The 144,179-nt window shown below is 39.4% G+C and overlaps 1 protein-coding gene across 1 annotated transcript; it reads right to left on the bottom strand.

Annotated features, from left to right (window-relative positions):
* Window positions 1-75,294: 75,294 nt before the first annotated feature.
* On the bottom strand, window positions 75,295-121,875 carry Sqor (sulfide quinone oxidoreductase). Its single transcript, XM_076848545.2, has 10 exons — window positions 121,789-121,875; window positions 99,539-99,789; window positions 96,864-97,034; window positions 91,537-91,590; window positions 88,071-88,265; window positions 86,244-86,453; window positions 81,806-81,989; window positions 77,218-77,285; window positions 76,722-76,900; window positions 75,295-75,526 (listed from the first exon to the last, which is right to left on the bottom strand). Exons 2-10 carry the CDS (start codon window positions 99,773-99,775, stop codon window positions 75,469-75,471), a joined length of 1,356 nt encoding a protein of 451 aa, XP_076704660.1. The 5' UTR covers window positions 99,776-99,789; window positions 121,789-121,875; the 3' UTR covers window positions 75,295-75,468.
* Between the last annotated feature and the right edge of the window lie 22,304 nt (window positions 121,876-144,179).

Below are 144,179 nucleotides of genomic sequence, written 5' to 3'. Positions count from 1 at the left end.
CTGGAGGTTAGTGCTCTATCTGATGTGCAAAAATTTGCTCCCAATATGAAGGCTCTCTCTTCACCTCATTGATTGTTTCTTTTGCCGAGAAGAAAAAGCTTTTTAGTTTGAATCCATCCCATTTATTAATTCATTTATTTCTTGCACGTTAGGAGTCTTGTTAAGGAAGTCAGGGCCTAATTCAACATGATGAAGATTTGGGCATACGTTTTCTTCTACTAGGCGTAAGGTCTCTGATCTTATTCCTAGGTCTTTGCTCTACTTTGAGTTGAGTTTTGTGCATGTGAGAGATAGGGATTTAGTTTCATTTTGATGCATATGGATTTCCAGTTCCCCTAGCACCATTTGTTGAAGAGGCTGTCTTTTATCCAATGTATGTTTTCGGCGCCATTTTCTAATATGAGATAATTGTATTTATGTGGGTTTGTCTCTGTGTCTTCTATTCTGTATCATGGTCTCCATATCTATTTTGGTGCCAATACCATGCTGTTTTTGTTACTATAGCTTTGTAGTATAGTTTAAGGTCTGGTATTATGATGCCTCCTGCTTCACTCTTATGGCTAAGGATTGCTTTGGTTACCCTGGGTCTCTTATTTTTCCTAATGAATTTCATGATTGCTTTTTCTATTTCTATAAGGAATGATATTGGAATTTTAATTGGGATTGCATTGAATCTGTATAGTGCTTATGGTAGTATGGATATTTTGACAATATTAATTCTGCATATCCAAGAGCACAGGAGCTCTTTCCATCTTCTAAGTTCTTCTTCAATGCCTTTCTTTAGTGTTCTGTAGTTTTCACTGTAGAGGGCTTTCACCTCTTTTGTTAAATTGATTCCCAAGCATTTTTTTTTTGAGGCTATTGTGAATGGGGTAGTTTTCCTAATTTCTCTTTCAAAGAATTCATCACTGATGTATAGAAGAAATGCATTTGATTTATGGGTATTAATGTAATATCCTGCTACTTTGCTGAATTTATTTATTAATTCTAGAAGTTTTCTAGTGAAGTGTTTTGGATCCTCTAAGTATAGAATCATGTTGTGGGCAAATAATAATAGTTTGAGTTCTTCTTTTCCTATTTGTTTCCCTTTAATTTCTTTTGTCTGTCTAATTGCTCTGGCTAGGGTTTTGAATAGAAGTGATGAAAGAGGGTATCTCTGTCTTGCTCCAGTTTTTAGAGGGAATGCTTCCAATTTGTCTCCATTTAGAACAATGTTAGCCTTGGGTTTAGTATAGATAGCTTTACTACGTTGAGGTATATTCCTACTATTCCCAGTTTTTCTAGTGTTTTGAACATGAAAGGGTGATGTATTTTGTCAAATGCTTTCCTGCATCTATTGATATAATCATATTATTCTTATCTTTAAGTCTACTGATGTGATGAATTACGTTTATTGATTTACCTATGTTGAACCAACCTTACATCCCGGGATTGAACCCCACTTTATCATGGTGCACTATTTTTTTAATATGGTTTTGTATGCAATTTGCTAAAGATTTATTGAGAATTTTTACATCTATGTTCATCAGGGATATTTGTCTGAAATTTTCTTTCCTTGATGTGTCTCTGTCTGGTTTTGTTATTAGGTGATACTAGTCTTATAGAATGAGTTTGAAAGTGTTCCTTCCTTTTCTATTTCATAGAGTAATTTAAGGAGTATTAGTATTGATTCTTCTTTGTAGGTCTTGTAGTACTCAACTGAGAACCCGTCTGGTCCCAGGCTTTTGTTGGTTGGTAGGCTTTTGATGGAGTCTTCTATTTCCTTGCTTGAAATTGATCTGTTTAAATTGTGTGTGTCCTCCTGATTCAGTTTGAGTAGATCATATGCCTCTAGAAATTTGTTGGTGTCTTCAAGATTTTCTATTTTTATTGGAGTAGAAACTATTTTGAAAATTTATAATTCTCTTCTCTATTCAATAGTGTCTGTCATGATAGTTTCTTTTTCATCTCCAATTTGAGTAATATGAGTTTTCTCTCTCCTTCTTTCTGCTAGGGTGGCTACAAGTTTGTCAATTTTATTTATTTTTTCAAAGAACCAGCTTTTTGTTTTGTCAATTTTTTGAATTGTCTCTTTTATTTCAATCTCAATGATTTCAGCCCTGATTTTAATTATTTCCTGTCTTCTACTGCTTTGGGTGTTTGTTTGCTCTTCTTTTTGGGGGGCTTTGAGCTATAATGTCAGCTCGTTTATTTGTTGACCTTTTTTCTTTTAATGAATGAGTTTATTGCAACAACTTGCCTTTTAGCACTACCTTCAGAATGTCCCAAGTTGTATCAGAGTTCTCATTTACCTCTAAAAATTTTTTTATCTTCTCTCTGATGTCTTCTGTTATCCGTGCATCATTCAATAGCATATTGTTTAGTCAGTGTTGGAGGAGCTTCCCTTTTTAATTTTATCATTGATTTCCAATTTCATTCCATTATGGTCAGATAGAATGCAGGGTAGTATCTCTATTTTTTTGCATTTTCTCAGACTTGCTTTGTGACATAACTTATAGTCTATTTTGAAGAAAGATCCATATGCTGCTGAGAAAAAGAAGTGTATTTTCTCATTGATAGATGGAATATTCTATATACTTCTGTTAAGTCTAAATTATTGTTTTATTGAGTTCTATAGTTTTTTTGTTTAGTTTTTGTTTGGAGGATCTATCCAGTGGTGAGAGAGGTGTGTTAAAGTCACCCAGTATTATTGTGTTGTGGTCTATTTGATTCTTGTTAGTTGAGAAGTGTTTGTTTGTTATACATAGATGCCCCATTGTTTGGGGCACAGATATTTACGATTATTATGTCTTGTTGATGTATGATTCCCTTAAGCAGTATGACATGTCCTTCTTTATCCCTTTTCACTAACTTTGGCTTGACATCCACTTCATCTGATATGAGGATGGAAACCCCTGTTTGTTTGTATGGTCTATGTTAGTGATACATTTTTTCCCATTCTTTTACCTTCAATTGTGTATGTCTTTCTCTGTGAGATGAGTCTCTTTAGGGAAGCATATTGTTGAGTCTTTTTGTTTAATCCAATCTGCCAGTCCATGTCTTTTAATTGATGAGTTTAGGCCATTAACATTCAGGGTTATTATTGAAATATGTTTTGTATTCCCAGTCATTTTAGTTTGTTTCTGGGTTTTAACTTGATTTGGCTTCTCCTTTGATTGGCCTTTCTTTAGCGTAGTTCCTCCCTTTGCAGATTTTCATTGTTATTTTTCATTTCCTCCTCATGGACTATTTTGCCAAGAAAGTTCTATAGTGCAAGCTTTCTCATTGTAACTTCTTTCAACGTTTGTTTTTATTTCATCATCAAATATGAAGCTTAGTTTTGCTGGATTTAAGATTCTTGGTTGGCATCCATTTTCTTTCAGAGCTTGGTATATGTTTTTCCAGGGTCTCCTGGTTTTGAGGGTCTGGGTTGAAAAATCTGCTGAGATTCATATAGGTCTTGCCCTGTATGTAATCTTATTCCTCTCTTGCTGCCTTTAAAATTCTATCCTTATTCTGTATGCAAGGCATTGTCATTATAATGTGCCTTCATGTAGAACTTGTAATTTTATACATTTTGCGTCCTGTAAGCCTCTTGTGTTTGATTTTACAATTCATTCTTCATGTTTGGGAAATTTTCTCATATTATTTCATTGAATAGATTGTACGTTCCTTTGGTTTGAATCTCTGTGACTTTCTCTATCCTAATAAATCTTAGATTTGGTCTTTTGATGTTATCCCATAATTGTTGGATATTCTGTTCATGGTTTCTTACTATCGTCACTGGGTGGTCAACATTATTTTTAAGATTTTATATTTTGTCTTCATTGTCTGAGGTTCTATCTTCCAAGTGATATAGTCTGTTGGTGATGCTTTCGATTGAGTTTTTTGTTTGATTTATTATTTATTTAATTTCAAGGATGTCTGTTTGTTGTTGTTCTTTTTCTCAGAATCTCTTTTTCTTGAAGTAATCTTTTGCTACTTGTATTTGCTCTCTTTTCTCTTTGTTGGAGTGATCAATGGTTGCCTGTATTTGCCCTCTTATGTCATTCTTTGATTTGCAGATCATTTTAATTATGTACATTCTGAACTCCTTCTCTGACATTTCATTGACTACACTGTCAATGGATTCTATTATTGTAGTATCTTGTTTGGGGCACTTTCTCCCCTTGGTTTTTTTTTTTTTTTTCCATGTTGTATATGTGTCTTCCTCTCTTGCAGTGCAGATCTCAGGTCTTGCGGTTTCTACCCTATAATCTTATAGCATCCCTGCATGTTACCAATACTTCACCTTTAGGGGGATATCAATGTTTACAGCACCGATTGCAACCAATATGCAGCCATAAATCAATTAGCTCCTATTTAGACATTTACAATTTTGTCGCTATAAACAGAAATGATGAGTTCTGTTATCATCTACCATATAGCCAGTAGGTTTATATAAGGGTTTACAGTTTCTGATGGTGGACAGAGAGAGACTGGGGGTTAGAATGTGATGTTTATGAGGGAAGATGTGAGAATATAGAGGCATTAGATTACAGGAGAATGAAAGGGGAATCTAAAGAAGTTAACTGTTAGCTGGAGAAAAACGAGAAATAGGCAACCTCATGCAAAGCTCTCTTTTGCCCCTGCAACAAGATGGTGTCTTTTAGCACAGACAGGGATACCTCTGGGGCAACTGGGCCCACAGGGACCTTGGAGATGGACCTTAGTTGGTGGCAGCAGTAGTGTCAAGCCTGTATGTACCTTGATGTTGGACTTCCATGCCCCATTTGGTATCCCATGATGGAAGCTGCCCCAGCTACAGATGGCAAAGGCAGCAGCAGAGGTGACCCAAGATGGCAGCGGAGGTGTCCCAAGATGGAGGTAACCACTTTCAGAGATAGGTTTGGAAGGATGGGCTGTGCGATGGTGTTGGGCAGCCTCTTCAGTGATGTAGCGCTGTGGCCTGCAGTGCTGTAGCAGGCAGATGCCTCCTGGCCCTGTTCATTATCCCAAGGTGGAGATTACCACATGGGGACAGCTATGGCAGTGGCTGCAGTGTCCCAAGATGGAGACGGTGTTGGGGGAGCCATATGTTGGTTGATAGGGAACCACAGCATGGCAGAGATTCTCTCTGAGCAGAAACACAGGTCTTCTCAGCCCGGGCACTGCCATGCCCTCTCTGGTTTCTGGTGAGGCGGCATGCTGTGGGGTAGGCCCTCTGCCTAAATCCCCTTTTTGTAATCATACTTCCTGTTGATTCTGACCCTCTAGAGAATCCTAATACATCCCCTATCCCCCAATGCCAGGAGACCATCATCCTACATTCTGTTTCAGGGAGTCCAATATTTAGATTCCATGTGTGAGACCATATTGTATTTGACTTTCTCTGTCTGGCTTATTTCACTTAGCAAAATGCCCTGAAGATCATTGTCACAAATGGCAGAATTTCCATCTTCTATGGTTGAGTAATATTCCTTCATATATGTGTAAACAACAATTTAGGAAGCAGGGTAAAGCTACTTAGCACTGGTATTGGCAATGATTTTCTAGACATGACATCTTAAGCACAAGAAACAAACAAGTGGGACTACATCAAACTAAAAGTCTCTGCATAGCAAAGGAAACAATCAACAAAAGGAAAATGCAACCTATTAAGTGGGAGAAAATATTTGCAAGCCTTATATATAATAAGGATTAATACTCAAAATATATAAGAAACTCACCCAACTCGCAAACAAAAAAAAAAAGAAAATAAGCAAATTTTTAAATGGGCAAAAAATCTTAATAGATATTTTTCCAAAGAAGACATAAAACTAGGTAAAAAGTACATGGAAAAGTTCTCAACATTACTAATCATCAGGAAATGCAAATTAAACCACAATGAGATATTACCTAACAAGAAATTGTTGTCATGTTATATTAAGGAAACTGGTTTGCATATCAAGATAAACTAATACTAATTTTGAAAATATGTGCATACAAAATTATTAAATTATTGATATATTAGTAGTTACTATATTTGTATAGTAGAAACTTGGTAATGCTCCAATTTTTCAACAAACATAGATCACTAAAGTTATAAATAATAGTTATTTCTTGAATACTGTGTGAAACACTGAAAAATATATAAAACATATTTTTCTAATTTATCATCACACACAAAAAAAAACCCAACAAGGTAAGTACAGTTATCTGCATTTTACATCTAAAAAATCTGAAGAAGCATAAGTATACAAGGTCAAATAACAGAAAGCAGGCAAAGTCACTGTTTAACCAGGCCTGTCTGGCTACTCAGCAAACATTTTTCCACCATATAACACAGGAAGGGTGTAGTCAGAGATGTTTCATATTAAGGCTTTTATCTCAAATCTCCTATTCCACTTTAAAGCAAGAATTTCTGAAAGCTCATAATTAGCACACAAAGACTAGCTGTAAAAATGAAAACTTTGCTATAAAACTAGTTGTGGTGTAAATAGGGAGTAATAATAATGACAAATACCATCATTTATTAAATCACTACCATGTTCTGAGTACTTGCTGAGTACTACCTCATTTGAACTTCAATATCCTATAATAGATTGATTGTATACATGGCTCCAATTCTTCATCTCTCCTTGTATCCACATTCTTTGATCTAACTATGTACTTATTTCCCTTTCACTCTTAATTAAGGCTCACCCATGTTATTTACCCTGGCCAATGGAGTATTAGCCATCATAAAGCAATCAGAGTTTTGAAAAATGCTTCTCTTTCCATAAGGGTTGCACCATTTGAATGAGACTGCAAATTGGTGCAACCCTTATGGAAAGTGGTATGGAGATTCCTCAGAGAACTTGGAATGGAAATACCATTTGATCCAGTTATCCCATGCCTCAGTTTATATACAAAGGACTTAAAATCAGCATACTACAGAGATGCAGCCACATCAGTGTTTATAGCAGCTCAACTCACAATAGCAAAACTATGGAACCAAACTAGGTGTCCTTCAACAGATAAATGGATAAAGAAGATGTGCTACATATACACAATGAAATATTACTCAGCCTTAAAGAAAAATGAAATGATAGCATTTGCCAATAAAAGGATAGAGCTAGAGAATATCATGCTAAGCAAAATAAGCAGCTCCCCCCCAAAAAAAACAAAGGCCAACTATTTTCTCTGGTATGCAGAGCTAATTCACAATAAGGGGGGTTAGCTAGGGAAGAATAGATTTGCTTTGGATTAGGAAGAAGGGAATGAAGGGAGGGTAGGGGATCTAGGGGTAGGAAGAATAGTAGAATGAATTAGTTATTATTACCCTATGTGCATACATGACTACACAACTGGTGTGATTCTACATCATATACATCTAGAAGAATGAGACGTTATACTCCATTTATGTATGTATCAAAGTGCATTCTACTGTCATATATAACTAAGGAGAACAAGTAAAAATAATAATAATAATAATAATAATAATAATAAAAATAATTTTTTAAAAGTGCCTCTCTGCTTCTGCTTGGTGTTCTTGCCCTTTGCCATTACACGAGACTACACCTAGACCAGGCTGCTGAAGAATGAAAGATACATGAAGTACAACCAGTCACCTGACTCATCCCAGATGAGGACACCCTAGATTAACCATAGCCACTCAACCAAGTCCAGTCCAAATCTGCAGAGCTGCCTAGCCAAAATCTATGTGACTCTAGGCATACGAAAGATAAATGTTTATTGTTTTGACCACTGAAGTTTTGTGGTTATTATGCAGCATTGTCATGGCAAAAGCAGACTGATACAAACCCTATGAGATAAATAGTACAATAGTGACTCCACTTTTACTTAGGAGAAATACTGAGGCTTAAAAAGGTCATACAGCTAGTAAGTGGTGCAACCAGGATTTGAGCCCAAGGCTGTCTGAGCCCTAGAAATAAGTCAGAGGGACAGAGGAGAAGGAAGTAGAGGGATTTATTGCCTAGCTTTCCCCTTGTGGTATCACAAAGGAATGAATGTGTCCTTCCACCAAAAGTCTAAGCTCCTTACAGGAAGCCCAATCCATACATCTGTCTTGATCCAGAGGAATTGTTTAATAATCACTTTCTATATATTATTACCTCTACAGTTACACTTGCAGCTATAATTTTAAATGCGGCTCCAGCTATGTGTGTATGTAAATGGGCATGTGCACACAGATGCATGCAAGTCTTTCTCCACAGCTGTTCACTTACTGAAGCTTTGAAATTTAGAGGAAATATTTCTGACTAACTTGAATATCTGCACTGCATTTGGCACTATTAAAAAGCTCACTAATCATAGTCCTTGTAGTTTAAATAGTTTTGTGCGTGGGGACTCTGGTATCTTTTTCTCTCTTACACTTTCTCTTATGTAGTCCACAGGCATTTAATATCTTACAGATCCCTTCAGTACTGACATGTATCCCAGTATTAATTTGTGTGCTTCAAAGATTTATCCTAAAAATGCTGATGACACCAATGGAAGATGTAAAATTTGACCTTCACTTACACAATGATTGGCATTGACTGTAATTCCTTATGAGATTTCACATAATCAGCATGCTGATGTGTGCAGCTAGAGTACATAATCAGTTGTTCTGTATCAAAAATCACCTTGCAGGTGGAGCAAGGAAACAAATTCTCATATTTAATGGTCAGGAGAATCAATTATTAGATATACGGTTGACAACTTTCCATGGTCCATGTTAAGGATGTGCAGGGATGATAAATGGATAAATGATATATCTGCCCAAAGTTTTGCTCTCTAGCCAGAAATCCTTGAGATCAAGAGATGAAATAGCTAAGAGCTCATAGGTGACTTTGGGGTTAGAAGATCTGAATTCAGATTCTCTCCTCTAAAGGGAGGCATGACTCATAAATAAGAAGTGAAAGTATAAACTGGAGACATGATCTCTGTCCCAACCAACCTCAGATGATGGGCGTGACAGACATCTTCTTTTGTCCCCTAGATCACTCTCCAGCTGTTCCCATTCCACTTTGTGCCAGGAGACTCACCTGAATGAACCTTGGATAGACCCCCTTGCCTCTAGCTTCCAGTTGAGTCTACAGGATTGTGAGCCCTAGAAATAAGTCAGAGGGACAGAGGAGAAGGAAGTAGAGGGATTTATTGCCTAGCTTTCCCCTTGTGGTATCACAAAGGAATGGATGTGTCCTTCCACCAAAAGTCTAAGCTCCTTTCAGGAAGCCCAATCCATACATCTCTCCTTAAATCTGGGTTCTGCTGATTGCTTCTTGCTTTCATCTTTTCAGACCTAGAAGCAGTAACTGCCCCACTGCTTATAGCTTTATGATTCTGCATCATTTCTTATGATTTCCCCAATATCATGTGCAAACCTTTGTTAATAGTCTCTTTATTCAAATGTCCTTCTTTATTAAAATGTTTTCTTCTATCAGTTGCAAAGTTTCTGGTCTAATTTCTAAGCCTTTGATCCAATTTCATTTGACTTTTGTGCAGCCTGAGATACAGGAACTTAGTTTCATTTTTCTATATAGGGACATTCAGTTTTCCCAATACCATTTGTTTTAAAAGCTATCTTTTCTCCAACATATATTTTGGCACCTTTGTCAAAGGTTGTAAGTATGTGGGCTTTTCTCTATTTCATTGGTCTTTGTGTCTATTCTGATGCCAATACCATGTTGTTTTTGTTATTAGAGCTCTGTAGTATAATTTGAGATCAGGTATTGTTTGAGATCGGGTATTATGATCCTTCTGCATCACTCTTCTTACGCAGGAATTTAAGGTAATATTTTAAGACCTCATTGAACTGCAGAACAGAAACGAATCAAATGCTAGAAGTATGAGGAGGGATGGAATTGAGTGAAGTACCTGACATAGGAATTCAACATAAAAAGAAACAAAGGAGGGATGAGAAGGAAGGAGCAGGAATTAAACTTTCTCTGAACTACTAGCATTGGTAGGATTAGTTCTTACAGTGAATCAGTTGTCCTACCCACATTTATGAGTTCTGGTCCTTTTTATAACATCTCCATTGGGCAAAAATCTTTGTTTTGTTAAAAATTCAGGTATGTTAAACTTGCTGACATAAAAGATGAATTAACATACTCATTGTGAAAACATGGATTAAAAAGTGAAAATTTAAACCACTACTTGTTGACACATAACCCACTGTTCCTCTGACCTGGGGGCCAGGTCCATGTCCCTAAAATTGTGTTCACTGGATTTTTGTCATTATGACATTAATTTGACAGGTAAATTGTCAATTTTTAATAACATTTATTCATTTACTCCACTTTATCTGTTAGACATCTACTGTGCCTAACTGTCTTAGGCAGTGTGAATAAGGACAAGTTTCTGTTCTCATAGAGCTTATATTCTAAAGCCATAGAACATAACTCTAGGATTCTGCACCATCTTTTATGATTTGCCCTATGTCACCTGCAAACCTTTGTTAGTAGACTCTTTTTAAAACTTTCCTTAAATTATCTACTTGAGGGGCTGGGGTTGTGTCTCAATAGTACCACGCTTGCCTAGCATGTATGAGGCACTGGGTTTGATTCTCAACACCACATATAAACAAATAAATGAGTAAAGATCCATCAATAACTAATAAAAAAATTTTAAAAAATTATCTACTTGAGTGTGCTTGAATGTTTAATTTTAAAAAATAGTCTTATAGACTAGTACTAGTATTGAATTGTGATGTCCTTTATAAATATGCACAAACATAAGAGATTGCTTAGTATTTAAATTATAAAATTTCCAATTATCTTATGTTAGACAAAGGTGCCAAAAACATGTATTGGAGAAAAGATAGTATCTTCAACAAATGGTGCTTGGAAAACTGGAAATCCATATGCAACAAAATGAAATTAAGTCCCTATCTCTCACCATGCACAACACTCAAATCAAAGTGGATCAAGGACCTAGGAATTAAACCAGAGACTGAACGTCTATTAGAAGAAAAAGCAGGCCCTAATCTTCATCACGTGGGATTATGCCCCAACTTCCTTAATAAGATTCCTATAGCGCAAAATTAAAACTAAGAATCAATAAATGGGATGGAATCAAACTAAAAATTTCTTCTCAACAAAAGAAACAATCTGTGAGGTGAACAGAGAGACTACATCCTGGAAGCAAATTTTTATCCCTCACACATCAGATAGAGCATTAATCTCTAGGGTATATAAAGACCTCAAAAAGCTAAGCACCAAAAAAAACCAAATAACCCAATAAACAAATGGGCCAAGAACCTGAACAGACACTTCTCAGAAGAGGATATGCAATCAATCAACAAATATATGAAAAAAATTTTCAACATCTCTAGCAGTTAGAGAAATGCAAACCAAAACTACTCTAAGATATCATCTCACTCCAGTCAGAATGGCAGCTACTATGAAGACAAACAACAATAAGTGTTGGCAAGGATGTGGGGGAAAAGGTACACTCATACATTGCTGGTGGCACTGTAAATTGGTGCAGCCAATGTGGAAAGCAATATGGAAATTCCTTGGAAATCTGGGAATGAGACCACCATTTGACCCAGCTATCCCTCTCCTCCGTCTATACTCAAAGGACTTAAAAACAGCATACTACAGGAACACAGCCACATCAATGTTTATAGCAGCACAATTCACAATAGCTAAACTGTGGAGCCAACCTAGATGCTTCAGGGGATGAATGGATAAAAATAAAAATGTAGCATATATACACAATGTAATTTTACTCAGCAATAAAAGAGAATAAAATCATGGCATTTGCAGGTAAATGAGTGGCATTGGAGAAGATGATGCTAATGAAGTTAGCCAATCCCCAAAAAACAAATTCCGAGTGTTTTCTCTGATATAAGGAGGCTGACTCATAGACTCATAGTGCGGTAGGGAGGGGGAGCATGGGAGGAATAAATGAATTCTAGATAGGGCAGAGGGGTGGGAGGGAAAGGGAGGGGGCAGGGGATTATCAAGGATGGTGGAATGTGATGGACATCATCATCCAAAGTATATGTATGAAGACACAAATTGGTGTCAACATACTTTATATACAACCAGACATATGAAAAATTGTACTGTATACATGTAATAAGAATTATAATGCATTCCATTGTCATTTATTTAAAAAAATAATAAATAAGTTATAAAATTTCATGTCACTAAATCCAACCCCAAACTGCTCAGCACAACCCTACCACACAGAAGCTACAAATGAGACAACAGACTGTGTGACCTTGAATACAATCTTGCAACCTCTCTGTTCCTTTATACATGGTAGAACCCATGCTAGAATCCAGGCCTTCTTCATTCAGCCATGCTTTATCCCTAAGAGCCAGTTTCTTTGTTTACCTATTGTTGTTATCCTTGTGGTGTCTGGGATCATCCTAGAAAGGTTTCTCTCTGTGGGGCCCCACACCTGGTGTTTGCTCTCTCAGGCCAACTCCCACACCTCCTTCAAGCTCACAGGGAAACATTTCTCAAAACTTCCATACCCAGCTGGTTCTCCATCACATGCACCTGCAGTAACCCACCCTCCCCCCCAGCATTTCTTATCACTCATAATGACTAGTTCCTGATTTGTCCTCCCCTGTTAGTCCACAAGGTCTGCAAGGCCCAGAACCTATATCTCCCCTGTGCCCAGAACATGGCAGCCTTTCCAGAAATATTTGTGAATAAATGAAGCTCTTTTTTAATTTATAAAAGCAATCAGTGAGAAAACCCATTTGCTTCCACAGAATTTCACATGATAGAAAATTGTTAAGAACACAGGAGCTCTATACTTTGATTTGTAAAAATAATACTAAGTTCAATTATGTTTTATGAATAAAAGAAAGTGGAAAGCCACCCTTGCTGGTCTTACTGAGGAAGTATGTTCTCCTTCCTGCCCTGATTTTCTTATTCCCATGGATTGGCCCAGCCTGGCACCATTCCCTTTTCTCATGGTAACAGGCAGGAAACATTCCTTTCCTTTCCTTCACCCAGCACGTTGCAAGAAGAGTGTTTCCCAACACAGGATAAAGCAATTTTCCTCTAGAGTCTAAATGGGAGGAGAATAGAAGATTCCAGGGGAGGAAGCCTTTCCCTCCACACCTGAAAATTGCACAGACCTTGGGGTGGAGGACAGACAACAGAGAGATACAGATGGCATGCTGGCAGTTGGGTGAATTAATGTGATTGCATCCCAGTAATATTTCAAGTGAGATATTCATGTAATTCATGCAAATTCAAAAATAATTGAGGTTCATTTTTCTAGGATAAAGTCATGGCATTTTGCTTTTACCTGAACTACCCCCCCAAAAGAGGTCACTTTTATTTTTCCACATTCAATTATTCATCACCACACACTCATGGATTTTAGAACCATAAAAGGTCAGCCCTCTTTGATTCTGCAATTGTTTCCTTCCGAAGTCGGGAAGCCGCCCATGAATATGCACGCACACAACACTGACACTTCCCTCACTGTTCATTAACACTGTGTTCACTGTATATTTCAAAGTCAAACAAATAATACCTGTCATGAACATGAATTTTTAATATCTCCTATATTTCATTTTAAATGAAATGTCAACGTGATGGAAAATATTTCCATGGAAGTTTGGAAAGGGCAGCCTCTCGCCAACGCTGTGCGGTGAAACCCCGCGCTGGTGCAGAAACATCGTTAAAGCCGCGCCACTGCCGCTGGGATCAGATTGTTTTCTGGTATTTTACTGCCTTTGTCGTTCCTGTGGTAGCTGCGAAATGTCAACGTGAAATCTGTTTGCCAAGTCAATATGCTTTTGGAGGCTGATGGGACCCACTGTCCTCTTTTTCATCTGAAAAACCCGTGCAGTTTATTTACAGCCTGTTTGAATTCCCTGCGTTTGGGCTCTGGCTGCATTTTATTTGCGTGAAGTGATCCTCTTAGCATACGTGCCCTTTGTTCCTCTTCATTCTTTAAACCCTACTTCCCATTTCTTAATGGCAGGGAAATCAAACATCTCTGACATCCTTTTCCTCTCTAACCCTCAATCAGAATTTCTTAATTTCAAGCTCCCATCAACTCTCCCAGAAATAGCCCAGTTCTTTCTACAGAAATTGTTCCCTGGAGACCTAGGTGAGAGCAAAGCCAAGACGGGTTAAGGAGGGCGGTGGCTAGATTCACTGGCAAGAACTGCCCAGCAAGGTCTGCAGTAGGGTTCCTCCACCACCGCACCACTGACAGGAGAGGCCCCACCATTCCTTGTTGTGGGATTGTCCTTTGTGTCATAGGATGTTTAGCAACATCCTGGCCTCTACCCACTAGAGGCCAGTACCACCTCCTTCCCCATTTCAGTTATAACAATCAGAAATGTCACCAGGCATGCCAAATGTTCCTGGACAAGGGAGGCAGACACTGGGCTAGGAACATAACAGGAAATGATTGTCCTGCCCCCCCCCCACCAAGTATTTTCTGCATTCAGCTCCAAAGAAGGTAGGAGCTCAAGGAACTCCTACACACTGTATTAGAACTGCATTGTGCAGCCTCTCTGATACTCTGAGAAGCAGATACTTGTTCTCCATCATTGGTAGAGTCCTTGATTTACAGGTAGATTTGTTCTGACACTATGGCCATAACCATCTACTCTCTCCCAACCTTTTGGTCAAAAGCAGTTTTGTGGTCTCCAATCTCATAATATTTACCTCATCATGTTTAACATATTTCTGGAGGCAGGAAGTCCAAGATCAAGATCAAAGTGTCAGCAGGGTTGGTTTCTCCTGAAACCTTTCTCCTGGGCCAGCCTCTTGCTACAGTTTCACATGGTCACTGTTCACAGGCATCCCTGGTGTCTCTTTTGTGGTCCAAATTTCCTCTTCATATAAGGACAGCTGTCAGACTGGATTAGAACCTGATTAATGATCTCCTTTTAACTGAATTATCTCTTTAAAGGCCTTTTGGCTAATCACAATCACAGTCTGAAACACTGGGGCAACAACATAAGAATTTTAGGGAGGGAGGGCACAATTCAGCCCCAGCACCTGCATTTCCCATTTCAATTCTTCTCTTTCCAAAACACTGATTGTGTGTGTGTGTCTGTGTGTGTGTGTGTGTCTGTGTGTGTGTGTGTGTGTGTGTGGTGTGTATGCATGCTTGCATGCACATACTTTTTAAATGGTCTGCTTATGTATGTTAAATTATGCCTAATGTTTTGGAAAAGTCTTCATTTTCCCAAGAAGACACATCTTCAACAGGCTTCAGTTTATCCATTAATAAACTGCTCCAAAAGGACAATGTGTTAGGATGCCTGCTGTCATTCCAGCAGCAGTCTGCAGAGCCCAACTCTTGAATTACATGGAGGCGTTTGAAGGGTGTGGTGGAGAATGGTACTAGAACCCAAGCCAAGCCTGGGTCTTCCGAACAGTGGCATGTCTGCTTGGAATAGGCCTCTCATCAAGGAGATGGAGAAGAGGAAGAAGATAAAACTTTTTTCACTCATTTGTGTGTGTGTGTGTGTGTATTTGTTTTGTTTGGTTTTTTTGTTTGTTTGTTTGTTTTGTTTTTGGTCAAACTTCAGTATTCTCCTCTCACAATAACTGAAAGTGATTATCAAACCCAGAAGTAAAAGAAATGCATATTCCTTTCTTGCAACACACATCCCAAAAGGGAAAAGGGATGGACAAAAATATCATTTCTGAATTTTTCCTTATTCTAGTGTATTGCATTACTTTCTGAGAAGTATGAGGCCATGTAGTCTAGTATAAGCTTCACAACTTACCTTGATTAAATCACTTACTGAACACTTTCTACAAGTGATATTTAGAAAAGGTAATGCCTGCCCAGTGATATCATGGGGTAGGGTCCAAATTAGTTAACAAAGGTAAAAGCATGTATAAAAAGACATTTTATAAAGCATAATGATATTACCAAGTGGATGAACAACTGATTTTCAGAGGAAAGGAAGGCCGTGCTAGACTGACCACTATAATGAATTGAATAATATCTCCCTAAAATTTGTGTCCACCTAGGACCTCAGAATGAGGACTTATTTGGAAATGGGTACTTTCCATATATAATTAAGATAAGGATCAAAATGAAATTATGCTGCATTAGGTTGGACCCTAAATCCAATGAGACTATCCCAGTAAGAAACAGAAAAAAGGAAAATGGAAAATGGCAGATGTGAGCTAGGCAACAAGTCCCTGCCTCCTCACAACGCAGAAAGAAGGCAGCAAAGAAAAAGCAGAATTGAAAAGTGGGTGACAAAATAAATGCTCTAAGCCTCAATATTATAAAGTATGAGACCTGGAGAGACTGAAAAATAGGTTTCCAAAGTAGACAATAAAGTCTGAATCTAGCCAGAAAGAACTTCTAGAAAGACCACTACTGGATGAAAATCACTGAAACCCCCTCACCTCCCCCTCACCACAGATGGGCTGGTGGGAACCTGTGCCAGGAAGTGCCTAACCCTGCTCAGCACAACCCAGGCAAGGTGGAAAGCTCTGTGCAGCATCTGTTCACTTGACTCAGACAGCAATGAAGCAGCTTTGGCCTCCAAACAGAGGAAAGTGGATTCACCAGGCTCTGACCATTGACACTGCGGGGAGGCACTATATGAAGCCTAGGGACAGTCCCTGGGGTCACGGGGCCATATCAGATGGAATCTGCATGAATATCCAGGGACATAGAGACCAGGTTCAGGATAGTAGCAGCTGCAAACAGAAGGCTGGTAGGATAAATTCCCTGTATACCCCAGGAAACTTAAGCTGAAAACTCACACAAAGATAGCTATATGGAGATCAGATAAGATGGAAAATTACCAGAACCTATGCAGCAGGAAGGGGCTACTCCCAGCCTTAACTGATGTGTAGCCTGACTGACCTGTGATCACAACTGGTGAGTGAAAAGGCATTGTTTAGATACTTGCAGGACCTTGCTTCAAACATAGTCAACAGAGAAAATCAATACCTGGCATTCACATCCTGGCACATGAAAACTAGAGTCCAGGTGAACTACCTGAGTCCCCTCGCTACAGTACATCAGAGAACCATGACAGCAGGGGACTACTTCTACACCACAGAAAACCTACAACCAGAGCTCCTGCCACCAGGATCTTTACCACCATGAAAAGAATCCTATAGAGGGGAACAGGTACACAGTGACCCACAGCAACCACAAGGACACTCCAGACCCTGCATCTTGAACTGTACATAAGAGAAACAGCCAACCCACAAATCCACACCCTCCATGCAGTTAGCCACAGGCCTCTGAGCCAACAACTCAGAAGCTGCTGGTAGGAGATTCATAGCAACTAGAAAATTGGCTCCTGCAGCTCAGGAGAGATATACAGCCAAAGACTGATGGACATCTGCTAAATGTCCAAACCCCAATGAAACCCAAACTAAGACTCAACAAGAACTTTCTTCACCTTGATGTGGTTTACTATAAATAACTAACATTATCTTTCATATAAATAATCCTTTAACTTAAACAGTAATTGTTACCCCAATAACCAACATTGTACTTTCAGCTCAATTGAATGTATTTCATCAAAAGGTTCAAAGCATTAATAGGAATCAATCAATCTTCCTATCTTTGTTTTCGTAACTCTAGTTTATACTTGCTCTTCTTATCCCCTACTTATCCTCTTGCATTATCAGCTAATACCTCAAATATCAACCATTCATCTATTTCTCTTTTCTCCCTTGGTGTTTTATATATTTCTCTCTTTCTTTCATACTGTCTCTATTTTTCCCACTCCTTTTTGCCTAATCTTTCTCCTTCCCACCCTTAGTCCTCACTTGAGGTTTTAGTAAGTTTACTAAATTTAACAACTAATTTTTGACCTATTTTAGAATTTTGTTATAGGTTTACACCGGAATTTGAGGAACCATAGAAAACAATTGCAACAAGTTTTTGTTCCTTATAAGGTTAAACAGAATGACGTTTGACTCTGAAGTGATTATAGTAAATAGGGCTCAGTGGCATCTCTTTAAGTTGTGCTGATATTTGGATTACCAGAGGTCACACATTGACTTAAAATATTATTATCTGGATATTCAACAGGGGTCTTAAGAGAAAGAAGCTCACATAATAGTCCTTTCCTTAAAAGAAGAAGTGAGAACTATACTAACAGTAGGTAGACATATAGACAATGTGAAAAAACAAGGAAAGAAATCATGTCATATAGCCCATAATGCTTCAACAACAGAATTCCTTGACACCACAGTGGAGGAAATAGCAGAGAAGGAATTCAGAAAGTTCATACTTAAAATGTTCTAAGAGCTAAAAGAAGATGTAAGGAGTGAAATCAGAGAGAAAATAAAGGAAGTAAAAGATCACTTCAATAAAGAAATAGAGATTTTGAAAAAGAGCCAAATGGAAATCCTCAAAATAAAAGAATCAATAAGCCAAATGAAAAATTCAGTGGAAAGCATCACCAATAGACTAAAGCACTTTGAAGAGAGATCTTCAGGCCTCAAAGACAAAGTATATAATCTTAAAATAAAGTCAACCATAAAGTAAAGATGTTAAGAGACCATAAAACAGAAATTTCAAGAAATATGGGCTAACATTAAAAGGCCAAATTTAAGATTTATTGGGATAGAATAAGGCTCTGAAAACAAGCTAAGGGGATGTACAATCTTTTCAATGAAACAACATCAGAAAATTTTCTAAACCTTAAGAATGAAATGGAAATTCAAATACAAGAGGCATATAGGAAAATAAATGTACATAATCACAATAGATCCACTCCAAGCCATGTCATAATAAAAATGCTTAACATATAAAATAAGGATATAATCTTAAAGCTACTAGAGAAAAAAAAAGACTTGTCATATTTAGAGATAAATCAATCTGAATTTCAACTGATTTCTCAACCCAGACCCTAAAAACCAGGAGGGCTTAGGATAATATATACCAAGCGCTGGAAGAAAATGGATTCTAACCAAGAATACTATACCCAGCAAAATTAAGTTTCAGAATTGAAATGAAATAAAACCTTTCCATGATAAGCAGAAGCTAAAACAATTTACAACTAGAAAGGTTTCACTATAAAACATACTCAATAAAATAGTTCATGAAGAATAAATGAAAAATAAAAATGAAAACCAGCTTAGGTAAGAATAACACTAGAAGAATAAACAATTAAAGGAAAAGTCCAATTTAAACATTGAATGTAAATGGTCTAATCTCTTCAATCAAAAGACATAGGTTGGCAGATTTGATTAAAAAACAAGATACAATGATATGCTCTCTGCAAAAGACTTACTTCACTGGGCAAAGACATAAACCGACTGAAAGTGAAATGGGGAAAAAACATTGGATTTGTAAACAAGCAGGGGTAGTTATTCTCATGTCAGATAAAGTAGACTCCAAACCAAGATTAATCAGAAGAGACAAAGAAGGTCACTTCATACTGCTTACTGGTCTCATTCCTCAACAAGATTTAATGATTGTATGTATATTTTGCCATAAACGTGGAGCATATACATACATCAAACAAACCCTTCTCAATATTAAGAACAAAATAGACCTTGATACAATAGTACTGGGTGACTTTAACACACCACTGTATAGATTATCCAAACAAAAACTGAAAAGATTCTATGGAACTAAAAAATGCAATTAATAATATGGACCAGATATCTATAGAATATTTCATCCATCAATGACTAAATTCACCTTCTTTCCAGAAAGCACATGGAACATTTTCTAAAATAGACCATATTTTAGGTCACAAAGCAAATCTTAAAAATACAAAAAAAATAGAGATAATATCTTGTATTTTATCAGATCATAATGGAATAAAATCAGAAATCAACACTGAGATTAAAAAACAGAAACCAATCTAACACCTGGAGATTATATAATACACATGGAATGATGGATAGATAGCAGAAGAAATTAGGAGAGAAATAAAAAATTCCTACAAGTAACCACCATTTGACCCAGTTATTCCACTCTTAAATTAAATCAGTATACAATAGTGATGCTGTTTATACAGATCAATTTACAGTTGCTAAGCTATGGAACCAACATAGGTACCCTTCAACAGATGAATGGATAAAGAAAATGTGGTATATATACACAGTAGAATATTACTCATCCATAAAGAAGAATAAAATTATGGCCTTTGCCAGTAAATGGATGGAACTGGAGAATATAATGCTAAGTGAAATAAGCCAATTCCAAAAACCCAAAGACTGAATGTTCTCTCTGATATGTGGGTGCTAACACACAATAAGGGGAGAGGGAATAGAAGTTCACTGGATTAGATGAAGGGGAATGAAGGGAAGGGAGGGGCATGGGAATAGAAAAGACAGTAGGATGGATCAGACATAACTTTCCTATATTCATATATGAGTAACAACAAGAGTAATTCCACATCATGTACAACCACAAGAATGGGAAGTTATACTCCATGTATGTGTAATATGTCAAAATATATGCTACTGTCATGTATATCTAAAAAGAACAAATAAAAAAATTTTAAAAAGGAAAAGATTCCTAGAAGTAAATAAGAATAGTGATACAACATATCAAAAATTATGAGACAGGATTAAGGCAGTTCTAAGAAGAAATTTTATAGCATTGAGCTCATACATTAAAAGAATAGAAAGATACCAAATAGGTAATTTAACATTACAACTCAAGGACCTTGAAAAAGAAGTATAATCAATACCAAAAAGAAAATAATTAAAATCAGAGCCAAAATCAATGAAATTACAATTTTAAAAATAATACAAGAAAACTGAATTGATTTTTTGAAATAATAAACAAAATTGATAAATTCTTAACCAAACTAACCAAAAAAAAGAGGAGGAAAAACTCAAATTATCAAAATCTGAGATGAAGAAGGAAATGTCACCACAAACACTCCTGAAATCCAGAGGAATTATCAGAAATTGTTTTGAAATTTCTACTCCAATAAATCTTGAAGATATTGAAAATTTCCTAGACATATGACCTAATCAAATTGAGCCAGGAGAATATAGAAAATTTAAACCAATCAATTTCAAGTAATGAAATTGAAGCAGACTTCAAAAGCCTTCTAACAAAGAAAAGCCTAAGAATGGATTCATTCTCAGCTAAGTTTTATAAGACCTTAAAGAAGAACTAATACCAATCCTTGTCAAATTATTTCAAGTAGTAGAAAAGGAGAAAACCCTGCCAAACTCATTGTACAAAGCCAGTATCACCCTGATACCAAAACCAGACAAAGACACATTAAGGAAGGAAAATTTCAGACCAATGTTCTTGATGAACATAGATTAAAAAATTCTTAATAAAATACTGCCAAATCACATACAAAAACACATCAAAAAGATAGTGTACCATGATCAAGTGGATTTCATACCAGTTATGCAAAGTTGGTTCAATATATGGAAATCATTAGATGTAATTCACCACGTAACAGACTTAAGGACAAGAATCACATGATGATCTCAATAGATGCAGAAAAAGAATTTGACAAAGTAAAGCACCCATTCATGTTTAAAAACTAGGGATAGAAGAAACTTACCTCAACACTTTAAAAGCTATTTATGACAAACCCAAGGCCAACATTATTCTGAATGGGAAAAATCTGAAAGCTTTTCCTCTAAAAAGAGGAACAAGACAAGAATGCCCACTTTTACCACTCCTATTCAATATAGTCCATGAAACTCTAGCCAGAGTAATCAGGCAAGAGAAGAAAATTAAAGAGATGAAAATAGGAAAAGAACAGCACAAATTATCTGTTTGTTGCTGACATAATCCTATATTTTGAAGACCCAAAAAAACTCCATCAAAATACTTCTAGAGCTCATAAATGAATTCAGCAAACTAGCAAGACACAAGATTAACATTCATAAATCAATTGTGTTTCTACTCCAATGATGAATCTGCTGATAAAGAAATCAGAAAAACTATCCCATTCACAATAGCCTTAAAAAAAATGAAATACTTGTGTATCAACCTAACAAAAGAGGTGAAGGACCTCTACAATGAAAATTACTAAAGAAAGAAATCGAGGAAGACCTTAGAAAATTAAACGATATCCCATGTTCTTTAATATTATCAAAATGGAAATACTACCAAAATTGCTCTACAGATTCAATGCAATTTCAATCAAAATTCCAATGATGTTCTTCACAGAACTAGAGAAAACAGTTTTAAATTCATTTGGAAAAATAAAAGACCCAGAATAGCAAAGCAATCCTTACCAAGAAAAATGAAGCAGAAGGTATCACAATACCAGGCCTCAAATTTTACTACAGAGCTATAATAATAAAAACAGCATGGTACTGGCACCAAAACATACAAGAAGAACTATGGAAAGAATAGAAGACACAGAGACAAATGCACATAAATATAGTTATCTCATACTAGACAAAGATACCAAAAACATACATTGAAGAAAAAAATAGCCTCTTTAACAAATGGTGCTGGGAAAACTGGAAATCCAAATGTAGCAGAATGAAGGTTAACCCCTATCCCTCACCCTGCACAGAACTCAACTCAAAGTGGATCAAAGACCTAGGGATCAGACCCAGAAACCTTGCAACTACTAGAAGAAAATGTAGGTCCACCAATCCACCATGTGAGCTGAGGAACTGACTTCCTCAACAAGACTCCTGAAGCACAACAAGTAAAATCAAACATCAAAAGTTGGATGACAACAAATTTAAAAACTTCTTCAGAGAAAAAGAAACAATCAAGAGCATGAAGAGAGACCAATGGATGGGAGAAAAAATTTTGCTGCCTGCTCCTCAGTTAGGGCATTAATATCCAGGATATACAAAAAAACTGAAAAAACTTAACACTAAAAAAACAAATACCCCAATCAATAAGTGGGTAAAGGAACTAAACACACGTCTCAAAAGAAGAAATACAAATGGTCAACAAATATATGAAAAAATGTTCTATATCTCTATCAATTAGAGACATGCTAGTTAAAAATACATTGAGATTTCATCTCACTCAAGTCAGAATGGCAATTATCAAGAATATAAGTAACGATAAATGTTAGCAAGGAGGTGAAGGAAATGGGTCACTCATACATTGAAGTGGGACTGCAGATTAGTACAACCACTCTGGAAAGCAGTATGGAGATTCCTCAAAAAATCTAGGAATGAAACCACCCTATGACCCTGCTATCCCACTCCTCAGTATCTATCTAAAAGATTTTAAATCAGCATACTACAGTGATGCAGCCATATCAATGTTTATAGTACCACAATTCAAAACAGCCACGCTATGGAGCCAAACTAAGTCCCCTTCAAAAGATAAATGGATAAAGAAAATGTGATATACATACACAACGGACTATTACTCAGCCATAGAAAAAAGAATGACTCTATGGCATTGCCAGTAAATAGATGGAACTGGATACTATCATGCTAAATGAAATAAGCCAGTCCCCAAAAGTCAAAGTTCGAATGTTTTTCTCTGATATGTGGAAGCTAATCCAAAATAAGGGGGAGACAAAAAATAGAAGCCATATCAGTGGAGTCGACAAAGGGGAATGAAGGAAAGGGAGGAAAGATAGGATATGGAAAGAACAATGGAAGGAATCTGACCTAACTTTCCTATGTATATATATGAATGTGCCACAGTGATTCTCACCATCATATACATTCACAAGTCTCTAATTTTGCAAAAAAAAAAAAAAAAAGACTATAAGTAAATAGCAGAAAGATTAGTAGAGTAGATGGAGGGGAACAAGGGAAGGGAGAAGGAAAGAGAAAGAAGAAGTACTGAGGACCAAATTAGAAGAAATTATATTTCATGCTTTAATAATTACATCAGAAATGAAACCTACTGTTCTGTATAACTGAGAAAAACACAATTACAAAATAAAATGCTTTTGAAAAAGGACTGGAGCAGTGGTGTCTCCTATAATCCCAGTTACTTGGAAGACGAAGGCAGGAAGATCATAAAGTCAAAGACAGCCTGAGCAACTTAGTGAGACCCCATCTCAAAATTTAAAAAGGGCTAAGAATATAGCTCAATAGCAAATTGCCCCTGGGTTCAATACTGTTTTAGTCAGTTTTGCTGTTGTGATTAAAAGACCTGACCAGAGTGATTGTAGAGGAGGAAAAGTTTATTTGGATGCTCACAGTTTCAGAGGTCTCAGTCCTTAGCATTTCTCAGGGCTCAAGGTGAGGCTGAACATCATGGTGGAAGAGTATGGTGGAGGGAAGCAGCTTACATGGTGATCGGACAGCAGAGAGAGAGAGAGAGAGAGAGAGAGACTCCACTCTCCAGATACAAAATATATACCCCATAGCCATGCCCCCAATGAACCACTTCACCCAGTCACACCCCACCTGCCTCTAGTTACCACTCAGATGATCTCATCAGGGATTAATTCACCTATTAGATTAATGTGATACCCCAATCATTTCTTCTCCAAACCTCTGTCTTACGCATGAGCTTTGGGGGGATACCATAATAAATACCTAGTAGCGAGGAAAGAAGGAACGAGAGAAAGGGCAGAAGAAATGAAAGGACACAGAGAGAAGAAGGTGATGTGGAGACTCAGACACAGATTGGAGTGATACATCTACAAGACAAAGAAAGAGGATTGCCAGTAACAGTGGGAGACTAGAAGAGAGTTTCTTCCTCTGAGCCTCTAGGAAGAAATAACCCAAAAAACAATTTCGTTTCTGATATCAGGTCTCCTCAGCTGCAGAACATATTCCTGTGTTTAAAGCCACAGTTTGTAGTAACTTGTATACCAGTCCTAAGAAATCAGTACAACCAATTTGTATCTGAAAAACTAAGGTTTTTATTTTCCCACCAACTGGGGAAACTTGGAGCATTTTGAGCCAGACTGTCCACAACCTCACAGCGTAGGTTGGGGATGACCAATAGCAAACCCCAAGCCCTCTAGAAAGCATCAGGCACAGCTGAAGAAAACTTGGTCTTTCAGCCAAGGGAGGATCATAATTAAACATCCATGACAGTATTCATAGGATGCTGAGAGTTTCAGTGTGAACCAAGGTTTGGAGAAAGGCATTTCCCTTCTCTTTGCTAATTTCTAGATCACCAGCCTAGAGTAGGAGTCCTAAGTGCATCGGACCAAGGCGCCTGGAAGGAAATTCCGCAGCCCTGACATGAGAGCTAGACTGCCAGCAGAATCTCAATTACCCTGTGTACCTTGCCATACCACAGACACTTCCAGAGATGCTTAGGGCACCTCTGCAAGAGTACATGTGCATATTCTCCCACACACAGCACCCTTCACAGTGAAAGATTGGGTCAGCTACAATACTTTCTATTCCCTAATGACACAATCTCACATGGAAAAGGTAAAAATGAGATTTAGTCTGCATGAGCAGAGAGTGTGGAGAGTAGAAAGTGATATGCATATACTCAGCAACTAGTCTTTGCAGGAAACTTTGCACATGAGCCAGCACAGTGCCCAGCACAGAGTAGAAGCTTTTTAGCAATAGAAACATTGTAAAGGAAAAGCACTAAGAGACCAGGGCTGGAGGGGAAGGTTGGGAGGCAGAGGGTCAGGAGTAGGAGCCATGGAAATGTGTGTGTAGGAGGAGTCAGAGCACCCACAGTGAGATAACAGGAGGTAGAAGCAGGTGGTAAATGAAGATGATAGAAAGAAAAGTCAGAGACTCAAAGAGTCCTGTGTCAACAAAGCTACAGGAGGGCTGGTCCAAGTTCATTTAATGAGAACTTGAGTGGTTAAATGTTCATCAACAAGGAAAATTAAAATCCTCCACTGTTCTGAAAACAAATGTATCCCTCTTGATTTAATGGCTTAAAGAACAGCTCCATAGGAAGGCAGCTGGCTGCCACCCATCTGCACAGCCCATAGGGACAGATGCCATTTAGTTGGTGGAGCAATGCACAGGGAATGACTGGCTCCCTGATTTCATAGAATGTGGGAGGCAAAATCATATCCACAGGGGTTCCCAGCCTCTTCCTGAGGATTTTCTCTCTAAATCTCCTCTACCCAAACGAAACTATGTTTTGGCAGCATTTTTGACTACCCAGCTACATTTGTTGGACCATTGATTGCTTGTTTTCCCCACTTTTCTATTAATCATTGATATACCCTGGAACCACACATAGCATCTGATTTGCGTTGATAATCACTGTTCTCACAATCAAGCAACAGAATCTCTGGCAAAAGCAAGAACCAAAACAAAAAACAAACAAACAAACAAACCAAAAAAAAAAAAAAACCGCATTCTCGCTGGCCCACACAGCCATTTTAGAGGAAAATGCACAATTTCCATCAGAGGCTAAGAGATTCAGAAAATTGTTCATGGAGTCCTAGGGTCATTTGCATTGATTTCTAGAGTCAAAGAATCCAAGTCTGGAAACCACTGATTAACTACGATTTTGGCTGGAAGCTGGTTGGTATCCTGATAAATCTACATAGTGGATTTACCACTAGTCCCCAATCTCTATGTCTTTTTCCCTCCCTGTCATCTCCCCTCCAACCCTTCTTTAGATATTTAGTATCTTCCTGTTATGTCAGAACTTCGATCAATTTATTTTCCCCACTTTTTGATAGCATTGTTACTTAGATCAGATAATACTGCAGAATAAAAGAGATGCTCAGATTCTTTTTTATTGCCTTTATTTTTAAATACATTGGAATGCATCACAATTCTTATTACACATATAGAACACAATTTTTCATATTTCTGTTTGTATATAAAGCATGTTCATACCAATTCATGTCTTCATACATGTACTTTGGATAATGATGTCCATCACATTCCACCATCGTCGCTAATCCCCTGCACCCTCCCTTCCCCTCCCACCCCTCTGCCCTATCTAGAGTTCATCTATTCCTCCTATGCTCCCTCTCCCTACCCCACTATGAGTCAGTCACCTTATATCAGAGAAAACATTCGCCATTTGTTTTTTTGAGATTGCCTAACTTCACTTAGCATTATCTTCTCCAACTGCATCCATTTACCTGCAAATGCCATGATTGTATTCTTTTTTATTGCTGAATAATATTCCATTGTGTATATATGCCACATTTTTTAAATCTATTAATCTACTGAAGGGCATCTAGGTTAGTTCCTCAGTTTAGTTATTGTTAATTGTGCTACTATAAACATTGATGTGGCTGTGTCCCTGTAGTATGCTGTTTTTAAGTCCTTTGAGTATAGACCGAGGAGAGGGAATGGTGGTTCCATTTCCAAATTTCCAAGGAATCTCCATACTGCTTTCAAGATTGGCTGCGCTAATTTGCAGTCCCACCAGCAATGTATGAGTGTACCTTTCCCCCCACATCCTTGTCAACACTTATTGTTGTTTGTCTTCAGAATAGCTGCCATTCTGACTGAAGTAAGATGGTATCTTAGAGTAGTTTTGATTTGGAAAACTCAGATTCTTAAAACCTGGATTTAATTGTGTCCTACATTACACTGTTCTCCAGTTATAAAAATTCTAGATCTGCCTTAGTCTTAAGATGCAAAGAATGTCAAATTTGTTTTCCTCCAAGTCCTACATTACTATCTAAGATCTCCCCAATCCTCCTTGAATGGTTCAAGATCTACAGGAACTTAACAGAATCCAGAAAGTCTTTTAGGCTTCCTTCCTGAACAGGAAGCAGCCCTGGTGTCTGTTCAGCTGCCTTCTCTACTCTGGTCCTCCTTTGCTTCCCAGCAGTGACAAGGAGTCCTGTCTAGGCACTACGGGTCCGTGGAGTTTTGCCTATGCAGATTCCAGCTCCACTTCCTCCAGGATTAGCTCGCTGGCCTGTAAACAGCACTGCAATCAATCCTATGTGGTCATTCTCTGAGATCCTGATGCCTAGGAGGCATTATGCCAATGTGAGTTGAAGCATCTGCCCTCCCATCCATCCATCCATCCATCTATCCTTACAGAACTCACAACAATGCCCTCCCTCCCAGGGGTGTCTTTTTACCCCCAAAACCAAAGTGTTATACCATAACCATTTGTTAAGAGTCTAGAAACAGGAGCTGGGGTTGTGGCTCAGTGGTAGAGTGCTTGCCTTGCATGTGTGAGGCACTGGGTTCAATTCTTAGCCCAGCATATAAATAAAAAATAAAGGTCCATCAACAACCAAAAAAATTTTTAAAAAGAAAAAAAAAAGTCTAGAAACACAGGGGTCTCTTTACTCTGTGAAATTCTAGGAGTGGAAAGACAAAGAGGAAGATGGTAGGCAAGGAGTGAAGGAGTGAATTCTTTCCACCTCTACCTATGGAGGTACTCACAGAGAAATCTTCTTGCTACAGCAGGTAAAAGCAAATCAAAGTTAAGAATTCACCAGGTCACCTATCCATACACTAGATATGGACATCCTACAGCCCTAATCTTATAAAATTTCAAGCAAAGCTATTAATACAATTTCCAGTCATAAAATATACATTCACTGTAGGAATTTAGAGGAAATTAAAATAGCCTTTTTAACTCTATAAACTTAATCAAATAAAGAGGCATGGATGGATTAGTATAAAGAAGATCAAAATGGGATTTTTCCAGTGTAACCATGCTGAGAAGATGGCCACTGGACGGCAGCGGAACTTTGATCTGGGTGTAGGTTTAAAATTCCTCATCCATAATTTCTACACCCAAAAACCCTCTAAAAACAGAATCTTTTCTGTAATTTGTTTAGCCTCAAAACCTGATCCAAACTTACATGTAGCTATTTACAATCTTTATCTCAATCAGAATGAATATTCATATTCTGCTACAGAAATTTGAGGGTATCTGGTTATAAAGTACAGCCCTGAGCTCTAGTAGAGGTGACCTGTAATACACATATTACATTTCCAAAATTCAAACAATCCTGAGTACTGAAACCTACCTACCCATGTTTGGGACAGGACCTTATAATCCTATAATATCTCAGTCTTTGAGGGACAGCCTCTGCCAGGAGGACATAGGACTAAGAATATTCATCTCTTCAAGATCTTGAGCAGAATATTTTAACATTGGGTGTTTCACAAAGCCTAGAACTGAAGCCATAAAAATGCACACCTTTTAATCACCTAGATTCATGCACTATACACATTCTTGCCTCATTTCTAAACTCTTCTATTCCTAGAGAGCCTTGAGAAGGTGAGGTTCAGGGAGAGGAAGATAATGGGGATTGAAAGTCTGGGATGGAGTGAAGGTTAAGGGCATCACTTGACTTTTTTTTAAGTTCAATAGTTATTTTATGGTCACAAAAATAGATATGAATATCACTACAGCAACCAAATGGCTACATCAAAATGTCATGAGACCCATGAGAGAAGGCAGAAAATCTTTATAGCTACTAAAGAAGAAATTATAGCTGCTCCTGGGAGGTCTAAGACCCCTGAGAGATAAATGGCACCCAGGAGTTCTGGCCAATGAAACACCTTCAGCCTAGAAAGAAAAACCCGCAGGCTTGCCTGCTTAAATGGCACAGCTTTGGGACTCACAGGCTTTGTTTTGTTTAATGTGAATAGCTTGCCACCACTAAAACTTAAAAGTTTTCACATAAATACTTTGTTATCTGGCTTCTCTTGAAAAATCTAAAGGCCTGGCCACACTGGGCCCATGCCCATGCCCGTGCATGGCAACAATCATCTAGAGCTGAGGACAAACAGCAGTACTGTTTTAAAAGCCGTGGTCTCTTTATTCACCAAGTCCCGCCAATACCTGTATTCTCCTGGGACCTTCACAGGGTCCCTCCTGGCACTAGCTATGTCAAGATCTCTAAGGTACTTTCCATGGATTCCAAGATGTGCCAGTGACCAGTGACCATTGGTATTACACCTACCTGTGAAAAAGCTGGGGAGAGGGTCTTTTTCTGCAGGAAGACTGACAGCCTTGTTCCAAAACACACATTTGAGCCGTAATGACTAGTGAAATAGTCCAAAAGACATCAAAAAGGGAAGCACTGAGTAAAACTGAGAGGCCAATGAAAATTTTTCTCAGAAGTGAAATAGTAGGGTTAGGAAGAGAGGATACAGGAGCTGTTGGCTGAAAAGAACCTTAGGGAACAGCTAATATAATTATTTCCAATGAGCAATATGTTGCTTTTCTCCCTGCCTTCCTTAATATGTATGTTTTACCTAAGTATAGGTGTTTTAGATAAAACGTAGGTTGCCTCATTTATTCTTTACATCTCTAAGAAGACTTAATAACATCCATTGTAGAAATAAAGAAACTGAGTCCTGAAGATTTAAGTAACTTACTCAAGGACACTAGATCATATCAGCTCTGTAACTGGTATAACCAAGATTCAAACCTAGTATTGTACAACCCCTCCCAAAGCAATGCACTTTTTGTTATACCACTAGACCAACAGCAAGGATTATTTTTCCCACCAAGAGAGTTACTACACAACTAATAAAGGCATTTTAAATATATTTCTCTCTTCCCTTGAAGAAAAAATTATAGCCAGGCATGGTGGCACATGATTCTAATCCTAACAGCTCAAGAAGCTGCGGCAGAAGGATCTCAAGTTCAAAGCCAGCCTCAGCAACAGTGAGGCACTAAAGCAAATCAGTGAGACCCTGTCTCTAAATAAAATGCAAAATAGGGCTGAGAATGTGGCTCAGTAGTTGAGAGCCCCTGAGTTCAAGTTCAAAAAAAAAAGAAAAGAAAAGAAAAAATTATTCTCAGAATCTGACACTGGCCAGTTATACTTTAGAATGAACTTAAATCATTTTAAAGTCTTGATGGAGACTCAAAGGAGTCTGTACCCAAATGAAAAGTGGTAATACTCTGGGGAAGAAAGATGCTTCCTGGTGTGGCTAGCATCACAATGGTGATGGTTAACCAACACTCCAACAGACTTGCCAGAATGTTCTTTGGAGGCACACTCAGGGGCCATGTGCTTGCATTTTCTCTAAAATCCTCTTGGGTGTAATCACAACCTCCTGACAAGGATAGAGTTTGGAGAAAGATAAAGCATTGATTTTTGCAGGCAGTGCAAAAATCTCTGGCATTCAAGTACCTACCGCATGATCGTGGAAAACTCAATTATTAATATGAGTATATGAACATCATTTTGTTGTGATTTGATTTCACTTTAATTTAAATTTTGTCAAAGCCACAAGGGAGCAAAGAAGCAGTCTCATGAAATAAACGAGTCAGTCTCAGTTTTATTTTTCATGTTTGCAAGCCAGGATTATCGGCAAATCTTATCAGTCAGGCGGCAAATTACCAAGAACTGCATTAAAAATGTGTATAGTCATTTTCATTTTTGAAAGATTCAAGACTATAAATAATTAAATGCATTAGACATCTGTTATTTATGAGCTGAAATGACAGTTTTAATTTAGTTCTTCATTTAGCTGAGCCTGACGTATTGTGACTCTGAAGGAAAACACAGGAAGTATCTAAAAATGACATCTTTTGAGCCTGCAGTGACCATAGGTGCAAATCAAAGCCTGATTATTTTCACTTCCCTTCAAGGCCTGTCAAGACACAATCTTTGTTTGTGACCTTGTGTTGTCGGGCCTCAGGAATTCTGATTGGCTGACAGACCAGCCCATATCTGCTAGCTTCACAATGTTAATCAGGCATCTTAGTAGGAGATGTGAACACTCTGCAAATTCATTATCCATGTGGAACTAAGTCACTAGATCAGATCTAGGGACTCCTTCAGGGAAATTCCCACAAATTCAAACCACCTGCCCCTTCCATCTTCCAGAATAAAGAGCATTATTGTTTGGATTTCCCAAAGATTTGCAAAATTTTATGGATTGTGAAAAAGAAGACACAAGAAACAGGTGCAGGAGTCATGATTTAGAAACCAAGGGGCAATATGTTGATAACTAAGAAGTCCTGTAGTCACTAACTATAGCCAAAAGTGAAAGAATCTTTTTTGGACATGTGGGTTCCCTAACCATACAGTCTCACAAACCCAAACACGTTGGCCATGAGCCCTGTGATGAGATAACTTTGGGTTCCTGGCTCAGAGGAAGTACAATTTTCAATAGATAGGAACATGCTGGAGGTTCTGTGAATTCTGAAGTAACCTTAATCTTGGACAGTTGGAATCAATCGTCTTGGTTTCTTTCAGGACTTCTAAAGTATAAAAGGTCACTTTACCTATATTCAGCCTGCTAAGAGGCTTGCTATTGAATTGAGTCCATCAAGTATTGGTCATCATAGACTGTGGTTTGGAAATGACTGCTGTATTTACCATCTATTTTAGTTAGCTTTGCACCACTGTGATCATAAGACCTGACAAGAAGAACTTAAAAGAAAGAGAAGTTTATTTTGGCTCACAGTTTCAGGGGTTCAGTCCATGGTTGGTCAACTTCATAGCTCTGGGCCCAAGGTGAGGCAGAACATCATGGTGGAAAAGCATGATGGAGGAAAGCAGCTCAGGACATAGCACTCCACTCACCAGGAACAAAACATAAGCCCCAAAGTCGTACCCCCTCAGTGACCTACTTCCTCCAACCATACCCTATCTTCCTACAGTTAACATCCAGTTAAATCCACTGATTAGGTTACAACTCTCATAATCTAATCATTTCAGATCTGATGAATTATCTCATACATGAGCTGTTAGGGCATACCACTTATCTAAACCATAATACCAACTGGTTGCAATACACAGACTTGCATTATTTTTAGTTGGTTGATTTTAAATAAATTTTGTTGTGAATTTTTGTTTGTACTAAAACTCCTAAGTGGGAAAAAAATACAGCAGAATTAGGTGAACCCTTGCATTGTTTGAAAGCTAACACAAATGTACATTTCAGGATCATTTGCAGCCACATTCTTGTTGAGAAAAGGAGGGCCACATGTTTTTTTATTTGTTTGTTTTTTGTTTCTCACATCCCAAATATAAATCCAGGAGCAAATCAATGCATTCCGGCAGAAATGGTGCACATAAAGTGGCCCCCACTCCTGTGTCTTTCCAAACCCTTACCTGAGGCCCTATGCCCACCCTCGGGCCCTGGGACTGATCTCTGGCTAAACAAATGGAAGGGAAACTGGAGCTGAGGGACTCACATCTGTAGAGCCTGGGGTGCTCCTTCTTCAACCTTGGATCCCAGACATGGTACTGGACAACCTCTTGCTTTGTTTCTTGTGACAAAAACTGGCTTTGTCTACCAGGTCCGTGTTGTCCTCAGCTCCAATTCCTTGCCTTCATATACTCTAGTTCCAAAGAGCTAGATTGAGTTTTGCCTGACCTGCTGCTTGTTCCCCAGAAACTAGTGTCCTATGCTTTACAGTCACTGCCAACAATGATGTCAGACTCTATAATGTGGATGCTTGCCTCGGTGGTCCTTTGCTCCCCAGGCATCAGTCTCAGCCCACCAAGCAGGGAAGCTGCCTGTGGCCTCTGCTGGAACCCCGCACAGTTGTCACCTGCCCTGACCCTGCCTGTTGCATTCCCTTGCCACCTCACTGGCCCTACTGCTTGGGTCTCCCAGCATCCAGGACTGGCATCCCTGATCTGATAACTAGGCAGTTGGCTTTTCCCTCTGCTCCATTCAACAAGCCTGATTGACAGCTTTTCAGGGATTTCTGACTTCCCCAGCTGCTAATCCTGCTCCTCTCCCAGCTCTCTATTCCCCTGCTCAAATTAATCCAGGCAGGAGCTGATTCAGCTTGTAATGTGAGGTTAATTACAGAAGTGATAACATTTCTAAATAAAAATAAGCTCCTCAATTTAAAAAAAAAAATCTAAATTAAAATAAAACCAGAAGGAAATTATCCTTGCTTAAAAACCACAACCCTAGTTCCTAACTCTTGTCATTTCAACAGAACCAGCTTTGTAGATGTACAACGAGCACAGTCACAGAGGGCCCTGCCCTCGGAAGGGCCCTGAGCTTGTTTAATGCTCTGCTGTTTCTGCCTAGAAATTTTTAATTGTATCTTTGAACTGTGTCTTGTAAGAGAAGTCAGATGGGACAATGTAGCTTGCACATGGGCAGAGGCAATACACTCAACTTGCATGTCCCCCACAGTTCCTTGGTGCCCCATTAATACACTGCATTTTTGATGCCCCATGACACAGAATTCTGGTAGACCTGGAAGCATCAGTGGGACTCCAAATGAGGACCAGATGAGCATGCAGGGGACTAACAGCCCCGAGAAGGCACACTTTCCTTTCAAACCAAAATTTTCTTTGAACACAGAATAAAGGCATTGGTATTCCAAGAAATACAAGGAACTTTATCATACTGCCAGTTACTTCCAGTCACTTCAACTGAACACAAAGACATGAAAGAAAAAAAAGACACAGAGCATCCATGCTTGTTTCCTTTTCCCTCTTTCCTTACCCTCAGTAAGGTAAATGTAGAGAATGTCCCCAGAATGTTGCACATATCAAGCAATGAGTTCATTTGTGCAGTATTTCCCACAGTATTTGGTAAGAATAAAATACATACGCATGAACATATATGAAATATGAATTGTGAAATTTCAGTCATTCTGCATATAAGTTGAATACTCTTACATCTGCATTTAAAGCCAGCATTGCACAACATAAAGTTGAACTAACCTGATTTTTTTTTTTTGGCTTAGAAACAACAACAAATAGCAAGTAAAAATTATCATAACAAATTGCATGAGAAACCATGAAAGAAAGAGAAAAACTTTGTATTTCAATAATGTGAATATCCCTTTGTCCTGCCTTTGGGATGAGGGGGTTTCACATTTTCATTTTGAACTAGGCATCACATTATATAGTTGGGAACAGGCCAGTTGGAAAACATGGAATAGCCTCCTCTTGCAACCCAAAGTGGCAGGACGGTAGTCCAGAGGTACCCTGTTTCCCCAAGCCTGTGTTTGCATCTCCCTGCTGGGACCTCAGTGCTGTGGCTCTTCTGTCCCGGGTTATCTAGCCTGACCCAATGGACTGACCTTGTGTCCCTCCAAAACTGACTCTGTTGTGGCTAAATTTTGATCACTGAGTCCTAACCCTCAGGTCATTGAAACCTTAGGCCCACAGCACCTTCTCCATCTCTGCTCCCAAGGGTATTTCGGCTCACCCTCTTAGCACCCTGTTCTTCCACATCCTATACCCTGCCAACCTCGCTCCACAGCTTTGCTTCCCCCACCAGCCCTCTCTTCACCAGAGACCAAGAGCAGAGACAGTTCTTGGCCATTTAAAGCTTCCATTGGTTCAGATCTCCCCTCAGGGTTCCTGTCACTTGATATTGCCTGACTTTCTATTAAACTTCTGAGGATGATTGGATGGGTGGGAAGACATAGAAGCTGTGCTGACGGGGACCAGTTACCACATCAGCCCTGCCTCATGAAAACAGCCTGAAAAAACCCCCAAACATAACTTGGTTGTCTTTGGTGGAACCAAAATCCAATCATTCAAGACAACTATGTCAGTGAATCTCCATCTCAGTCCTCTAAAGCCACCTGAGGAGCATCGAAACAAAAACTGATGCTGGGGTCCCAACCTCAGACTCCTGGACAATTGGTCTGGCCATGACATAAAGAACTGATCTGGGATTAAGAAGCAGAACCAAGAATGGAAGAGGGGACCATCATGGCTACCCAAGATTATCACTTGGTTCCACCTCACATTTGGCACTGGGTGAAGTTCTTGAGTGCTGGAATTCACTATCTGACTGAAGACAACAGAGTAATTGTGTTTCATTCTTCCATCTATGCTATAAATTAGGTTAGAGCAATACATTTGTGTTGGTCAGCTTTCCATCATGGTGACCCAAACGCCTGACAAGAACAACTGAGAACAGAGAAAGTTTAAGGCTTATGGAGTTAGAGAGTTTTGTCCATGGTTGGCCTGACTCCATTGCTCTGGATCCAAAGTAAGGCAGGACATCAGGCAGAAAGGTATGAAAGAGGAGCACTTCTCCACTCATGGTGGCCAGAAAGCACAAAGAGAAAAGGGGAAGGTCCATAGGGAAGATGCACCCTTCCAGGACACCCTCCATGACTGCACCTCCTCGAGTCACACCCCACCTGCCTACAGATACCACTCACTTAGTCCATTCAAACCAGGATAAACCGATTAGCTTACAGTTCTCACAATCCAATCATCTTCACCTCTGAATATCCCTGAATTAACATAGGAGCTTGAAAGAGACTTCATATCCAAACCATAATACTAGCTTCTACCACTCTTTCACATTATAGGCCCTGACCAGGGATCTCTTAGGAGATATCAGGTGGAGAGATGGGAAGTGAGTGAACAAACACAGGTGACCTGATTAGTGTCAGGAGGACACTGGATGGTAGACTTGGCTCCATCTTGGTGATATTCTCCAGCATGACTCATGTTTTGATAAATGAATATGTTATTAAAACAACACTCTCAATTATTCCTGTTTCTTATTTTAGATATTCACTTCCTTATTTATAAAGAGGTGTTTCTATGAAAGCAGGAGAGTCTTTTCACTGAGTGTATTGCCAATCCAGCTCTTTAATTTAAATCATCCTGCTAAGTATATGTCTTCTATTTGGCCCCTGGATTCTCAATTTTTCTTGGTGTTTTCCTTTTCTTCTGCTTACCTCCCTTCTCTTCTTTCACTTCAGCTTTCATCCTCTCTGAGTGATTCAAGTTATAAGGGCGTTTCTACAGGTAGCCAGTCTGATCCTCAGCTGATTGATTTCCCTATCAAGTGACTGGAAGCATTGAGCCTTGTGGAGAGGAAATCCTATTGCTCAGACTTGTGCTCAGGATGAGCCTGAGAAAGAAACCCCAAGCTATGCAGCACAAAAACTTCCTGCAGCATCTATCATTTCAGCTTCTTTTTCTTTTTTCTTTTTCATTATTATTGTTATTTATTTATTTATTTATTAGTTGTCAATAGACCTTTATTTTATTTATTTATATGCAGTGCTTAGAATCGAACCCAGTGCCTCGCCCATGCTAGGCAAGTGCTCTACCACTGAGCCACAACCCCAGCCCTTCTTCTTTATTATTATTATTTTTTTTCTTTTTCTTTTTTTTTGAGGATAACTGACTTCAGCCTACTTACAATATCCACTTGATATTTACAATATCCCATTTGATATTTAGAGGAGATTTTCCTGTTTCCTCTTGTTCCTTTCTTACTGACTAAACCTGCATTTTCTCAAAGCAGGCAGTTTTCCTCAAGGCCTTCACCTGCCATTTGCATATGGCTAGTTGTTCCATCCTGCAAAGCCACCTCACTGAGGTCTTGTCCCTCCTAGCCCTTATCCAGCAGTCACTGTCTGGAGTTGGCCTGATCCCTAACTACCTCTGAAGTCAGTGGCATGTGACTGGAGATTGAAGACAAGGGCAAAGAGTGAGTGTTAGGGCAGGCTGTGGCCTTAGCTGGCAGTTTATGGGGTCAGGAAGAGCCCTTTGCTCTCAGAGGCAGTGGATCCCCAGTCAGCCCAGAGTACCCTCAGGGCAAGAATCAAAGAGCAACTCATTTCCTTTTGGTCTGCATTTGAAAATGCAAAATGTTGTTAGTAGCAAATCCCTCAAGAAGGGTATTTGTTTTCCTTCCTCTTCTTTTTCCCTAACTCACAAATGCATACACACACACACACACACACACACACACACACACCAGGGTCAGACACTCTTTAAAATTTTATCTCTTCAACTTCCTCTATTTCTTTTCCTCCCCATCTGTTTCCTTTCATTAGAATGACCACTGATTTTAAAGAAACTGATGTATATATACTCTTTTTTTTATTAGTGCATTATAGATTTACCCAATGTGGGGTTAATTTTGACATATTCATTTTGATATATTCAGTCTCCAGTACTACCCCTTTCCCTTCCTCCCTCCCTCCTGCATCTTCTTCCTCTACTCTATTGGTCCTCCATATGTAGTTTTTTAAAATTGTTATCTTATAGTTACATATAAAGTAGAATTCATTGTGATATATTCACGCATGCACAGTTGCATCATTTTGTCAATTTCATTCTACACGTCCTCTCCTTTTCCATCCCTCACCCTTCCCAACCATCCCCATTCCTCTGTTCCCTCTTATTTTCATGAGCTGTCCTTTTAAAAAAAATTCCTTATTTATTTCCAGCTTCTTTCCATTTTGGAGAAAAAAATTGACCCTTGATTTTCTGAGTCTGACTTATTTCATTTAGCATGATGCTCTCCAGTTCCATCCATTTACCAGTAAATGACAATATTTCATTCTTTTTTATGGCTGAGTAAAACTTCATTGCATACATATAAAAACAGCTAACCTTTATCAAAATCCACTATGATTTCTTAGACCATGTAAGTTTTATTTCTTTTTCTCCACATTTTTATTGGTGCATTATATTTGTATTTAGTGGTGGGATTTGTTACAAATTTATACATGCATACAATGTAACAATATAATTTGGCCAAAATCATCCCTCAGTATTTCTGTTTTCCCTACCCTCCTCCCTGCCCCTGGTCCCTTTCCTCTCTTCTACTAATCTTTCTTCAATTTTCATGAGATCCCTCCACCTTTCTTTTCTGTTTTCCTCTAGAGTTTCCACATATATCCACTCCTTTTGATAAAAAGTCTTTATTTTTCAGAGTAGTTTAGAGTTCACAGCAAAATGGGGTGGAACATATAGAGATTTCCCGTATACTCCCTGTTCCACACAGGTATAGCCTCCCTCGTCGTCATCCTCCCCACAGAGTGGAACATTTGTTACTGCTGATGAACCTGTACTGACACGTCATAATCATACAATGCCCATTTTCCATTAGGGTTCACCATTGGTGTTGAACATTCTGTAGGTTTGAACAAATGTATGACAGGTATTCAACACTACGGAATCAAAGTAATCTCACTGTTTTAAATGACAGATGCGCTCCACCTATTTATCTCTTGCTTCCCTCCACCTCCTGGCCTACATACTAATTTTTTACTGTCTCTGTAGTCTTGCCTCTTCCAGAATGTCATTGTTATAGTTTGGATCTGGAACGTCCCCCAGAGGTTCACTCATATGTTGAAGGTTTGACCCTAGCTGATGGTGCTATTAGAAAGTGATGGAAACACTGGGAAGTAGAGTCTAGCTGGAAGAAATAGTAGGGATGTTGGGTCTTGTCCTCAGCCCCTTTCTTGCTGCTTCTCTCTTCTTCCCAGCTGCCATGAGGTGAGCTGTTTTACTCCACAGTGCCCTTCCATCATAATGTTCTGCCTCACCACAGGCCCAGAAACAATGGAGCTAGTCAACCAAGGGCTAAAACCTCTGAAACAATGAGCCAAAATACATCTTTCCTCCACTAAGTTGTTTTTCTCAGGCATTTTGTAACAGCATCAGAAAGCTAACTAGCAGAATCATATAGTTAGAATCATACAGTATGATCATTTTCAGATTGGCTTCTTCCACCCAGTAATATGCATTTTAGTTTCCTCCATGTCTTCCATGGACACAGGTTTACCTGAAGTGATAGGTTCTCTGTCTGGGCATTGAGAACACTGGATGTTTGACTATTCCTAGGAGATTCTGTATGAGTAAAAAAAATAAAGAACTCTTGTGTGGCCTTGGACGTAATTCTTCTCTATATAATAGGAAGGGGGAAAGGGAGGTGTAAAAACTTCTTCGTGGTTTATTATAAGGATTAAATTAAATAAAGTATATGAAGTACCTAATGTAGCCTAGGACATAGTAAATGCTCAGAGAATAGCAAGTAAGTATCTTCCTAAAATTACTCATGACTTACAAAGAACAAAATAGTAACTTAGTCAGAAAGCCTGATATATGCCACCCTAACCAAACAATCAACATTAATATCACAACCAATGAGATAATCTGACATCAAGTGCCTTCTTCTGTAATGCACTTTTATTATATGCCACCCAAAAATGCCTAACTGAATCTAACTGTGAAGAAATATCAGACAAATCCAAATAGAGGGATCTTCCACAAAATAACTAGCCTGTACTCTTCAAAAACGTCAGTGTCATAAAAAACTAGGAAAGGCTGAGAGACTGTCTCAGATTAAAGAACGAGACATAACAATCAAATGCAACACATGATCCCAGATCAGTCCTTGGCCACAGAAAATAGTGGCTGTAAGAGACATTACTGAGACAATGGGGTGAAGATTGAATATGGAAAGTATATGAAATAGCACTATTATTTCAATATTAAATTTTATGAATTTGATCATAACTGTAGTTATGAAAAAGAGCATCCTTGTGCTTAGGAAATCCATGCTGAAGTATTTAATGGTAAAGGGGCATCATGTCTGCAGCTTACTCTCAAGCAGTTCAGAAAAAAAAATAATAGTTTTATGTAGATGGGAAGAGAACTAAAGTCCATGTGGCAAAATACAGACTGGTAAATTTAGATTAAAAAATTGTTCTTTATGGAATTGTTGCAACTTTTCTGTATGTTTGAAATCATTTAATTATTTTAATAATTGTATATTATTATACTAAAACTCTCAATTTATGCATTGAACCTCCAACCTGGAGGCTTTTCATATCACCCTAACTGGTCTCCTGTCTTTGGTCTTTTCTACCTCCTATTCATACCTTATTCTATCACCAGAGTATCAGTAAAATACAAATGTGATTCCATCCTTCACTTGTTTTAAAAACCTTCAGGGCTCCCTAAATGCTGAGGTTGTACCACCATTCTTTCTACCAAGAATTCCTCACTGATCATTTTCTTAAATGGGGTCTCTTTCTCCTCTTCCTGTAACAACCAGCTTCATCCACCTGCCTCTTCCCCCTTTCCACCTGTCCCTCTAAACTACATACCCCAGTTCCCATAAATGCAAAGAAATCAACATAAAATCCCATCCTCCTTCAGAGAAAGCACCCAAGGGCTATGATAGTGTAATCTATTCCCCTGTGGGCTTATTAGTAACTCCAGAACTAGAGCTTTGTGTTATTGTCAGATCCCATGTTAGACCTTAGGCAATTCATAGCAGGACTTCAACATTGAATTCCTCCTTTTTGAGTAGCAGACATAGACTGAGCATTTTACACATTTTACCTGATTAAATAAATTATAACCATCCTTTGAGTTAGATATCATGCTCCTCATCATATACGTGATGAAGTAGAGGCTCAGCAGAATAAAGGGAGGTAATTTGGTCTCATGCTGGTTAAGTGATGGTGCCAAAACTTGAACTCAGGTCAATCCAACTTCCAAGGCTTTGCTTTTCTACTACCCCTTCCTGTGTTGCCTCCTGTCTGTTTAGAAGATTGACTCAAAGAAGGTTAAAATTTTTGACTTCTCCTTTATTACACAACTTAGGAGCAATAAACAAGTTCTGGTTGCAGTTTGTATATTTCCTTAGAACTAACATTAGAAACAACATTTGGATGTGAATATTACTGCAATAACCCTGACCACCAAGACAGAGTGACCCATGCATCATTCCTGTCTAAGCCTGCTCCTCACATGACTGAGCAGAGGAAAGTCTGCGATAGATTGCTTCAGAATGTGTAAGTGGATAGATCTCAAATCAAAGATGATAATAAGTGTTCTAAAATGCCCAGGACCATGCAGAAATTCATGAGCTATCACATAGAACTTCCATGTACTCCAAGTCTTAACCAGGAGTTGCAAAATAAATAGGCTGCTTGGTGGTGAAGGTAATCTATTAACGTTGGTAGCTTTGGATAAAATTTTCAATATGCTTCAGATGCATGACACAAGGCCATGGCTGATGCTGTGAAGGTTGTTAGCTGTCAGAACCTCATGAGTGCTAAATATAAAACAATAAAGCTGCCCAAAGATGGATATCCTTATACAAACAAGGCAGTAGCTCATAATTATAAAAACACTAAAATGGGGAGGAAAATGGAACACTCCACTCTACTAAAGCCTTCCAACAACTGCTCTTCACTGAAGCAAGGGTCTGTATTAGCTTATATATTGCTGCATAACAAATTGATCCAAATCCTAGCAGTTTAAGAAAACCACACACCTATATCACACAGCCTCTGTGGGTCTGAAATACAGGAGAGGATTAGCTGGAAGCTCTGGCTGCAGGTCTCAAAAGGCTGCCATCATCTCAAAGCTCAACTGGAGGAGGATGTACTTCCAAGCTCACTCACATGGTTGTTGGCAGCATTCAGTTCTTTGGGGGTTGTTGGACTGAGGGCATCAGTTATTCACAGACTCTTGACCCAAGGCCTCCCCGTGTTATTTGCTATACTCACTTCTCCATGCAGCTGCCTTCCCTCAGAGTAAAAGAGAAAGATGGCAAGAAAAGGCAAGCAGCACAGGATGACATAGTCTTTCTGTAACCTAATCTCAGACGTGACACTTCATCGCTCTTTCATATTCAATTAATTAGAAGCAAGTCACTAGATCCAGCCCACACTCCAGAGGAAAGAATTACACAAGGGCATGCATGCCAGGAGTTGGGGCTGATTGGGAAGCACCCTAGAAGATGCCTCCTACAGTGTCACTGGACCGCATACCGCAGAAGCATTCAGTCTGGCAGTGCCAGTTAGTGATAACCCCTGCCCACTCTCTCTCTCCAAAACAGTGTCTCCCTGCTCAGGCCTCCATCATATATTGGTACACTTAGAGGATCTTTTCCAGGGGAGATAGACTTTTGCTTCTGTGGGATTTATTCCATTTTAAATAATTAGATTACCAGAGTAATCTCTGCTTCATCCTACTAGAGTAAAAACTATAGGAAAACACACACACACATTTGGGGTGAGCAGACACAAAAGCAAATGACAAGTTTTTTTTATCCCTCTGAATGCAAACTGGGCATGTAATTTCCCTGAAGAATGGACCTCACAAAAGTGGGAAAAGAAAGGAAGGGAGAACACATATTTAAATATCAGATAAAAGACTTGAGTTCAAGTGTTGCCTAAAACAGGAACTAATTATATGACCTTTGGCATATTAGTTAAGCTATCAAAGTAAAAATGGGCAATCTAGTCCAACTCTCTCTCTCAAAGACTTCCTCTAGCTCCTTCCCAAGGAGAGGGGGATTCTCACAGCTGGTTCTTTAGAGGCCCAAGGTCACAGGAGCTTACTTTCTGCATAACTCCTGAGCATCCTGGCACCCCTGTGGTCTCCATCATTACATTTAAATTCCCAAAGTAGTCAAAGGCTTTTTATTGGGGCCAGATTATCCAGGATCAGTGCACTTACTGGTATATATTTGATCTGTCTAATTGGTATTCAAGTTGATGACTCAGATTCTTCTTCACAGAAACAGAGGCTAGATGATGCACAGGACACTGAGATATTCCTGTGGAGGGCACGCTTTGAAAATAAAAAACAACAAACTCTTGCAATCTCATCACTCCCAGCAGTCTCACATATAAAATGTTTGATAGCTGACGATTTAACACATCCAACCAGAAACAAATCATCATCCTTAAGCATCACTGATAGGCCATCCACTAAGCAGATGTGTGAGAATTTGTGTTGTAATTACCTACAGAAGAGTTGACAGCAGCTAGTGCCCCAGAACATTTTTTCAGATACACAGGAGTGTTATAACTATTGCCTAATATGCCAGGAATCAATGGTATTTTGGCAGCAGTATCAGCAAACCAACTATCTATAATAACCTATTTGGTATCCTGAGACCCAAACCAGTACTCTTCCTAATTACTCTTTGGTCCTCAATTTTCACCATTCATCTTCAGTTGTATTTGTAAGCTATCAGAACTTGGGACTGGATATTAAATGGCCCAATTCCCAGCCTCTGCTGGCATCACACCTCCCCAATCCCAAAAATACCCACAACCATAAAAGCCCTGCCCTTAGAGTACAAGTATATACAGAATATGAAGAATTTTTCAAAATTATCAAAACCTTGGAATGGGATAAGTTACACTGAATTGTCCAAAGGTATTTCAGAAAAACCCAGTACACGAGAACTGACTGCCAAAGGCAAAGGTATCAAGAGACCAAACTCCAACTCTGTACAAAGTGCAATTTATTAGAGGCATACCAATAGAAATGAGTCTCAAGTGGCAACAAGACAGGAGAATCTCCACACCTCAAGGCAGGCGGAAGAGGCTTATATGCTAAAGTAGACAAATGTTACCCATGGCCAACAGTAACGTACCTGGGCTTTAAAAAAAAAAAAACTATTAATATATCAAATGTCAGTATTTCAGCGGCTGGCATGAAATACTCATCTGACTATCTTATTAACTCTGTTATCTTATAGGGTTTGGAATTTGTGCCAGAGTCAGCTGGCAGGCAAGATGGCAGTTATAACCAAGATGGCTGTAGTCAGGGCAAGCTGGATCCCTGAAAATGACAAATTAAGAGACTCCTCTCAACATTCCCCATATTTTTAACCCTCTCCCCACATTATCAGAGTCTGCTTCTTAATCCCAATGACCCAGAATTAACTATCCTAGATTCAAAAACTGCACATTCCCTTTTCAACCTCCTTTCTGCCTGTTCCCCTCTAGTCTTCCCCTCCCCTGGCTGAATCAAACTTGCTCTTCTCTTCCACCATGCTTGTATCAGAAGAAAGATTCTTTCAGTCCATCTGCCTCTCTTTCCCTCCCTCCTCTCCACTTCTACTTCTTCTCTTTAACGGAAATCTACTTCCCACTTTACCATTCTCTCCAGGAAAGACCACTGCCGCTATTCTCTCCAATTTCAGAACCCAGGAGGAAGGATCCACATATCCTACTTCGTTAGCCCAGTTCACCACCTTTTCTCATAACCTCTTGAACCAATTATTTCTCTTCCCCTTCCCTTTACCACTATATACTGATATTCAGAACTCTCCCCTACCTTCTTCAGGGACTTTCCACCTTTATCCCCCTCTTCTTAACCAGTGTCCATCTCCGTCTTCTTCAGAGATGTATCACCCATGGTCCTTAAACACCCCAGTGCCCTTTTCATTCTTTTTCAGACACACTGATGTCCTGAGTGAGCATAGGCTTATTTTATGTCCCACATATCAAGGTAAAGACTGTTGCTCTAAAACTTCCTCTCCCCTAGGGTCCTTCCTCTCATAAACCTTCTGTCTGCCTTTGAGCAAATAATCAGTCCCTTTCTCCACTCAACCAGTCTTTTCTGACCTGGCTAGTCCCCAAGGTCAACCACTTAAGATCCATCACTAGGTAACTCTTCCTCTACTAACTCCCCCGGATTCAAACGGCTCTTGACCATCACCTGCAGAGAGCCTACTTTTTTCGAGGATACGCATTGAAATTCAATGTTTCCCAGCAACATTAGGCAAAGTCAGCCCGCTTAACCACAACTGGGATGAAGTGTTAAGTTTGGGCTCTTCCTCATTCCTCGGCTGCACCAGATCATTTATTCTGTCCATCCTTTCCTCAGAAGATAAACTTAACTCCTATTTCACTGAAAAGAGCTAGTTATTTTAATTAAATTATTTATTTATTCTAATTTGTTTTACATGATGGCACAAGGCAAATCATTTCATATTACATATATAGAACACAAAATATTTGTACACAAAGTATTTTCACACCATTCGTGTCTTCATGCATGTACTTAGGGTATTGCTGTCTAACTCATTCCACCATCATTCCCACCCCCTTTGCCCCCTCCTTTCCCCTCCCTCCCCTTTGCCCTATCTAAAGTTCTTCCATTCCTCCCATGCTTCCCCCCATTGCCATTATGAGTCAGCATCCTCATATCAAAGAAAGCATTCAGTCTTTGGTTTTTGGGGATTGTCTTCTTCGCTTAGCATTATATTCTCCATCTTCATCCATTTACCTGTAAATGCCATGATTTTATTCCTTTTAATGCTGAGTAATATTCCACTGTGTGTGTATGTATGTATGTATGTGTGTGTGTGTGTGTGTGTGTATATATATATATATATATATATATATATATATATATATATATTTGGTGTATATATATATATACACCAAAGTTTCGCTATCCACTCATCTACTGAAGGGCATCTAGGTTGGTGCCATAATTTAGCTATTGTGAATTGTGCTGCTATAAACATTGATATGGCTGTGTCCCTGTTTTTAAGTTCTTTGGGTATAGACTGAGGAGTGGGATAGTTGGGGCAAATGGTTGTTCCATTCCAAGTTTTCCACTGAATCTCCATACTGCTTTCCAGATTGGCTGCACCAATCTGATCTGCAGTCCCACCAGCAATGTATAAGTGTGTCTTTTTCCCATATCCTCGCCAACATTGTTGTTTGTATTCCTGATAGCTGCCATTCTGACTGGAGTGAGATGAAATCTTAAGAGTAGTTTTGATTTGCATTTCTCTAATTGCTAGAGATGTTGAACAATTTTTTATATGTTTGCTATTTGATTGTATATCATCTCCTGAGAAGTGTCTGTTCAGTTCCTTGCCCATTTATTAATTGGGTTATTTGGTTTTTTTGGTGTTACCGTTTTTGAATGCTTTATATATCCTAGAGATTATTGCTGAAAAGAGCTACTTTTAATTCCTTCCCTTCTCCCCACCCCAGTTTCTCTACGCACACCCTTGAATTATTCTTCTGGTCATCTTCCCCTTTCATCTCTAGAGAATAAATGACATCCCTGTGTGCAATTGCCTAAGGTGTTACATAGTTTGGGCTGACTACCACTTGCACCCAACACCATCTTCAACTGGTTGAGTTATAGAGCTACTGTCACTTCATTACTTCAAAAGAAAGTTTTGGAAGCAGAGAAAGCAAGCTTTCAGGTCAAAGGTAAAGGGAAGATCACAATTCCTGTTCTTCATCCCACCATAAGTACCATGGCTACCAGGATAGGGCAGTCTCCACTGGAGGCTCAGACCTACACAGGAAGTTTGTAACAGAGAAATGCTGCTTTGTGGTTATTAAGTATTTGTTTACCATGGAAATATTCTGGGTTTTCTACGTAGATTTTTACTTAGCCATTATTGTTGAGAATTTAGTTGTCTCGCTTTGTGCTAACTTAAATTTCCATTTCCTTTACTCTGCCTTTTTTTATTATCTATTTCTCTAAATTCAAGCTCCTTTAATTTCTTTTAAAAGTATTTTTCTCTTAATCCTCTTTGTCAAAGTATTAACACTCAAGAGAGCATTCTTAATTCCTTAATCTGGTACTTCAGCTTCAAACCCATCTACTTTTATGTTTTTAACTTTTTTCTATGAGTTTTAATCTGTTATCCTCTTAATCTTTTATCTCTTTCACTTTGTATTTAAACTTTTACCTTGTTAGTTTATATTATTTTAACTTTCATCTTAAATATTATTTATTTATTATCTTGTCATTCCTTTTCATTACAAATTTTATTTTGCTTTTAAACTTTACTCATGGCTTCCTGGGTTTTATTTTTTTAACTTTACTCTGATTAAAATTTTTGTTCTACCCCCTTCCACTTTCTTTTGGTCATTCCACTCTTCTCTGTCTTTCATCTTGAATCTTATTTACTTTAACTTTCACTATTGTTTTGCATCTTAACCTTTTTTATGTATGGAACTTTTACTCTCTTATTGCAATATTTATTTGGTTCTTTTTCTTTTAACTTTTATTACCAATTGTCAACATTTTATTTTTAATATTCTCTTAGTCTTCTGTGCTTTTGTTATTTTACTTAATTTTACTCTTCTTCCTTTCTCTGCCCACATTTTTTCAATGATTTGATTTAAAAAAACAAGAGCAGCCAGGTGCAGTGGCACACACATTTATAATCCTAATTAGTGGTAGAGCACTTGCCTATCATGTGCTAGGCCCTGGGTTCCATCCTTAATGTGGGGTGAGAGATAACAGGATCAGTAGAGACAGAACTCCCATTTTTCTCAAGGTACCAGAAGACCAAAAGGCAGAAGAGGAGAGAGATCACAGAGTTTATTTCCCCAGCCCCATCCCTGCCTCTCTTCTGGCAGTGGTTATGCTCCTCAGCCTAAAACCACAGTTCCGAGGAAAGGGCTTTTCTCTTTAGTCTCCAGTTCTTTCAGAATCCTTTGTTTCTCTGCTTGCCCATTCAGCTGAGGGGCAAGAATGGCTTCTCACTTTGCTAGCACCTGGATGCTTCACCATTCTTCTTTGACTCCCTTGACTCTGACCTTATCTCTGTGAGGAGCACCTACAGTAAATTCACTGCATCTTCTTCAGTTTGCGTGTGCTGTCACCAACCAGGGTCCTGATACATTCTTAGTCTAAGCATTCAACCCTACCAGGACCTTTATGTGGAGCCCTTTTTCTAATTTAAGTTTGGAAAATATGGTCAACTTATTTATTATGGATTTCAAAAATTACTAACCACTCAGTTACCAACTTGACCACAGCTCTAAAACCCAGCATTCAAAGACATAGGTAAGTAAACCCCAAGTCATTGTTGATCCTGCATAAAGAGGATAAAAAATGGTCTCATTTCATGTGTCAATACTAATTGGTGGGAAGAGACTATCTAAAACACTGTATTGAGAAAAATTGCAGGACCATATCTGAACTATGCAGGATTGAGTTCTGTAATCAATAAGCAATGTCTGCACAAGATGAAGAGTAGCAGCACTTGAAACATATGTGTTATTTCAGGCTTTGATTTTAGTATCACTACCACATCATTGTATAACACTGGTATTTCCCATACTCTTTTAAAACAAATTAATGTATGAAGTCCTACAATTACTCTTACACTTTGTGAAAATCTATGAGTCAGAAATGTTTTTTCAAGTCACCTACAAGATGGACGAACTGAAGGAAACATGAGGCTCATGACCTTGAACCCATCAATATAAAAGTCTAACTGAATCAGATTGAACTTCAAGCTCTAAGGGTGTAATATACTCATAAAATCTATATTTCTTTAACTATAAACCACCAGTATGATTTTTAAACTTTCTTTAGTAATAGAACTCTTTATTTAAATTAAATCTCACACAAAACCCTAGATACATAAAAATACAGCTACTCTCATTAAAAAGAGAAATGCCAGAGGCCCACCTTCCCTTCAACTCCCACCTCAAAGTTTCAACAGATCTCTGAGATCTGGAGGGCTTGGCTTGAACATTAAGAGGAAACCTCTTAGTTTCCTTGGGGCCCTGTGCAATTGCAGTAATATAATATTGAGATCAGTTGATCAACTCTTTTCACCAGTGATCCCAGTTATGCTGTGAGCTGACCCAATTCATGTATCCAGGCATGAGGCATCCATGCCTAAAGGAGGATTCATCCCATGGAAATGCAGATCCAAATGATCACATGCTTAACTTTTGCTTTCAAAAGGAAAGGTCCAGATTTAATTAGTTTGCCTGATTAATGGCAGGCTATACTTCAACAAAAAATGAATCAGAAGTTTTAGTGGCTTAACACAAGAAAAGTTATCTGGGTGGGGGCTCCCTACTCCATCTTTTAGTAACATTATCTGGAACAGACCCCTTCTTGTTCAATAAAGCAGAGGAAGAAAGAGAATGAAATACTCACAACCACTTTTAAATTCCTCAATCTGTGTATGAATCAGGTAGGGTTGCCAAACAAAATACTGTAGACTGAACGACTCAGACTATAGATATTGATTTCTTACAGTTCTGAAGGCTAGAAGTTCAAGGTATGAGTAGATCTGTTTCTCCTGAAGCTTCTCTCCTTTGTTTGCAAGATGGCCACCCTCTTGCTGAGTCCTCATTGACCTTTTCTCTGTGTATGCACATCCCTAGTGTTTCTTCCTCTTCTCATAAGGACATCAGGCATATTGGATTAGAGTCCCACCATTATAACTTCATTTAACCTTAATTACTACCTCTTTAAAAGTCCTGTCTCCAAATAAAGTCACATTGAGGTTAAAGATTTAGCATATAAATTGGTGAGGAAGAACACAATGTAGTCCTTAATCAAGAAGTGCCATCCCCATTCAAATATTGTTAGTTAGAACAAGTCACCCAGCTATAAAGAGGGTCTAGAAAGCTTCATCTTTACATATCCTGGGAAGGAGGAGAACCAAGTATGAATAAGCACCAGTAATCTCCACTTCAAAGGGTCAAACAAGAATATTTAGAAAAATATGTGGTCGGAAACACGCAATTTTCCCCACCCTTAAGAGTGACTGATAGGGAGGAAGGAAGAAAAGGAAGTGATGAGGGAAATTGACAAAGGGCCTTCATCCAGAGGGACCAAGTGGATAGAAGCACAGAAGCACAGGCAGGCAGCATCCAGAAATAGACCCCTATACCCTGTGGGCATTCAGGGAACAACCCTCAGCACCAGGGAGACTAGAGGAAGATGAGTCAGTGCTACAGATAGTCCAGATTCCAGTCCATTGGAGCAGGCACTCACCACTGTCAGCACTAAGCAACCATGCTAGTCACCCTTCCCTCTGCATATGGGCAGGATCTATTACCAAAGTAGACAACACACTGCCCACTGATGATTACAAAGGACTCATGCCCATGAGGCCCCTTGACTTAGTCACTATCTGACTACTGGGTGGGCAACCACCCCTCCACAACACACACACACACAATCACATACAACCTGAAGTTTTCAACACCCTAAGGCAGAGGGTAAGGATGGTGATGATATGGGGGACTGAATAGAACAGCTCACGACTTCCCCACAGGCCATGGCAAAATTGAATTAACCTCATACTTTAAGAGACACCAAACTTGTGTCAACTCAAGGAAAGCCACAGAGCCATCTACTGGTCATAAATATGGAAAAAAAATCTGAAAACAATAAAGAGGAAAAAATAGAACAATCAAATTCAACTTTAATAACTTCATTATAAAAATGCGATGGGAAGTGTCATCTCATTCCCTTCAATGAAAGAAAATATAAGGGACACTTGAATTGAGACATGCCTTTAGTAAATGTGTTTAGGGAATTAGAATTGTAATATACTGGGAGGTCATCTAGTCCGCCATTCTAAGGGCTTTTCAATTCTCTCGATCCTGCATGTTTGAATTCTGTGAAAATAAAACACGAATTAATTTTATGAAACCTGAAACCTGAAAGTTTAATTGAGGAATTTGAGATCCTGCAGCTTGGCTGCAAACGAAATACTCAGCACCCCATTTTCTGCTCCCAGGTGATCTGCAGTACACAATCACAGAGCCTCCATAAGGTGGCAAGACCCATTTTTGCGAATGGTCAATAATGCTTTCTAACAAAGGAAGAGTTCCAACGACCCAGGGACCGGCTGGGGGCAAGAAAGACCTCGTTCAAATAAGTGCCCACTTTAAAGGACATTATTAGATTTGAAAATCGAGCTTTGTCAGCTAAAACGTTAAGCAGCCTTGCCGTTTACCAGGAAGAGGGTGAGTTACGTGTAACCCTCCTCCCGGACCCTCCGCAGGCCTGGAATGTGACACTACTGTAGTTTCTGCTTTCAGGTACAAAACCCAGGAAAGGCTCCCAGGTAAACGCTTGGAAGAAACAACGTGGGGTCATTTTCACAGCCTATGGGCATAATTCTAAAGCCCAGCCCCGGACATGATCCAGCCTACAGTGAATGCTACATTTGAGCACAGAATGGCTGACCCTCCGTTTAGGGTCAGAAATCGGCTAATCTGTTTCTCAGACTTGCTCTACAGAGGCTGAGCAGATAGATCAAGTTTAACTAAAAAGATGCCAGATTCCATCCCTTTCCCGAAGGGAAATCTTGCCCGGTGCCTCGAGTACACAGCGCCACCTGCAGCACTGTGGGTGCAATTTATCCCAGCCCTCAAAGCCTGTGTAGGAATTGGTCTTCTGCTACCTGCACGGGGCAGAATGCACCTGAAATCGGTTTTTTCTTTCTTTTCTTTTCTTTTCTTTTTTTTTTTTCTTTTCTGACCTTGTATTTAAACTTGTCAGGTATTGTTTATTTGGGGGTATAAAAAAAACAAAAGTGTGATGACAAAAAAGAGGCTTCTCTAATTGGGTATATGCCTGTCTGCTTTGTTTTTCTTGCTTGTTTAATCTAACAGCATTGAATTCTAACATGGTGATTTTCTTTATTTACCCCAAGACCTATTTCAGGAAGTCACCAGGGAGTAAAATCAATCAGAAATAACCATCAGAAGCAGTTGATGTTGAAATATGATGTGGAACCATCAATAACCTGCCATCTCTGAATTAGAAAATAAAAATCCTAATCTCTAGAGTCAGTCTTGAAACTTAAAGAAGCTGGAGTAGGGTGCGATCACAGATGAGCACTCTGGAAAGGGCAATAACATCATCTCTCTGGCTCCAAGACCACCCTGTTCTTCCCCCACCCCCTTTTCAAGCCCATCTTCACAGCCTTTTGTTTATGTTTTCAGCCAAACTGATCAAGCATCTGCAAGTACAGGGAAACAGAAGATAGAAACAGGGGAAAGAACACAAAGGTGGATCTAGCTCCTGCCCTCAATAAGTTGTGCCATTGATGCTGTCAAGCACTATATTTTATCACTTCAACATAATGTACTCTGACATGTAAAGCCATGTTTTCTACAAACATGATTGGTTCAGAGAATGAAAGGATCACTGGGGCAATCAAGGTAGACTTCATAAGAAGAGAGAAATCTCTGTTCATTAAGTTCAAATGTCAACAGGGAACATCATGGCTAGAAGAATGATTTGCACAAAAGCATGGATGTAGAAAAGTACTAGGATATGCCTTGTGTAAAATAGCACTCACTTACACACACACACACACACACACACACACACACACACACCAGCAGAGAGAGAGATACATCCTCAATCACACATCATTCTGCTTTATCCCCTTACCCTGCTTTATTCATTCTCACAACATTTATTAACCCCTGACTTATAAGTCAGGGGTTAATAAATGAACTATTTCCTCCCTCTATGACAAGCTCCATGACAGCAGGAACTTCATTTCATTCACTGCTTTGTTCTCAGCATCTGGCATATTGTAGTTTCTAGATAAGTATGGAAGGAAGGGAGGGTGAAAGGAAGCATGGTGTGAAGGGAGGTTCTCAGAGCACTCATTGAGAAACATGTGAGTCTTGTGAAATTAGATGGCCAATGAGAATGGGGACAGAGTGTGGGCCATCTTGAATGCCAGATGAAAAGCTTGGGCTTTTTTTCTATTCCTTCAAAGCTGCCAGTTTAGTAAAAAGATAATGACCGTAATTATGCCAAGATTTTAGAAGATTAATCTGGAGAAAGTATAGGATGAATTTGAGCAAAAAAGAGACTACAGGTAAAAGCAGCAATTACTTTAAGATAAATAAAGATAGTGATGGGTTACAGCCACTGAATACAATGTGAATCTATCAGACCTTAAAGATAAAAATAAATATATGAGTACAAGTACAATGAGTATCGAATGTCTTATGTCAGAAAGTAAAGAAGTGCCCAAGACTAATGAAGACATGACAAAAGGAGCTAAGAGCCAGTTTCAAGGGGTTATCACTAGCCAAACTTGGAAAACTTGAACTTTAAAGTAAATAATGACAACAATAATGGTTTACAACTTTGGATAAAATGAAAATTCATGAGACCTTAATAATATAAATACAAATATTATTTAAATACAAATATTATAATATAAAAACAAATAAATGGGAGAGAAGGTAAGCTCTTCCTTCCAGTGAATACCAACCAATAAATGCAGATGGAATGATGGAAATAGGAAATACCATTTGGCAGCCATCCTAAAGGAAGCATCATGATGGCTAACGCTGGTGAGTTCAATGAGGACAGGATGTTGGTATGGTATAATGCTAGAATATCTTCCCACAAAATACTTTCTTATAACAGTGGGGGGAAAAACAGTGACCTTGTGGTGGAGAAATATGACAGAAACCAACTTGACAAAGTGCCAAGGCTAAAATTGAGGGAGAAATTAGCATCTTGTACCTCCTGACATGATGCACCAAGCAGAGCACAGCATCATTGCTGCAGAATCCTGCCAAGAATGCACAGCTCAAGTCTGGCCATGAGGATGCATTAGGCAGTTCCGGGTCAGCCAAGTCAGTACCTTTTAGGCCTTTCCAGGTCATGCCAGAGAAATGCTGAGGATCTATTCCAGATTAAAGGTAACTAAAAAGATATGATAATAAATACAAGGTGAAATGCTGGGCTGAATCCTACACCAGAAAGGTAAAAAAAAAAAAAATGACATTGTTAGAACAGTTGGGTCTAAGGGGTCTGAGGAGGGAAATGTATTAATGTTTGTTTGTTTGTTTGTTTTATTTGGAGGATTGTTATATAGTTATTTGGGAAAATACTTTTTTCAGGAAAAACCCACGGGTGTATTTAAAAATATTGTGCTTACTGCTTGCCCTTAAATAGTTCATTTTAAAAGAATAATGACTATATATAATAACAAGGTCTTTATTTTTATTTACATAAGACAGTAGATATAAAGCACCTGGCACATGGTCCATCCTTATTACAAGTTAGTTGTCTTCCCCAAAAGAGAGGGAAGAAGTGTTAAGGCTGTGTCTACCACTCCATCCAAAACAAAGACCAACCTCATGTAAACTCTCCTCAACATAAGAAAGTGAAGTCCACATGATGACCAAGTCAGCTGACCACCCACAATACCTGAACAGCAGGGATCATGATAGATATTTAGCAATATGCCAATACAATGATAGTACTTTCTGGATTGCAAAACACTTTTGAGCTCATTATCACATTTTACCTCCATAGTACCCAGTGAGATAGACAATTATGATTCTTGTTGCTGGTATTTTTATATTATTGTTACAGTTATTATTATGGTGATGAAATGATCATAGAGAGACTTCAGAGTAGGGCTAAATAATAATTAAAATGATGGTCTAGCTTTTCAGGGAGAGAAGGAAAATTGTACTCATAACATGTGTGCAAACATATTGAACCACACACCCTAATATTTTCTGGACTCCAAAGGCATCTCCCAGGTATGAAGAAAAATGCTAGGATTGACACACAGCCTTAGCATGGGTCTGGCCCAACCTGAGCTTCACATTCTGGGCCTTCAGTGTAGAGCTCCCATCTCTCTGGTTTCTACCTCTGCATGTTTGCCTCTGTCGTCTCTCTCCTGGGACCCTCCTACAAAATATCACACTTGCTCCAGGATGTTAGTTCTTGAAGTGAGTTTGGAAGAATATGTCTAGGGCAACCAGAAGGTTTACAAGTAGAGGAATGAAGAAAATTAAGTTGGTTTGAGCAATTCTTCTTGAAGTAACAAAGGTCTCTAAACTCAAGACATTTTACTGGGTTTGTCAGGAATTGAGGATTAAAGAAAGAAGCCAAGGGAGCTAGCAGCTCTATGGACAACCAGTATTTATCCATGGATTTGCTGATTTATTTACAGCCATTATCCTTAATTTTAACACTTGAGGAGAACTTTTTTATGTAAAGCACTGCTCATGTGGAGAACCCCAAGGCTCTAAGGCATTTAGCCATGGATCCTAACTCCAGCTCTGATGCTGGAACCTTACACAAGTCAGTTGCCTCTCAAAGTCTCAGTTCCCGCACTCGTAAAATGGATATAATGATAGCAACTTCAGGCTAAAATATACACAAGCCAGCCCCATCTATTTTATAACCAGTGAGTATCATTGTTCACAAATCAGACATTTCATCATTGAAATGTGCAGCTGGCTTTAAACTTGGAATGACATTGCTCTGCTTGATTTTATTGGCTCAAATTTCTAATTGCATTTCCACCTGCCCAGTTTGCCATTTGTCCAGTTGTGTGGTTTACATGGAGTGACACCCAAGATTTCTTGATGCCTATGGCATTGTTTGCACTTCTGGCTTCACTGAGTCCCCGACTGGTGGCTGGCCAGGAAGTGAGCAAGAGCAACCCTGGCTCATCTGCCATCAGTTTTTCTTAGTAGAAATGGCCAAATACACAGCCACAGCCATCACAAGGAAACACTGCAATATGAGGCACATGCTTAAAAAAAAAAAAAATGGGTGGGGGGGGCATGTATCCTTCAAAAGCATCAATGTTACAAAAAAACAAAGAAAGGCCATGGAAACGTTCCAGATGAGAGGAAGCTAAAGAGACAGGACAATTAAATGCAACCCGACCATAGACTAGATTCTGTACAGAAGGGAGAGATTGCTATAAAAAGTCATCTTTAAATTAACTGATAAAAATGGAACATGGACAATAGATCAAATGAAATATATCATCAGTTGCCTCTCAAAGTCTCAGTTCCCTCACTCGTAAAATGGATATAATGATAGCAACTTCAGGCTAAAATATACAAAAGCCAGCCCCATCTATTTTATAACCAGTGAGTATCATATCATATCATATACAAATTTGTGAGGTTGGCGACTGTACTGTGGTTTGTGAGGTTGACAATTGTACTGTACTAGCTCTACTCTGGTATTTAGTACTCCTAGTATTGTAGTTTAGAATTTAGCATAAGGCAGTATTGAGGGTTAGAGGCCATGATGTACGTAACTTACTCTTAAGTTATTTGGAAAAAAATGTGTATACATACATACAAATAGTATATATAAAAATGTGAGCATATATATAAAAATGTATGTATGTGTATATAAGTATATTACATATATTTTATAAATTTAGAAAGATAGGAAGAAAAATGAACACATACAATAAAGTAGATGGGCATAAAATTTTCCAATAGGTAAACCTGAGTAATGGTCATTTACTTACTCCTTGCATTACTTGGTGTTTGCAAACTTTTGTAAGTTTAAAGCTATTTCCAAATATAAAGTAGAAAGAAAGAAATAGCAGTCCAGTCCTGGTTCCACTGCTGGGTTCTTTAAAGGCCAATGGACAAGAGGAGTTCAGGTGTATCTTTGGACTTCATCAGTTTCTTTTTTAATGCCCCAACCTTTGCTAATAATAAAAAATTTTTTTTTGCTTAAAAATAGCTGAGACTTTCATGATGCTCTTGAGCAATTCAGGTACTAATTTATACACCTTGCATGTATTCATTCATTTAATAATGATTCACACACTATTATTCCATGTGATACCTTGAACCCAGCTTTATAAATGAGAAAATTGTAGATATAAATAAGTCAGTAACTGAGCCTCACCCCAGCCCAAGGGAAGTCACCTTGGAGAGGTAGTGGTACAAGAACTCACAGCTGTCTCGTCCCAGTTCATGTTACACTCTCTTTCCACCCCCCAGTTAATTCCTAAGACTGGGACAACATTTGATTTACCTCAAGGGATTTCAGAAATGCAGGTTTCCAAGTCATTCCTCATTGGTGAGAACCACCAGAGAGAAGAGAGAGTGGCTCTTGAGTTTCTGGGTTTTGGGGAGCTGTTTGCCACCTCCTTCTGCCCCCTTGTACTCCCACATTACCTCCACTCTAGATGTCTTAGTGGCCCATACACATTCTTCCTAGCCCAAGCTCCTGCTTCACTTGGCCCCCAACCTCCTCTGTGCAAACACCTGCATTCAGCAGGCCTGAGTGTCTCTGGGGGTCTTGTCTAAAGGGCATCTGCAACGAGCTAATTCCAGATGAGGGGTGAAAAGCACCATAGGCCACTCCAACTTCTGCCAGCTCCCAGGTGACATGGCATTTAGCAGGTCCAGGGATCCTGTACTCAACACCATACTCACACCTCCTTCACTGTAAAATTAGGCCTCTGGTCTGAAAATCTGTAATATAGGATCCCATATCAGTAATCAGACACTCTGTGAACCCTTAAATGATACAGCAGAGACACAAGAAAGGCAAACTGACATCTGATGGGGTCAGCTCCAAAGAGGACAAATCACTGTTGGCTGTAGAATGAAAAAGGCCTAATGGAATCAATCAGCCAGCAAATGTCTCACTGAACTCCCCAAGAAGTGGTACCATACTGGGAGCTTGTCTTTAGTTTCTGCCACCAACACACCAGCTTTTGTCAGAGCAAACCCTTGCTGTTCATAAAGATCCTCCATACCCTTACTCATCTCCTCCATCCATGGGCACCTTGAATGAGGGCTGGGTGATCAATGACACAGGCTGACAGCCATCTACCAGATAAGGCATTTTGTTCACCTGGTGACTCCTTCACTGTGCTTACCCTCTGCTTAGTGTAGGTGGTCAACATAGGATCTATATGCTTTATGCCCACTCCTGAAGCTTCATCCATGTCCCCAAACTCCTGATCTCAAGATTTTCTACTCCAGCTCTTTCCAAACTCCCAACCAAATCATTCACTACTACCTGGCAATCCAGCTAAACCTCCTCAGGCCACTGAGGTGTGTGGTAGGGCTAAAATCCATTTTAAGCCCCTACCAACAGAACCAAGCTTTTCTCCAAGTGCCTTATGGAGCCCTCCCCCACCCCCATGAAGCCATGATGTGAGCTGGAGGAGAGATCACTGCAGCAGAGGTAGATGACATAGTGATGGGAGCCACCTGTTCATAACACACAGGCTTCTACCCAAACCAAGCTAGACAGAATCTCCAAATAAAGGTCTGGCAAAATGTATTTGAAACAAGCTGATTGGTACCACCAGGTTTGGGAACCACAGACTTGCAGTTACCCAGTGTTAAGGCCCAGGATAGATACAAAGTAAGGCTTCAATGCATACAGTAAACAGGTCTTCATCCTCCAAAAGCCTAAAATCTGGAAAATCAATGGAATCAAAAATGCCTCAGAAAAAGTTTGAAAGCCATCACTTTTAATCAATTGATAAACAGAAATTAGAGTGATTACTCACAGATGAGATCATCAGAAAAGGCCAAGACTCCTCTGCAAAGAATAAAAAGAATTTAAATATACAGAGTTCTGGGGATATTAACACCAGGGACAGCAGGAGAAAATACTCAGAGGTGAATGAGGCTCAAGCCCAAATGTAAACAGGGAAAGGGAGAACCCAGGAGCAACCCAAGGAAGCACTGGGTAAGTGTGCAAGTTTGTGTGTGTCCACACAGCGTGATCCTCCAACTGTAGCTCGTAAAGGCCTCTCATAGCTTTACAGGTTTCATCCCTGTGTAATATTGATAACCAGCACTGCAGATTTTACAAGACTCCCAAATTCAAAACTTTTGCTTCACAGTAGACCAATGTAGCCTAAATTCCAGTTTTAGAAATGTCCTTATCCTATTTACAACCTGTATTTCCAATGCTGCTGATCTCATGAAATAAACAAAGAATCCAGGAAACCAGAAAATGGAATGGGACAGGGGATAGAGCATGAGAACAAGAGAAAATCTGGTGTTTACACAAGTTTTACACTTTATTTATCCAAGTTGACCCGCAGGAAAAGCAAGGACCACAGGACAATATTGAAAAGGGAGGCTGCCCTTCTGTGGCTCTGATCTGACCTGTGGCTTCCTAGCACAACCCCAGGGAGTTACTTCTCTTTAAGCCTCAGTCCTCTGTACAACAAGAGGACTTGTCCTGAGGTCCTGAGGACAATGAGGTCCTGAGGATTAAATAGGAAACTGCACGCAAAGCTCCTGACCTGGTATCCGCCTTAAAGTGTTCAATTAGTTTTAGCAACTAGCATCATTTTGATTATGATTGTGATACTGATTGTGACTGAGAAAACTTGGCTCAGAGGGAAATGGCATTGCCCTCCTCCAAGCACCCACAGAATTTAATCCAAATGACCATATTTTACCTCAAGTTAGTTTTGTTCTCTACTGTTGCCCTTAAAGTACGTTAAATGTCACCTACTGAAAACATAAGCCCCATGTCTTATTTAAAATACTGGCTTATCTCCCAAGCATCATGTCTCACTTTAGAAGAGAAATTAGAAATCCATGTTAACCCATTTTGTCCCATTGTTCCAGACATGTAACACATAAAAACATAAAGATAGCATATAATATATAATAAACTAATAAGAACATCATAATAATATCATAATTATAGTATAACATTAATATAAATATACAAGCTCCAAATTTTTTTTAAAAAAAATTTTTAGTTGTAGTTCAACACAATACCTTTGTTGGATTTATTTATTTTTATGTGATGCTGAGGATCCAACCCAGGGCCTCACACATGCTAGGCAAGTGCTATACCACGGAGCCACAACCCTAGCCCCTAAGCTCCAGATTTTGAACTCTCACCTTTTTAAATATTTCACTGAAATATTCACAGAATTGAAAAATCTGGAACTTAATGGGTCAGCTTGTGACTACTTTGTCCATAAATGCCTTATAATTTAACATGAGGTTGAAGTAAAACAATAAAATCCCACATTGATATACATTTGTAAAGCAGTAAGCATTGTCTCATTGATACATTCCTTTATTGAGCACCTTCAGGGGTGAGGGGGAAGCAAGGCCTCTGCTTTCTGGGGCTGGGACCAGTGAGATCCAGCAACACAGGAGTGTGAGCTGGATTTTAAGGACAATTCCCTAAGGATGCAGAAGAAATCTTTCTTGCATGTAGTTAGTACTTGGAAGGAGTCTTGAAGAATGAATAAGCTCTGGACAGAAAATCAGGGGCATTCCAACAGTGTGTGCAAATGGGAACAAAAGACAGCCTGTGACACATATGGACACTCCACATCCTTGTTCCTTGTAAGCTGTTAAGAAGGTGGCTGGAGACACGGGCAGAGGCTCTCTGTGACTGTGAGTTTGATTCCTTTACTCGGAGCTTACTGAGCAGCCAGCTAACCAGGCAGAAGAGGTAAACACCCACATCATGGTGTGACTTCTAACTGGTCAAACTAAGCATCTTTAGGCATAGTTTACAAAATAAGGTCAGGAGAAAGGACAGGGACCCCTGGTTTCCATGGCAGGCAGGTGCTCCAATTTTCTGGAACTGAGCACTTACAGCCCAGGCTCCAGCAGTAAGCCAGGAGGGCTGTACCCTTGCTGCTCCTTCTTTGCATACCATTACTTCTTTGGTTCTGTCACAAAGCCCTTGGAGAGGCCTGAAAGGCTATTATAAGCCAGTGCTGGTGGGATCCATGGTGTCAGCAGGCCAGAGTCCACTCTCGCTGGAGGAGCTGGAGTTCCTCTGCCTGCTCAGAACGATGCTGTGTTGAGGACTAAAAGATCCGTCTTTAAGAAATTGACTTCCTTATTCTACAAGCTCATCTTATTTAGCTGAGGGCCCCTAGCAGCCAGCCAGGCCCCACACAATCTGTAACTGCAGAGTGAGCAAATGACACTGATCATGGATCAGATAGGATGTGTCCACTTCTTTATCCTTGTAAACATGGGTTTTTAACCCCAATGTCTCCTGGGAGATGACCTATGACCCCAAGTCTCAGAGCATGTAGCTCACACAGGACTGAGATACCAATTGTCTCTCCTAAGGACAGATCTGTGATTGACCCAGGAAAGGCCACCAAGAGCTTGGGTCATCAAAGCTCTTATCAGGTATTCTGTAACAGAAGACACAGCCTCTGGGACCATGGGCACTAAAGACCAGGTAAGTCTAACCCTGCCAGGGCCCAATTTTGTTAACATGCATCTATCTGAGAAAGGAGCCATCCCATAGAAAACTGAGAGATCAAGAAAGTAAGAAATTGGCCAGGCATGGTGGCACACACCTGTAATCCCAGTGGCTCAGGAGGCTGAGGTAGGAGGATCTTGAGTTCAAAGCCAGCCTTAGCAACAGCAAGGCACTAAGAAACTCAGTGAGACTCTGTCTTTAAATAAAATACAAAAAAAAAAAAAAACCCACTGGGAAGGTGGCTCAGTGGTCTAATGCCCCGAGTTTAATCCCCAGTACCCCTTCCCCCTCCAAAAAAGGAAAGTTAAAAAAAAAAAAGCTTCTTAATACAACCATGCCTGATCTTTCAAGACTTCCTAAATACTTAAATCAGTAAATTCTTTTTTTGTTGTTTTTTTTGTTTGTTTTTTGGTTTTTTTTTTTTTTTTTTTTGCTACTTGGCAAATGAGAAGATGCTATAGTTTGGATCTGGAGTGTCCTCTAAAGGCCATATGTTAAAAGGTTAGTACCCAGCCCATAGCACTATTGGGAAGTGATGGAACCTTTAAAAGGTGAGGCCTAGTGAGAGTTCTTGGATCACTGGGGGCATGCCCTGAAAATGTATGGAACCCTAAGCCTTTTTCCCCTCTTTCAGTTCCCGGCCATGAGGTAAGAAGGCTTCTGTCACCATACACTACACCATGATGCCCTGTGTACCACTGGCTCAAACCAATGGGGCCAATCAGTCATGGACTGAAACCTCTAAAACTATGAGCCAAAATAAAACTTTCCTCAGGTACTTTATACAGTCACAGACAGCTACCTAATACAGGAGATTTAGAAAAATACAGTCTTCCCTTTTCTTTTACACCTTCAGCTGAAATAGGACAGGGCTGAACTGGAAGAAAGCTCCCAAAGCAATCCTGACAGGGGCAATTTTCCCAAGACACTGTGAGGACAGACCAAAGTTCAAACCCCAGTTCCATTCCTCATCTCCCATATTCATCTCCCATGAAAATGCTTCAGGCCTTCTGACAATGAATATATTGTTCCTAGTCATAAATAACTACTGCCCTTTTCTAAATTTATAAATTTCTTCAAAAACAAAATTTCGTCTTAACTACACCATTCAATTTCTATTTTACTCAATTCTAACTACTATAACCAAATGCCATAGTCTGAGTGATTTAAGACTGTGGTGTGGGAATGTCCCCTCAAAACCCATGTATTTGAAGGCTTGATACCCAGCTCCTGGTGTATTGCAAGTTGGTGGAACCTTTAGGGGTAGGGCCTAGTAGAAGGAAGTTAAGTCACTGGGACCATGTCCTTTAAGGGCATACCTTTCTTTCTCTCTTCACTTCCTGGCCACCATGACCTGAGCAGCTTGTGCCATGATGTTCTGACTCACCAAAGGCCCAAAGTAATCTGGCCAATCAGTCATGCTTGGAAACCTGTGAAACCATGTGAAAATAAATCTTTCCTCCATATAACTTGATTATCTCCAATATTTTGTCACAGTCATGGAAAACTAATATACTTAAACAACAGAAATCGATTTTCTCATTGTTCTGGTAGTTAAAAGTCCAAGATTAGGGTTCTAGCTTTGTCAGATTCTAATAAGGACTCTCTTTCTGGTTTTCAGACTACTGCCTTTTGTGTCCTCACATGGTGTAGAGAGTGCTTTCTGATGTCTTTTGAAATAAGGGACTAATGATTAGACCAAGGCCCTACCCTTATGCCTCATTTAACCAAAATTTCTTGTAATGACCCTCTCTTTAAATATGCCCACATTGGGGGGACACAAACATTCAGTCCATAGTGTTTAGCTATGTTGTTTTTATAGTCATTGATGTTTAGGCACTTGCAATATTGTATTTGCACATAAAAACCATTAGAAGGCATTTCTCATTTAAAGATAATGACTAATTAGTAGGATATAAGGTGTCATAGTAGGATGTAAATGTGGATTTGTGAGTTAAGTATTACCAAATGGGGGGAGTAAAGCCAATAAAATCATCTTTGCTAGAGTAAAAAGGATTACAATTGAAGTCTGCTCAAATAGGGCTATGGGGTTATAGAGAGTTTTCTGCCACAATATTGTGAAAATTCAGAGATGGTACCCAGTCAACAGTAGGGAGGCTAAGGAGGGGGAGCCCTGACTGACAGTAAGCAACATGGGGAGAGAGGCCCAAGGCAATCAGCATGTGCATCCCAATGCCCTTTCCCCATATCTTCACATTGTTCTCATACAGGGATTAAGTAATTTGTTCCCATTTTAATGGGGCCCATCCACAGGGGTACCACTCTCTCTCCTCTCTACCCTCTGCCTCTTACCACCACCCCTCCAGTCCACTATTCTCAGTTCATTGCTTGCTTCTGGCATCCATGAGCCTATGCCTACAAACAGGGCTCCTGTGCCAAAGAGTTTGCCAATGTTTTCCAATTTCTGGAAGGTCTCCTTTAAACCTGTCCAAAGGAAGATTTACAGCTGCTTTAGCCTACAAGTTGGATATTCATCAGCCACGGCAAGATCCGTTAATCCCAGGTTTGGAATACCAATTTCTTTGTATGTCAAAACTACTTTATAGTTTTACTCTGTGAATAAATCTGAGTAAAATCCCATTGGGGAAGATGGCCATGACTCCACTCCATAATTGGCAGGGATTTGGAAATCTAACCTGCTGACGGAGTCTCTGCTCTTTTCCAGAGCCTTCGTTTCTACTCTTTTTCTCTGTGAGCAGCACCACAATTCATCACAGTCATCCATGCCTGGGAGTCATCTCAGCCTCTAAATCACTATCCTCAGTAATCACCCCAAAGTTCTAGGCTTACCTATCTCTGTTCTTACTGCATTCACCTCTGTATCAACAGAAATAGCTGAAAAAAATACAACTGGTTTTAGAATTAGCAAATAAGTGGCATTCTCTCCTGCTGCCTTGATTTCTGATTGGGTCTGACCACAGGGGTGTTATAAGATATGGGACAGAGGGAGTAGCCTTCCCAACAAGAAATAGATGACTCAGTCAAATTAGGATACCTCAAGATGGGCCTATTTACCAATATGGGGCCCAGGCTCAGAGGAACCACAGGAACATGCAGTCACTCAGGGCTCCTACTATGCAATCCAGTAATCTCTGCTGAAGAAACTAGCTTGGGGCTTTGATTTTCATTTTGCTTGTATTTTTTTAATCTAATTCTTCTCAAACTGATACTTTCAGCAAATACAATTTTAAAAATTACTAAAAGAGAGAGAGAGAGAGAGATGCAAAAACATTTATAAGATAAAGCCCTTGCTTAGCATACTTAAAGTCCTGGGTTTGATCCTCAGCACCACAAAAATATACTTTGAAATGTAAGCCCAATATTTTAAAGTATTAGAAAATTTTAATGTTTAACCTATCAAATTTCTATAGAAGTCAATAAATTTGTAGTCATAATTACTATTCTTACCTCATTGTGAAGTCAAGATAACCCTGCAGAGAGGGAACCAGAAGAATAAAAAAGATCAACCTTAGTCCTCTTTCCCATTTTTATCACACCCCTGTTGGTTAGACCCAAACAGAAACCAGGCAGCAGGAAAGACCACTGATACAGGTCATCCATACTCATTAGAGGGTAGAGGGCAGAGGACAACAGGTAGAGGATAGAGCTAAAGGAATAAAAGTGACAGAAAAGATCCATCCCAAAGGCCTCCAGCAACCCAATTCCCACCCCACCTCCTTGGGGTCCAATATTTTATCTATACCAAATTAACCATAGCACCCAGATCTTTTCACCTCTATCCCATGCCTGGAGACTTTCCACTCTTCTGCCTGTCTAGGTCTAGCTCAGGACCAGAGAGATAATAATGGTTTGCAAATGCTTAGAATATTTTTTTTTTACCAATTTTCTTCTTTGTATTGCCAGCCCTATTCCCCTACATGTGGAGTGAGAAATGATCACAATTTAGCTAAATTTTGACTGAGTACTTACAATATGCCTTACATAATTCCAGGTCCTACTGATAAAGAACTAGACCCAAGAAGACAAATCCCTGCACTCATTCAGATAAGGAAAACACTTTTATTTTTTTCTCCAGTGGTAACTATAATTCTTCCCTGGAATTAGTCTAGGGACATCTAGAAAGCGAAATTGTTTTTTCCTTGGAGGAGGTCAAGGTGAAAGGACACGTACATAGCACTCTTCCCTGACCACAAAGGGAATACCTACCTATAGTAGAAGAGTGGCTCAGAGGGAAAAGGAACTGAGAAATAAAAAGAGAGCACATTGGACTATATTTGACTCCTGGATCAAGCCAAGTCTTAAGTCTACCCTTGGATTACATGGGCCAGTAATTTCCCTTTTTCGTTTAGGGTTATTTGGTATGGATTTCTGTCTCTTGCAACCAAATGAATCCTGACTAATTCAGCACCTAAGTAATGTTTCTGGATATTTTCCTGAATGTCTGGATTATGTCAGAAGCATACTCTGAATTCAATGGGAACATACTGTAACATCCATCATGGCAATCCTCATGATAGACACATAAATAATCAAGCAGAACTCACTTTCATCTATGAATCATCCCAAGGGCCTTATATGTATTAGATACACAATAAATGAAATGTTTATGGGAACAATTAATAAGGAATTTTTCTGCTCATTGATCTTCTATACCCAATAGTATATCCAATATATTCCTATGGTATGTACTTATATACATTAGACAGATGGAATGATTTGATATAAAGAAAGACTGAATACAAAGGACCTACTGTAAGCTAATCTACAAGAAGTCATGCACCATGAATCAGACCAGCTGCCCAGAATTCCTCCAAGAAAGGAACCCATCCATATTTATGGTGATAGATCATTGTAAATCACAAGGGACCAACCAGTCAACTTTTGATTGACTTAAAGCAATTAATAATAGCTTATACCTTGAACAGTCCTTGGCATTTCTTATATGTAAGAAGTGTTTGTCATATTTGAGCTTCACAATAACCCAGTAAAACAGGGACCCAGAGAGTTTAAATGACTTCCTCTAGGTCATACAGTTAGTGAGAGGCAAAACTGAGATTCAGACCCAGAATGACTGGATCCAGATCTGCACTTGGCCACTCCCAACATTGGCTAATTAATCTGTGACACTGGTGATTTTTCAAGTTTGAAAGTCTGTTGAAATAACATAGAAAGGTGGGGTAGTAGCAAAAAAAAGAGAATCTACCCACCCTTCAGTTTGCAAAAAAATGCTGGAAAGCCTTGTCATGGTTCCATATCTTCCACACAGGCAGGAATTTTTAGCCTGGGAAGAAATTTCATTACTCCTAAAGTCAACCACAAAGTTGCTACTAACTGTGCCAAACTGCTAAGAGCCTTACCTCCATTTATTCAATCCTCTTACCGATTCTATAAAGAAGATATCATGAGCCTCTCTTCCAGTGAGGAAATGGTGGATTAATGCACTTGAGTTGGACACCATTCGGCTCAAGTAACTCTAAAGCCTGTTCCATTGGATCATCCCTCAAAAAGATCCGAACCCAGCTCATGCCTAGCACAGCACCCCAGCCCTTGCCCTTCTTCAGCCTGTGTTCCCTGCAGACCTGAGAGTGCTTTCAGATTGTACCTGAGGGATGTAATCATATGAGTCCCACTACATGCAAATATGGAAAGTTATACTAGTTTAGGGTTGTCTGTGGCATATTATACACTGGGGAAGTTACTTTTTAAAACTCAATATTGGGATAGAAAATTGTCTCACCATCCATCTTTTTCTCAACTGCATCTTGGGACCTTTCTGCCTATCTATTGCCAAGTATTAACCTTGATTTCTTCCAGCATATAGATAAGCAATTTCCTTAGTTCCTTGGCAGTTAACAAACCTGACCGACCTAGTTTTTATTAATTTATTCAGAAGCCCTCATCTTACCCAAAGAATTTTTTTTCTATTTTGTTGTTGTTGTTGTTGTTATTGTTGTTTCTTCCCTCCCTAAGATGATCAAAATACTTCCGTCCTGAATGAATATCTGTGGTCTTATGGCATGAAAGGGAGAATTCTTTTAGAATCAGACCAGAGTTATCCAATGCAATTTTTTAATCAACTGAGCCACTTTTAAGCATTGCATTACCAAAGTCACCTTCCTCAAAAAAAATAATATTCTCTGTCTTTAATAATTTCATTCACAGGGTTGTTACAAGAATTATATGTGAAAATTACCTAGTGCCAGCTCTGTATCAATACCCTACTAGGTACATACCTTTCTTGGGCTCATTAATTAGCAGTTGTCTCAGCTGGCACACATGCCCTAAGCTCCTCAAGTAACTGCACACTAATCGCTTCCTCTCTACAATCAACCACTAGCCCTCAGTGCATATTAGTATAAAACATAGATCATAAAGCAACACTTACAATATGATTCAATTTTTTTCAAATAACTTTATATGCAACAATATTAGATTGAAAAAGAAAAATATGCCCACACATTATTAGTTGTAACAACAAGATGGTAGATTTGGGAGGCATTTTTATTCCTTTTGTTGATCTCTGTTCTTAAAATTTCCTAAAAAATTTAGACATGAGGGAAAAAAAACTTTTCAAATGTTAATTCCAAAAAATGCTCTACATCTTAAACCCTGTGTTCTCCCAGTGGACTGAAGTTTAGCTTCCTTCCCAATACCCTGGCAGTTCCTGAATTTCAACCTCAGGTCTATTATTACACCACAGCTCACCAGGGCAGACATCAAAGTGAGAATTAAGAAAAAGGCAAAGGGGAAAAAAGCGAGGTGGATCCGATAAAAACAGAGGGAAGATCAGTGGAGTAGAGGAAGGGAATTGAGGGGGAGAGAGGAGGAAAGGAAAAAGGAGAAACTGCAGAATGAAACTGAGAAGATTATACTATGTATGCATATGAATGTACCACACTGAATTCCACTTTTATTATATCTATCTATTATATCTATCTATCTTTGAAACCAGCGGCAGCAGGTGTGTAACCCCCTAGACCCCCCTCCACACAGCGGGGAAACCTCCAGGGCCCCTCCCAGCTCTCCCGTGAGCGCGATAGTCAGACCGAGGGAACAGCGGCACGGGACCTGCAGCGTGGGACCCCCAGCTACCACTCCCACCAGTGCTGACAACTGAGGTCTCTTGCACCAGCTACCAGGGGTGTGGCTACCGGAGGGCAAGCAAAATACGCTGAGGGTTCTCAGCCCCAAGCTCCACAACCTTAGGGTCTGAGGGAATGGCAAATAGGGTGAGTGTGCCCAGTCATTCAAGAAAATAGGGCTCCCGGAAGCAGCAGACCTGGCATGTAGCCAGTATTGTGGTGAGTGTCACTGATGAGAGGGGCCTGGCAGGAGGAAAAGTGGGGAAGTGACTAGACACAAGAAAGGGCCCTTGGCACTCAGGATTGGAGACCCGCCCAGTTGGGGAGGAGGAGCTGCTGCACAGTGATTGGTTCCCGCATATTGAGAAGAGAAGCTTGGCCCGGTGGGCACAGCTCCACCTACTGGAAGAGAAGTTAATTGAACCCTAAGACTGCACTTTTTAAATATTTTTTTTTATTATTTGGGTTTTTTAATTCTTTTTTATTTTTATTTTTATTATTTTTTAAAATTTTTTATTTTTATTTTTTTGATTATTTTTTTAAATTTTTTATTTTTTATTTTCTTTTTTTAATTAATTTTTATTGTTGGTTGTTCAAAACATTACATAGTTCTTGATATATCATATTTCACACTTTGATTCAAGTGGGATATGAACTCCCATCTTTTTTATTTTCTAATTTTTTCTTTTGTCTTTTCATTTCTTTTCAATTTCCTTATTCCCCTTTCCTTGAATTCTACCTGTTTACTCCCATTCTCTTTAGTGACTTCTTCCCTTCCCTTCTAATACCTTTCCTCCCAAGCATCAAATAAATTTATAGGAGTAAACAGTACCTCAGCAGTCAAACAGAACAAGAAGTAACATGAGCAGCATGAAAAAGCAAGGAAGAAAAGGAGTACAAACAATGCAGGACAGCCTAAATATACAGGAGGACCTAGAGGCATCAGAAAATGGTCAAATAAAGAACTCAAGGAATACCTTAGACAGATGGAATGGAATCTTAAAGAGGACGTGAGACAGCAAATTCAAACAATGAAAGAACACATTGAAAATGAATTACATAAACAGATAAAAGAAGCAAATAAGCATCTTTATCAGGAGATAGAGATTATTTAAAAAATCAATCAATAATTCTAGAAATGAAGGAAACTATAAACCAAATTAAAAACTCAAATGAGAGTATCACTAACAGAGTGGAGCAAGTAGAAGCCAGAACGTCAGATAATGAAGACAAAATATATCATCTTGAAAAGAGTCTATCCAACTCAGAAAGGCTGGTAAAAAATCACGAGAAAAACATCCAAGAGATATGGAATAACATAAAAAAAACAAAATTAAGAGTCATCCGGATAGAGGAAGGTATAGAGGTTCAAACCAAGGGAATGGAGCAACCTGTTGAATGAAATAATTATAGAAAACTTTCCAGATACAAAAAAGGAAATGGATGTAAAAATTGTAGATGCATACAGGACACCGAGCATACAAAATCATAGTAGACCAACACCAAGACACATTGTTATGAAGATATCCAATATTCAGAACAAAGAGAAAATATTAAAAGCTACAAGAGAAAGGAGGCAGATTACATTCAGGGGTAAACCAATAAGGTTAACAATGGATTTTTCATCACAGACGCTGAAAGCGAGAAGATCCTGGAACAACGTACTTCAAACACTGAAAGACAATGGATGCCAACCAAGAATTTTGTATCCAGCAAAATTAAGCTTCAGGTACGACAACGAAATAAAAATCGTTCATGATAAACAAAAGTTAAAAGAATTTGCAGCCAGAAAACCAGCATTGCAAAGCATCTCGAGCAAAACACTACACGAGGAAGAAATGAAAAACAATAACCAAAACCAACAGTTGGAAGTACCTCAGTAAAGCGAGAGGGTGGGGGGAAAGCTAATCATGGAGAAACAAACCAAATTAAAATTTTTTAATAAAAGATAAATAATCAAACTTGGCTGGAAGTACAAAACATATATCAATAGTAACTCTAAATGTTAATGGCTTAAACTCTCCAATAAAGCGACATAAGCTGGTAACATGGATTAAAAAAAAAAAACCCAACAATATGCTTCCTCCAGGAGACACATCTGATTGGAAAAGACATACACAGGCTGAAGGTGAAAGGTTGGGAAAAAACATACCATGTGCACGGTCCTCGTAAGCAAGCAGGGGTGGCCATCCTCATATCGAATAAAATCAACTTCAAGACTAAGTTAATCAAAAGGGATAAGGAAGGGCATTATATACTGTTAAAAGGAACCATTAGCCAACAAGACATAACAATTATCAATATTTATGCACCAAATAATGGTGCTACGACGTTCATAAAACAAGCTTTCCTCAAGTTCAAGAATCAAATAGACGACAACACAATAATTATGGGTGACTTCAACACACCTCTCTCACCATTGGACAGATCCTCCAAACAAAAGTTGAATAAAGAAACTATAGAACTCAATAACACAATCAATAACCTAGACTTAACTGACATATATAGAATATAGCAACCATCATCAAGTGGATATACTTTTTTCTCAGCAGCACATGGATCCTTCTCAAAAATAGACCATATATTATGCCATAGGGCAACCCTCAGTAAATATAAAGGGGTGGAGATAATACCATGCATTTTATCTGATCATAATGGAATGAAACTGGAAATCAATGATAAAAGAAGGAAGGAAAAATCCTACATCACATGGAAAATGAACAATATGTTACTGAATGATCAATGGGTTCAGAAGACATAAAGAAGGAATTCAAAAAATTCTTAGAGATAAATGAAAATACAGACACAACATATCGTAATCTATGGGACACAATAAAAGCAGTTTTAAGAGGGAAATTCATTGCCTGGAGGTCATTCCTCAAAAAAAGAAAAAACCAACAAATAAATGAGCTCACACTTCATCTCAAAGCCCTAGAAAAGAAAGAGCAAAACAACAGCAAATGTAGCAGAAGGCAAGAAATAATTAAAATCAGAGCAGAAATCAACGAAATTGAAACAAAAGAAACTATTGAAAAAATTGACAAAACTAAAAGTTGGTTCTTCGAAAAAATAAATAAGATCAACAGACCCTTAGCCATGCTAACGAAGAGGAGAGAGAACTCAAATTACTAACATATGGGATGAAAAAAGCAATATCACAACAGATGCTACAGAAATACAGAAGACAATTAGAAATTATTTTGAAACCCTATATTCCAATAAAATAAAAGATAGTGAAGACATCGATAAATTTCTTAAGTCATATGATTTGCCCAGACTGAGTCAGGAGGATACACACAATTTGAACAGACCAATATCAATGGATGAAATAGAAGAAGCAATCAAAAGACTACCAACCAAGAAAAGCCCAGGACTGGATGGGTATACAGCGGAGTTTTACAAAACCTTTAAAGAAGAATTAATACCAATACTTTTCAAGTTATTTCAGGAAATAGAAAAAGAGGGAGGTCTTCCAAGTTCATTCTATGAGGCCAACATCACCATGATTCCGAAACCAGACAAAGACACTTCAAAGAAAGAAAACTACAGACCAATATCTCTAATGAACCTAGAAGCAAAAATCCTCAATAAAATTCTGGCGAATCGGATACAAAAACACATCAAAAAAATTGTGCACCATGATCAAGTAGGATTCATCCCTGGGATGCAAGGATGGTTCAATATACGGAAATCAATAAATGTTATTCACCACATCAATAGATTTAAAGATAAAAACCATAGGATCATCTCGATAGATGCAGAAAAAGCATTCAACAAAGTACGGCATCCTTTTATGTTCAAAAAACTAGAAAAACTAGGGATAACAGGAACTTACCTTAACATTGTAAAAGCTATCAATGCTAAGCCTCAGGCTAGCATCATTCTGAATGAAGAAAAATTGAAGGCATTCCCTCTAAAATCTGGAACAAGACAGGGATGCCCTCTATCACCACTTCTATTCAATATAGTTCTCAAAATACTGGCCAGAGCAATTAGACGAAAGAAATTATAGGCATAAAAATAGGAAAAGAAGAACTTAAATTATCATTATTTGTGGATGATATGATTCTATACCTATAAGACCCAAAAGGGTCTACAGAGAAACTACTAGAACTAATAAATGAATTCAGCAAAGTGGCAGGATATAAAATCAGCACGCATAAATCAAAGGCATTCCTGTATATCAGCGACAAAACTTCTGAAATGGAAATGAGGAAAAACACTCCGTTCACAATATCCTCAAAAAAAAAAATAAAATACTTGGGAATCAACCTAACAAAAGAGGTGAAAGATTTATACAATGAAAACTACAGAACCCTAAAGAGAGAAATAGAAGAAGATCTTAGAAGATGGAAAAATATACCCTGTTCATGGATAGGTAGAACTAACATCATCAAAATGGCGATATTACCAAAAGTACTCTATAGGTTTAATGCAATGGCAATCAAAATCCCAATGGCATTTCTTGTAGAAATAGATAAAGCAATCATGAAATGCATATGGAAAAATAAAAGACCCAGAATAGCAAAAGAAACTCTAAGTAGGAAGTGTGAATCAGGCGGTATAGCGATACCAGATTTCAAACTACTACAGAGCAATAGTAACAAAAACAGCATGGTACTGGTACCAAAACAGGCAGGTGGACCAATGGTACAGAATAGAGGACACAGAGACCAATCCACAAAGTTACAACTATCTTATATTTGATAAGGGGGCTAAAAGCATGCAATGGAGGAAGGATAGCATCTTCAACAAATGGTGCTCGGAAAACTGGAAATCCATATGCAACAAAATGAAACTGAATCCCCTTCTCTCGCCATGCACAAAAGTTAACTCAAAATGGATCAAGGAGCTTGATATCAAATCAGAGACTCTGCGTCTGATAGAAGAAAAAGTTGGCTCCGATCTACATATTGTGGGGTTGGGTTCCAAATTCCTTAATAGGACACCCATAGCACAAGAATTAACAACAAGAATCAACAAATGGGACTTCCTTAAACTAAAAAGTTTTTTCTCAGCAAGAGAAACAATAAGAGAGGTAAATAGGGAGCCTACATCCTGGGAACAAATGTTTACTCCTCACACTTCAGAGAGAGCCCTAATATCCAGAGTATACAAAAACTCAAAAAATTAAACAATAAGATAACAAATAACCCAATCAACAAATGGGCCAAGGACCTGAACAGACACTTCTCAGAGGAGGACATACAATCAATCAACAAATACATGAAAAAATGCTCACCATCTCTAGCAGTCAGAGAAATGCAAATCAAAACCACCCTAAGATACCATCTCACTCCAGTAAGATTGGCAGCCATTATGAAGTCAAACAACAACAAGTGCTGGCGAGGATGTGGGGAAAAGGGTACACTTGTACGTTGCTGGTGGGGCTGCAAATTGGTGCGGCCAATTTGGAAAGCAGTATGGAGATCCCTTGGAAAGCTGGGAATGGAACCACCATTTGACCCAGCTATTCCCCTTCTTGGACTATTCCCTAAAGACCTTAAAAGAGCATATTATAGGGATACTACTACAGCGATGTTCATAGCAGCATAATTCACAATAGCTAGACTGTGGAACCAACCCAGATGCCCTTCAATAGATGAATGGATAAAAATATGTGGCATTTATACACAATGGAGTATTACTCTGCAATAAAAAATGACAAAATCATGGAATTTGCAGGGAAATGGATGGCACTAGAGCAGATTATGCTAAGTGAAGCTAGCCAATCCCTAAAAAACAAATGCCAAATGTCTTCTTTGATATAAGGAGAGCAACTAAGAACAGAATAGGGAGGAAAAGCATGAGAAGAAGATCACCATTAAACAGGGATGGAGAGGGGAGAGGGAAAGAGAGAGAAGGGAAATTGCATGGTAAAGGAAGGAGACCCTCATTGTTATACAAAAATTACACATAAGAGGAAGTGAGGGGAAAGGGGAAAAAAAACAAGAGAGAGAAATGAATTATAGTAGATGGGTTAGAGAGAGAAGACGGGAGTGGAGGGGAGGGGAGGGGGATAGTAGAGAATAGGAAAGGCAGCAGAATACAACATACACTAGTATGGCAGTATGTAAAAAAGTGGATGTGTAACTGATGTGAATCTGCAATATGTATACAGGGTAAAAATGGGAGTTCATAATCCGTTTGAATCAAATGTATGAAATATGATATGTCAAGAGCTTTGTTATGTTTTGAACAACTAATAAAAAAATAAGGCATTACAGAGACTGTTAGGTCTTTCCCCTTGGGAGCATTTATAAATATGAAATTACATGGCTTCAAGAAGCCATACTGAACTAAAACTGAACTTCCACAATAAATGGATTGGGAGTAAATTATTTTGAAGCTACCACTGCACTTTATGTAAACTGGAATATTTCCTGTAACATCTCCAGTGCAAACTCATTTGAAACTTTTTTCACCAAAGTTGGAGCTGAATTGAGCAAATGCTTGCCACATGCATCAGGATTCCTCTAACCCAACTCACTGTGTGGACATTCTCTAAGAAACAGGTGCCATGAGAGAATCAGATTTGCAAAAGATTTAGTGGGAGAAACACTGGTGAAGTAGAAAGGAGAAAGAATGGGAAAAGGTGGGGTGTGCTTTCAGACCATGATGCATGTTGAAATCCTGATAAAGGAGAGCCGGAAGGAAGGAGAACTGAGCAGGAAATCTCAGATTCAGCACAGTTTAGTTGTAAGAAAGCTTCAGCCAGGCTTATGGGGACTCTCGGAGCATAAATCTCCCAGTATAGGAGTCCCATATCCCAAGTAATGTGCTGGTCCTCAGGCCCCATAGTGTTCGCTCATTAGTTGGAGAAAGCACAAACAGCACAGAGAACTGAGAAGGGAAGCAGCTGAGCTACCAGTCCTCCTGCTGAGTCTACAAGTCAATGTCAAAGCTAGGACTCTATAGAGGCCAGGATGCTCAGAGAGCATGCTTATCAGCACACAAGTAAGATTATCTGCTAAGGTAGAAAGATCCCATGATTAGGAGAAGACAACCCACTTCAAGTCCTAGCTTTGACATTGACTTGAAACAGGAAGAGTCAAGGCTGCCATGCACTGTGTTTGAAACAATGTTGTCCCCTAAAAATGACTCTTCTGTGACCCTGAATAGGCTCTGTGAAGCCATAAATTGAATACGTATGGTAGATTAGCAGTAAACTATTCTACCAACACCATTTTTCTCTTCCAAATGCTATAAGTTTTCATTCCTACTGGTCAAGATAGAAAGATCTCAGAAAAATCAATCAATGACAAAATTTTATTTAGAAAATAGAAGTCTATTATTCTTTCATTTGAATATTTCCAAACAACCAAGCCCACCGTGGGCAGCCCACACAGTGGCTGTCCTGAGGTACTGAAAAAGTTACCATCGTCCAGCAAGAAACTCTTTATAGGGTTAGTCTTTCATTCCATTCTGGGTCAATCAGCATCTGAAACTCTGATATAGAAGCCATCCAAGGAGAGCAAGGTTGAGCCATCCTTAACTCATACCCAGATGAAACAATTTCCGAAGAAAGGCTGGTCCTCCCCAGTAACCCCTAAAAAGAAATAATCAGAAGTTACTTGAGGTAAAAAGATGGGATGACTTCAGCCTGTAGGATGTTAAAAGAGAGGCGATGCTCACAGAGCATTCTTATCACCACACAAAGTAAGATTTGTCCACCAAGATCCCAAAACTAGGAGAAGACAACATACTTCCAGTCCTAGTTTTGACATTGACTTGTAGCATGAGCCTGGACATGCTGACTCAATTTAGCAAACCTGTATGAAGCCTCCGTTACATGCAAACTGCTTTCACTTGTTCATGAATTAAATGATCAGGGTTTCTCAACCTTAGCCATATTGAAATTTTGAACCAGATAATTACTTATTACAGGGGGCTATCCTATGCATTGTAGGATGCTTAGCAGTAACCTGGCCTTTGCCCACTACATGCTAATAACATCCTTCCAGTTGTTGGCAACCAACAATGTCTCCAGATACTGCCACGTGTCCCTTGGAAGGCAAAATTATTCTTGGTTGATGACCACTGATATAGATATCCTGACTTACAATCTTATCTGAGTTTGGAAAAGTCAAAAAAGATCATCAATTTTTGGAATATGAATTATTAATTTGTATTACTCTTCTATTATTACATGCCTACTGTTACCTGGCTCTTTCATATGTTATCACATTAATCTCCATCTTAGGAGATGGGCAATTTGGGGCAGATAAGGAACTTAAAACACAGAGTTTAAGCAACTTACCCACGATATAAAACTAAGTGGCAGATGCATCATTCCTAATCATTTTTATTTTTCCCCAAACATAATAAAAACAAAAGTAAAGTAGCAGATGAGTTAGTATTTGGCATGTGAAAATGATTTACTATTATTATTTATTCATCCAGCAACAAAAAAGACCAAAACATGAAAGTCAGAAGTCATGTTCACTGCCAATAATGAAGAGAAGAGGCAGCATTCCCTGTGGGTGATAGAGCCAACCCCTTTCCTCACCCAGGACATCCCTCTTTTTCTAATGTGGCTGAGGCTCTGAATCCCTCAGGGCTGCCATCACTGATGAGAAATGGCACAGCATGGAGGCAGGTGTGTGGGGGTGGGGGGGGATATCCATTAACAAATCCCACTTTAGGTGGAAGCTGCAAGGCCTCTTTGAAATCATGATCCTACATAAGGTGGTGCAGTTGCTAAAAGGGGTGCCCTCCACACCAGGACCATGTGATGCATCTACCTTAGCATGACATTCCAATACAGGAAAGGCATCAGGTCGGCTTTCATGAGATACATGGAAAGTCGCTCCTTGCTCTGATCGAAGGGGAAGGTTTCCAGTGGCTGAGCTTTGTAGTCAAACTCCGCAAGAATCACACGGTTGTAGCCGGTCACCAGTGGACAGGATGTATAACCATCATACTAAAATTGTAAATGAGATTATAGGACTGAGAAGTAGCATTTTTATGGGATTGCATACAAACTATAGAATTTATTATTTGCTCTGAGTAGTTACAATGTTTTTCTTTTTCTTTTCTTTTTTTTTTTTTTGTGTGTGTATCCTAATTTTTTGTATAATGAAAAATACGTTGTGTCACCACAAAACAGTACTGAAGGCAAAAACTAAAGTGCCCATATTGAAGAAACTAATTAAGAAAGTGGCAAAATTGTGGGAAAACACCACCTTCACACAGAACAGAAGGTGATAATTGAGACTGATTATTGCAAGGTATACGAACCTTCTTCTTTGGTATTTGATTCTTCATAATCAGAGAAATTGTTCTATCAAGTATTCCTGATTGGGCAGCTATAAGAGAAAAGGAAAAGTCAGAAAAAAATATAAGCATCTAGATTTTCCATGAAAACTAATTTGCAAATAACTTTAATGTAAACAAGTTAAGAAGATTATATTTCCCATCACCCTAGAGTGGAACAAGACCTTCCTTGGATCTTGAAGTTCTATTACTAGAGGCAGAGGTGTGTATGTGGGGATGGAGGGGTCCTTCAGTTCATCAGAGGTCCACAGGGAAGTCTCTATTGTTTAGAAATTAAAGCACTAACTCTCTTCAACAGGATTATAAAGATGGTCTTACTCCAACCCTGTTCCCTCTCTTCCTGGGAGCTGATGGCTGTCAGCTTGATCTGCGTGCCCTGTGTCCCATAGGATACCACTGTGTCCCTGCTCACAGACAGCCTAGATTGGCAGCCCCAGACATATCTGACTCAGTAAAACACTGGGCCTTCCACTCTACAGGGTGAGGCTGGACCAGATGGATATAGATGTAGATCTACAAGCATCCATCTACACATTGACCTCTCTCTCTCTTAGCATACCTACAGATGTGTGTTTTTGTTTTGCAATGACAAGAGCAGAACAGCTGCTTTTTTATTATGAGAATGTTTGAACACTGACATTCTTATTTCATCTCACCCATTGTAAATGCTGTGTGTGTGCACACACACAGACATGTGCACGCACACGTGTAATATTTATATAGCAGGCAGCATACCTACTCTCCTTAAATATTTCTGTGTATCTTTGATAGGTATAAGGTTTTAACTCAAGAACAATAGCATTTTTATACCCAAAAATATTAGCAATAATTACTTAATATCATCTAATCCCACTGTGTGTGTTCAATTCTGAATAATTAAGACTACCAAAAGAAATGAGCAGTACCCAGAGATAAAACATTAGGTTTACTTTCAAGGAAACATACATTGCTTTTATATCACAAAGCTCTCATTAAAGTAATATTAATCAGGAAATTAGGGATCAAATTTTTTTTTCTGTAAAGAAAATATTTACATCTTATGGGTCAAGACACAATAAGCAGAGATTTTAGATAACAAAAAAGAAAAACAACTTTCCACAAAAATCTTGTTGATGAAATTCAAAATATAATAAATTTTTATAATACAGGTCTACTAATTCTCACTAATAGAATAATGAAATTTTTTTTAGAATAAGTAAAACGTTATTGCTATCTATCATTGAACTGATCATTAATTGTTCTGTCATCGAAACTGTTCTTAGCCAACTGTACAAAAATAGGCAGTAGGCTGTATTTGGCCTGAAAAGTTTAGTTTGCTGATGCTCAAATTAAAAAAGCAATGAGGATTTTCTTTTTTCTCTAGAATAAAGAGGTTCAAAACAAAGAGAGAGAAAGAAAGAGAAGGAAACAACTCCACTTAAAACTATTAAATTGCCCACAATGAATAGTGGGCAAAGAAATATTTCTAAATATGTTTCCCTTTTGGAAAACTTTGTCTTTCAGGCCATAAGGAGTCTGGAATCTATACTGAGAAGATCTGAGGAGGCCCCTGCTGCAGGGCAACATGGCCAGTTGGTGTCACAGCAGAGAGGTTAGACCCATGGCCCCAGTAAGCAGCCATACTCCACGCCCAGGCTCAATGTACAATACAAGGGCACAGGCAAACATGAGCTGTCCTCTTCCCTGTATTACAACCTCCTTCTGTTATGCCAAAGCCCTCAGTTAATCTTTGTTAAGTGCCACATCCTAGTCTTGGCTGTGCTGTGCTATAGGTAATTAAAGGAGACTCCTAGGGCAGAGAGAAGCAGAGAAAGGCGGGAAGCCCTAAGAAAGCCACATTCAACACAGCAAGACAAGGTCTTACTCACAATAGCATAATGGTCTGGAGAGTCTGGGAAGGAATGACTGCAGAAGAAGTGTGAACATTGCCTCAGGACACTCAGAGGACTGGCAGAGGGGAACCTAATGAGAAATGCCAACCTCCTTGGAGAAAGCTGGAATAGATATTCACAGATGTGAAATGACAAAGAGCAGCATTCACTGCAATACTGTTAGCTATGAAATGGGTTGAAAAGAACCCAAATAAATACAAACCAAGAGTGAATTTGTACAATAGATCCGGGAAAACCATCTAATAGAATATAGATTCTAAGAAAGCAGATATAAAAACAACAGGGATGATCTCTTCATGGCTGGAGGAATATAGAAGCTGAGCCAATGGAAGACAGGCCTGAGAGCAAGGCCTTGCCCATTACAAAACAAACTGTAATTTTTGTTCAACCATATTTAATACTATCTACCTGAAATATTGAATTAATGCATGTTTGTTGGTTGGTGGGTTAGTTGGTTGGTTGGTTGGGTGGGTGGTTGGTTTAAAATAAGCCAAATTTTGCATAATCTGGGCCTCTAGTCACAGTATTTCTACCAAATGCGGTAGGCTTGCATTAAGTGAATATAATTAAAAGTATTGCCCCTCAAACTACATAAAAATCATAAAGAAAAAAGGTGGTTTGGCCACAGGAAGTGGGAGGTATATATCCTTTAATTAACCCAATGATAAGATCAAGTTTCACCAAAAACAAGACAAAGTTAGCATAATGGCTCCTGCAGGGCCAGAGGAGATAGAAAGATTCCCACCAAAACACTTAACCTGAATCTAGCCATAAGAAAACAACTAGATAATGCTGGAGATGTAAGTCAGCAGTAAGAGAACTTGCCAAGCAGGGCCAAGGCCCCATGTTCAATCAAAAAAAAAAAAAAAAAACTAGACCAACTAGACAATTTCTAAATTGTGGGATATTCTACAAGATAACCAGTCTAGATGTGTAGACCCCTCAAAACTGCTCATGTCATTAAAGCAAAAATACAAATTTCAGAAGGCCTGTTCCAGATGAAAGGAGACCAGAGAGTTGTGACAACCAGCGCAGCATGTGGTCCTTGACAAGACTTAAAGGAGATGGGAGAGTTACATAGGACATTTTTAGGAAAATTGGAAAAATTCAAACTGGATTATACATATGACATGATTTCATTAAGTAATGTTAAATTTCTTGGACATGATAATAGTCTTGTATATATATGGAGGAAAATGTCCTTTCTCCTAGGAGATTCAGAATGAAGTACTTAAAGTAAAATATTACCATGTCTAAACTGCGCTTTCAAATGACTCAGCAAAAAAGTTCCAAGCGTGACAAAGCAAATGTCAAAAGCATTAATAACTGGTTAATACCTAAATGGCATGTGAGTATTCACTGTACTTGCCTTCAAATTCTTCATTGGTTTGAGATTTCTGAAATTAAAAATCTCAAACCATCAAATTACCTCTAATGATGAAAAAGACATTCAGAAGTTTTCTTAGAAAGTCTATCTTAACCCAAGTTAAGTCTATCTTACATCCCAAGTTTTCAATTCTGTGAATATTTCAATACAAATGACACAGGTGTATTAAAATAGATTGGAAATCATAACCTAGAGCTTATCTATAATTATATTCATTAATATTATAATATTAGAATTATATTATTATTGTGTGATTATACATACATATTATATAATTAAGTTTTTTATAGGTGGGACAAAATGGGTTAATGTTGAAGAAGGGAAAGTAGCACAGTATGTTCCACAAGTGTGGAATTCACACAAATACAACCATACATATCAGCAGGGAGGTCCATGTTTTATAACATCCAGAGAAGACAGTTCCTGTCTGTAAAGGACACAATCTAAAAGGCAATTCTCCCCATCACTGCTAGAGCAGAACATGGAGGTGAAGAATTTAGTTTTCCAGGCTGAGGCCTTAATCGTGCACCAATCAGGGCATGCTCCACTGTGTTTGTCTTAACAGAACAATTTTCTGGTCTGCAAGCTTTCATTGACTTGCATGTGTTTTCTAAGGAAACAAATGCTTCTCCAGTTTTATGGTGTTTCAGGCAAGAAAATAATAGCCAGCCTGTCTGGTGTCAAGGGCCCAGAAGGCCAGGGATTTGAGTATGGCAGTATAAGAAGTACCAGAATTCTAGAGAGCTAGAAAGTTTAGGGTTCTTTCCCTAAAAACAACTCCTCTGACCTAGAAAAGGCAGATAAAGCAGGGTACTGTGGTGCACACCTCTAACCCCAGCAACTCTGGAGGCTGAAGCAGGAGGATCACACGTTCAAAGCTAGCCTCAACAACTTAGTGAGATCCTGTCTCAACATAAAATAAAAAGGGCTGGGGATGAAGCTCAGTGGTAGAGTGTCCCTGGGTTTAATCCTTAATCCTTTCTTGTTTTGAGGACAAAAAGAAAATTTTTCAAAAGAGAAAAAAAGGAAGAAAAAGAAAAAGCAGACAAGATCACACTTTTGGGGGACAAAGCATTCAAAAGTTTACTTCTTCATACCACACTAGGTTCACTGACAACTTGTTTCAGCCTCAGAGAGGTCAAGGTCATTTTTAGGCCACAAAATGGCCTTCCATTATTAATATAACACTGTTTGTGCCAAACTTTTGTTTCTGTTACAATGGAGACCTGGAGAGACGTCAGTTTGAGAGGAGATACAGAGCTGGGTATCATACCTACTGCTGCAGCGGTCTTTGATGTAGGAAGGTTGGTGCAGTCCCCGATCCCAAACACATTCATGTATTTCTTGTGCTGCAGAGTTTCTTTATCTACATCCACCCAGCCAGCAGCATCAGCCACAGGACTTGTCTTGAGGACATCTGGTGGGCTCATCGGCGGTGTCACGTGCAGCATTTCATACTATGCAAAAGGAGAACATCCAAATTTGCATCTTTTCAATCACTCTAGAGCCCCACAAGCTCTCCCCACACACACACCCTCTTTACTCCTTACCTTCCAGTTCTAAGACTTTATGATATAAAACAGAGGTTTATATGTTTAAAACCATAGAAAACCTAGATCAGTTCATAAGTTCTCTGTTGAGGATCCAAGATTATTAGGCTATTGAGTACATTTAATTTTTTATGTGTTTGTTCTCCATCCTGGTTGAACATTATAATCATTAGGGAATTTTTGAACTCCCCAGCCTCGGTCTGCACTCCAGACCAATTAATCAAAATCTCTGCTGGAAACCCAGGTGTCAGCACATTGCAAAAGCTTCCCAGGTGATTCCCTTGCAGCCAGCATTGAAAACCACTGATTACAAGACTTTTGGAGGATTTTTAAAAATTCAGATTAAGAGTAGAAATCAAAGAATAGCTGACCTAAAATCCTACAATAAAGGAGACACAAATATCTTCCTTCTTTACAAATTTCCTAGAAGAACAATAACAATTCATTTATCCAAGTCCCTACCTGCAAACTCAACTATCCAGAGAATAGTTGAACCAAAGTAAAAGAGACCAAATTACAATAAGTTCCTTCACCCAAGTGTATATGCTTTGGGCACCTCACTCACAGTCCATTCACTTTTTTTTTTTTTTAAGAGAGAGAGAGAGAATTTCAATATTTATCTTTCAGTTTTCGGCGAATACAACATCTTTGTTTGTATGTGGTGCTGAGGATCGAACCCCGGCCGCACGCATGCCAGGCGAGCGCGCTACCGCTTGAGCCACATCCCCAGCCCCCATTCACTTTTTATTTCCATTCTTTACTCCTTTTATTTGTCTCTCCACATGTTCATCTGCCTGTACACTCAAACATTTTTCTAATACCTACTCATTGCCAGATGCTAGTGTGGGTAATGAGGATATATAATTAAAAGACCCATCACCCCTGCCTTCTTGAGTATAGAACCTAGCTGGAGAAACAAACCAGAAACTCAATAAATGCAATTGCATTGCAAGGGAATAGGTAAGGGGAGTATTATGGGAACTCAGACAAAGAGATACTGATCCCAGTTTGGGGATCTTTGAGCTGAGCCTTGATGGATGAATGGGAGTTGTATTTATTCAACATTTGTCAATCAGCCACTATACATCAGGTAACTTATTCCAGTATTACAGATATAATCCTTTTTTCCCATATTTTATTCACTTTTACTTTATATAAAATTTTTAACAAGTTTGGTTCTTTCATATTCCAGTCCATAACATTTAAGAGCTGATGAGAGAGGAATCAATCTTTAAAAGTTGCAATTTTCTGAGAGCCACAAAAACTACAAAAATGATACAGATGGGGGCTGGGGTTGGGCTCAGAGGTAGAGCACTTGCTTGGCATGCGTGAGGCACTGGGTTTGATCCTCAGCACCACATAAAAATAAAATAAAAAGAGATTATATTCACCTGTAACTAAAAAATAAATACTTTAAAAAAAATGACACAGGGACTGGGGCTGGGGCTCAGCAGTAGAATGCTCTCCTAGCATGTGCGAGGCACTGGGTTCAATCCTCAGTACCACATAAAAATAAATAAAAAAATAAAGATATAAAAAAACTCCACAACAATCTTAAAAAAAAAAACAGATAGAGATGGAAACAAAAACACAGACCCTTTTGTAAAATGATAACTAGCCCTTCTCATTCCAGTTGGCCCTCTGAATATCACTATATGAGAGCCCTTCAAAATGATGACTCTGAACTGATAGAACCAGATGACCAGGGACATCCTGTGACAAAAGTGCTGAAAAACAAGTGATCCAGGAGCTGGCAGGAAGGCTCCCATTGACCAAATCTGGGCACCAAAATAATTAAGGACATAAATGAATTATAAACTTTTGGGGAGTAATAAAAATTCACGAGTCCATACCAGTAATTAAGAGAAGAAAGGCTCTTAATGACAGAATGCCAAGAACCTACTGGTAGAGGAGATGGAATTCTGAAGTTAGAAAGCAATAATTTTCTAACCACCATAGTAAAGACTAGACTAGGCAAGTGTCATCAATGGTTGCTATTTGTTTACAGGGAGACTTTAATGAGTACAGTGTTTATATGGTCTTACGGTATCCCCCCACAGACTTTCATATTAGCAGGGTAGAAAATGAATAGTAACTATTCAATGGAAAAACTGGATTATAACTTGATGATCAAAATACACATCATCCATAAAAGGACAATGAACATTGTGTGCACATAAATGAGGTTCCCTAGAAGGACACAACCCTGGTTATGCAATGGTCCAGTATAGAAAGAATCATCCAAAACTAATCACAAGAAACTGTAGTCAAACCCAAAATGTGGAAGATTGTATTTTTTAAACAAGTGGTGGAGGGGGACTGTATTATTCCAAAATGTCAATGTTAGAGAAGACAAAGAAATCCAGGATAAAAGAGGCTAAACAGACGTCACAATTAAATGCAATGCTTAACTATATATTAGGTCCCTGAGGTCCTGTACTGGAGAGGAAAAGTACAGTCAATGCTATTGGGTCGGTTGACAAAATAATGCATACAAATAGTAGATTAAAATGATGTATCTGTGCAAGGTGTGGTGGTGCACACCTGTGATCCCAGTGACTTGGAAGACTGAGGCAGGAGGATTATAAATTATAAATTCTAGGCCAGCCTTGGCAACTTAGTTAAACCCTGTCTTGAAATTAGAAAGAAAAAAAAAAAAAAAAAAAAAACAGACTGCCCATAGGTTTGATCCCTAGTATCAAAAAAAAAAAAAAGTATCTGTGCTAAATTTACCAAGTTGAAAACTTCCATGTTTATGCAATAAAATTCCCGTAACTTAGGAAATGTATACTAAAGTATTTAGGGGTAAGGGGGACATAATAATATTTGATATATGCCTCTGACTTATCTTTGGGAAAATTGATAAAGGTGTATAGATAGATAGATAAAGAGAGCTCAAATGATGTAACTAAAGCAAATGGCATAAAATACCATAAATGAATCCAGGTAAAACTTATACAATTTTCTTTATGTTCTTTTTATTTTTGCAGCTTATCTAAATTTGAAATTATTTCCAAATAAAAGTTTTTTGAGGTTATGACCCTGAGTCATCAGTAGCATTTTTAATGATATTCGGTGCACTTCATTTAAGAAAGGGAAGATATGGGCAATCAATTTTAAAAAGACTTTGAACTAAAATGCTTAAAATTTGAAATTTTCATGTTCAGAAGACTGATCTTTGATTCACCTCAAAATTCCTTTTTATGGAACCCTTCATTCTTTAAATGCTGAATGAATAATCTGTGACTGTGTAATGCTTCCTCACTGCTAACAGCTCTTGCCAGAATGGTGTAAACTAATATTCTCCTCCAGGTTCCCTTACATCTTGTTCTTAATCCTTGTAATGCCTCTATAAAGTACTATCAACACTTCACAGAAGAAACCAAGACACATAAAGAAAAGCTAGATCTTTCCAGAAAAGGTGGGAGTTCTGCCAGATTCTTCAAGAAGGACTTTGAAATGCTGACTTTTATGCACAAGTGAAAGACATTAACAGTCTCTTCCACAGGTGAAAGACACCCCTGTTACTCTTGAAGTACTCCAGCATTGCTTCCTGCTCACAAGAAGGGCTCTTTCTCACAGGCCACAAATTGAGACTACCATCGTATCCTGCATTTCAGGAAACACTCCCTCAACTCTTTAGGTGATAACTAAAGTGGTGTCAACTCCTATAAACCCAGAGACTCTGGAGGCTGAGGCAAGAGGATCCTGAGTTCAAAGCCAGCCTCAGCAAAAGTGAGGCGCTAAGCAATTCAGTAAGACCCTGCCTCCAAATAAAATACAAAATAGGACTGAAGATGTGGTTCAGTAGTCGAGTGCCTGAGTTTACTCCCTAGTACCAATCAGTCAATCAATCAAGTGGTGAAATATTTCTGGCTGCTTCCAGTGATGTGGTACCAGGAAAAGTAGAGTCAAAGGAATGGGATAAAAGTTCACTTGCCACCAGTAGATAAACCCTCTGCCTCCCACTGACACAGCCTCTTCCAATTTGTTCTTCCCAACCCATTTTGGTCCACCTCCTCAGCCTATCAATGCCCTCAGATGCTCATTTTAACCACTCTTCCTTGGCATGTGATGATGGTAGATAGGGACCCAGAGTCTACATCCACCCTCAGGTCAGCAGATAAGACCTCAGGCAGTCACCTGGACCTTGACACTCACTGAAAACACTTGGGTCTCTCCAGGTTTATCCAGGTTCTCAAAAACAGCCTCTTGTTTATCAGCTCGGACTTCAATGAGGTTTTGCTTATAGTTCACAGTGAGGTTCCTCTCCTGGATGATCTCCTGCAGGGCATCTGCATACTTCTTAACCCCAAAAATTGTTCCAAGAGCAGTGTTAAAAATTATATTGGCCTTGGATCGCTTTCCAGTCTAAAAAATAAAAAATAAAAGAAGACAAACAACCAATACCAGAGCATACTTTAGCCATCTGTTTGGTTTTTTTAACCCAGATAAGAATTAAAACCCTCAGAAGAAAATTTGTCAGCTTTTTTTGCATCTTTACACCTCTGTAACCTAGTAGGGTAAGGTGTGGGTTGATCCAATGCTTCCTTTTTATTTTCTGCCCAAGACACAACAACTAAGTACATCCTTGAGTTGGAGGTTTGTTCCACCAAAGGATAGAGGTGAAGGTCAAGTCCAAGTAAAGAAAGATTAGAGCTGAACTGTTTATTCATATATTCACAATTCCATCACTCAATAAATATTTACTGAAGTCCTTGAACTGGCCAGGTATTGTTCTGGGTGCTGTAGGAATAACACTGAATAAAAGAGTTCCTACAGCCTTGGTGTTCTGAAGAGGACAGTATTCTCTCAAATTCTAAGATCTTATGGCACCTGAGAGAGAACCTTCCTCCCAGGACTTCCAAGACATAGGAGAAAAGAGTTTTAAAAAGGGAACTCCCAGGATGGAAGAAACAGCTGGTCTCCTGCCCTTTCATTTATTCCACTCTTTTTAGGATTCGCTTACCTGGATCTCACCATATGAAGAAGATAGGTGGGTAAGAACCTCAAAAGGTTGTGTCAACCCCTTATGACCCATAATAAACTTTCTTAGAATCAGAAATGATAATTGGAGCTATCTCTTCATTCCCTACCCTACAGGGTTGTTGCAGTTTACAGAACTCAGGTGAGTCCTGACCAGTGCCAAGTTCCAAATGCACATTCAACAATCAGTCCCAGCTTCCATACCCCTTCTCCCCATGGGTCTCTTTATAGAACCACAGCCTTCTTTGAGTCCTGTCAGTGTCTTTAGTCAAACCACACTTTGATGACCCAAGTGTCCATCTCAGACACGGGCATAGTGAGAGAAGAGCTGTCCTCACAATCTCATGCCAGGCATAACTTGAGCTGCAAACAACCACCCTTACACAAAGGGTGTTGGGAAAAAGCTGAGAAAGCCGCCCCCACCCAAAATCTCTTTCCACAAAAGTTCAAAGTTTCATATGAACATTTTTTTTCCTTTAAAATTGGCATTTTGCCTTAATATTTGCAAAAATGCATATCAAGAGCAAGAAAATATTCAAAACCTTAAATCTGACTAGAAGCAGTTGAGGATGGCATTATATAGAAAAGTGAATAATTTGCAATTAATTGTCTAATTACAGATATGGAAGTATTTAAACAATCTCTAATATAGCTCCTCAGTGGATTTTTAAACACATTCTAAAAAGTATGTCATAAAGACTAATAATATGTAATACAACTGAATTGGTGGGTACAGTATAATGGTAATCATATTCTTTAAAAGCGTATTGTAAAAAACTTTGAAAGGACATGTCAAATTGATGACAGGAGCTTTATTAGAGCAAATGGAATGTGAGTGACTGTTCCCTTTTTTCTTGTAAACTTCCAATTATATAATTCTGTACATATGTAATAAAAATTTAGAAATAAAAAAGATTCTATGATAGGGACAAATATGGATTTCTGGTGATCACTGTATTGTCACTGTCTACCCCTCCCCTCTGTGCTGGAGAGGAAGCATACCTTTCTGAAGTAGGCTTCTGATAAATACATGATCTTCTGGGGGGCTCCAGCACACTTCACTGGAGTATTTGGGAAGGTAAAGATGGCATTGCCCTCCTTGAAGTCCTGCAGAGCTTTCCATGTCTTCTCTACGGTCTTAACTGAATAATTGGACCCTATTTTTGGATGAGCAAAACCTTCAGGTAGGCCTTTAATCTGCAACCAAGCACATAGAAAAATTGTTTTTAAACAAAAGTACAAATACCTTTAGAGCCCTTATTCTCTGCTATTTTTACAAATTTTCAAATATTCTAGTACTATTATTAACCCCCAGTATTCACACACACACAGAGCAGCCAGGTGAGTGAGGGTAATCAGGTAAGAATCTTGGTACCTGAAGCCACCTGTCCAACTGCAGAATGGGTCCAGCCTGCAGGAGCCCTCTACCTCCCTAGCCTGGGACTATGATTTGAATGTAGCTCTTCCCACCTTCAGAGTGAGGGCAGGATGGCAGCCATACTTCCTTTAAAGAGAAGCAGTTTCCTAACTGGGAAGAAGGAGGATAGGCGGGACCAAGAGCCATTTATTTATATTGCCGATAATACCAAACTTAAATTACCCTCCCTTAAGTTGTACCAGATCAAACTCTTGGTAAAGGTAAAGGCAATAAAGTCAGGTAACTGACTTTTAAAGCATGGACTTTAGAATCCTTCAGACCTGATCTGAGTCCTAAATTTCCAATTAATAGTATTATTCTCCTGAATAAATTATCTAATATTTATAAGCCAATGGGCCTCAAAGATCAGCAGCACCAGCAGCACCAGCACCGCCTGGGAACTTACTAGATATGCAGATTATCAGGCCCTACCCTAAACCTACTAAAATCAGAAACTCTGATAGCAGGCCCCTAAATCAACCTCTAGGTGATTCTGAGGCACACTGAGGTTTAAAAAGCTTATATTTAACATCTATAAAATGGGGATTTAAAAAAAAAAACCTGCTGCATAGGGTTGTTGGCAGAAGTAAATGAGACTATGCATTTGCAAAGGGCTTAGGAAAATAACATGCACACGGTCAGTGCCCCATAAATGTTGGTTTATTACTGCCAATAGGATTGACTGGATGTGTACTCTAAATGTTAGAGGGTTCATAGACTGTAGTGAAGGTTGAGTTAGGGACACTTAAGCACCTGTTCTCAGCAAGGGCAGGTTCAACCTCAACCATCAAGAAACAGTCATCAAATTGGGCTGGTCGCTCTACACACCCTTGGATCTCAAGGAAACTGTGTCATTCATCAGTGTCCTGAATTCTTTACTTATCTACATTCAATGTTAAGAACAACTATTCCTTTCTTACTGATCATTCCTGTTACAGTTCATATGATAATAACATTAGCAGTATCAATAATAATAACCATTATCATGATTATGAAATCATCTCATGTTTTACTGTTTACAGAGTTTCTCGTCTATGCTGGCACAGATATTCACCACACACTATACCTCTGAGGGAGATAGGGAATAGCCCGTAGAACATATGAGAAAACTGAAGCAGAGTAAGGCTAAGAGACAACCAGAATCTTACCTAACTAGACACCTAGCCCTCTGACCACCCTCCCAGGGGTCTTCCCACAGGACTTCCACACCTCCCAAATCCAAGCAAAACTACTCTCCAAGAGATAATTAGACAGCTAACCTCTTATCGCCTTCATTATTTTTCTCTAGTCTGAAGAAGCTGTTATTAAGGGGAAAGATGTCATAAAGTGGTAACCAAGTTCCTTTCAGGAAGGTTTATGACCCCTCATCCATCAGAGTTGCTTCCTGGAGACTCTGAAGCAGAGAGATGCCAAGCAGGGAGGAGAAGGAAGGAGTGAGAGTCAGCAAAGAGATGAGTCAGAACTGCCCTTTGGCTGAACAGTAACAGGCTGTGCTCTGGGAAGCTGAGGACTGTCCTGTCACACAGCGAAGATCAGTGCAGATACCCTATGAAGCTGACATGAGAAAGAGGCAGAGACAGATGGGCAGAGAGAGTCTGCCGAGGTCCAAGAGAACCCAGACCAAAGATTCCACCCTGCCCAGGGGCCCACCACATTTCTGCCCTAGAGTTCCATAGACATCTCAATATTTTTATCAAATAACTCCCCCTTCTTTTCTGGTTTACGCTAACCTGAGTAGTTATCTAGTACCATCCAAGAGTGCCAAGCAGCAAGCTAGCCATGGCTAAGTTACTTGCATTCTCTTACCCCCAGTTTCCTCATCTTTTACATAATGATAAGAACATCTCCCTCATGAGAAGTTGTAAAGAGTCAGTGTCACACTTCCAGCATGGTTCCTGGCACACTGTAGAGATTCCACAATAATAGCTGCTTCAAAATGCTAAGAATTCTCAGCACCAGTCTCTCAATCCTCCTCACAAGGCACTGGGGGCCGCTGGGAAACCAGTACTACAGAGATGTGCAGCCTTTGCTAAGTCAACACTGTGGGGCTGTGGGGGAGGCATGGACCTCCCAAAAGTAGTTGCAATTGACATCTTTCTCCATACAGTCTTTTCCACAACTTTTCTGCTATTATATTAGACATGACCCATGACACCATGATTCAAAATCGTCCTACAACATTCTCACCATTGGCTTCTCCAATGAGAAGCCAATGAAACACTTATAAGTGTAGCCAATGCTACACTTATCTTTGCATGAAACACCCAAGGACATTTTCGCCACCCTCATCCTGCACATGGAATGATTTGGGTTTTTTACTTAGGCCACCTCAGATGAGACTCTTGCAACATCACATTCCCACAGCTTGTGACCCATGCTTTATGTGTTTCAACTATTTACCCACAGTCCCCAACAATTTCAGGAAGTCATAGCAATTACTGATTTAAACCATAATGTTTTAGAAAAATAAACTTGAATCTAGTTGTTAGAATCTAGTTCCCAAGCTCACTGAAAAAAGAGCTAAGGACCTTCTAGGGTAGTGTTTTTACTGTGTTATGGTTTCATATTAAAAAATCCAGCCTCTGCACAACAAAACCCAGATGTCCTTCCAGCAGCTGATATTCTGCCCTTAAAGTCTGCTTAAGAATTCATAATCTACACATGAATCAAATGTATGAAAGATGAAAAAATAAAAAAATAAAAAAATAAAAAGAATTCATAATCTAAATCTTGCTTCCAAAGTAAAATGTAATCTTTAATACAGCAAACTCAGTCCCACAAGTGTGGACATGGCTGCTATTTGGCAAGAATTACTATCAGGGCACTCACATGCTGAACTCTGATTAAAGCTTAAAGCTAAAGCACGTTGTTATCATTGACAGAATCTTAGAGAAGACTTTTTACACCATAAAAGGACCACTGGGAAATAAAACTAGAAGAGGCTTCATTAGATCTTCTTTCTTGTTAAAAATAAATACAAAGCAACCCAATGCAGTGTTTGATCTTGGCATAAGTAGGCCACTGTAACACGGGAACAATTTCAAACAGTACCTTCTCATAGTCCAGCTGGATTCCGAGAGCAATAATAAGATATTTGTAGAAGATCTGCAACACAAAAAGATGTTATTTTAGACCAGGCCTCAAAAAAGCAGCAGCCCAACAAATGACTCTGGCCCCAGATGTATGTTGTCAGAACTGTGTTTCCATTTGACACTATGAATGTCTTGGGGAAGAGGGTGGTGGTAGGAATGGCAGGGAGGGATGCTCACTCTGACTGGTCATCCTGCCCCTTATCTCTGGCCTCTCACCTGACTGCTTCACAAATACTACGTAACCTGCCTGACCCCTGAAAGCCCACCTAGGTTTTAACACAATTGAAAAATAATAAATGCTACACTTATTTGTGCAATGCTTGTATTGATGCTTTTTTTATATTTAGGGGTGAGAGAATGACTTCCTAATCAACTTTATTTAAATCTAAAGATATGAATTGGACCGATATCATAATTGGTAAGCTGCTATTTTGAGAATCATTGAAAAGGATGTGATACAGTGTATTTGTTCTTACTTAATGATCTATATGTGAAAAAGTCCCCTCTTAGATGGAGGTGTTGTGATTATTCATTAGGAAGATAATAATATAGATAAACATTATGATAAAAATGCAGGTTTTTAGGATCAGAAAAAAAAAGGTTGGCCAAAAAGTATGTAAAAAGGATGAAAAGTATATGAACACTAAAACACCAGAGTTGGAGAATGATTAAACTGGGACTCGGGAGCCCAGCAAGGAGAAATGGGTTATGATGGCCATGATCTCATACCAAGTGGAGAAGCAAAGTTGGCAGGCTGAGCGAATGCCTGGATAAAGAAAGAGGACACACGGTTCAAGAATGCTCAGGTTCATCTGGAAAACCAAAGGGGAAAAGTGGCTGAAAATGTCCTGCCCTGGAATCCAGGAGACTCAGCTCTGAGGTCACCAAGCTTTCCTATGACTTAGTCACCCTTGCCACCAGACCTCAGACCCTCCTGGGGTTCCCTTAGTGCAGTATGCCAGATGTTATAGTACTCACTTTGAAACACAGGAGTTCTCCCCTTCCCACTACGTGGAACACTTGTAGAAGATGAAAGTTTACTTCCTATTCCATGTATTGCTAGAATCTAGCAGGGTCACTAAATTAAAGTGAGGAACTCAATAATGTTTATTAGATAGATGAATGGATGATGTAAGTTGCTTGTAAAAATTACAATTTATCAAAGTAGACAGGTGATATAATTATCTTCATTCATATGCTCTTCCTATCCATAGACAACTGGTGCCTTGAACTCCTTAATTCTAAAGAGGCCCATCGAATGGCTGACTGAACTGTGTGACGTCATCAGGGCATGTGAGGTGAGAGGTGGCCTGGGATCTGGGGTTGATGATCTAAAGATGAAATAGAGGAACACTGTCAATTGTGCATACTTTCATGAATTTATTAGAGTGTAACAGTGATTATTGCCAAGGACTATGAACAGACAACCTTAAGATTACGGGGGAGCGGGCAGATGTGGAATCATTAGGGAGAATAAGCCCTGGACAGTAAGAGAACAAAAAATAAATAAAATAAAAGCTTTAAGTCTTTTGAATGAGTTCAAGTTTCTGGGCCAGATGACCTAAACCCTAAGGATTGCAAAATCTGGCAGTCAAGACTTTGGAGCAATTATAGAGAACAGTTTGGACCTCACTAGAAGGCTGAATATGGATAACTATACTCACCTCATTCAGGACTGGGGGAGGACAATCCTGACACTGAGAATTTAGTAATTAGACTGCTGATCCCTTGCAGAATTCCAAATTCATCTACTAAATAGATGCCACATGGTAATTTAGAAAAAGAAGAGCACCGACAAGTGCTCAGAGATGATCTTTTAGTCAGCATTCAAGACTGTGCTGCATACAGTGCACACGCAGGAAATATTTCCTTTTCCTTCTTTTCTTGTATTCTTTTTAAAAATAATAAAAGTCCTTGAGCATTCCCCCTGTGCATGATACTGTTCTAAGTGCTTTCCATGTTTCCATTCATAGAATATTCATATTTTCAAAGCTTATAATAAGCCAGTAAGGTAGATATTACTATTTCTATTTTACCAATAAAGAAGCAGAAACACTATTTACTCACAAGTATTTACTGAGCACCTTCCATGTGCCAAATAGCATGCTAGGTCCTGAGTGTACAATGACTAATATGACAGACACAGTATCTGCCCCCCAGGGAAAAAGAAGTCTAGTGGGAAAGAGAAAGTTATCAGATAATTACTAAATCACAGAATGCTGTGATAGCACAATAAGAGGAACCTTGACCCAGTATGATATGTCAAGGAAGGCTTGCCCAAAGGGGTCATTTCTAAGATAAAGCTAAGTAGGTGTCAGGTAGGGATACAGGAGGAAACCCAATCCCCTGGGGTAAGAAGGAGGCAAAGACATTTGAGGAAATGAGAGGCCAGTGCAGCAGGAACAATGTAGAGAATAAAACCAGGTAAAGTCCAGAGAAGGAACAAGTCTACTACTGAGTTTACAGAAACTGTTCCAAATAAATTACTGTGTGGGGGAAGAGTCAGAGACACAGAGTCTGGTTTCCATGGTTCCTTCAATTCAGTCTTTCACCTAGTGGATAAGATAAGAAAAGTGCAAACTAAGAATGGAATGACTGGTAAATTGAATAATACTTGCTAAAGAATGTTGATTAATTTATGCAATCTAAAATAAGTTCTCTAGGGACATATTATAAAATTAAAACTTCAAATGAAGCCATTTGTGGATAACAGCTAGGAAAATTTGCTAATTGGGTGACAGATTCATAAATCCAAAAGATCCCAATAGGTTGGGAGAATGAACTCAAACAAGAAGATGATATTTCACACGAGATGCTACGTGATGACTTCTGAGACCATCTATCTGTGAAATACTTTTGCTTAATAAAATCCTGGAAGAAAAGTTTCACCACATTGCACCACCTTCTTCCCCAACCTTAAACCAAGACCCTACAACTTTCCTAAGTGTCTGAACCTTGGGAGTAACGAGTAGGGCACAGCCATGAGAATGCTGACAAGTGCTCTCAATCTTAAGAGATAAGACAAGTTCATAGTCCTAAGAGGACTGTGAGCCCAACCACAGAGGATGTTGAGGGGTCTATTCAATGAGGCAGGCTCTGCTGGACCAAGGGCAACATATGTTACACAAGAGGAGCCCCCTGTGAACAGGAGACTGGCAAGGTAAACCAGTGACTGAGTTCAATCTCGTGAACTGAAAAGAATCTTATGTAATTCAGTCTGGCCTCCTGGTGACAGGAAAATAAAGAAGTTCTGAACCATTGACAGGGGAAAATATTTTTATACATTTAAATTTTGTATACATTTAAATTTTTAACTAAAAAAATACATGCATATATATTTACTTATATGTGTATATATACCTGCCTGTTTTTAAGTAAAATTAATGACAAGTGCACTCTTCTAGGGTGTGAGAGGCCTGACTTGACAGTAGGTCACATGGAAAGGACCCAGAGATGTGAACCGGCCTCAAGTTCAGCATGAATCAGCACTGTGATGACTGTCACTGAAAGGGCAAAGGCAGCTTAGGCAGCATCTGATTGTGGGAGAGAACAATCCTACTCCATTCTGGGCTGTTCTGTGGAGTTTCCTTCTCATCTAGACTTCCTGGTTCACAGGGCCATTAACAAGCCAGATGATGTCCCAAGCAGGGTAAAAGGGGGACTGAGGGGACCAGAAACCATGAAAGGTAAGGAAGAGTCAAGGGACATGGGGACAGGAGAGAAGTCTACCTGCAGAAAAAACAAAAAACTCACACAGAATATAAGAGCCATCTTAACAGACTTGAAGGGTTTCTGCACAGAAAAGAAAGAAGCTTTTTCTTACACACTAGTGGGCAGACCAAGGAGTAAGAAAGGGATTATAAAGGTAATAAAATATTAAGAACAATAATACCATGGAGGCCCAAGAAAAAATAAGGAAAAGATTATAGGAAGGTAGATTCTGATCTGGCAAGAGCAGAACTTCCTATAATCTGCCTGCATAAAGGCACCAAGGGGGTTCTTTTGTTTTAAATTCAACCCCAACTCCCATGGGCTCCAATCTAATAACTCAGCTCCATTTTTTTTTCAATAATGCTCAACATATTCTAACATAGTATATAATTTGCTTATTTTGTCTATTATTCATTATATTTATTTATTATGTCCTCCCTACACTAGGATAAAAAATCCAGGATAGTCAGGATTTTTATCTTTTTGTCCACTCATGTATTCCTAATGCCCAAAACTGTGTCTAGCTTCTTGTAGGTGTGTTTAATAAATATTTGTAGAGTGACGAATGGAAACCAGAGAGCCTTGGACCATAAATGCCATAAGGTAGCTACTCCTAATCAAGATTCAAGGAAAGGCACCAGAGAATCTCTGAACTTGTTGAAATTAAATGCAAACTATGGTACACATGTGTTTTTCTAGCAAGGCCTTTCATAAGGCACTCAGAAAGATTCATGCATGACCCAAGAAAAGCTTAAGAACGTGTACAGCAAATGAATCCTTGTTAAGAAGGGGGAGTTGGACTCAAAACCTTTCGGATTCTCACCAGCTCTTACATTCTACAACACCAAAAATGCCAGACCCCAATTTGAAGGGAGAAGGTACATATAGGAAGGTCGACAACATCCTAGGAGCCCAAGGACCCCAGGAGACTGGAAAAGAGCATCCTGGCTGACTGCCTACTACTGTCCTGGGCTCAGCAGCGAATGACAGACACAAGGTTGTAGATGGATTAGACGCCTGTAATCTCACTACCCTCTTCAGCAGCAGTTGCTGAAAAGTTTTGACTCCTGAGTGGTGGGCAAAGGAAGAGACTTCTAAATAGGGCTGAGGGATTGTGAGTCTCCAGCTCTGGCAGCAGGCAGGATTCCCCTGGCAACACGTTCATGGAATGACTATTTCCCTACATCCCTTTCCTTTGGGAGGCCAGGTGTCAAGTAGAAAAGACAACTGCTTCCAAAGGAAAGAGATGCCTGTCCTTTTAACATGTAGCAATAGCATTTGTCCAATAAGCACTCAGATGCAAGATGCTATATTAATCAATAGGGTACACAGCAGATGTTCAACAAATACTTGTCTTGGTAGTTTATTTATTAATTTAACACCAGTAAGTCCCTCCATCTGTTTTCCATTTGTCATGCATCTTACCATCTTGTGCAGTGTTTAACACCCATACATACCTGCATACACGCACACATATGCCACTGTTTCACCAAAAAACTGTCCAGTTTGAGAATGGTTGTGCATCAATACAAGACACCAGGTTAACAAAATAATCCAAAGGTCCCAGAAGGTTACCTCCTTGCCATTGTCGGTGTGGACACAGTTCTTGTCTGGGTTCAGCTCAACAACTCTAGCTTTGATCCACTCTACACCAGATGGAATCACACTTGCTGTAGGACGACCAGAGAAGGACAACTGTTTGGCACCAGCACCCACCAGTGTCCAAATTGGCTGGTAGAAATGTCTCTGAGAAACAAAGCATTCGGAGAGTTATTTCAATTTGAGCCTGACCTAAAGGGTCTTAGTTAAAAGTGTTTGAACTAGACTTTCTCAATTACTCCCTCCTGATTGTTAGAACACTGTATTTTTTAAAAAAGTAAATTTCATAGTCCAGAAAGTTCTGCCCTGTTGCTATATTCTAATATGTTAAACTCTGAAGGATAGCCACCCAACCCAAAAATTAATCCAAGATCATAAAAAAGGCATAAGCTATCTTTAATGACCACTGTATTATTCATTGCTAAAGTTTAACTTGATGTTTATATATATATATATATATATATATATATATATATATATATATAATATATGTATGTATATATATGTATACATATATATATTATACATGTATACATGTGTATGTATATGTATATATACACATATATATGAACACACATTATGAATATATTTATGAGCACAAATGTAAAGAAAAATTAAGCCCAGTAGCCTATACATCCTTCCTGAGAAGTATATGGAGACAATGCTAAGTCTGGGCCACTTCTGGGGAGCCTTGAAACTTCACTAACTTCAAACTGTGTTACCCAAGCCCATGGAGCATTGCAGACACTTCACATTAGCCACTCAAAGTCAATAGGTGCCAAATCCTATCCCACAGTGCACTGTCTGCCCAAATTTTCACCATTTTCTGGAGTCCTTTTGTTTCAGATGGTCCAGTCTTGCTATAAGTTAGTTGTGAAAGTTCTAGATTCAGGGGCAAAGGGCAGATTGATTTAATGGCTTCTGAGGATGCATTCATAGGGTGGATAAGGGGACAAAGAGTTCTTAGTATTCTAAAGTACTTCAGACTGGCTGGCCAGTGCAGCCAAAACCCACAGGGAGGTGAAGAGGACACAGAATGATTTGCAATCTCCCTATAGACAGCAATGAGTGTGATGAAGGAGAAGGAGGACAGAGGTCTCCAACTGTGAGAATGCATCAATTTCAAGTCCATCATGAACAGAAAGAACAACAAAAATACAAGCTCAGATTTTTTTAGACCACAAACATCAGCTCTAGCAATCACTCAATCAGACACAGAAGGGAAGGTGCTAAAAGCCAAACCCCCAGCAGCTTGGTCAAGAGGCTCCTGCACTGTACTTCCTTGAGAGACAGGACAGACATGATTCTGGCTTCTGAGTGTGTCCAGTCCCCAGAAGAGCCAGTCTAATTACAAAGAGAAGCCAGTGGGAGACCATCCATGGATTAGCCACAATAGAGCATGCACCGGAGAACAGCCACCTGATACAGTTTCCAGACTACTGTCACTTGGAATGGTGTCCCTAACTGAAGTCACTTTAAAAGTGAACGTGGCAGAGTACTCCGAAGTCTTCTCTCCCATTATGGGTCTGGATAGCCTTATTTCTGGTTAGGCAGACATCTTAAGAAGTATGTCTTTCCATCCTACCCTCCCTGTCAAACCAGGTCATGGACTCATGTTGTTTTTTTTTTTTTTCTCCCAAGAACAGAGAGATTCCAGCTGGTGCACACTCAGTTCCTTGGGAAATGTTGTGCAAACAGCCAAAATTTTTGAATATTTTTCCGAAGCTTTTGTACAATCTTAAAATGTTTTTCATGGAACATTGCCTCACTTGATCTTCCTTCCTAATATCGACTTCTTTCTCTCCCTTATAATCTGTTTATAATCCACTTACACTTAAATTTCTCAAACCCATTGACAGCTTTCCAGGGACCTCTCTGCCCCTCAAATCCCTATCCCTTCTCCAGACTGCAACAGAGATAGAAAAGTACAATGACAATTGATTTTCCTCTGAACAGTGAGTTGGAGTAGGAGGGTATCATGGGTTGAATTGTGTCTCCCAAAAAGATACGTTCAAGTCCTAACCCCAGTTCCAGTGAACATGACCTTATTTGGAAATAGAATTTTCACAGATGTAATCACATTAAGGTGAGGTTATACTTGAATGGACAAAAGAAAGAACAACAAAAATACAAGCTGTGAAGACACAGGGACACAGAGACACAGAGAATATCATGTGAAGGTAAGGAAGAGAATGGAGTGGTGCATCTACAAGCCACAGAGTGGTAAGAACTATCACCAACCACCAGAAGCTGGGAGGGAAGCATGGGATGAATTCCCCTGCCTGGGTCCCTCACCCAGCCTTCAGAGGGAGTGTGACCCTGTCAATAATTTGGTCTGAGACTTCTGAGAGCTGTGAGATAATACATATCTGCTGTGTGAGCCAACTGGTTTGTACTCATTTGTTATGGCAACCCTAAGGAACACAAAAAGCCAAGAGATCCGTCCTCATTCTCTCCCTCCCTCCACTTTCCCCCAATCCTTTCAGATAGTATTTCTCCTCCTGGTTATAAAAAAGCAGCCTAATGTGAAGACATGCAAACCTGTACCTGACAGTCGCACCCGCATTCCTAACACACACACACACATGCGCGCACATGTATACACACACACACACACACACACACTGGTGTACTCAAAAGGGGAGACTTACCTCGCTAGGCTCCACGATGGCTACATTCTCTGCACCCACTTTCCTCTTCATGCGAGCGGCCATAGTGATCCCACCACTGCCCCCACCTAGTACCAGCACCTCATAGTGGTTCTTGGATGCACAGCTGGCCCCTGTATGCAGCTGGAGGGAGCCAGTCTGCTGAGTGCCTAGCCTGAGGAAACAGGCAAAGAGCCGGGCACGGGGGCTGGACACCACAGTGACCAGTGGGGCCATCATCAGGCTGGATCAGGCTAGAAGGAAAGAAATGAGGTGGTGAGGGCCAAAGAAGGACCACTCTGGAATAGAGCAAGGGGAGGCTGATGTCTGGCCAGCCCCCACTGATACCCGTCATCTCCTCTCAAGATACTTTCCCTGCTGACTAGGGTTCTGAAGCCTCCAAGCTCATATGGCTGAAAACAGACAATTGACTAAGCTTTCCTGTCTCCCCTTCCTCCTACTTTCAGACCACCTAGGGCTGTAGTTGCACAGGGTATGACCTGCCCTCTAAGAGCTTCCTAAGAACTTGTCTCTACCCATCCTTGTCCATCTATAAAAACTAGAGTTTACCTCTTTGTGTCCGTGTGCCTCCCATTTTCTTCTCACACACACTGACTTTTCAATCCATTAAAACAAATGTGAAAGTCCACAAATAGAGAACTGTAGTACTCCTTGCCTTAAAAGATAACTGTGACCTTGCTGAAGTAGAAATAGTCCATCAATTAACCCACCTTCTGCCACTCAGAGGTCTGAGCATGCTAATCAGAGCCTCGGCCCCATGCAGAGACCTCCTGGCTCTGCTTGCCCAGGGACATGCAATTTAATCAAATCACTGGCTACAGATGCACAAGCAAAAGTCCTCCACGCCTTTAGCAATTTCAACCAGATGATAAAAAAAAAAAAAAGCCATAAAAGGAGCCCTGCCTGGTATCATAAAGTTATATTTTATGTAAAGAGTCTACACATGCTGCTGACCAGTCTTTTATTATATCCAATTCAGTAAACAATTTCTCCTTAATAGTTCCTCTGAGAGACCCATTTTACCTTTAGGAAAACATATTTCTATTCTGAAGTAAATGCTTTGGTGAAGAGGAAATTGAGGCTTCTCAGAGATTGGCCTTCACTTCACCCTATCCACAGCACTGGCCTACATCTAGGATACCACAGACTGGCATAATTTGTATAACCCAAGACATCACCCTCTCTGGGTGCCCAAATGTCAACATTATGTTCAGTCATTTGAGTTCAACACTACTTCATGAACCCTTTATTAAAATGCAAATACCCCACTGAGGAACAATGATTCTAGCTGCTAAGGTCACTAACTTCTTAATGGCCATGACTTAATTCCATCATATCCTCTCTGATAGGAGAAAAGGAAAGCTGTATAAGAGGATTAGAGGAAGCAAAGAAAGGGCTAGGGAGGAAGAAAGAGGTGGGGTAAGGAGGAGGAGTCAAAGGTGCTAATTTAAATTAGAATTAACTCTAGTTCAGAGTTTGGGCACCCCTGATGCCAACTATTCCTCAATATTTCAGATCCAAGAAGTGACCCAGAGCTGGGGCAGGAAGGCATGGAGGGAGGAGTATTTGGAGGTCCCCAGAAATTGGGCAAGGTTCATACACTGTTGATGTACATCTAAAATCAGTATGATCTTCAAAAAAATAACATTTATTATCCCTTGACCCTGCATTTCTGATCCTGGGGATCTAGTCTAAGAAAATAACCTCTAATTCTAATAAATAAAAAACTGTTGTAAAAATATTTCTCACTTATTTATAATATGGTCAAACTTCTGTTACCTGATTTGTGGATTAGACCTCATTACACCTTGGGACTAAAAGAACCACTGCAGGCTCCACTCTGGTCAGGGACAATTCTGGTCCCTGGCTGTTTTAACTGAGGTTAATCTATAATTATCTCAGTTTAACAGGGGGGCAAAGAGTAACCTAAATGTCAAAATATTGGGGGAAAGGTCAAGTAATGATGATGAGATGATTCATGTAATATTTAAAAATTATGTTTACAGAGTATATAAAATGCTTATGATAAGGATACAAATGGAAATGCAATATTATCTCAACTGTGTAAAAGAAAATGCACTGAAAAAAGAAAGAAACTCCAAAATCTTATCTGTTTCTCTCTGAATTTTACAATAATGGATGATTTTTATTTCTCCTGCTTTTCTGTATGTTATAAAAATTTCAACTTTGTAAGTATATTTATGGTAATAAAATCTTTATTTCAGTGATAAAATAATAACTTAAGTGTAACATTTACATAGCTTTTTACTTAGGAGTATGTTGCCATTATCATCCCATTTGACAAATGTAAAACTAAGGCAGGTAGCACTTAAGTAACCTTCTCAAGTTATGCCCGGGTACTTCCGTATCAGAGCTTCGACTTTAAACCACTACATTATACTGCTTCTGTGATCTTAGGACAATTATACATCAACGATGTTACAGTTTGGATCTTAAATGTCTCCTAAAGGCCCATGTATTAAAAGCTTGGTCTCCAGCCTGTGGCATTGTTGAGAGGTGGCGGAACCTGTAGGAAATGAGGCTTAAAGGGAAGGATTAGGTTATTGGGGATATTGAAGGGAATGTCGGAACCCCACACCCTTTCACACTTGTTGAGAGCCACAGCCAAAACGGCCCCAGCAAACTTCCAGTTGATTGGCTCCTCTGCAGTGATGCTCATTGGGCTGTTTCCCCGTCCTTTCAGACCACGGAGCTGCTCATTGGGGGACTCTTTTGGCTTCGCCCACGAGACCTAGCCAATTGGCCTCAAGAGCGGGAGGAGTGGGGGTTGAGAGGCTGGCCGGAAGAGCTGGTGGTGGCAGTTGGGCTCTGAGGGAATTCCTGGAGAGCTCGGGTGATGAGGTGTGCGTTCTAAAAATAAAGTTCATTCCTGCTTGACAAGTGGCTCGTGAATTGTGCCCAGCCAGACTGCAGCATTTGGTGGCCCATATGGGGAACGAACCCGCAACCTTGGCATTATCAGCACCCACTCCTTTTGCTTCCTGGCTGTAAAGAGGTAAATAGACTTCCTTCTCCACCCGCTCCCACCATGATGTGCTGCTCACCACAGGCCCAAAGCAAAAAGGCCAAGCAAACATGGACTGAAACCATAAGCCAAAATAAATCTTGCTTCCTTCAAATCGATTATCTCAGGTATTTTGTCACAACAACAAAAAATGAACTAACACAAACAACAACAAAACAATGCTTGTGTGATGCTATTAAATGGGGGAGGGGGGTGATATTATACACAACTTCCCAGAAAAAAGGAAACATTTTTCATGATACTGACACCTAAATGTTAGCAATGGTTTTGGTATAACTGCAAATAACCTTTTCCTTTTCTTGGTGTGTACTTTTCAAGTTTTCTTTAACGAACCCTACATTTTAAATTTTCAAAATTATTCAAATAGATTATTTTTTCTTTTAGATTGAAAAATGGAAAGAATCACCAAATAGGATATTGCTGTTTGTGAGGGAATGAAGAAAATGGTGAGTACATGGTGAATACACAGTCCGCACATGCGGCCTTTCTTTTGCACACTCACAGAATGACAGAATCACAGCAAAACTCCTCACTTCTCAGAAAAAGGAAAACATTTTTCCATGGCTCTAACACTACTTAGCTCTATGGAAAGAATTTTGTTTTGTTCAGGGAAAAAAAAAAAAAAGACAATGTAGGAGGAGGCCAGGCTGAGTTTCTGGTTTCCAGCCACTCCAGCTGAGGTTATTTGACCTCCGTCTTCTCTCAAAGTTTACACAAATATTTCCCTCACTAAGTCAAGAAGGCTATTTCTTTCAGCTTATTCCTTCAGTATAAACACAAAGTACTCTGTACCAGTTTTATCGCCTTCATTAATATCAGCCATCAAGCAGAATGTCCTAGCCTTTGCAGTCGTATTTCACTTTTTAACTATAAACAATCTCAAGACCACAAATGCTTTAGAATAAATGTCTCAAGTTTCAAAACACCCCTAAATATTAATTACTCTCTCATTCTAACAATGTAACATTATCTAAAAATCCAGATCAGAACCCCACGTCCATATAATGTTTGTGGAGAAGACAGAGTATGATATAACATCAAAGACAAAAGAATAATCCAGGGAAATAACGCCTAATCACAATTTTAATATCCCATTTTGGAACTGTGGTATAATAAAATATATACTTGGTCTTCATTCACCATTTATAGTATGAAGTTCCTAAAACCCTTGAAATTTCCTAACTTTATGCTATTGAGGTGGCTCAGGGTAGGACCTCTAGATAACTTCAGAATGGAGATGGTTGTCAGAAAAACCAAACATAGGTTGTCATTAGAGGGTTGAAAGTTTGAGCCCCGCTCTTGACCCTCAAGAGGGAAGAGGTACTGCATTCTCAGTTCTACTAAAACTCTTGAACAATGAATAAGATTCCATGAACTTCCAGAACACTCGAAGGTACCAGGAGAGCGGGGTGCTCTGGGAGGACATGGAAACTCTGTGCCCCTCATATTCCTACCATTTGGCCATTCTTGAGTTATGTCCTTTATAATAAATCAGGAAACATGTGTGTTCTTGTGGTCTGGGAGTAATTTAGCTAATTATCAAACCCGAGGGGGATCATGGGAAACCCTGAATTTGTGTTGACCAGACACAAGTGTGGTCCTGGGGCCTCATTTGTGGCAAGTGTCTGAAACAGGGGCAGTCTTATGGGACTAAGCCTTGAACACACGGAGTCTAAACTAACTCCTGGAGTTAATGTCAAAATTGAACTGAACTGTTGGTACTGGAGAAATGGTTGATGTTAGGGAAACAAAACAGGCATCTGCTATTAGAAGTGGTATCAGAAAACATCACTCAGCAACCAACAAGAATTTCTGACATTAACCTAAAGCAAGTCTACAGCAACAATCCAAAAAAACAGACAATTTATGGAAGTGACAGCCACACAATCTTAACCAGAAGGCAATAAATGAAAGGAAGGCCAAACCTAACCCTGAAATCAGCCAAGAAGAAATAGAAACCCCTGTCAACAAAAACAAGGCAGAAGCACGAAACTAATTTGACTTCTCAGTCATCCCAGAAACCTATATTCTTGTTTATTTAAGAAATAAAGCCAGGCATTGTGGTACATGCCTGTAGTCACAACTACTCCAGGGCTGAGGCAAGAAGATCACTTCGGCCCAATAGTTCAAATTATCCTCGATAACATAGTGAAATTCTGCCTCAAAAAAAAAAAAAGAAAGAAAGAAAGAAAGAAATTAACTACCAATGACACAGAAAGATCCAGCCACTTTATCCCTACATTCTTAAAATGTGAAACACACATTAAATAATTACTAAATACACAAAAACAGTTAACTTTCATTTAACAAGTGGCACATGCAATATATTTTAAAATTAAATAATGTGATGCTTTTAAGTTAGACAAAAATCCCTCGATTAATCCTAAATCAATTTAGTGCCTCTCTTAAAGGATCAAAGTAAATGCTTTGAAATATCTACAGCATAAGTGAAGTACAACTCTTGCTGATAGAAAGATTAGGCAGCTTCCTGGGTCCCTCCCACTTACATCACTTACTGGCTGGCTCCAGGGTCTGGTCTGCGCAGTCCACAGCAGGCCCTTCCTGAATAAACAATACAGACAGCCTGCATCCAAAGCGCCCTAATTTTGTGTCATGTGACAGGCCACTTGCTGGGTTGTAAGCAGCCAGGACACCCAGCTGAATTCCAACAGAGCTGGCATCTAAGCAAGGGTTATTAAGAGCATTCTTTTTTTTTTTTCTCGTAAATTCTGTATTATATAATATAATCTTAATGAAAGATTCACCAACCAGAAAGCTTGTAGTCAAAATTCTTTTGCTATTTTACTTTTGAGGAGAGCGTGTGGTTCATTATAGAGTGTTTTATCTCAGACATACTCAGGCTGACCCCACTCTGCTTTAGGTTTCAATAACTAGGGGCCAACTCTGGTGGTGGTGGTGGTGGTGGGTTTGTTTTGGTTTGGGTTGAGTGTTTGTTTGTTTGTTTTTTTATTAGGGGTGGGGGGACAAGGCCTCACTGTGTTGCATGGGCTAGTCTCAAACTCATGGGCTCAAGTGACCCTCCTACCTCAGTCTCCTGAGTAGCTGACACTTTAGGCACATACTTCCTCAGGGCCAACCTTTAACAGATTACCTTTGTAAATCACTTCCAAAACCAAAGAGAAAAACAGATGACAAATAACCTCCAGCTCTCATCATCCACCTTGTCATCTCACCAGATCTGGGCACTGAACTACTAGTTGAGTTCTAGTGGCCTAGATCCCTGTGGGCTCCAGGGTCTAGGCACAAGTGAGCTTTGTCTACACAGCATGAGTCAGGCTCTTGTCTAGTTGCCTAGGTGATGAGACTCTGGAAAACTGCTCTTCCAGAACTAGTTCTTCCCACGTGGGCTTGCCAGCTCATTTAATTCAGTCAGCCCTAAGGCTTTATCTCTGCTCTTTATAAGTTTCCCAGTCTCAGGAATTCTGTTATAGCAGTGCAAAACAAACTAGGACAACTACATCACTAGTTAAGTGACAAACTAATTCTTCAACAATTCAGAAAAATGCCCACTGGCTTAATTGTACCCCAAGTAATGAGGTGAAAGGGAGTAAATAGTATGAAATTTTAGCTTACTAAATAAATCAAAAAGAAGTTTTTAAAAGAATGGGGTGAAATACAATAATAGTATTGGATTTTGGGTTTTTGGTTTGTTTGTTTGTTTTTAGTACCAAGGATTGAACCCACTGGCATTCAACCATTGAGGCTACATCGTCAGCCCTTTTTCATATTTTATTTTGAGACAGGGTCTCATTGAGTTACTTATGGCCCCACTAATTTGCTAAGGCTGGCTTTGAACTCACAATCCTTCTGCCTCAGCCTCCCAAGCCGCTGGTATTAGAGCTCCCATGCCCAGCCATTGATACAATTTTTAAGAGTCCTTACCTTTTAGAAATATAAACTATGATTCTTATGATCAAAATGCTTTGGTGTTTGCTTGAAAATATTACAGTATTTGGAAATTGGTGGAGATGAAATAAAAATAGGTCATGAGTTAATAATTTGAAGCCAACTGGTAAGGATATATGGATGTTCCTTGTGGTAGTCTATTTTTGTATATATTTCAAAGTTTTCACACACAGAGGGAAAGAAAACTAAAATAAACGATGAAACAAACAACAACAACCAAAAAAAAAAAAAAAAACCCTGTATCAGAATGGACATTAGCTTTGCTTTCCTGTCATTGAAATGTTTTGGATATATTTCAAGTGATTATAAGATAAAAGCAACAAGACTTAAAAATCACCCCTCCCATGTGCAGAGAATCTTAAAAGATAATTCCAATTGCATGGGGCCCACCCCAGACCCACACTGAAGTTTTTGATAACACTTAAAAACTGAAGCTCAAAGCACAAGATGATCTTCCAAAAGCCACATAATGTCAGCAGCAGGGCCAGAGCTAGAATGAGCTCTTTTTATACAAAGCATATTTTTCTGAATGCCCTTTGCAGCAGCATGCAGGCATCAGCAGCAGCCAGCAAACAACTCACAGTGGATATTATTCCCATTTTATACCGGGGAAAAAGTGAAGCTGAAGGAAACCAGGTATATCCTCCAAGCCACATAATCAAAAGAGACTAAAACCAAGGTTCAACTGGAGAAGGTAGAAAAGAATGAAGGAGGACACCAAAAATAAACATTATCACCTTCCCTAATATATGGAGGACACTTTGGGGAATTGCCTCACATGGTTATGGAGGCCAACAGAATCTGTGGTCAATAAGCCAGAGTCATAGGAGAGCCTGTGGTATAGCTGCAGTCCAAAGGCCAGCTCAGGCACAGAAGAAGTCAGTATTCCAACTGAGTCCCAAGGCAGGAGAACAATGTTCTAACTCAAGACACTCTGGCAAGAAGGATTCTCTCTGATTCATGGGAGGGTCAACCTTTTTGTTCTACTTTGTTCAACTGATTGGATGAGCCCCACTGGGAAGGGCAATCTGCTTTACCCCATCTACCAATTAAAATATTCATGTCATCTAGAAACACCCTCATACACAAACCCAGATACTGTTTGACAAAATGCCTGAGCACTAGATGGCCCACTCAGGTTGACACACAAATATAATCACATCCACTGACTTATAGAAGGGCAAATCTAAATCCAGAAAAATCTTAGGAAGGAAATTGTTTCTGACACTGATTTATCACTACATTGAGCACCAAGAAAATGTCAGACATTACCTCACGAAGGCTATGTTTCCTTCACATGATTTCATTTTAATCTGATGTGCCTGCAGGTAGCTTGTGCAGAACTATTCATGGCACTTGTCATGGGCACTGCATTGACACCTCATGAAACCAAGAAGAAGCTGGTGCTTCCTCTTCCTGGAGATATTCTGAGTCCTGGTATTTAACAATCAGGTGTATTGGTTTGGACTTTTCCTGCATTTATGCTGGTTTAACATTTTGGGGCCTTGCTAATAATTCTAGAGAGACTGCCCCTCCCAGACCTAGTTAACTCCTGGAGACAGTGAGGACTAGCCTGCAGCATACCTTTGATATGTAAGTCAGTCAATCCAGAGCCCATACTGGGATCTACCTTCTTTATCTGGCCCTTATATCCCAGGAGGAATATTCCTCAACTCTAATCTCCCCAGGGCCAGGTATCCAACAACTAGGGGCAGCCCCTTTAGCCCCTAGAGTCCACTAAATTATTCCAACCAGCCAATTCCAAAGCTAGTCAGCCTTTTCCCCCTGCCTCATAAAAGTCATCTTATAGGCATTTGTCCATGCTTCCCCTTCACTTTTCCTGCCTCCTGACCTACCCAGGTGCTTCCCCATATGGCCCTTACATGGCATGCTGGGCCTTCTGTCTCTTAAGAACTCTGAGTAAAAATTAATTCCTTCATGGCAGTCATCTCCTGATCTGTTGGCCTTGCCATAACCAAGTAAAACAAATTCTGGATGCATTTTAATACACTTACTTTAAAATGCATGTGACAACTGTTCAGTCAGATGGAAGATTTTGCATGTTTAACAAATTTCTGCTCTGCTCATTCTCCTTACGTATCTGCTGAACTGTCAGGTGGCATTTAGAAAGCAATTTAATTACATGCTACTGAAGAGTGTTGTAATTTTGTGGGTGATTGGACCAAGTTTTTGCAAATAAATAACATAGCTACACTTTGTTTTTAATGCAATAATCACTCTGAAAGAATATGGCACCTGGCCTTCCTTGCCTTTGTCACACCCTAAGATCTGCCCTATTGAAACTTGAACTATCTTTCCCAACAATGAAGATCTTTACATCTCTTTTATTCATTTAACCTTGATTTTAAAAAGTGGCATTCAGGACTGGGATTGTGGCTCAGTGGTAGAGCGCTTACCTTGCACATGTGAGGCACTGGGTTCGGTCCTCAGCACCACATAAAAATAAATAAATAAAGTTGTTGTTTTCATCACTAAAAAAATAATAATAATTTTTTAAAAAGTGCTATTCACCAGAAGTGTTCAGAAAGGTGTTTAAGGAATGAGTTTTCTACAAATATAGGTATATGTGCAAATTCAACTTTCTATGCATACTGAACTTAAACAGTGGCTAAAATTTCAGAACTGAAATCAAGAAATATAATCTAATAAAATAAATTAATAATTTATTTCCTGAACAAAAGTATACAAATTAAATAACATTTAGCTATGCCAAATGCAGAAGAGTATCTTTATGAAAGAATAAGCCAGGCACAATGGAGCATGCCTTAATACCAGGGAGGATTGAACATGCCTTAATCAGGAGGCTGAGGCAGGAGGATTGAAAGTTCAGAGCCAGCCTCAGCAATTTTGCAAGGACTTAAGCAACTTAATGAGACCCTGACTCAAAATAAAAAATAAAAAGGGCAGGGCGTGTAGCTCAGGGGTTAAGTGCTCCTGGGTTTAATCCCCAGTATAAAAAAAAGGAATAAATTCCATTAAATATGTATGGTCACAATTATGTTTCCAAAATATTACAAAGAACTTACTGTACATCTAATAAGGACCTACGCTGATAGACAGAAATTACCTCACCCTTGACCTGGTCCCACTCCTAATCTCTGGCTTTAGGAGCTGAGGAAAGAATAGCTGAGCTTGCCAGATGCTGCTAACAAAGTCCAAATTACAAGGAAAGTTTTTCTTTTTTTAATGTAAGTAGGTCTAATTTAAATTTTTGAGTGTTAAAAATAAGCCATAAAAATGCTAGAAGAAAATTTAAGTAGACATTTATGTCATCCCTGAGTAAGATAAAAATTTTCTTAGCACAACATTAAAGGTATAAATCAGAAAGGAAAAGATCAATGACTTGAATATTTAACATATTTTTAACTTTTTGCTATTCTCTGTTTTCCACTCATCCTATTTCCAGCCCACGTAGGGGTGTATTGGTTTAGACTTTTATAGGTCCAAATATATATATACTTTATATATAAATATACACTCTCTTTTAGGGGTGTATGGTTTGGACAGATATCAGGCTGTGTCCCTGATAACTACATCACTTGGTCTCCCTTGTCCTCTGACCTCTGCCTGGGTCCAACTAGTGGGAGGTGTTAGCAGGAACTCAGAGGGGGTAAAAAGTGCATTGTGGGTATGTCCTCCTATTTCATTGCTCCTTTGGGCCACATTTGGAATTAGACAGTAGTCAGAGGCCAGGGGAATGTTGAGAAGCACAATTTTTAAAAGGTGTTGATTGTCTTGAATATACTGTAAAAATATGACTATGTTAGTGAAAATTGATAAAGAGGTAGACAAAACAAAATTAACCTTGGAGAATACTTAAATCAACATGAACACACTATTAGTTGAAATATGGATATTACTTTTCAGAATAAATTAAGAAAAATACTATTGGTCAGTGGAACAAAGGGACCCTTGTTATATAGTGACAAAAAGATTAACAGAATCGCAGTGATATAAAAAATAGAACTTATAAAAGATGGCATTGAACATCTAGCTGAGAAGATTTATAAGCTCCATATTAAAGACACAGCTTGATTTCTTCGAGCTGATTTTAGAAAATGTGAGAAAAAAGATAAACAGAGGGAATAAATGCTAAATAAAAATTAACTACTCTGTTGCAAACACACACTACATTTCATGAAAAAGGACTGACCTCCCAGGGGGCAGAGCTTAAAACCATAGAGAATTATTCATAGGCCTTAAAATCTAATATAACTTGTCCACCCAGATTTTGAAACTTCTTGGGACATGTGACTTCTATTTTACTCCCATTTTCTCCCCTTTTTAACCAGAACTTTTAACTCTAGAACTCTATAACTTTTAACTCTATAACTTTTATCCTACACTAACCTACCATTGTACTCTGAAAGCAGATAACTTGTATCCTTAGTTTCACAGATCCACAGATGGACAGGAATTGTGTCCCAGAAGAGACCATGTCCAGAACCTCACCCACACATGGTTTAGATTATTTAGATACTGAAATTGAGACTTTTGAGCTAATGAGACTTAGATTATAATTTGGATGCAGTAATGAATGAAGTCTTTGGAAGAACTCGGACTGGAGTGAACAAATTTTGCATGTGGAATGGGTATGAATCTTTGGGAACCAGTGTATAGACTATGATAAACCAAATAATTACCTCCTCCAAATATATCCTAATCCCCCAAACCTACGAATATGTTACTTCATGTGGCAAAAGCAACTTTATAGATGTGGTTAAGGACCTTAAGATGCAAAAAGAATATACTGAATTATCCAAGTGAGCCCAATCTAATCACCTGGATCCTTAAAAATGGAGAACTTTTTCCAGCTGGAGACAAAGGAAGACGTGACCATAAGGTGATGGTCAGAAAAGTGAAATGTTGCTGGCTTTGAAGATGAAGGAAAAGGATAGTAAACCAAAGATGTGGGTAGCTTCTAGAAGCTGGAAAGTCTTCTAGAAGCAATGAAACAGATTCTTTAGAACTTTAGAACTCTACAGAACTTCCAGAAGTTATATGGCTCTACCAGCACCTTGATTTTAGCCTAGTGAAACCTGTGCTACACTTCTGATATAGTACTATAAGATAATAAATTTGTATTGTTGGATCTGGGACTATACTTCAGTGGTAGAATGCTTGCTTAGCATGCAAAAGGCCCTGGGTTCAATCACCAGCACTACAAAAAAAAAAAAAAAAAAAAATATATATATATATATATATATATATATATATATATATATATATATATATATATATATATATTTAAGCCATAAGGATTGTGGTAATTTGTTACAACAGCAATAGGAAATATACATCATCTTAATTTTCATAATGGTCTTATGAGTTAAGTACTGTTATTAAAAGACATTGACAGGGCCTGGGACTAGGGCTAGGGCTCAGCAATAGAGCACTTGCCTCGCATGTATGAGGCACTGGGTTTGATCCTCAGCACCACATAAAAATAAATAAACAAAATAAAGATATTGTGTCCATCTACAACAATAAAGGTATTATGTCCATCTACAACTAAAAAAAAGTTTTAAAAAAGATATTGACAATAAACCAGGTGGGGTGGCACTGTAATCCCAGCAGCTAGGGAGGCTGAGGCAGGAGAATTGCGAGTTCAAAGCCAGCCTCAGCAAAAGCAAAGCACTAAGCAACTCAACGAGACCCTAAATAAAATACAAAATCAGGCAGGAGATGTGGTTCAGTGGCCAAGTGCACCTGAATTCAATCCCTGGTACACACACACACCCCCAAAAAAGATATTGACAATGAGGTTCAGAGAAGTTAAATGGCATGCTAGCTAAATCTAAGAGCTGAAATGAAAATCTATATTTATGGAAACCAAGCCCAATACTTTTTCTACTAGTCTAAAGGTGATGGAGGAGTTGAAAAATAAATAATTAAATAATCGATTTAATTATAATATTAATATTTATTAAAGTTTTAACAAAGTTCATAAATTTTGGGCACCTACTCCTGAAGAGGTGACCAAAAGAGCTCTTGTTACACTCTTGGTAGACTACAGAAGTTTTCTGCCTATATCACCAACTGTCCGAACCACCCCAGGAACGACCAAAATACCAGATACTCCACAAATGACCAGATACTCCACAAGTGACCATGGTGATAGAAGAAATCAGAGTTTCTAGAACCAGAGTCTGCAACCATGATGAAGTTTCAATCTCTCGGGGAAACTAGATGCATCAAAATGTCAACAAATAAATGAGTGACCACAAGGAATTTCCAAGAGAGACAAATAGGTAATAAGACTTACAGAATCAATGTTAGCTGGGGGGACTAGAAAAGTTGCGACCCGGCTGGACTCTGGACCATGGCTAAGATGAGGAATAGCAAAAGACATTTCAGGAAGGTATAATTGTAAGGGGAGGGGAACCAACATGTACTCCTTTCAACTGGGATTCAAGCTTTGGTGATAGGAGGCCTGATGCTGTACCTAGCACAGCTCCTGGCACAATGAAGGAGCTCAGTGATATTTGCTAAAATAATAATAATAATAAAATGATGGGTTGGTTTATTCAATACCTTTATATATCAGATGTATCCTACACACTGAATAAAGGTAGAACTTCATTCCAAATAAATACTAAGTGCAGAGAAAAATACAAAGCACTAGGACACATCCCCACTCAAGTTAGAGAAAGATGTGCACACATCTAACTACCTCTAACTACCCTTAGCTCCAGTGGCAGAAGCTAAGTGCCATGCAACCAATATGAGCCAAACGCTCAGGATTTGAAAAAGAGTAATCAATGAAAGCTTGGCAAAACAGGTAAAATCTGAGCAGAAAAGACTGGAAGCATTCAATAAGTGGAAATTCTGTGGGAGAGTGCACCAAGAGAAGGGAGTAGCATAAGTAAAAGAATCAGAGAGGAAGTACCTGCCTGTCAGAACTTTTCCACCCTCTTCTGTGGGTGTTCTGAGCCCTGAGAGCAGATCTCTAAGGTATGCCTAAACTGATCTCCCTCATCTTCTGGCTTCCCACTGAGTTCATCCAAGAGAAAGCACCAGTAGAAGATTAGAGGACAGAAAAAGAAAGAGGTCAGGATACTTATTTTCCAGCCCTTTCCCTGCCTACCAAGCCCCACCCAAGCCTGAGCAATGAATATATTCTTCAGCTGAAATCCTGGATTCCTGTAGGGTAGCCCTCTCCTCAGCTGCAGTCCTAACAACTAACTGCTCCCTTAACTTAACATCTCCCCAAACCGCCTTTGGTGGTTTCCCTTGAGCCTGCTTGCACCTTTGTAAATAGTTATTTCATTAAACACTGAGTGTGCCAACTGTTTCCCAGAGACCTCAACTGATACAGTGAAAAGGGCCAGAATGTGTTTGAGCAATGGCAAGCCAACCAGATTTGAGTGAAACTGAGATGACTAGACAAGAAAGAAATATCTTAACCAGATTATAAAGAGATATGCTAGGGAACTGAGACTTTTCATGGAAAAGACAAAGTTCTTGAAAGGGAGAGAACAGAAGGTAGCTTGGAGAAGACAAATCCAATCTCAAAGCAAAATTATTCAGGACGAGAAACAAAATCAGTTGACTAGTTCTGTTAATCAGTTAAGAGTCTATTGCAGTGATGAACATGAGTGATAAGTGTATGCCAGCATTAGAAATGTAGATAATAAAAAAAAAAAAAACAGAGAGGTGTGGAAAAGAGAATGGTAAGAAATGGGAAGGGCCTCTGGGAGTAAAACAAGCAGCTGAAGAGAAAAGAATTATGTGAGCAGAAATAGGGGCATTAGATAAGGGCCCTCATTAGGCTAATTTTGCTACTTGGGTTAGAGATTTAGGAAGTAGAATCACTTGGTATGGAAACTGCCTGTGAACAAAGAGTAAGAGGACATCCTAGGGCAGGCGCATTCTGAGAAGAGGAAGTTTGGATAGACATAGGTTATTAACAGTTATTAGGCTTGAGCTTAATCCTAGACAACCATACTGCCACCTAGGGCTCACAGAGCAGCAGCCTGCCCACCAAACCTGCAGACCAAGTTGTGTTTTGTTTGACTCACAGTGTTTTCTTAAAGCTTGGATTAGTTGCTAGCATTAAATATTTGGGAGTTATCACCCCCAAATCTCCATATTTTGGCCTCTTTGACAATAGCAGGCCCACATTCTCACATGGAAATATTTGGCTGGAGCTGAGTAGTCACTAGCCATCTTTGCCCTGCACAAAGTTCCTGTTCACACCCTGTCTAAATGACTCATGGAAGTTTCCTGCCCAGGCCTGGTGTGGATTTGAACCTGTAATCCCTCTAGTGACAATGAGAATTCCTGGAAGTTCTTAATGAAACTAATTTAGAAAGATACCCTGAGGAAAGCTGAGGGAATGAACTGGAAAAATTTGGTTGAGTTCAGCATTTTGAGTGTTTATATACCAGGCATTATGCTAGGCACTGCAGAGTCCATGGTGAGAAGACTCTGTCTACCAGATGTGATGGCACATGCCTGAAATTTCAGTAACTTGGGAGGATGATAGGAGAATTGCAAGTTCAAGGCCAGTCTCAGCAACTTAGCAAGGCCCTGAGCAATTAGTGACACTCTGCCTCAAAATAGTAAATTTTTTAAAAGACTAGATATAGTGATGAAGTGCCCCTGGGTTTAAACCCCGGTACCCCAAAAATAAAAAAGAATAAAGAAGAGTCTGTCTAAAAGAGATGATCAGGAATATGAAGATTTGTTAAGTTTCTGTTTCAGAAATGCAGGTAGTGGATCTAGACAATGGGAACAGAAATGAAAATAAATATGACACACATGTTGAAGGAAATTTGCAACAATTAGTTTTTGGGAATAAAGAAGAAGGAAGAAAGCCCAGTATGGTGGTACACACCTATAATCCCAGCTACTTGAGGGGCTGAGGCAAGAGGATCTCAAGTTTGAGGGTAGCCTGGGTAACTCAGCAAGACCCTGTCTAAAAATGAAATAATGAAATGAAATAATAATAATAATAACAGCTGAAGACAGTACTGCAAAAAATAAAAAAGAAGAAAGAATGTGAACTATGACACATTACCTTCCTGTACAAGTAGATACAATGAGCTTAGGGTGCAGCAATATTGGATTACTCAAAGTAAAGGTCCAAAGTATGGTGAGAGAGAAGGAAAGGACCTGCCCTGAAAATCTTGAAAGCATTATGCAAGCTGCACCCTTCCTCTTGGCTCACCTCCCCTTGCGTACAACAGTGCTGTTCTTGCCTGTGCGTTCAGGAACTGGATTACTATATTACTAGCAAATAAAGAAAATTAAGCAATCTTCACTTAGCCCTGCAATGCTACCATGGAGCTCTTCCTCTGGAGGTATTACCACTCCAAACATTTGTTTAAACATTAAGCTTCTCCAGTGCTAGATCATCCAGCTTTACCAGTGCTAGATCATCCAGGAAAGAGAAACAATCATACACAACTCTCTGACGATTAAAGGCTTAGAGCTACATTGGGCTTCTTTAGTTCCCCAACTCTTTAGGGACAAACTAAGAATTTTCTTCAAAGAATTACTGATTGAGAATTACTAATAAGGACTTTGCAATGAAGCAGTGACTCCCTTTGCTGCTGAGAAATTTCCTGCCAGTTTCCTTAGCCTATATTTACACTATTTTATAATCAGAGAAAGCATTATAATGGAAGGATTGACAATTTCACCAAACCAATATACAATTGCTAAGCAGATAACAAAAATTATATTTTCATAAGAAAAACTCGCATTTAAGACTCCAAAAATAAATACATAAATAAGTTAGTGAATTAGATTATTTTATTTGAAAGTTAAGGGTTTTGACTGAATTAAATTTTTGTTAAAAGTCTGTTTTCTGCTTGCGGTGGGAACTTGACTTCTCATGTTCTAGTGTAGGAGTAAGCACACCTTGGGTCTCTTTCAACTCCATCATGCACAGCTGGCTTTTATTTTCTATTTATTTATTTGTTTATTTGTTTGTTTAGAATGCCTTTATTTTATTTGTTTATTTTTATGTGGTGCTAAGGATCCAACCCAGTGCCTCACACTTGCAAGGCAAGTGCTCTGCCACTGAGCTGCAGCCCCAGCCCACAGCTGGCTTTTAACCAAGTATATTTCCAATTTCTTTGCAAGGTCTGCATAAGCCTATGTGTGCCCGTGTGCAGTCTCACCAGAGAGGCTTATTATGAAATTAATTTACTCCCAGTCACACAGCAAGAATCAACTTGCACCCTGGTTTTCTGAATCTGTTAAATTATCACAAGAAAATTATTCATCAGCCTGAGGAACATTAGGATTCCCTCTCAGAGTCTCACACATAAGGACGCTTTGAAGGGTGGAGTCTTTGTAAACAGAAACAGGATAACTACTCAAGCATATCATTCCCTAGAATGCAGTGTGTGAGGTCTTACCACAATGAGGAAAGACTCTTTAATTACAAATTATACATCTGCTATTTGAACCTGGTTGGAGAGACACTAAGTTCACTCCTTGACTGGTTAGGACAGAATCAGATGTACAGATGTAACAGGTGTGTTAGGTTTCCTAATAGCTCACACCTTTCCTATGTCCAACTAGATGACACAGTTTCCTGTTTGTGGTGCAGCTTTGTCTGAGGGTGTGTCAGGAGTCAGGAGTCCCAGGTTCCCATTCCAGGTAGTTCCTGAAAGGGCTCGGCCTTCATCATGCTGGGCCATGCTATCTTTATCAATGGGAGAAAGAGCTGAGTTTGATAGCTTTGAAGTTCCCTTCCTTCTCTAAAACTTGATGTGCCTCTCAAGGAGAGAAAAGGGAAATGGAAGTTCATAGGCAGGCATTCAAATACTTGTTCTAGTAACAAATATAATTGTTCCAATGAGCTGTGAATTTTTATGGCAAAGAATGTCAGGGGTTACAAAACCTGCAACATAATCAGAACAGAAAATATACTTCCTAGTCTCTTTGCCCAAATTCCACACCTGCATCATGAGCCACTATGATTCACTGGGCAGCTGCTATGGATAGGTGTTTGATCCCAGGCATAATAAAAACATATGAAAAAATCATTTACAGAAGGTTTGATACGTGGCTGGCATTTTATAGTGCACAACTTTTTTTTTCTTTTTTTTTTTTTTTGGTGTTGTAGTAGGCATGAACTCAGAGGTATTCTATCACTAAGCTACATCTTTTTTATGCTTTTATTTTTAGACAACATCTCCCTAAGTTGCCCAGGCTGGCCTTGAACTTGCATCCTCCTGCCTCAGCCTCCCAAGATGCTGGAATTACAGGTGTGTGCCACCATGCCCAGCTATCATCAACATTTTATAAATGAGGAAATGGAGGTTGTGAGACTCATTTCTCTGAGTTTAAAATAGGTGGATGTGTCTACTTGACTTTAAAGGCCCTTCTTGCTCTGTGATTCAGAACAAGCTTAGATTTGATCACCTAGACCTTGAAAATCCCATCATTATCATATAAAACAGATGGCCAGAGAATGAGATGGCCCCTTGTGCACCTTAAGCATCATGAAGGTGCTCACAGAAGCACAAACTTACATATCCAAGACCCAGTACTTTCTTGGGGAACACTTACAATCTCAACTCTACACATCGTAGTTGTTAAGACACATTGTTTTCCTATGGAGACACCATGGGTCACTTTGGAACAAATAGCCAAGAACAAGAAAGTACCATAGAATACAATCACCATATCCCGTCCAGAGGGTAGGATTTGCTCTCAGGATAATTACAGGTATTTCCTCTCCATTGATGTAGATAAAGCTGGGGCTGCTGGCTCCCAAATAGACCAAATGAAAGCTCCCTGAGTGCTGAACTAGGCTTGGAAATTCATTAGGAATAGGAGGGAATTTCCTTCCGGTAGTTAAAAATGGTCATTAACACCATCACCTCAGAACCCACCATGTATTTATAAAGCACCTATTATGTACAGAGCATGATAGCTAGCCTGAATCATTCACTGAAGATGCCAAGTTCTTCTTTTCCTAACAGAATCATGAAGGTGAGTAAGGCTTTAATGACACCAGACAGGATCCAAAGAACCATTCAGGGTGTCTGTGTGGAGTAAAGTCATCCCTTGTGTCCATGCAGGACTGGTTCCAGGAACCCCCACTGATACAAAAACTGGTTAATGCTCAAGTCCCTTATATAAAATGGCATAAAATTTGCATATAACCTACACACAACTTTCATATAACCTATACACAACTACAGAAAGTCAATTGTACTAGACTCTTGTGAGTAAGTAGGCGAGGCAGCCTAGAGCAAGTGACAGAGGTGTCAGAGAGGGTAACCATTTGCTAGGAATTCATAACAAAATACCCCAGACTGGGTGGTTTAAACTCTCACAGTTCTAGAGGCTGAAAGTCCAAGATCAAGGTACCAAAAAGACAAGATTCTCTCTCGAGGCCCCTCTCCTTGACTTGCTACCTTTTTTGTGTCCCCACATGGCCTTTTATCAGTACATATATTCCCCTGATGTCTCTTCTTATTCTTATATGAACACCATTTATATTGGATTAGGACCCCACCCTAATAACTTCATTTAGCTTAATTACCTCTCTATAGACCCAATCTACAAATATAATCACATTCTAAAATACTAGGGGTTAGGATTATCAACATATAAATTTGGGGGAGGGATACAATTCAGCACATAACATCAGTATTTGCCCTTCACAAAGTTATAGGCACACCTAGCCCCAGTGTGTTCTAAAGTTCCTATTCTTCACAAAGTTGTCTCCCCACCCTCTACTCTAATTTAGTACTTTCACAGAGATGGTGGCTGGACCTACTTTTCTGGAGTATTATTATCAACTATACTTATTGGATTATATACACTTTTAAGGCTAGGAATTAAGAAGCAACTAGTTGGGCCAGGTGTGGTGGCACACACCTATAATCCCACTATCTCTGAAGGCTGAGTTAGGAGGATCCCAAGTTGAAGTCCAGCTTCAGCAACTTAGCTAGACCCTGTCTCAAAATTAGAAGTACAAAAGGTGGGGATGTAACTCTGTGGTAGAGTGCCCCTGGGTTCAAGTGTCAGTACCAACAACAACCAAAAAAAAAAAAAAAAAAAGTGACTAATTGGTTTCAGTCGTAGTCTAGGCAGCTTTTAGCAAGGTACCAATCCTGCTCCTATTTACCAACTCTTCAGAATCAGAGAGGAAATTTGTAGTTGGTAGTGAACAGGGAAAGGTGAAAAGGAACAGAGGATAGAAGAATGTATAATATCTAGGTCCAGAAACATCTCTTCATGAGTCTGTTTCCATTTCTTGTAAGACATTTCCTGTATTTGAACACATTATATTAACAAGCCTAGATGCAGTCAAGATGGAGAAGAAACTTCTGCAAAAGAATCCTGGTTTCAATCAACACTAAATTTCATTTTCTCTGGCAGAACACCAGCCACACAGATCCACACAGAGACCCATGGGCTCTGGCTGACATTTCAAGCACTCCAGTTCCAGGTGTGTTTATGTAAATATTTGTTCAGTGAATTAAAAAAGCAGCATCTTACAGTTTAAACAGGGTCAATTCCCAAACCACTAGCTGTCTCTTTGATGAGTTTTCTTTTTTAGCTGTAGTCACAAGCAACCTTCTCTAACTCACCTATTCATTTAATAAATATTTATTGACAGGCTGGGAATGTGGCTCAAGCGGTAACACGCTCGCCTGGCATGCGCGGGGCGCTGGGTTTGATCCGCAGCACCACATAAAAATAAAGATGTTGGATCCACTGAAAACAGAAAAATAAATACTAAAAAAAGAAAATTCTCTCTCTCAAAAAAACAAAAACAAAAACAAAAAAATATATATATAGATAGATAGATAGATAGATAGATATAGATATATAGATATATATATAGACTATCTTCCAAGTATCAGGTTTGGATTTAATGATGATAGTCAAAGCTTAGGAAGGAGACAGACAGATTCTAATAAATAGTACTTATTTCACACCTCTGTGCCAGGTTGTGCTCCGTTTGTATTGTACAGTGAAGAAGCTGAGGCTCAAAAAAGTTCAAAACTAACATCAAGATGCTAGTTAATGGAGTATCAAAGCTAGAAGCTAAGTTACCTAACTTTCTGAATAATGCTTTGTACTATCAGGGGATCTCAACCTGGGACCCATGGACTGGATTTAAAAAACTTAATTTTCACTAATACCTAATTGAAATTTAACATTTCTTCAATCATATAGGCATGCAGAAGCCACAGCAGTATTAGCAGTATCTATAACCTTGTCAGCAATAGAAATTTGATATTTTCTTTTATTACAGGTGTCACCTATATTTTGAATATTGTTTACATTGTATACTATTTCTAAATTATGATAGCTATTAGATTCAAAACTTATAGACCTTATAATTTAATAATGCATTAATTTTAAAGCACATATTATATCATAAAGTCTTTTTAATATTTTGACAAGTATATTGCATCTGGCTTCTTTTATAATCCTCTTTTATTTTACATTTTTAAAAGTATTGTTCTAAGAAAAGGTCCTTATTCTTCTCAGAACTACCCAAGGAATAGTGACACAAAATGGGTCAAAACCCTGCATTATAGCAATGGGCATATCCAGAGGCTTTCTGCTCATTGTGTCTTTGAGAAAGAAGCTAGGTTAGAATTTTGCTAATTAAAAGAAAATGAAGAGGAAAAGAATGAGCCCCAATTCCACCAAAGACCCTTTATCCCCCTTTGCATTAATTTCCTGTTCAGTGCATGATCTAAATTCCCTCTTCCCGCTGGTCCCAGGCCGCTGCTCCTTGAGTGCCCCTTGGCCTCACTGGCAGTGTGGATAAATGTCTCAGAACTGTGGACATCCATCAATCCAGGACCACCTGAGGCTGTGCACCAACTTTCAACTCGGCATGGTGCTGAGTGAGTCAACAAGTGGAAGGCATCAGAAATTCCCATACACCGAGATCACGGATACCTCGGGGGAGGGGGAGGGGGAGGGTTCAGCTAAGAGTGACACCTCTGTTTTAACTGTCCCTCGCAGGTCAGCCTCTCCGGTGTCCCCGGAGATACCAACACTGCAAGAAAGAAGCCAGAGTCCCAGGAGCTAAGTTCCAGACAAACGCAGCGAGAGCGGCTGCTGTCCGGGGGATGGGGAAGGGAAGAGAGAAGCTGTGTGGAGGGTGGGGCAGCCGGGTCTGCGAACTCCCAGCTGATGGTGGGAAGTAAGGCCAACAACCAGCTCCAGGAGTGCCCTCTGTCCTTCCCCCCGACGGAGAACCTGAGATCTGGAGATCTGAAGGTTGTGGGAAGCCTCTTACCAAAAGTGAACGAAGCCTTGGGCCACAGCGTTGGCGCTGCAAAAACTGCCGCTCCCTGCTGGGACTGAGCACCTCGGCTGGAGCCCCGCCCGGCCGCCTGGAGGCGGGGAGAGGGAGGCTCCCCCCAGGAAAAGAAAGGGCTCTCCGCAGCCACGCCTGGAACCGCAGCCCGGCACCCCAGAGACCACACCCCGGCTTTGAGGAAGAACTGAGGACAGAACCCTAAGGAGGGTCTAGTCCACCCCGGGCTCTGCCAGCAGGGTGGCCTCGGGGCACCTATCCCCCGGAGTGCCCAGGAGTGCGGCCCTGTTTGTCAACAGAGAACACTGAGGCCACCTGACGCTCCTGCCCCTGGGTGCCAACAGAGTTGCGCAATCCGGACTGGCAAAGGCAGAGGCATGGCACTGTGGATAGAGCCTTGGCAGTGTGCTGTGGGATCATCCCGTGTGCGCTGCATTTCTCACCTGGTTCTCACCACGAGAGATGAGAAACGACTTTTCCTGCTCAACACTCGACTTTCACACTCGACTTTCGGTCAGAGTGTGAAGTCTGGGGTCAGATGGCTTCCAGCCACTGGCCATTACATCCTGTTCCGTTCCATTTTCTTGACTAGACATTTTCTTTTCGCTTTGTTCTACTTTTTTTGTTTATTTTGGTTTTGTAGTACTGGGATTTGAACCCAGGGGCGCCCTACCACTGAGCCATATACCCAGCGCTTTTTTAATTTTTGGTCAATGACCCTCTCCAACTTGCAATCCTCCTGCCTCGGCCTCTGGAGTCACTGGGATTATTTCTTTGTGTACCATGGCGCCGGCTTGACAATGAACTGTTCTTTTTAGATGAAAGCAAAGTGAAGATGAGCGGTTCTCCACTATATCAAATCCAATGAACACTTTTTATCATATAGTGTCCCAAAAGTCTTACTGTAGTTTTAAATTTTAATAACTTCAGAAGTGCCAAATGCTAAACTCTTTTTTAGCATTTGGCACTTCTGAAGACTCCCTTGAAATTTTAATTATGTTTCTTTTGCACTTTTTGTGAATTTTAATAATTTTTAAACATTTCATTTCAATCAACAACTTTCTGTCTTCAGTCAGAAGGATTGATTACATCCATGGTAAAATCAACATGAACACCACAGCTACAAAAGCAGACTGTAGGCTCTTACCAGCAACTCAATTCCACCTGCAGGAAGCATTGCTCGGGTGGCGTGACTTTATGCAGTGCTAAGCAAGTCTAGTAAAGGAGCTATGGGTTTTTCCAAGAAATCCACTCCTGGAAATTCCAGTATATTAAAGCCCCACACAGATGCTTATATGTTTGTAATTATTTGAACTAAAACTGAATTTCTTTTTACAAACAAAAGCATTTTTTTCATACTCGAATGTTGGGGCAAAGGATGGGGACCAAAAATTCTTCAGGGCTTTGTATGGTACTGTCCCAGACACTTGGTCTCCAGGCTTCCCAGCCTCTAAATGTCAATAAATTGTGTCCCCATTTGCTGAAAAATGAAAATGCCCTTCCTACATTTCTGAAATGCTTTATCCCACCTCCCAGTTCCACCATCCTCCCCATCTAAGTTAGGAAGCTCTGATTGGGATGGGCAGGTTGCAGATAAAAGGAATTACAGGAAATGTATGCTTACTGGGTACTTTGAGATAGTGACTACAAATCAGATTCAGAATTAAAAAATGTGTCCTGAGCCAATCCCACTAGTTAGGGATTTCACATGTATTCATTCTGTCGTTTTACCCAAGACACCTCCTTCTTCTACAAAAGACAATACTTCAAAAGAGAACAGAGGCTGTAATTTGCCCATCCGATAGTGAGGAAGACCATTGAGAATTTATTCATTCAGTAGTCATTCTTTCATTTGATGGATATTCTCTGAGTCCTTTCTGACTCTGGATCAAACAAGCACTGTATCTGCTATCTGTGCATACACTTGGAAAAAATCAGACTTGATTTCTACCTGTATGAAGTTTGCAAAGTAGTGAAAGTGCACTTAGGGAGGTAGGAAACTAAGAGAAGCAACTTTAAAGGGTGGGAAGAGGACATGATAGGAGGTAGAGCACAAGAGGAACCCATTCTTTTTTTTATTTGCTCTTTTTAGATATACATGACAGTAGAGTGTACTTTGCCATATTATACATACATGGAATAAAACTTATTCTAATTAGGATCCCATTCTTGTGGTTGTACATGATGTGAAGTTACCCTGGTCATGTATTCATATACAAGGATAGGAAAGTTATGTCCAATTCATTCTACTGTCTTTCCTTTTCCCCCTTTCTTCCCTCCATTCCCCTTTGTCTAATCCAATGGACTTCTGTTATTCCCCTCCCCACCCTCCCTTGTTGGAGGTTAGCATCCACATGTCAGAGAGAATATTTGGCCTTTGGTTTTGGGGAACTATCTTACTTCACTTAGCATGGTATTCTCCAGTTCTATCAATTTACCAGCAAATGCTTTAGTTACATTCTTCTTTATGGTTGAGAAATATTTCTTTGGGTATATGTACCACAATTTCTTTATCATTCATCTGTTCTTGAATTAGAATGTGTTCCTCTTGCTAGGAAAATTGGAAATCCATATGTAGTAAATGAAATTTCTACTACATATTTTACTTTTGCACTTTAGGAGTCTTTTTGAGGAATTCAGTTGAAGAAGGGAGCCTAGGTTGGTTCCATAGCTTGGCTATTGTGAACTTAGCTGCTATAAACATTGATGTCACTCTATCACTGTAGTATGCTGATTTTAAGTCCTTTGGGTATAAACCAAGGATTGGGATAACTGGGTCAAATGGTGATTCCATTCCAAGTTTTCTGAGGAAACTCCATACTGCTTTCCAGAGTGATTGCACCAATTTACATTCCCACCAGCAATGTATGAATGAACATTTTTCCCCACATCCTTGCCAACAGTTGTTGTTACTTGAATTCTTGATGATTGCTATTCTGACTGGAGTGAGATGGAATCTCAATGTGGTTTTAATTTGCATTTCTCTAATTACTAGTGATGTTGAACATTTTTTCATATATTCATTGACTAATTGTATTTCTTCTTCTATGAAGTATCTGTTCAGTTCCTCAGCCCATTTATTGATTGGGTTATTTGGGGATTTGGTGCTGAGTTTTTTGAGTTCTTTTTATATCCTGGAGATTAATGCTCTATTTGAGGTGCATGTGGTAAAGATTTTCTCCCATTATATAGGCTCTATCTTCATGTTCTTGATTGTTTCCTTTTCTGTGAAGAAGTTTTTTTAGTTTGATACCATCCCACTTATTGATTCTTGATTTTACTTCTTGTACTTTAGGAGTCTTGTTGAGGAATTCAGTTCCTAAGCTGATGTGATGGAGAGTTGGGCCTACTTTTTCTTCTGTTATGTGAAGGGTCTCTGGTCTAATGCCTAGGTTCTTGATTAACTTTGAGTTAAGTTTTGTGCAGGGTGAGAGATAGGAGCTCAATTTCACTCTACTACATAAGGATTTCCAATTTTCCTAGCAAGAAGAACAGATTCTAATTCATGAACATTCAGAAGATGGAAAAGCAAACCAACAGGGCTCTGGGAAGACATGCAGATTCAGGGTAGGAAGGCCTGGCAACAGGAAGGGTCAGGAATAAAGAATGGAACAAAGAAAGTAGCCTCAGTATAACAAGAAGGGAGAGGTATGGGAGAAAGAGCATGGCAGAAAGGCTGATCCTACAAAGAGGCTGACTCTACCAGCATGTAGCTTTAAACAGTACCTGTTTGCTGTACATTCAGCAAGCCTCACTTCACTGCAGCCAAAGCTTCCTTGGGTAAGTGAGTAGCTAGAGAAGTGGCTTATACCCTGGCCTCAGCAAACTCTCCCTAGCTGGGACAGAAACCCAGCCAAGAAAACACAGTGTCATAGTTTGATTTTTGTTGTTGTTGTTGTTAAGACTTGGTTCTGGGTCTGTATTAAACCTAGGGAGCACTTAACCACTGAGCCATATCCCCAGCCCTTTTTATGTTTTATTTTGAGACAGGATCTCACTAAGTTACTTTTAGACCTCGCTGAGTTGCTGAGGCTAGCCTCAAACTTGCAATCCTCCTGCCTCAGCCTTCTAAGTCATTAGGATGACTGGAATGTGCCACCATGCCTGGCTCTGTATTGTTGATCTTAAATGTCCCCCAAAGGTCTACATGCTAAAAGCTTGATCAACAGTCAGTGGCATTATTAGGAGGTGGGGCCTAGGGGAAAGAACTTAGGTCATTGGATCTGTGCCCTCGAAACGGATATGAAACCCTGGGCTCTCCCACACACACTTCCTTTACTTTCTGGCTGCTATGAGGTAAACAAGACTCTTTCTCTATGTGCTCCTGCCATGATGTACTATGCCATCACAGGCCCAAAGCAACAGCACCAAGAAGGCATGGACTAAAACCTCTGAAACCATGAACCAAAAGTAATGTTTCCTCCTTATAACCTGATTGTCTCAGTTATTTTGTCACAGTGACACACTATGACAGCTTCTGATGACAGCTGTTTGGAAGATGGGGATGAGCTTCTGTTCTGTACCAGGATCAAGTAGTATCAGAACCAGGAGAAAATGGGCAGTCATACAGAAGATAATGATTGTATTTTATGCCTGCCTTTTAAAAGGCAGCTCCAGTGCCTCCCAAATTGCTGTTTTCCTCAGAGCCAATCTGTTTATCAAATAATAACTAAAATCGCTGTGATCCTACAAGCTAGAGTTTCTTTGTATATCCTGTGTAACAGAAGATCAAGTTGTGTTTTAGACCAGAAGTACTAACATACATGGAGCTGTTTCACAGATACAAAGCACTCTGTATCAGTTGACATTCTTGGTTGCAAACAAGAAACCAGCTTTTCTACCTTAAGTAGAAAAGGGATATTAAATGACTCTTGGGTAATGGTGGCAGGAAAAGTGGACCGGAATTGGGAGAGCCCTGGAGAATCAAAAAGCAGAAAGCACAACACCATCTTTTAGCAGGAACAGACTGACTGCTCCGAGGATACTCCCACTGCCATCATAAATGACTCTAGAGTGAGTGACAGATATACCAAGGGAGTGAGAATTCAAGTCCTCAATGGGAATGTGTTCAGTTGACCAACTGCATGTCACAGGCCAGCATCCTAGATGTTGGAGCAGGGAGAGAGTTTACCTGATCCCCCTGACTTCCACCAGGACTATTATGAGGGGGGCTCCATCCAGAATGGGGAAGGGATTTGAATATAGGCTGTGAGGGTGCAAGATATCTACTATGGGCTCCATACATGCAAGATCATATTACCAGATATCATTTTCTGTATATATAAGGAAGGTAGTATCAGAGTGAAAAATCTTCAGTCCTAGAGTCCCAAAGTGTTCCATTAAATACAGATATTTTAGAGTGCTATAGAGTAGAAGTGTGGCTCAGGATGATTTAGACTCTCCTTCCAGATGGATCTCATACAGTGTAAGAGAATACAGACCCAGAACCAAGTCTTTATCAGAAATTTAGTTGCAAACTCAGTTTTGGGCAATTCTTTTCATCTGAATTTTCTCATCTATAAAATAGAGATAAAATCTGTCTTCCTACCTCAAAGGTTGGCTAGAAGAATAAACACTATCTCTTGTGCCATAAATACCACAAAGTTTATGACACCATGAAGTTCAAAGTTTATGTTTGTGTTTGCACACCACCACTTTCAATGATGATGTACTAACTTACCTCAATTAAATGCATCAATACATTGGTGATTTTAAAAATACCTACTTCATAGGATTCTTATAAAAATGAAATGATTTAATGCATAAAGGTGATTGGTACTGTACCTGGCATAGAATAAGTATTCTATGAGTGGTAGGTGATAGTACTATATTTATGGTTACTGCTCTGGTTTGAATATTTGTTCTCTTCAAAACTCATGTTGAAACACCATTGCCATGGTAACAGTATTAGGAGGTGGAACCTTTGAGAGGTGATTAGGCCACAAGCATTCCAGCCTCATAGGTGAGACTGATGCCATTATAAAAGGACAAGTTTAGCCCCTCTTGTCTTCTCTTGTCCTCTTGCCTTCTACCTCTTGACTTCTGGCAAGAAGTCCCTCACCAGGTGCCGGCACCTTGATAATGGACTTCCCAGCCTTAAGAATTGCACTTTAAAAAATTTCTGTTCATTATAAATTACCCAGACTCAGATGTTGTTAGAATAGGAAAAAAAAAAAAAAGCAGTTAAAGTTGCTGTTATTAAATGCCCCGGTAAGTGTTCCACTAGAGAAAAAAGAAAGAAGTTTAACCTCCCTGCCTTAAGATGAATGGAATAGTATGAACCTCAGGGCTGCTTGTGAGCATTGGGTCTAGATTCTCAAACAAGGCGTTGAGATGTGGGAAAGATAACTTTATATTGTATAGACAGATGAACTCTGCTGCAAACAATAATTTTGATAAAAGTAGATCTGAGAGTAGAATTATGAGAAGGCAGAGAGTAGGAATCTGTCTCTTCAAGTGCACACTTCCATTGGCAGAATCTATCTCATATGACCATTTTGGAATTCTGAAATCTACTGAATGCAACTCAAAGAAAGGCTTGGACCATAAATTGGGGTTAATTTTGGTCAATTCCAACTCTTAGAACAGTAGCAACTATCCATCCCTTGCCTATCAACCCCACCATAAGCAGCTATGCATATGGGCCAGGAGCAACTTCCATACAGTTTGTAGGAACAGAAATAGGGTGGGCAGAAAGGACACTGTCCAAACATAGGGATATGTGTTCTGGTCACCAATTGGTGTTTCTGATCAAAAAGGTATGGATGAAGTGGCAAGTGGCCATGACTGTACTTCCTTCCATTGTTGCAAACACCTTCCCCTCCAGCTGAAGTGACTGCCACATTATTTAAAAAGCAGTACTTCCTCCACACTACTCATTTTTCTCTTTTTACCTTTTGGGGTTCAAATATTAAAGATTAAAACATTCAAAAGCAACTATATATATGAGAAAAATTAGAAAGTATCTGCACATGATCAGGGAAAGGGAAATCTCAGAAAAGTACTGAGAAGACTTTAGGTGTCACCTCAAGCTCAAGTCACAACAGTCAAGAAAACAAATAATAAACAAAAACAATTATAAACAAAAAATGTCTGGAGAAGGGAGATAATCTGATTTCTAGAGTTACCACATTATTAGATACAAAATCCAGTTTTCAACAAAAAAATAACAAGGCATACAAAGAAATGGTAAAGTAGACCATTCAAAGGTGGGGGGGGATCAACAGAAACCATCCCTGAAAACAATCTGATAGAAGACCGACCTACTGAGCAAAGATGGTAAAACAACTCTCTTAAAAATATTCAGCAAAACCAAAGGAAGATGTGGAGAAAGTCATCAATGTATGGACAAGATAGAAAAGAATCCAAAAATAAATTCTGAGCTCAAAAATATACTAAAACTGTAAAGAAAAATTCAAAGGCATATTTGAGCAGACAAAAGAATCAGTGAAATTGAAAAATAGGACAATGGAAATTATCAAGTCTGAGGAACAGAAAGAAAAAAAAATAAAAAGGGTTGGGGATGTAGCTGAGTGGTAGAGCATCCCTGGATTCAATCCCAAGTACCACAGAGGGGACAAAAAGGTAAATCTAAGAGTGGGAGCAATATTCATAAGAGATGAAGCAAAAAGTAGAGGAAGCCCCAATCTACCCTTCATCTTTCTTCAGGCAAATAAACACAAGTAGGCATTTCCTTTGCTTCAAGAGCAAGAGCTAGTGACTGGGAGGGGTTCCTTTGTAGCTCATGTTTGGTTCCTTATCTGTGTTGGTCCCTTCAAGGTACTTCTTTCTTCCCCAACCTGCTTCAGAATTCACAGTCTCAGTTCTCTTAGTCCTTTATATCATGGTTACTTATAGTTATGTATAATGTGACAAATCCTGACTCTCCAAGGAAAATCTAAAACCATCAATCAATAGCAAGAACTGTGTGTCACATCCTGGTGACTTAAATACTCAGACATTTTGCATACCCAGGGATGCCATTTGCCCGATTGCAAGCGACTAAAACACTCAGGGGTCACTCCAGGGGAACTGGGCTGTGTGAAATAACCACACAAGAGACAGAAATATCTTTTTCTTTGGGGGTGCTGTGATGGCTCCTATGACCTTAAGAAAGAGAGAGAGGGCGTGCACATGCTGACCCCTTTAATTGGGGAGAAGCCATTAAAATGAGAAGGGGTCAGGTTTCAAGGGGCTGAGTCTAGCTTCAAGATGTCTGCTGTCAGCAGGTTGACTGGCATGTAGGGAGGCCACACCCAAAGGCAGAGCAAGAGAAGGGGACACACAAAGGGTGTTTCCATGGAGCATTCTATCCCAAACAGGGCAAGGGATAATATTACAAAGGAACAGGTGAACAGAGCTCCACCCTTGGGGCTGTAGGAAGGCATGCCCATTCACAAAGACCCAGTCGCTGGACCCTAAAGATCGGGGCTACCGTCTAGGTTACTTAGGCAACCAGATCACAGAGTGACAACGATGCCACACCAATTAGAAGAGGTGACAAACATGGTTACTTGCTAGTTGGCCTCCCACAACTGTGTCTTCTTCATCCTTGACCCCAAGGGCTTGACACTGTATCTTTACCTGATAAAAGTGTGTTGAGTTCACAGAACAGTCCTGAGATAGGAGTAAAGGGCTAAAAAGGAGTTAAAACAGGGTGCCTCACCAGACTGTTTAAAATCCAGTAACTTTACAACTCACGTTGGACAGGCACCTTGAGGGTGAGTATTCAATGGGAAATTCTGCAATGGGGGCAAGTAAGGGGATGTAAGGCTCTCCTGTACCCTGGAGGAGGTAGCAATTCTGCTAGTTCACCTATCTCTTTTCTTTGCATGTTTTTAACACAGGGAAAGTCAGTCTGGAAGAGAACCCAGGATGGCTATGAGCCCATGGTCAAGGTTCTGAGCAGTAATCATTGCTCTGGAGGGCCCAAGGACTCTGTTGGCTCCAAGTGGAACATTAAGAATTGGAGAAACTAGGATGGGGTCTTGATATCTCTATTATTACCTGGGTAATGGGCACAACACTAAAAGAAGTACTGGAAACCAAAAAAAAAAAAAAAAAAAAAGTAACAAGTAAGTGGACACAATTAGTCAGAATTTGCCAATCAATAGGATTTGCCCTGGGACTGCCTACATGAAGGTCCAGAAAGGCCCCCTACCCAGGTCCTTTCTCTAACAATCGCCACTTTACACTTCTTTGTTTCCTCTCAACTACCCTTTACTTTTCTCTTTTTCTTAATTCTGTTAACTTTCCTCTCAGTGATTTCTCACTTTGTTTTCCCAGATATTTCTTCTTCTCCCAGGAAACTCTACTATGATTGCATGCCCCATATACACAGTCAGCCTTGCCAGGGGAGAAGCTATGATAAAAATGTAATTATGAAAGAAGTTTAATCTCCTTGTGATCTGCACATTACATTTTAAATCAGGTCATCTTTTTCCCATTTGAGACTACACACACACACACACACACACACACATTTTTAATGGTGTATTATACTTGTACATACTGATGGAATTCATTGTTACATATTTGTTCAATCACACAATTCACAATCAGCAATATAATTGGGCCAATATCACTCCTGGGCACTTTGCTCCTCTATCCCTCTCACTCTTCTTGGTCCCTTTCCTCTCCCTTTGGTTTTCATCACTTCCACAACCCACCTTTCTTTTCCTTTTTCACTTCTAGCTTCCGCATATGAGAGAAAATATACAACCCTTGACTTTCTGAATTTGACTTATTTCATTTAACAGGATGGTCTCTAGATCCATCCACGTTCCTGCAAATAACATAATTTCACTTTTCTTTTTAGCTAAGTAAAACATTTTTTTTACCTATTCACCTGTTGATGGATCCCTAGGATGATTCTATAATTTGCTATTGTGGATTGTGCTGCTATAAACATGAGTATGCGTGTATCATTATAGGGTGCTAACTTTAATTCTTCAGGATAAATACTGAGAAGTGGTATAGCTGGGCCATATGGTAGTTCCATGCCTAGTCTTTTGAGGACCTGCCATACTGATTAAATCATTTTATGAATAAGCAGGATCTAGGCAAGACCCAGGAGATAGGCACCTGGAATTGTTTTTTCTCACTGGGAAGAAGAAACTCAAAGGCATGTTGTTGCATTTGTTACATATGAATGTGATAGAATAACAGAATTAAGGGACCATGTTAATCTGCTTCTCTGAGAACCAGACAGCAAGGCAGAACTAAACATGCAAGGATTTTGTGGTTAAACTCTTAGGATAAAAAATGAAAGAGATCAAGAAGGTTGGGATAGACATCAGACTACAATACAAGCTTGACCCCAAAGGAGGGAAGAAAGGAAGGTTGAGTGGAAGTTTCCTAAATGGCTGTGTAGTCCAAGGAAGTTTCAGCAAAACCATCAAGGAGTCCTTGAGCTGTAGCCAGCCACTAGACAACCCTCATATTTCCCAGGCAGAACCAGCTTAATGAGAATATGACCTGTACAGTCACTTGGGCCCTACCTGGCTTAACATTCTGCAACTCCATCTTGATATGCTTCATATTATGTGAACAAGGGGTCCAGCATTTTCACCTTGCAATGGATATGACAAACTATGCAGCCAGCCCTGCCATCAGGAATGGACCTGCCTTAGAACCCCTGCTGAGCTCAATCCTTGGCTGGGATAGCCAGGGGTAAGCATGCCTCAGCACAAATGTGCTGATGGGTTTCAGTAAAGCAGCTGGGGGCTTTGGTCAGTTAGTTTCCCTGCAGTGGCTGGTCTGTGAGATGTGGTCTCATGACTACCGCAGTTCACCTCTTGAGGCACAAAAGTCTAATCTCCACCCACACTCAAGGAGCAGAACCTCCATAATCCTTGTGGCCCTTCCTTCCTGAGGAACCACTCAAAAGAGGAAGTTTGTTGAATAGATTACAGACAGTTTATCCCAGAGCTGCAGTGAGTACTCTCCCACTCAAAATCTCCTTCACCCTCAGCTATCCCCTTGGCAGATCACCTACCCAGTGGTGTGACTCAAACTTTAATCATACTCTTCTCAGATTGGGTTTACTATATGTGTATATATGCACAGTTATATGGAACAAGGGAGTACAGGAGGTGCCCAAATGAATCTCCTGAGTTCTATACAGCTTTCTTCCTCCTGATAATCAGTTACTCCTGCTAGTATAGCAATCCTGCCTTGCCTACTGTCCTTGGACAAAAAAAAATACAAGTGTCCCATATTGTCAGCAGCCATATCTTATAGTCCTTTATTTGTGTCCCTGGAAAGAGTACATTCCCTTTGGGGAACAGCACTTCCAACCATGCAGTTGCTGGGAAAGGAAGCACAAAATTCACCAGTAGTCCCTGGAAATGATGGTAAGTGTAGAGCAACTCCTGCTTCTACACCCTTGGTTACCAAACACTTGTATTTTTCCTTATGGAGACACAGAACCATATAGAGTTCATTGGTTTGACAAATACAGCATCTACTGAAAGACAGCACTCCACTCTTTCAGATCCTTTCTCAGACTAGTGCTTGACTTATGATTTTAGAAGTCCATTCCAACAATATATGGCCAGTCACCTCTGGGTAATGGTATAGTTCATGAAAACCAGGGTTCCCATTATCATAACCCATTACCATACCTCCTTCACTTGAAGTATATCCCCTGGTTGTATGCTCCACTATGTGAGATTCCATTCCTGTGAATCAGACATTCACTAAGCCCCCAGATTAAAAACACCAGTTAAGAATCTGTGGGCATCACACTCGTGGATAGGCAGAATTAACATTGTCAAAATGGCCATACTACCAAAAGCACTGTACAGATTTAATGCAGTTCCTATATCCCAATGACAATCTTCACAGAAATAGAAAAAGTGATCATGAAATTCATTTGGAAAAATAAGAGACCCAGAATAGCCAAAGAAATTCCTAGCGAGAAAAGTAAAGCAGGAGGTGTCAAAATACCAGACCTTAGATTACACTCCAGAGCCATAATAACAAAAAATTTTTGGCATGATATTAGCACCAAAACAGATACATAGACCAATGGTACAGAATAGAAGACACAAAGACAAACCCACATAAATACGGTTATCTCATACAAAATCACCAAAATCATACATTGGAGAAAAAGATAATCTCTTCAACAAAGTGTGCTGGAAACTGGAAATCCATATGTAGCAAAATGAAATCAAACCCCTATCTCTCACCCTGCACAAGACTCAACTCAAAATGGATCAAGGACTGAGGCATTAGACTAGAGACCCTATGCCTAATAGAAGAAAAAGCAGGCCCAAATCTCCAACATGTCAGCTTAGGAACTGACTTCCTTAACAAGACTCCTAAAGTGCAAGAAGTAAAATCAAGAATCAATAAGTGGGATGGTATCAATTAAAAAACTTCTTCAAAGCAAAAGAAATAATTGAAAACAGGAAGAGAGAGCCTAAAGAATGGGAGAAAGTCCTTACCACACATACCTCAGATAGAGCATTAATGTCCAGGATATACAAAGAACTCAAAAAACTTAACACCAAAAACCCAAATTACCCAGTCAATAAATGGGTTAAGGAACTGAACAGATATTTCACAGAAGAAAAAATACAATCAATCAACAGATATATGAAAAAATGTTCAACATCTCAAGCAATTAGAGAAATGCAAATCAAAACTACACTGAGGGCTGGGGATGTGACTCAAGCGGTAGCGCGCTCGCCTGGCATGCATGTGGCCCGGGTTCGATCCTCAGCACCACATACAAACAAAGATGTTGTGTCCGCCAAAAACTAAAAAAATAAATAAATATTAAAAAATTCTCTCTCTCTCTCTCTCTCTCTCTCTCTCTCTCTCTCTCTCTCTCTCCTCTCTCTACCTTAAAAAAAAACTACACTGAGATTCCATCTCACTTCAGTCAGAATGGCAATTATCAAGAATATAAGAAACAATAAATATTGGTGATGATGTGGGGGAAAAGGTGCACTCATACATTGCTAGTGGGACTGCAAATTGGTGCAACCACTCTAGAAACAGTATGGAGTTTCCTCAGAAAACTTGGAATGCAACCACCATGGGGGGGTGGTAAAGGGGGACTACGGATTGAACACAGGGACACTCGGCCACTGAACCACATCCCCAGCCCTATTTTGTATTTTATTTAGAGACAGGGTCTCAATGAGTTGCTTACGCCTAGCTTTTGCTGAGGCTAGCTTTGAACTTGTGATTCTCCTGCCTCAGCCTCCCAAACCACTCAGATTATAGGCATGCACCACTGCATCTAGCTGAAACCACCATTTGACCCAGTTATCCCACTCCTCTATTTATACCCAAAGGACTTAAAATCAGCATACTATAGTGACCCAGCCACATCAATGTTTATAGCAGCTGAACTCACAATATCTAAACTATGGAACCAACCTAGGTGTCTTTTGGCAGATGAATGGATAAAGAAATTGTGGTATATACACATAGAGTATTACTCAGCCTTAAAGAAGAATGAAACTATGGCTTTTGGTGATAGGTGGATGGAACTAGAGAACATCATGATAAGTGAAATAAGCCAATCCCAAAGAACCAAAGATATGCAGATGCTAATTCACAATAAGGGGAGCCTAGGGAAGAATAAAAAAAAGTTGCTTTAGATTAGGCAGAGGGGAGTGAAGGGAGTGGAGAGGGAGAGGGTAAAGAATGATAACAGAATGAATCAGACATTAGTACCCTATGAGCATATATGATTACATGACCTGTATAACTCTACATCATGTAAAGCAGAAGAATGAGAAGGTATACTGCATTTATGCATGATGTATCAAGATGCATATTCTTGTGTCAGGTATAACTAATTAGAACAAATTTTTAAAAACTTATAACTCAAAAAAAGAATCTATGGGCAGGAAAAAAAGACAATTTTATTTATTGTTTGACTTAATGTTATGTTAACTCTACTACCTTCTATCATAATACAGTTTGAGAGATCAGGACTTCTTAAACATCCAATATACCCTGATCCTTTACACTGAGATAACATCAAGCTGATTGGACAGAACAAGCCAGAGGGCTAGTCTGCCAGATAGGATGCACTTCAGAGGCTGGGAGATAAACCCTGTGCAAAGTCTGGAACAGGCCATTTCAGTGACATTTATAGAGGTCCAATGGTTGAGGTATTCTGGGATATTTCCTTAAAGTAAAAGAGAAATTGTCACATCTTTTAACCATGTCACAAGGAAGGTGATACTTTGTAGCCTCTTTGTATTCTGGAGGTGACACCTTCCAGCCCTGAGATATTTTTTTGGCCCATTTACTGGGTGATATAGGAGTTAAGAGTGGGGCAAGAATAGGAAAGGGTATTGTATCAGGTCCAAGTCAAGGTGCAGTCAGCCCACCTAGTGTTGGAGATGTCAGTAGTAGAAAAAGATGTGGATCTGCAGGCCCAGTGGCCCATTGTGAACTGGACTTTATCCAGGAACCAATTTTTTACTTGGTCTATGTGCCTCCCCTCTAAGAGAAGGGCCAGGATGCTACTTTGAATCTCTCAGTATTAAAGCTAACTCAGATCCTTTGTTCAGTGGGCCTAGAAATTGATTATTCCCACTTTCTCTGGGTATAGACACCCAAAGAAATGGCCACATGTCTTTTTGTGGAAAGACTACATGAATCATCATAGTGTGTACTTGTCATATATTTGAGAGTTCTTCTTACAGCCACCTCTTCAGTCAGTGAGTTCTAGATCTGAAAATGACTCAAAATTGGGAATTGAGCCATGAGTCAAATCCAGTCAACCACACATTATATTTGTAATAACCACCATTGTTATAAGTTTTACTATAAAAAGAGCAGAAACTGTCACATTTTCTCTATTAAAAAAATAAAGTTTTACTAAAACATCTCTGCTCATTTGTTTTCGTATTATCTATGGCCACTTTTATGCTAAAACAGTTGAGAAGCATTTAAACGTGATATGACTTGCAAAGCCTAAACTATGTAGGCTAGAGCCGTTACCTAAAAATTTGCTAACCCCTTTTATTGCTAAACAGCACTCTTGATAACTGCCTAGTATACCACAAGATACAAAATAGACACCAAGCTCCACTAACCACTTCCCTAGACCCCTTTAAGTAAAGCCCACTGACTGCCCTTCAAACCCTACCTTTTGGTGGGGAAGGTAACTAAAGCCTGCTGGTCTCTATCAGGCCCATGGATGCTGACAAGCTCTATCCCTATCATCATCCCTAGCCCACAGAACTTATTAGTGATATTGGTAACCCCCTTACAAGCACATTTCAATGGCTTGGTGAATGGTGACATGTGTGCCCTCTCATGGGACATATCTTTTGGTGAGTCTTTTGTCTGTATATAATATAGCCCTTCCAACATGCTCACTTCCTTCAATATCTTTATTCTTTCCTCTACTGTCTTCTTGAGTGAAAAAGAAGAGACGGAAGGTTGAAGACAGTCATCCTGAAATGCCAACCTGAGTTTCAGCAAAGTCAGTTGGGAATCCAAAGCCGACCATCACAGACACTCCATGTCTCCCAGCAGCACATCTGCCTTAGCACCCATGCCACACTCAACCTTTTGCTGGGAGCAGCTGCAAAAAAATGTTGCTTGCGGATAGTTCTCAGCATGCAGCACTGCCTTGGGAAGTTATGTTCCCTCTGGCTGCAGGGAACTAAGATTAGGATGGGTGTAACAAGCCTGCCTTAAATGTCTATGTCTATTAATAATAGCTACAAGCTGTTGCTCAGGATGACACCTCTTTTTGCAGAAGGAAGGGCACATCAGTAGGACAAGAGCTCCTAGGGAGAACTACCGAGGCAAAGTGACTCACACGTGCCTCACCTCTCACATCCTTGCTATTATACTTTGAATCCAAACAGGAAAGGAATGCTTGCCTTCACTCCAAAGCAATCTCTTTGCTGCTTCTCCTCTTTTAGAAGATGAAATTGTAGATCTTGGGATTCATCACTGCGGGCCCCAAGCTACATGGTGGTTTAAGAGCCAGAACTCCATCCGATATGAGTACGTTTGCATGGATACTGATACAGCACCCAGAGGATGGGTCAACGCTCCTATTGAGTGAAGATAGCTTACCAGCTAGATATCCTTGAGAGCATGGCATCTAAGGGATCTGAGAACATGAATTCCTGGAAGAATCTTAAAGATCAATTCCTTTCTGCACATTTATCCTTGAGAGAAACTAACTTGTTCCAATTATAAAACCTGGCATCTAGTCCAAGCTATGCTCTGCCCCAATGCATACAATAGTGCAAAAGAGATGGAGTTGGGTGATGGGAAGCAGATCTAGAAATGCAAGCCCAGGAAGGCAACATCAAAGATGGCTCTCTTCAGGTTATGAAATGTCTCCCAATGTCCTTGCCTTGATGAAATGTCCTGACAATTCTGGAATTGCTTATTTCCCTAGCAATATCATCTTCTTTCTATCTGTTCCACCACCAGTGTTGAAACCAAGAGAAAATCTAAATAAACCACCTGCTCTTAGCTCCTGAGTAACCTCTCCAGTCTTCACCATTCTTAGTATCTTGCTTTAGTTTTACTATAGATTAACACCTCTGATTGTGTGGATTAATCATATTATTTTCTCTTAGTTCCTAAATAAATCTTCTAGAACTTAACCCACTTCATCTGCTCTTAGTTTACCTCTAATCACTTTTCCCCTCATCTCGGCCCATAAATATCCTTGAACTGTATCCTCAGGGAGAAGTATTTAAGACTGCTCTTCCATCTCCACACAGGGCCCCCTTGAGAATCAACTCTCTCTCTCTCCCTCCTTCCCCCTTATCCTCCCCCATCTCTTTCAAAACTTATTGTAATTGATTTAACACACCATGGGCACAATGGAGGGCAAAACAGGCCTGGTCCAGTCCCTTTATCATCTCAAGGGAAGGCTCTTGAGCCACATCTCACCCACAGGGCCAGTCTCACTGTTGTTTGCTTCTACCCTAGGAAGCATGAAGCTTTGGATTCTGTGGAGAATTAAAGCCACCTTGCAGGAAAATCAGAGGGAAGGCTGTGCCTCTTTCTACTAGGCTCTTCCTCAAAGGGAAGCTCATGTGTCTTCCTCTTCTTAAATACTATCACATTAGATTCAGAGAATTATCAGATGAAATAGTATATCCCTCTAGTTCCCCATCATGGGTATAGTATATCAAGAGATTTAAAGTAAAACTCCCGAGGTTGACTTAGGTCTCTGCTCCTAGTGTCAGCTCCCAGGGTCTCCAGCTTAAGAATATTCCCCTGCTGTGTGGTAGCTTGAGGGTTTTTTGAGAATCAAATCCCAGCCCCACCATTTATATCTGTGTGATCTGGAACAGTTACTCAAACTCGTGTATCTCAGCTTCCTCATCTGTAAAATGTTAACTGTTACCTAATGTCACTGTTACAAGCACCTGGCATATAACATTTGCTCAACAGAGCCAGGCCTCTGAATTTTTAGTTTGGAAATGAACTGGAAGTAGTGCTTGGATTAGAAATCCAACCAGAGATGAAAATAAGGATTGGACAAAAATAAGAGAAACACCCATCAAAAACAATGAAGCCCAGTGTGTGACTGACAGCAGGATGGAACCTGGATACAGGTTGTTGATCTCTTCTTCTCTGAATTACTGGATTAGCAAGTAGGAAATACACAAACCGCTCAGTATTACCCTTATTATTAGTTAAATAATGCATAGTAAGACACTTTGAAAAATATAATACTCTGGATCAAGCTAAAATTACAATGAAAATGTTAGATTATCATAGTATAACAAATAGGGATCTGTTAAGATCATCTCATAAATAGGAGAAGCAGGGGACAGTGATGATATTGTAAAACTATTTGTGGAAATGTTGCAAAGAGGAAACAGCCCAGTAATCAAATCCCACAGAATTCTAAGAATGGTCTAGCACCCAGGTTTCACAAAGCCTCACCCAGAAAAATTTCTCAGGATCCAAGTCACTTTGAGCGGTCTAATTACTTTGTCCGCTTTCAGAAGTACAAGTTCATAGATCCTGATTCCTTGCCATGTAACACTCAGCTGTTCTGTTTCTTTGTGTCCACTCATTTTTCCTTCCATTACTAAAGACTGATTCTTTGGGTGAGTTTTAGTTCATATTCCCAAGATGGTGATTGACTAAATGAGTGATATTTGTTAGAATCCCCAGTTAGGCAGTTTCTCCTTAAGCCAATTCATCACTGACTAGCCAGATGCCCACACCAGTACCAATCAGTTGAAAAAACATGGAAATCCCAGAACCTTTATGTGGGAGGCCAACATAGCATGTGACCAGCATTTGCCTCCCCTTTTGATTGGAGTGGCATTGTTGGTCACCCTGTGATCTGGTTGCCTAGGTAACCAAAGACAGTAGCCCTGATCTGTAGGGTTGAGAAAAGCAAATGTGTCCTCGTGCATGGTTGTGCCTTCCCACATGCCCAGGGATGGAGTTGCCTCACCTGTCCTTGTAACCCTGCCCCCCTTGACCTTCATTGAATGGAAATTTCTAAAGAATCTAGAGTCCCCCCAATAAAAGCCCACTCTGAAACGTGCTTGCTTATTCTCGCCAGCCTCTTGTGAGATTCCTTGCTCTCCTATTGGGGAGTTTGAGGCCAAGGGTAGAGGAGCCGTCCCAGGCTTCATTTAAAGGTAAATTGTGTGTCTGTGTTTTATTCTGATGCCTTAGGAATTTCACTCGAGCAACACTTAGTTTAGCTGTCTGTGCGGGTTGTAGACGGCACCTTTACCCACAGCAAGAGTTTTGGACATTTTGCTTAGGAGAGGATTCTGAGCATGGTTGATAATAAATTACTTGACCATGATTGGAAGAGGGGGACAAAACCCCTCAAGACCAATATCAAACTAGAAGACTCAAAAAATTAGAAAAATGTAGTTTTAAATCTTTTAAGTGTTTCACATAGATGGCTTTCAAATATCTCACTGCTTAAATAAAGGTCATTTGGGGGCTGGGGTTGTGGCTCAGCAGTAGAACACTCACCTAGCCTGTGCAAGGCCCTGGGTTCGAGCCTCAGCACCACATAAAAATAAATAAAATAAAGGTATTGTGCCCAACCAACAATAACTTAAAAATATATATTTAAAAAAAATGTCATTAAAGTTTAAAGGGCTTAGGCCAAAATTCATCAAACTAATTCAGACAATACAGCACTAGAATTTATACAAGTTGGGAAGCAAAGAGTACCACAAGATGGCAGCATTATCCCATCTGAGCTTTATCTGGTTAAAAGTCTGACTCATCTGCAGAGCTTGCACAAACTGCCCACTCATCCCTGTGGTTATTTTTAAGAGAACTGAGCAGCCCCTACTCCATGGGGGAAGTTATAAATTTAAACAGTTAAAGTCACATCTATTTTTCTTCCCTCCAGTCTACTTATTATCTCTGAGTTCAAATCATTCCCAAGATTTGGGAAACTTATTATTTTTAATATAATATGTAATTAGGCATGGAAGCAATGGCTTGAATTACCCAAGTATTATAAGCTCCCTGGCCATATCTGAATTGCGGGGATTGACTATTTTGTTATATTGTTCTTTATTTGCATTTCCACAATCTAGTTTTTATTTTAGGCATTTTTAATGTGCATATCTCTCTCTCCTACTAGATTCAATTCAGCCCCAAAATATACACTGAACCAACTGTGGTAGCTAATTTTACATGGCAACGACTAGCAGTGGTACCTAGATATTTGGTCAAACAGCACTCTAGATGGGGCTATGAAGATATTTTTTTAATGAGATTAAATTTAAAGCAGTACACTTTTTTAAAGTATGAGTGTTAATTTTTAAAAAGCCTACAGACATATTTCTTCCTGGATACATCCATAGTGCAGACTCAGTGGCTAGTGGTTCTGGTGTGCTGGCCTCAGACACAAAGGCCCCAGAAGTAGCGCAGCCTTCTTGGACACTTAATCTTCCTCAGCTGCTCCAAGTCTTCATGGAGCTTGTTATCCAGACCACTGGCCAGAACCTGGATGTATGTTCCATCTTTTAAATCCCTCTGTCTGTTCAAGAACCAACTTGATGGGTTGGGGCTATAACAGTGGTAGAGCTCATGCTTAATACAAGTGAGACCCTGGGTTTGAATACCAGAACGAAAGGAAAAAAAAAAACCTCTGAAATCTTGAACTGGTAGGGATTCTGCATAATGGTGATCACACATTCCACCTCATCACTAAGTTCTCCAGCCCTCATGCTGAGGTCATTGTCTGCTTTCCTCAACATCACATGAACATATCTTCTACCCACATCCTTAATGCTGTTAATGGGAAAGGCTATTTTTTGCCACCCCTCAATGCTGAGTACGCACAAAATGTGCTGGAATTTCTCAGGGATCACTAGAGACTTTCCTGCCCCAGTTCAGATGCCACCAGATCCCCTGAATCAGCAAATCAGTTCATAAAGCAGGCATGGGTGGTAGAGGGCTTATCCACTCAGCTGAAGGTCTTATTCTCTTGAAAAAGGCTGAGAACCTCAAGGAAGAGGGAATTCTGGTGACCTTTGGACTCAGATTGCAACATCAACTCCTTCATGGTCTCTAGCCTGCCAGCCAGCCCTGCCAACACCCCACAATCAAATAATCTAATTCCTGGAATTTTCTCTCTCCCCCTCATATGTGCATGTATTATGCATGTGTATCTCTACATATATAAATATGTAAACATATCTTGATTGTGTTTCTCTGGACAAAACAAACATATCAACTATAGGATAGAATAAAGATGATTAATAAATATCTTTGATTTTGAACAGATAACTAATACTGTAAGTGCTGAGGCAAATGTATTATGAAAGTATTAATTCTTTGGGAGGTGGGGAGAAAAACCAGTAAGAGGTGACATTTGAATTACAAAGAATGAATAGGGATCCAACAGGCAGACATTACAGTGAAGGACTCTAGGCAGTGGGGACTCGTGTAATCTGAGCACACTCATGTGAAAGCTGAGGCAGGAGGATTGTAAGTTTGAAGTCAGCCTCCCCAACTTAGCAAGGCCCTAAGCAATTTAGCGAGAACCTGTCATAAAATAAAAAAAGTCTAGGGATGTAGCTCAGTGGTAACAATACCCCTGAGTTCAATGCTCTATACCCCCCAAAAAAACTAGATGCAAAAGGAGCAAAATAAGTTTCTTCCAAGTATACATATGACATCCAACATTTGGATTCTTATTATTTTGTTAAGGGATTTTATATAACTATCATAAAACTCTGGACTCTTATGAAGCTTGAAACTCTGATTATCCCACCTTGACAGTTACGAGACCCTGAGGTACAGTTAAAGCAATCTGTCCAACACCCAAAGTCAAGTAGGAATATGAGCCAAGACTGACTCTAGAGTCCACAGCTTTAACCACTAAACTACTAAGTTCCTATATGCTTTAATGTTCTAAATATTATATTCAAAGCAGAGGCCAGGAATCTTTAGATTTATACACATTTTGCTTAGTATTCCCTGCACTTAACTGTCTTTTCTAATGCAATAATAAAAGCCAAGACTAAAAATGAGACTGTTCAGCATCCATACATCCTCAGAGTGATTTTTTTAGTCCCATCCTTATTCAGGTTTAAGTATCACAGATTTCCTGGAATATATTAGAAATATGTTTATGGTCAAAACCAGAATGAACAGCTACAACCTCTTCCTCATTTTGCAATGAAGTGACAGTAGGGGGCAAGCTTTTACTGCTTTCTCCTAAAATAGGTGAATTTTATTAATTCTTCTCTACATGCCTGTAAGCCTCCCTTATTCAGGAAACAGATTAGAGATAGACTACTTTAACCTTTCACTTTGGTCTTAATCTTTCCCTTTCTCCAGATTACCATCCCCACTATGCTCCAAATTACACCCATCTTTCTTTATTACTCTTCCTTTACACTGTGTTTAAGGAATTTTTGCTTATTAAGTGCTTTTTAAATTACAAGCATTGGAAATCTCTATCCTGACTACTCGCTTCACTCTCTTAATAAATTTGAAAATAAACCTAGTCTCATCCTAATCCTACCCTGAAAAGTTGATGGCATCTGGTCCCACACATGAATACTCACCTAAAACAACATGAATAAATGAGCAACAGAAATCTTAAATATATAGTTATATAGGAACTATCTTCATCCAAAAGAAACATCTAGAAATTAACTTTTTAAGTATGAACACAGTGATATTAGGTGATTTAATGATTAAGAATAATTGATGACAATAACAGCGTAAACAGAACTATCTTTAAGTAAATACAGAAAACATAAGTATTACAGATGAACACTGGATAATTTAGAGTTTTTTTTTTATTAAATGCATAAAAAGTAGTCCTCACTTTACAAGTTTACAAGTTCAAAATCAGACAAATGTATGTGGGCATATACTTATAAACTGTATCCACCTAAACA

The sequence above is a fragment of the Callospermophilus lateralis genome, chromosome 3, assembly GCF_048772815.1.
Source record: "Callospermophilus lateralis isolate mCalLat2 chromosome 3, mCalLat2.hap1, whole genome shotgun sequence".
In the NCBI taxonomy this organism is placed as follows: Eukaryota; Metazoa; Chordata; class Mammalia; order Rodentia; family Sciuridae; genus Callospermophilus; species Callospermophilus lateralis.
The sequence above is the reverse complement of the archived record's forward strand: the minus strand, read 5'-3'. Positions and strand labels throughout refer to the sequence as shown.

Bases quoted from the DNA above. Each gene is read 5' to 3' on its own strand.
- Sqor (XM_076848545.2), bottom strand. From the start codon at position 99,775: ATGATGGCCCCACTGGTCACTGTGGTGTCCAGCCCCCGTGCCCGGCTC. The intron at 88,266-91,536 runs GTACTGTTTGAA...GCTTGGTTGCAG, and splicing joins TCCAGCTGGACTATGAGAAG to ATTAAAGGCCTACCTGAAGG. The intron at 76,901-77,217 runs GTTCGTATACCT...TTACAATTTTAG, and splicing joins ATCAAATACCAAAGAAGAAG to TATGATGGTTATACATCCTG.